At 37.9% G+C, this 118088-nt stretch overlaps 10 protein-coding genes and 1 non-coding gene across 16 annotated transcripts; 6 read left to right on the top strand and 5 right to left on the bottom strand.

Annotated features, from left to right (window-relative positions):
* Positions 1-8559: 8559 nt before the first annotated feature.
* Positions 8560-12158, top strand: LOC147866700 (protein TORNADO 1-like). Of its 2 annotated transcripts, XM_087317155.1 has the most exons (3): positions 8560-8758; positions 8869-9300; positions 9382-12158. In XM_087317155.1, exons 1-3 carry the CDS (start codon positions 8659-8661, stop codon positions 11616-11618), a joined length of 2769 nt encoding a protein of 922 aa, XP_087173281.1. In that variant the 5' UTR covers positions 8560-8658; the 3' UTR covers positions 11619-12158. The 2 variants fall into 2 exon arrangements, with proteins under 2 accessions (XP_087173281.1, XP_087173280.1); XM_087317154.1 differs by having other exon boundaries at positions 8869-12158.
* Positions 12159-12883: 725 nt separating this feature from the next.
* LOC147866699 (protein TORNADO 1-like) lies at positions 12884-16923 on the top strand. The gene is made up of 3 exons (XM_087316773.1): positions 12884-13299; positions 13413-14023; positions 14198-16923. Exons 1-3 carry the CDS (start codon positions 12884-12886, stop codon positions 16921-16923), a joined length of 3753 nt encoding a protein of 1250 aa, XP_087172899.1.
* Positions 16924-25010: 8087 nt separating this feature from the next.
* Positions 25011-30454, top strand: LOC147866698 (uncharacterized). Of its 4 annotated transcripts, XM_087317151.1 has the most exons (9): positions 25011-25113; positions 25271-25316; positions 27257-27557; positions 27639-27965; positions 28489-28544; positions 28677-28779; positions 28859-28930; positions 29303-29413; positions 29675-30454. In XM_087317151.1, exons 3-9 carry the CDS (start codon positions 27363-27365, stop codon positions 30002-30004), a joined length of 1194 nt encoding a protein of 397 aa, XP_087173277.1. In that variant the 5' UTR covers positions 25011-25113; positions 25271-25316; positions 27257-27362; the 3' UTR covers positions 30005-30454. The 4 variants fall into 4 exon arrangements, with proteins under 4 accessions (XP_087173277.1, XP_087173278.1, XP_087173279.1 ...); XM_087317152.1 differs by lacking the exons at positions 25011-25113; positions 25271-25316 and adding an exon at positions 25348-25535 and having other exon boundaries at positions 27257-27551; XM_087317153.1 differs by lacking the exons at positions 25011-25113; positions 25271-25316 and adding an exon at positions 25349-25535 and having other exon boundaries at positions 28695-28779.
* Positions 30455-31791: 1337 nt separating this feature from the next.
* On the bottom strand, positions 31792-31865 carry TRNAR-UCG (transfer RNA arginine (anticodon UCG)). Its single transcript has one exon. It is a non-coding gene; the product is annotated as a tRNA-Arg (tRNA).
* A 364-nt stretch (positions 31866-32229) lies between these two features.
* LOC147866696 (pentatricopeptide repeat-containing protein At2g39620-like) lies at positions 32230-36408 on the bottom strand. Its single transcript, XM_087317149.1, has one exon. The coding sequence runs from the start codon at positions 35948-35950 to the stop codon at positions 33038-33040; it is 2913 nt and encodes a 970-aa protein (XP_087173275.1). The 5' UTR covers positions 35951-36408; the 3' UTR covers positions 32230-33037.
* A 2370-nt stretch (positions 36409-38778) lies between these two features.
* Positions 38779-41276, bottom strand: LOC147866695 (large ribosomal subunit protein eL20). Its single transcript, XM_087317148.1, has 4 exons — positions 41134-41276; positions 40609-40724; positions 40165-40228; positions 38779-39232 (listed from the first exon to the last, which is right to left on the bottom strand). Exons 1-4 carry the CDS (start codon positions 41215-41217, stop codon positions 38891-38893), a joined length of 606 nt encoding a protein of 201 aa, XP_087173274.1. The 5' UTR covers positions 41218-41276; the 3' UTR covers positions 38779-38890.
* A 2316-nt stretch (positions 41277-43592) lies between these two features.
* Positions 43593-53781, bottom strand: LOC147866694 (alpha/beta-Hydrolases superfamily protein). Its single transcript, XM_087317147.1, has 8 exons — positions 53389-53781; positions 49723-49752; positions 45566-45692; positions 45342-45488; positions 44729-44859; positions 44514-44651; positions 44330-44428; positions 43593-43955 (listed from the first exon to the last, which is right to left on the bottom strand). Exons 1-8 carry the CDS (start codon positions 53647-53649, stop codon positions 43737-43739), a joined length of 1152 nt encoding a protein of 383 aa, XP_087173273.1. The 5' UTR covers positions 53650-53781; the 3' UTR covers positions 43593-43736.
* Positions 53782-58213: 4432 nt separating this feature from the next.
* On the top strand, positions 58214-71241 carry LOC147866693 (folylpolyglutamate synthase-like). Of its 2 annotated transcripts, none has more exons than XM_087317145.1 (15): positions 58214-58405; positions 59106-59171; positions 59264-59373; positions 59471-59531; positions 59671-59754; positions 60531-60587; positions 60681-60741; positions 60819-60865; positions 60994-61071; positions 62878-63042; positions 63611-63907; positions 65618-65696; positions 65778-65936; positions 66017-66195; positions 70912-71241. In XM_087317145.1, the coding sequence occupies exons 1-15, from the start codon at positions 58229-58231 to the stop codon at positions 70966-70968; spliced, it is 1677 nt and encodes a 558-aa protein (XP_087173271.1). In that variant the 5' UTR covers positions 58214-58228; the 3' UTR covers positions 70969-71241. The 2 variants fall into 2 exon arrangements, with proteins under 2 accessions (XP_087173271.1, XP_087173272.1); XM_087317146.1 differs by having other exon boundaries at positions 58238-58405; positions 59257-59373.
* Positions 71242-85034: 13793 nt separating this feature from the next.
* LOC147866692 (G-type lectin S-receptor-like serine/threonine-protein kinase SD2-5) lies at positions 85035-88036 on the top strand. Its single transcript, XM_087317519.1, has 2 exons — positions 85035-87662; positions 87782-88036. Exons 1-2 carry the CDS (start codon positions 85866-85868, stop codon positions 88034-88036), a joined length of 2052 nt encoding a protein of 683 aa, XP_087173645.1. The 5' UTR covers positions 85035-85865.
* An 18457-nt stretch (positions 88037-106493) lies between these two features.
* LOC147866691 (protein TORNADO 1-like) lies at positions 106494-109175 on the top strand. The gene has a single exon (XM_087316772.1). The coding sequence runs from the start codon at positions 106494-106496 to the stop codon at positions 109173-109175; it is 2682 nt and encodes an 893-aa protein (XP_087172898.1).
* Positions 109176-110887: 1712 nt separating this feature from the next.
* LOC147866690 (protein TORNADO 1-like) lies at positions 110888-115302 on the bottom strand. Its single transcript, XM_087317144.1, has 2 exons — positions 113811-115302; positions 110888-113719 (listed from the first exon to the last, which is right to left on the bottom strand). The coding sequence occupies exons 1-2, from the start codon at positions 115030-115032 to the stop codon at positions 111021-111023; spliced, it is 3921 nt and encodes a 1306-aa protein (XP_087173270.1). The 5' UTR covers positions 115033-115302; the 3' UTR covers positions 110888-111020.
* Between the last annotated feature and the right edge of the window lie 2786 nt (positions 115303-118088).

The raw sequence follows: 118088 nt of genomic DNA, 5'->3' as shown, positions 1-118088 counted from the left end.
ATCAAACCAAATTGGAACTATGTTCCTAACACCAAAAAACAATAAAATGAGTTTCTAAAAATAATAAAATTAAAAGAATTTGTTACACGATGGTGGATGGAGTCTGTTGAAAACGAAGAGAGAAATGCAAAGCATAAAAACGAATGCAAATTCAAAAGTGGTCTCTAGTTGCAACATCAATGTGTATGTCTGTGTGTCGTGTGTCAATGTGTGTGTCTATGAGTCAGTGATTTTGATTCTTGGTTAAAGAAAATAAACTTTCTACTAACCTAATTATCCATTTCCTTTTCCCGATCATCTGATTATGTCCCCCCACCCCCCATGGCCGCCTTGTTCGATTCATTCATCCTTAATTTTCTTTCTTTCTTTCTTTCTTTCTTTTCCTCCCTCCCTCCCTCCCTCGCTCACTTTTTGTGCATCTCGTTTTTTCTCAAAGATGGTAGAAGTTGCAGCCTAATCTTTCTCTGTCATTCCTCTCCTCTCTATTCCCGTTTCCTCCATTTGTACTACAATTGCTTAAACATGCAACCACTAGGAAGAAAACGTAGGAAAAAATATTAGCGCATCCAAGGTAATCCAATGAATAAGATATGTATTCCTTAAGCCTAGCAGAGATGAGAAAACTAACGGTAATATGGAATCAAGAAAGAAACGATATTCAAGAAGAGTATGCTGAAACAAGAAATGTTTTAGGTCAATTATATCACATAAATTTATCACCTCTGTTATCAAGAATTGTGTGATCAGAACATAGAGAGAGAAAATTTCGGAAAACCCTACAAATTTCAAAAAAGCCCTAAAAAATTTCAGAAAACCCTTAAGTACGCAGCTCGGTTAAGTACGCACTTCTTCCTTGCGTTCAAAGTGCGTACTTAACCGAATGGTTAGTGTATATCTCTAACAATGAGTCATGAAGCGTCGACTTAACTTAGGGGATTGTTTTCATTCGAATGTTCATATCTCTAGGAGTGGGACAGGGAAGGCAACAACTTAACCTTGGAAGTGTGATTAGTGTGAGTTCTCGTGTCTTCTTTTGCCTCAGAGTTTGTTTCATACAAATGATTATGCACTTTAACATCAAAATCATAAAAATAGGGGAATTGAAGTTTGATCCCCACCATAGGCTACGATATGTTGCATAGATGATAATTGGTCTTTTGTGGAAGTTAAAAAGATCTATCTATCTATACATAGCTTGAACTATTTGGGTCACGCGCTTGGGTTTTCTAAAATTTTCTCAAATACTTCTCTATAATTTAAGTGGATTTTAATAATTTGATCCAATAGAAAACATTTTTTCCCCCAAAAAAACATAACTACTTCCATTAGTTAAGAAAATGGATAATATACAACTCATATGCTACAAGCCAATTTGCATGGCTACAAGAAAACACCCACCTCTATGTTTGGTACCCTTGGAGGAAACAACCACCGGGGTGGCTGATAAATCCACTTTGCCTTGCCATCCACCATCTGTAATGTGAAGTCAATTTTTGCTCATAAGAAAAGACCGTGGCAAAAACATCGGATGCTAAGATGTATAAGAATAAAGCACAATATGAACGGTTCAAGAGTTAAAAGATGAATGAAATTGAAGGGATATAAAGTTAGAGGCATTTTTCAAAAGTAGAAAAAGCAGGAAAAAAGAAAAAAGAAAAAAACGCATAAAAAAGGCAGAAAAAGCAAGGCAGAGAAAAAAGCTCATAACTTCTTCATCTCATATCCAAATTTCAAAAGAAAAGATTTGTAAGAAAGCTGACAAAGAGAGCTTTCTTGTATGACAAATTTGGATGACAAACCAGAAATAATGATATGAAAAACATATCACACAAACTCGAGGATATGTAGAAAGAAAAGAAAAGAAAAGAAAAGAAAAGAAGTGAAAAAAGCAAGAATAATGCAACTAAAAACCTATAAATATGAGGGTATTCTTAGCAATTGGGGGAGACAAAAGAGGGAGAGAATATCTACAAGAAGAAGAGAGGAAGCATAAGAAGGCTAGAAGAAGTGAAAAGAAGCTTAGTAAAAGAAAGGGTGAAAAAGAAAAGACTATTTTCAATTATTGTCATTGAGGTTAGAGTAGAGTTATTTGGGGTTGTTATTTGTAGAGTCTAAGAAGATGATATTGTTTTCCTAATAGTGTATTTAAGTATTCTTTTCTCTTCCTCTACTCTTCTCTATCTTTTTCCTCTCTCTCATCATCATGTAGAATCGGAGAACTCCTCCATTTTAGAAGGAAGCGGTATCTAGCTTCTTCACTTGCGTAAGAGGGCCCCTGAAGGTTGTCAAACTTTCCTTGTTGCGTAGAAATAAATTAAACCAAATCATCATTAAAATCTCAACTGTTGGGGTTCGCTTCTCGGTAAACAACTCGTTGCATCTAGATACCCACACTTGCCAAATAGTAAGGCTAGCCACTAAAAACCAAAGATCTATGTACCGTTCCTATGTGTAGAATGAACCTCCTTGAGCTAAAGGTTGTACAATTCCATTCACCACCTTTAAAGAAGGACTATTTCCATTCCACCCATGAAACCATGTGGACGATTCAGTAGCTAACCAAACAACTGTTGTACTTGATACCTGAACTTCAACACCGCATTGAGCCAGAATTCTTAAGCTCCTCATCCAAACTTCTTGGTCTCGCAGGCAGCTCCACAAACAATGTGCGATGTCCTCCAAACTCGCTCCAAAGGCCTTGCAATTACTCATGCCACCCCGTTTCCCTAGCCACTCTCATGTTGGAACAACCCAATGGATCATTAACCAAAAAAACACCTTGACCCTCTAGGGGAGGGATGAGTTCCATATCCTGCTCCTGGTTTTATCCACGAAGACTAAGTCGACAACTACATGGGTCCATTATTGTCACACTTCTCACGATGCAAGCATAAATGTCTCCCCAAGCGAGTTGAGTAGTCAAAGAAACCACGTGATTTACCTTGTTCACCCCTCCACGTATATTCTGCAGGATCCCATTCTAAACACTCGAGTGGCTTGCCTTCAACTACATACAAGATCCAATCATCCTCAACCTCATCGATTGTTGGATTCACCTTCCATTGCTTACCGTCTCGTGCCACAATTCTAATCGGGGACCAACAAGCACCTGCAACTACTGATCCCAACTAGATGATCTTCCCATTCTTTCCTAGACCCTTGGCATTGATAACTTTTCCGGCAGCATTCACCCTCTTCCCCGTTACTAATAGGAACATAGTAAACAACTTTATCGACTAGGTCAAGCATCTTCCTGCCATTTTTGAGCTTTCCCACGTCTTCATATAGTTTATCCCGATTACTAGGGGACAAGTACATCCAATTTGCCATTGAATGAATCCCAACACCATGCAATATAGCCCACGACATACCCTTGCTCTGGCCAAGCATCTTTCCCTTGGTCGACTTTAAGGTCTTGTTCCACAATAGGGGTTGGTGCATCCATTTAGCATTAATACTTGAACCTATATGGCTAAGATGTCCACGGAGCATACCCCACGCCTTCATCATTGACATACATAGGCGATCAGCCAACCGATTCAATTTCCTAAGCTTTAAGTCCATACAAAATAACCATGATTTATGTGGCTTCCAATGCCCACCACGTCGTGGACTCCAAAGGATGCTTCTATTAAAAATCAGTGTTTTCCATAACTCATTTCCGGCCAACAAGCTCCTTACCAATACCTTACATAGCAATGATTGAATCTATACTTCAAGGTCAATCAATCCCAAACCCCCCTTACTTTTGGGAAGAATCAACGTAGACCAGGATAGTTAGCTGCCGCGTTTGTCTTTCCTATTCCCAACCCATAGAAAGCCCCTAATACACGCTTTAACAATACGAATAACATGCCTGTCAAACATCCACATTGAGACTGCATGCTAGCCTAGAGCACATGGTTAGCTACTATGATCCTGCTAGCTAATAATAAATTCATCTTTGACCAGATGCAGATTTTGTCGCAAATTTTACTTGAATTTGTTGCAACTGTATTCTTTTGTCGATATCTACACCAATCCACATTCTCAGATATTTGGCTAATACTAATATAGAGATGGATAAACCTAGCTTGTAAACCCGCTAATTATAAGGTGGATGTGTTTCACTAGTACTTTTCATGTGCATTATAGAAATTTGTTTCTCAAACCTAGTAGGTGCTATATGCATTTCACTCGTATTTTTCATGTGCATTACAAAAATTTGTTTCTCAAATCTATTGATGGTAATACTACACGTAGAATTTTCTTTCTTTTTCTTTTGCTTTGGATTGTTTCGTAGACTCTTAATCATAATGATGAAGATATGAAGATGCATCATCTGATATTCACGAAATATGTTGTCTAATTTCACATTGAAGGTTTATCAAATATGCAAGGAGGAAAAAACAAAACACAACACGCCATAGTATAATGAAATACAAGAGCAAAATACTAAAATTCACCAAATAATTATGTAATAAACATTATTGGTTTGTTTCATCCTTCGCATCAATCCATCCGTCCTTTCACACACATTTAAACTTTTTTTGACATTGGACTTTTTTTTCATTAGTGTTTCTTCAAACAATGGAAATGGTTGAGCTACTTGCCGAACTTAACCCAAAACATCATCTTGAAACAAAAAAAGAGGACCTAACTAATACAAAATATCAACTTAGAGGATCCGAGTCAATGTTATGTGACAACTTGTGACTCCCCATTATGGACAAGAGATGATGCTTTAATAATGCATCAACTTGTTGGTCCTTATTTCTTAGGGGCAATAATTGATATGTTGCTTCAACTTTGACTCTATGGTACGATTAATACCCCACAAGAGCAAAATGTTAAAAAAACAAACTAAGGACATTAATAAACTTTCTTTTGTTTTTTGCTCATTCCATGACATTACAATCCAGTTTTCAACCCTTTCATTGACATTTTGGTTTGGTATAAGAAACATGACAAAACCTATTTCTATCTTAAAAAATGTAGGAATTGACCTATTTCTTATTTCCTAGGCCAATTTGTGTGTGCCAAAAATGCTCGCATGTCTAACCAAATGGAGAGTGTTGGGGTTTCCAACATTTACTAATCTCGCAATAATGCTAGAGATTTTGACACTATTGAATTATAGAATTAGTGCTAGATTTTCCAACAATTTGGAGAAAAGAAAATTTCAAAAATGTTGAAGCCCAATGGTTTTGTGGGTTTTCATATTCTTGTGTTTTGTTTTCTACCATAAAATTCATGTCAAGAAGAAGATTTAACAATATTAAAATTTTTGAAATGTATATGTATTGATAAGAAGGTTTTCCATGAATTTTAGTATGATTACAAAGGCTTCAAGATTTAACAATAAATGTTTTAGTAATCATTATCACTAAAGACACAATGTCCTCACTATTTTTTAAGCCATTGGCAATATATCATCATCATCCACATCTTTGATGTCCTCCGCTTGTATCAATATTTTGGAGCAATGACACATTTGGTTGTTATTAATGAAAGTCAAAAAAATATTACAACGATTTTATATGCTAAATAAACCAATTGTTTGGGAAGCATTGATTCAAATATTCATAGAAACTTGTTCTCTGTGTAACACTATAACATCATGCTCAAAGGAAGCTAGCACAGACTCTAAACCAAACCCTGGCATTGGTATACTCGTCTTCAGTAGGAGCTCTATTTACCACAAGCAATTGCCAAGAAAACCATCACCTGTACATTTTAACTTTATATAGGAAATAGATTGATGAGAAGTATAAAAATACTCACAAAATTGTTTTCAAAAGAGGATCATCAATCATTGAATCCAAGTCACATGGATTTTTGCCATTGCAATTGGATTTTCCTCTCATGTCTTTGTGGGGCATATAGTTCAAGATTAGCTTGAAAAATTGCAATTCCTTGGCCTAAATAACAATCAGCAACGGTTCGGTTCGGTTTGAGAGGGTCCAAACCGAAATGCGAAACCGTTAAACCGAACCGTTAAACTTTTTCAAACCATTAAACCGTAAAAACCGTGGTTTCATGGTTCAGTTTTGGTTTTCAACATAAGTCAAAATTTTAATTTTTTAAAAATTTATAATATTTCATTATTTAGAATTTAAATTTTTTTAAAGATGTTCCTAAAATGTGAGAATAAGGTGTAAAAATGAAAATATTGTTTAAAAACAATTTTTAAATTTTTTTATAATTTTTTAAAAATAAAATTTAAAAATAAAGAATAAAAAACCGTTAAACCATTTAAACCACGGTTTTTGACTGTTGAAACCAAACCGAAACCGAACCAAACCGTTTAAAAAACTTAAACCTGAACCGAACCGTTGAAATCGTTAAGCCGTTAAACCGCAGTTTCACAGCTTGGTTCGGTTCAAACCGAACCGTTGCTGATTGTTAGGCCTAAATGTTGGCCTTGCACCATGTTCACTTCTCTAAACATCATTCTTTGGTGGTTTATTGTCATCAATGCAATACTCTTGTAGATCTCAACAATGCATATGGCAAATTAGGATGGAATGAAAACTAGTACTCATACTGCTCTTTGATGCCATTTTTTGGTTACATCAATAAAGCAAGAGCATAGCATAAAAAATCACGAACTGTAGTCTTCAATCTACTTTACATTGCCAACTCATGAGTATTGTGGGCCATACAATTGTTATGAAATATCATATTGTCCACATAAGAAAATATTAAGGATTTAAATGGACTTACAAATAGTGCATATAGAAATAAAACTTAACATAGAGAAATATAGATTATAAATGGTGGGATTAGGGGTGTTTCCATTTGATAGTTAACCATCTTCTCTTTGTAGGGGTGATCGTCACTCTAATTGATTGGTTCTCCATAGTACCTCTAACCTCCAAAATTATGGAACGAACCTCATGTAACGCCAAACTATCAAAGTGGTTATGGTGGTTCATCTATAAGTTTTGGGGATTGCAATCACCTATTTTGGATGGGTGTAAGGCCATAACATGACATCCCAAGGACCAAAGTATATGAATCCTTGTTAACACTAGAAACATCATGATTAAAGGTTTCAAACAACCAAACTATGTTCACTTCCACCTAGAAATCGACAAAGTCTCGGCTCGAGCTTGAACCGGGTTGTTAAACCTTCGGTGGCTTGGTTCAATTCAGTTTAGGCTTGAGCTCCTTAATTGATTTGAGCTTGTTCTGTTCGGTTTGAAAATTGCCAAACCGGTTTAGGGGATCCAATTTGGTTCAAGTTTAAAACCTCCCACACTGGTTAAGGCTAACTAGTTTGGCTTGGCAAGACCAGACCGGTTAAGTCGAAACTGAAATGTTGCCAATTCCTACTTCCACCACCGTTTGCAATGCACTTCATAGGTCCATGAATAGGCAGACGCTTGGTCTAACACATCCATCCACTAGACACTAAAAAAACTCATTGATGAATATCAAATTTTGTGAGGCCAAAAGTAAGAATTAATATTGGAAAATCACGACATAAATATTATTCCAGATTCCGTTCACAACATAACATTGGACGTATAAGTCCATTCATTGGAGTTATATACATATACTGTATACATATGATATATGTATATACATATGTACACAGACACACACACACACACATTCACATATGTATGTATGTATGTATGTATAATAATTGGAAGGGTAAAGTTGAGATTAAGTGTGGCCCTTCCACACCACAATTTATGGAGACAATGCAAAGTTGGATACTCTCACTATTTAACCTCTTCTTAATATCATTATAATTAGTTAGTGCTAATCAACATCATCGTCATGTGTAAAATGGGTGATTAAGGGCAAAGGGTTGCAGGGGTTGTGACCGGTCAAATGACGTTCATAGCCGGCTTTACTTTTGATGAGGTTATATAAGATTCAATATTCAGGACAAAACTTTTGATTCCGATCTCGTTAGCTCCATCAATACATGCATTGGATATAACCTTATTAATCAGTCATGGGACTTAAATAATCATTAGTCATTGTGCTGTGGGGGATTGATTTGCATACCTCCTGCATATAATGAGGATCCCTAAATACCGTAATCGAAATATATTATATTATCCACGCTTATTGTTCAGGCTAGCCATAATCCATCTGCAGTCTAAACATGTGGCATTTCATTCAGAACTCAGATCCAACATTATCATAGATGAGGGGGCTATGTCCCAGTCTTTCAATCAGAGGCATCGACCTCATCAGAGTCTCCGCAGGCAGATGAAAGGGTATAATGATGATTATGTCAGACGCGATTGCGAGAAATCCAGAGCCGCTCTCGATGGAACTTTTCATCATGTCTAAATCATCAAAAAACCATCACTGACGAGCATCTTCCCCAGCTTCCTGCTGCATTGGCCGCAGCTCAAAGAGCTTACTTTAATAGAGGTGAGCACTGGATTTATGGATGAAGAGGATCTATTGGGAATCTTGGAACTGCTAGCAGAGTGGAAGAAGACGAATTTAAAGTCTGCATCCCCCCCTGCTCGATTACACAGCCTTACCTTAGGACCCTGCGATGGATTTATCCATATTAATAGAAGCCAATTTACTATTACTAGGGTGGTAGATGCACTTTATCGGTCCAGCCTTCCATTCCTTCAGTTGCAGTCGCACCGGGAGGAAGGATTGTTCTCACGGTTGCCTTCCCCCATTAATGCTCAACTCATGAGAAACCAGCTCATCTGGAGACGTCATGAGCAACTGCAATCCAAGAAAGTACCCGCCACTTCTCTTCGCCTATTTATCTGCGGAGATGAATATGCAGGTAAAATCTCTCTCATAAGCAAATTTATCCACACTTCAATTCCACTTACTACTTATATTATTATGTGAATGTTTATTAGTAAATCCACCCAGCATTGTGTACTCTTGTAGGAAAGACTACCCTTCTATCCTCTATGCATTCCATCTATTCGTCAAAGAGACACAAGTTCTCCAAGCTTGTGACTGGCTGTGGACATATTGAGCCCGATCGGACACAAGGAATCGAAGTCCGATCCATGAAAAATGATGGAATTCGAGTGTCTCTGTGGGACATGGCAGGTCAGCCTGAATTCTATGCATTCCATGATAGTATGTTCCCAGACATAGGAACAGGCTATGATCAAACTCCATCTATATTCATGTTTGTTTGGAGCCCCATGAAGAGCAAAAATAGCAACAAAGGACCAAAGAAAACACGAGAAGAATTTGAGATAAGCTTTAGGTATTGGCTCAAATTCCTTGCCTCCAAAAGCCGAAAATCTAATATTTCTCTTAAAGTGATCATGGTGTTCACACGCGCCGATCAAATGAAGATCATTACAAGTGAGTTTTCACCTTTGATTGAGTCATTTCAATCCGAGTTTAAAGAGGTCATGATAGACATAGTCTGCCCTCCTTTTGAAGTGGACGCAAGAAAGAAGGACTCAGTCCAAGGTGTAGCCAAAATGATTTTCAGTACTGCCAAGGAGATGCTCCAAGATGTTCAGGTGTACGACATTTGCAGACACGTAACTGAACATCTATCCAAGTACTTGAAGAAATCAAAGCATCGAATCATTACATGGTCTGAGTTTAGCCGAATATGCAGTAGTCAGTTTTCCATTCACAATGAGGATGCCAAATTACATGCAATCGCCCAGTATTTGAACGAGTCTGGGATCATTATATACATAAACAATCTTGAATACATTGTTCTTGATCCCAATTGGTTTTGCAACCAGATCATGGGAAGCTTGATTCATTTCTCGAACTCTAAAGCACCTGAGACAATAGACACCCGTGGATTCACCAGTCGAGTTTCCCTAGAGGAGCGGTTGGAACTACTTACCAAATGTGATGTGAAAGGGTCTTTCTTGGTAGATTTGATGGAAGCAATGCACTTATGTTGTGAAGTCCCCAATTATAAACGTGGTGCCTCATCAAGCAATGGGGATCTCTTTATCCCAGCCGCATTGACTGCAAATCAGTACAATATTAAGTCTACAACACCCCAATGGAGATCATCGGCTACATGCGGTTTAGATAATGATACTAATTATGTCTATATGGGCAGAAGGCTAGAGTGTGAAAACAAAAACCTCACCTTTCTCACACCTGGATTGTTTCCGAGGATTCAAGTATTATTCAACAATGCATTCCAACCTCAGGATAATGCTGACGTGAAACTTGGTAAACATTTCGTGTCAATTTGCTTGCCAAACAAGGAGATAATTGTGGTGTTTTGTCAAGTAAGATCTGACAATGTGATAGACGTGTTGGTTAGGGCTCCATTAAACAATAATCACCATGATATGGCAAGGACTTTGGCTTATGTGGAAGATCGTATAATCAACAATCTAATCACAATATGTGCACAACCCACCGGTATCCAAGGGGTTACATTGATAGAGAGCGTTATTCGGCCCGACTCCTTATGTGATCCTTCAAGGGCAGAAAACAGAGAAGATCAATGCGTGACAATGACTTATTTGAAGCAACAACTCAGAAGCCAACTAGAGGAAGGCGAGTCAAAATTTTGCCATCTCTGGAATCAGACCGATCATATGCCTGTTTCTATAACAGATCCTTTAATTGACCTACTAGGTTTGGAGAATTACATGGAGGTAGTCATGTCCTATGGTGCATGGTTGAAAGAGGTCAGGAATGCAATATTATTGGAGAAAGGTAACGAAACGAATGGATCTGATCAGCATGAAAGCCATCAAGATGCAACCATGGCAACAATATTGGAAGATATCGTGGATTTATCCAAGGTGCCACAAGAGGATCAAATATCAGAAGACAGGGTGGAGGTACAATCTAGTAATAAGATGGTGAGGGCAATCTTAGATCTTAGTCGCAAGCTGGATGCGAATCACGAAGAGAATGTAGGGTTGCATCATAAGAATTATACAGAGATCCGAGGGTTACATCATAAGATGGATGAAATGAGCAACAAGCTCAATCAGATACATCAGGAGCTTCAACTAACGAGGAGGGATGTTGTGACCAAGGTTCAGAGTGTGGTGGAGAGGCTATTGAAGTTTGCTGTGGAGAATGAGGACGAGAAGCGACTCCCGAGTGTCGTCGTTCTTACCAGCGATGGCGTGAGCAAGATAAGGAAGCTGGTGACTTCAGTCTCAAGGAACCATGTGGTGTCTGTGCGAGTGGAGCTCTGTTGCGAGGACCGAACATTGCCACATCCAGTGGGTAACCAACAAGGCATCACCATCACCTCCCTGTCAGAGTCTCTGTCGCAGGGTCTAGGCAGAGCACTCCCATACATTAATGGTTTCCTCTGTGCTTTGACCATCGCTGCCAAACTTGGCTCTAACTATGGTGTGCCTCTTCCGGCCTCTCCCATACTTGAGTTGCTTCCCTACTATATCAAAGACGTGAAACAGTACCCTATGGTATCCACCGCTCTAATGGACATGTCGGTCGGCCCATCCAGCATCTCTCGTGTGTCTCCATGTACATCGGAGTCCTTCAAAGAGTGGCAAAAGTGCTTGGCATCCATACTCGCGAACAATGGAGGTCTCACAGATAAAAACATAGATGACAAGTTCGGTCTCAAGCGTGTCAAGTACAAAAACGACGAGGGCGTTGCATGGTTATGTGATGAACACTACAACGGACATGCACCTTTTTCGCTAGGTTAAATCATATAATCTGACTACCATCTCGGGTTCAAATAAGAGGTGCATAGCGATCATTTATTCGAAAAGCCTCGTCTCAAAATATTGTACACTTCTATATATTCATTGACTTAACAACATCCTAGTGCTTTTGTATTTGTAAAATGAATGGATGTTTTGCTTCCTAATAAATAAGGTTTGCTTATGAAACATGGAATGCACGTTTTCCTGGTCCAAAACTGATTGCTTTTTATTGACTTTCTCTAACATACATTCACATAGAAAAGACACAATCAAATCCTATAGTGCCATGCACATTGTACTATGCTATGCATGTAATGCTTTAACCTCCTATATTAATGAAAAAATGCATAGGTACCCCTTGTTGTGTCCCACATTGCAATGTGACAAGCATTCTAGGTTTAACAACTCCAATAATTGTTGCCTCCCCCTCTTGGGACTCTAAGCATATAAGGGCTAAGCATAGATTGACATATTCACATTTGTGGGGCCTCCCCCACGAATGCATATGAATGCGAATACCAATACAGGTTATAGTATTTGTTTTTTTGAACTATTATTTGAAAAAGAAAACGTTTATTTTTTAATGCCAGCTATTGTGAGCGAGCATCACCTAATCGTCAACGGCGAGGTGACACCCTGCATCTTGTCGATGATGCGTACACCCTCGCCTCCCCTTGCATGCTGTTCTCGGCTTACAAATTAGGGTTTTGATAGAAACCCCTAATTCCAATGGAAACCCTAATTTCGACCATATTTCTTCTTCTCAACCTGCATCCACGCCTCCCCCTCATCCTCTAAGTGACACCCGCATATTGTTCTCGGTCTCCAAACTCAAGGTTTTGCTAAAACCCTAAATTTGGCTGAACATTATCTGGGTCAACGTCGGAGTTGGATCTAGTGGTTCATACAAAGCATAAGCTAATAAGGGAAGACAAATCCCCGAAGCTTAATTGGAGTAATTAGGCTGTGCCAACTAATTAATTGGGTCTCCCACCACAAAATACCTGCGTCGTCATAATTAAATCCTTGAAAACAAACCTGCCACGGCTGCAATGATTCGTTAGTTGTATGCAGGATCTTCCTTCAGAACCCCAATCATCATCGTCGTCGTCGTCGTCATCATCATCATCATCAGAATTTCCTGATGATGCTGTGAATCTGTAAAGATCCTTTGTATGTAAAAAGCCATCCATCCGCGTCCACTTTCGTCGATCTGTCATAATTAAATATCCTTCTAAAAGAAAAAGCGGCAGTGATCCTTCAGTATGGATAAGGAGGTTGTGCGTGAGATTCAGCCACCGCAACGCCTCTACAGTAAGGATTGGGATCATATTTATCTCAATCAAGCGGTTGCCAAATCGTTTGCAGCTCTCCTTGATGATCATGGCCTCTCCCATCTGGCGAGCAGGGGTGTTGAGAACCTCATCTTCATTGACAGATCTCAGTTCAGTCGTATCGAGAATATCGACATACTTATTTCGGAAGAAGAAGAATTGCGCTTTCTGTCGAATGATGCAAACGTGGGAGAAGGAGAGCGGTGGGGGAAAGAAGACATGATGATCGATCTGGGATCTCTCACGCGAGAGCAGAGAGTGGTGTGGCTCCGGGATGCCGCCAGTTTCAGCGGGGGAGCAATTTACCTGCTGGATCTACTTCTCAGAAGAGAGGAAGTCTCAGAATGGTTGGAGGCTCTCTCTCTCTCGCAGCAGATCGTGATGTGTGCCCTAAGAGCCTCCTTATCAGTAAATGTGGCTTCGATATTCATGGTCTTTTGAATGCGCTCAAGAAATGCAGGAGCCTGAAGCATCTTTCCCTGCAAGACTGTCCTATGGATGATGACTGCATCGACATGTTAGGTGCTCTCAGCTCTCTCACTCGCCTCTGCCTTCTGGATGTGGACGTCTCCGCAGCATTTCTTCCCATATTTGCAATCCTCCGTCCATCGCATTCAACCCTCGCTGCCTCTCTGCAGGTACTGGATCTCTACACCGACTCCAGCGGGGTTCTGATATGTGCTGATTTGCTGCACCACTGGCCGCAGCTCAAGGAGCTTACTCTAATCGACACCTCCATGAACGAAAACGATCTAATGGAATGCATAAAACACCTGATCCAGCCTAAGAAGCAAAAATCCAGCACTGGATTATACAGCCTAACTTTAGGACGGTTACCTCGCGGTGATTTTTCTCCAAGCCTTACTACTACTGCTGCTGTGGTGGATGCTCTTTACGCTTCTCGCCTTCCATTCTTTAAGCTGGAAGATTGGGACCGCAGAGATATACCCCTGGATCCCGCCATCAAAGCCCAGCTCTTGAGGAACCAGCTCCTATTCAGGTCTGAAGATGAGCTTGAGAGAGTACCTGCGACATCCATTCGACTGTTCATATGTGGAGATCCATATGCAGGCAATTACTACCTCATCTCTCTCTGATAGCAGATTAAATCTCAGATATTGTGGACCCAAACATAGAACACATTAATGATAATATGTAAAAAAATTAATGAGAACAAGCTGGTATTCATAATTATTTTTACTTTATAATCAATCTGGTCGCACCGTTTATTATCTGTGTGTGCAGGAAAGACTACCCTTGTGTCCACTATGCATTCCATTTACTCACGCAAGAGGGATAAATTGAGAACATTGATTACCCCTCGACATGAGCCTAATCGCACCCAAGGAATCGAAGTCAGAGCCATCACCAAAGATGGGATTCGAATGTCTCTGTGGGACATGGCAGGTCAACAAGAATTCCATGCATTCCATGATTGTATGTTCCCAGACATAGGAGCAAACTCCTTATATCAAGCTCCATGTATCTTCTTGTTCGTCTGGAATCCTAAACACATCCACTTATCAAGCTCCAACCGTAGAAGAGCTGACATTGCGAAAACAGCCCAAGAATTTGAAGAAAGCTTCAGGTATTGGCTCAAGTTTCTTGCCTCCAAATGCCGTCAATCAAACTCTACACTGAAAGTGGTGGTGGTATTCACGTGGGCGGACCAGATGGATCTCATCTCAGATGCTCTCTCAACTTCAATTACTTCACTCCGATCACAATTCAAAGAGGTCATTGAAATTGTGGACCCTACCTTTGAGGTGGATGCAAGGAAGAAGGATGGACGTGTCAAGGCTGTCGTAGACTGCATTTTTGAGATTTCCAAAGAGATGCTCGAAGGTATTTATGTGTTCGACATTTGCATGCAGGTATCTAAACATTTGTCGAAGCATTTGAAGATATCAAGACAGCGGATCATTACATGGTCACAATTTCGTGATATTTGCAAGGATCAACTTTCCATTCCAGATAATGAAGCTATAATGAAAGCAATCGCCTTGACTTTAAACGATTATGGCATCATCATATTCATAAATGGTATTGCACACATTGTTCTTGATCCCAATTGGTTTTGCAATCAGATCATGGGAAGCCTTATTAATTTTCCAAGCTGCAAAGAATCTAGAACAATACCAATTCATGGATATGTTAATCGACATTTTTTGGAGAAGAAGTTAGAATCCATTACCAAATGTGGAGTGGAGTCTTTATTGGTAGATTTAATGGAAGCAATGCACTTGTGTTGCAAAGTCCCAAGTAACTTGGATGCCACCAAAAACAACAATGATGAACTCTTCATTCCAGCTACATTGGGGAATCACAAAGAAGAATATGCGACCATGTATGAAGGGCCCCAATGGAGAGCATCGGCCACGTGCACTACTTGGCCAGATGATAATACTAATTATACATACATGGGTAGGAGGTTAGAGTGTGCAAACAAAAATCTCACATTTCTTACACCAGGTTTGTTTCCAAGGATTCAAGTCTTGTTTAACAATGCATTCAAATATCACAATAATGTTGATGTAAAACTTGGCAAAGATTTCATATCAATATGTTTGCCAAACAAGGAGATCATTATTGTGTTCTGTCAAGCGAAATCTGAACATGTGATAGATGTGTTGGTTCGGGCTCCAAAAAATAATCAACAAGACATGTCAAGGACCTTAGCTTACGTGGAGAAACAAATCATCAACAATCTTATTACAATATGTGCCCAACCCATCGGCATCCAAGGTGTCAAGTTGATTGAGAGTATCATCCGTCCAGACTCCTTACAAGATCCATCAAGGGCAGAAAATAGAGAAGATCAATGCTTGGAAATGATTTATCTGAAGCAAGAACTAAGAAAGCAACTTGAGCAAGGCGAGCCACTCTATCATGTTTGGAAGGGGACTAGGTATATGAATGTTTCTATAACAGATTCTTTAATTGATCTTGTTGGTTTTGAGAATTACTTGGAGATCCTCAAGTCCTATGAAACATGGTTGAAGGAGGTGGACTATGCATTCTTGGATTCTGATGAAGTCAACGCAAATAAGCACCATCAAATTCTTCAAAATATGACAGTGCCTAGCTTGGAAAATAGCCTAGATTTAGATTTAGAGAAGGTGCAAGAGGGTCAAATATCAGAAGAGAGAGCGGAGGTGGAGTCTAGTAAGGAGATGGCTATGGCAATCTTACGCTTAGATCAGTTACATGATAAGATGGATGCGTTACACGAGAAGATGGATGAGATGACTAAGAATGTGGATAGAATATATAAAGAGCTCAAATCTATGAGGGAAGATGTTGTGTGCAAGGTTGAGAAGGCATTAGGCAAGCTGTTGAAGTTAGCTATGGAGAATGAGGTTCAGAATCAACTCCCTCGAGTGGTAGTCCTTACCAGCGATGGCGTGAACAAGATAAGGAAGCTTGTGACCTCCTTGTCAGGAAACAACGTGTTATCAGTGCGCATTGAGCTTTACTGCGAGGACCAAACATCACTGCACCCAGTGGAGAATCAAGAAGGCATCACTCTCACTTGTCTTTCTGAGGCTCTATCAAAGAGCCTAGGCAAAGCACTTCCATATGTTAATGGTCTCCTTTGTGTTTTGATTACAGCTGCAAAATTTGGCATAAACTATGTAATCCCCCCTCTAGCCTCGACAATACCTGATTTGATTCCCTACCTCAAAGTGGCCAAAGGGTACCCTATGATATCAGAGACTCTTAGATCCAAATTCCATTTGTCTGGCACATCAAGCATCTCTCATGTATCCCCAACTACATTAGATTCTTTCAAAGAGTGGCAAAGCTGCTTGGCCTCCATATTGACGGACAATGGAGGTGTGACAGATGAAAACATAGCCAATAAGTTCCGTCTCAGGCGTGGCATGTACAGAAAAGCAGATGGGAGCGATCACGCAGCATGGTTGTGCGACAAACACTACAGACACTATAGGCCTTCCCCGCTAGGTTAAATTATATCCTACAACTACAACTACTATCTTAGGTTAGGGTTGAATTAGAACACATTTGTATACTGAATCATTCCTTCCTTTGCAGAGCCTAGTCTCAAAATGTTGTAAATTTCTGTATGTATTCTATTCATTGACTTAACATTCTCGTTCTTCTGTGGTTTTTTTTTTTATTATCCGCATGAAGGATAAAAACATAGCTAGTTGATCATGTTGCCAAAATCTGAGACTATTGCTTCGGTAAAGTCTTCAATGTCATCATACATCTTCACTAACCACTCCAATGAAGCTCCAATGTCATCTTCAAGGTCATTGCAATTGCTCAGCAGACTTTTCAGGTGGATGCCAAGAAAGAAGGATGAACGTTTTCATTTTAGATGTCCTAGAATGCATTTTTTGACATCGCCAAACAGATGGTTGAAGGCATTTGAAGACATCAAAGCTGCAATTACATTACATGGTCACAGTTTGGTGCGAATTGAGAGGATCAAATTCCCATTCCAGATGATGAATCTCTAATAAAAGCAATCACCCTGACTTTTAAACAACTATTGGATCATCATATCCGTGAACAACATTATTGCACAATACATTGCTCTTGATCCCAATTGATTATCCAATCAGGTTGTGGGATGCCTCATTCATTTTCCAGGTTGCAAAGCATCTAGGACCATCTACTAGTACATTTTTCTTAGAGAGGAAGCTGGAATCCATTACCCAATATATATATGACTTATGAGGTGGGATCTCTATTGGTAGATCTAATGAAAGCAATGCACTTGTGTTGCAAAGTCCCTGATAACTAAATATTTAACGCATCAAAACGCAACGTCAGGGATCAACTCTTCATTCCAACCACGCTGAGAATTAATCCCAAGGGAGTCTCTTACTGAGTGTATGGATTATGGTAATACTAATTATGCAGCTAGAGTGTGAATTAAACAAAGACCTCACCTTTTCTTATACCGAAATTGTTTCCAGAGGATAAATCAAGTATTATTCAACAATGCATTCCAGTCTACGGAGGATAATGTTGACATACAACTTGGCAAAGATTTTCATATCAATTTGTTTGCCAAATAACAAGAGAATGCATCACAGGATGCTCTGCACATAACTATATGCTTAATGCACACAACGTTTCAAGCGTCAATATTGATGAAAGATGCCGGAGATCAAGCCTCTTGATGAATCCGACTTGAAAATCAAAACCAAAACAAGCAAAAAATGTGTTGATGGTGTATTGTATTATTTGGTTAATGATATAATGAAATGCAATTTGTCTTACTCCCTCATAAAGAGATTTGGAGGAGTGTGCTTAATTTTTGTAGGTGGGTGAGCATTTTCTTATTATTAACCTTGTGTATGAGAGGATTCACTCCATGACTAACAATAGCCATTATGGGATGTTTAAGTACGTAATATCGTAATATCGTACATAACCCAACCCATGAAGACATTGGCATTGGTACTAAAGACCAAGATTGGGACCATAGGTATTAGGAAGGGGAACACAGTTACAACGTTATCTAAAGCTTTAAGCCAAATGGATGCCCCAATGTGAATGGGGACAATCTCTTTCTAAAAAATATCTATACAAGTCACTTTTGTGCCTTTTTAGTTATTTCTCTTAAACCTAGATTTTTCTCCGTTGTTTAGCCTAAGCTTGACCTCTCTCTCCCTATTTCTCATACTCGCGAGCAATTAGCATTGAGTGCTTCACTCTCTCCATTGTATTATGTGTTCTGTGCGACTCCATTAATTGATGTATGATTAGTCTCATCCCTTCTAATATATTTATTTGTGTAAATAGGTCCTAATGTTTAAGCCCACTAAGACATTAGTGAGCTTCTTAGTGAGGTTAATGCTAATGAGAGGGGTGAATGAGAGCAAAAGGTTTGATCCCCTCACCCTAAGATAGATAGATATATTTTTAACATCCACGAGAGTCTCATTACAATCTACGAGACACTACGTAGGCAAAGACAAAGGTTTGAACCCCTCACCCTAAGATGGATAGATATCCTTTTAACGTCCACGAGAGTTTGATTATAATCTATAATATGCTATCTAGGCCATGGCAAGGGTTGAACTTGGGTTCTATCAAATTTATGATCGATATCTTTTTAACATCCATGACAGTCTCATTACAATCTATGAGACACTAACTAGGCAAAGGACGAAGGTTTGAACCCCTCACCCTAAGATAGATAGATATCTTTTTAACGTCCACGGGGGCACAAAGGTAAATTAATCCCCTCACCCGAAGATAGATATATTTTTAACATCCACGAGAGCACAAAGGTTTGATCTCCTCACCCTAATATAGATAGATATATTTTTTACATCCACGAGAGTTTGATTACAATCTACAAGGCACTTCCTAGGCAAAGACAAAGGTTTTAACCTCTCACCCTAATATAGATAGATATTTTTCAACGTCCACAAGAGTTTGATTATAATCTACAAGCTGCTATCTAAGCCATGGCAAGGATTGAATGTGGGTTCTCTCAAAGTGACTTTGATGCTATGTTATAAACCAACAATTAGAGAGAAACTTTGCTTGATACACAAGACAAATTTGATTGGAAGAAATGACTCCAACTAAGCAAAGATATAGCCAAGCTCAAATTCTAATCTAATTCTAGATTTAATAGATAGACGAAGCCCCATAGCCCCTAGCTTGAAAACAAAACAAATTAGATATGTGTTGGCATTTGTGTGAATAATCCTTAAGCTAACGTGGGGCAAACACTAAGGGGATCATCATACATCACATAGTTCCTTCTTATATCTTTGAATTGATTTTTCTTCATTAAGCTCTTCCCTGCAACTTGAAGGGTTGTTAGTTGTCATTCATTGAAAGGTGCTCATGTGACTTTAGCATCTAATGTCTTGTTTGCCCTAGCCACAAAGAGTTGTTTCATTGTTGACCTATCCATCAACATTAAACAATCAATTAGTTTTTGTCCTTTTTTGGACAATTGTGAGGCCACTTTTGGGAAAAATTAGAAATCTAATATATTGTTGGGCCATCACTACCAATGCATTACAAAATAAACAAAGCAAATGTTGCATAGTTTTTTGTTGTCCATTATTTATGGATGGTGACAGGTAACATGTTATGCTACCTAAACATATCTAAAATAAATTACTTGCGCTTGATCCCATCCTATATTCAATATTCAAATTTATATTATAAGTAATTTATTTGCTTGGGTGAATCCAAATTAGAGTATTACTAGACTACACCAAGTTGATTCCTAAAGTATTACATTATGTTTACAACATAAATTCATTATCATACATCATTGCACACACATCGTAATCATGGTTTTGATATCATTGAACATATCAATCCTCACATGCACGCATAAGTCCTCTATAGATAGATTGGAAACATTAGAAAATATAGTGTTTGGGTAGAGGAACCTTGAACTCGTTTATGAAATAGTAAAATATGTGGTCATGGTTATAATTTGTCAACATATTCATTGCCATTGTAATAGCCATGTGTTTGTTTGTTCAAATGAGGGGATGTTTGACATAGAAGAATATATGTTGAACATTTACATGTTCACATCTCCAAGTCATGGATCAGACAACAAATGTGTTCGTGTAATTGAAATGATTTATGCTAAAGGTCTAATGCGTGTGGATGATGTATATTCAATCATTGCATGTTGAGTTTATATCTAGTTAATGCCAAATAGATTCGTCAATATAATGGGAAGGTGATATGTTTCATGCAAGTTTAAATCATCCAAAGAAAGCATTCTAGACATACGTTTTAAAACATGAGCAATCAAGTGTCACCATGGTTTTGCAGTTAGTATACTAAAGAAAATGATGCCAAATTGTCTTATATTGTGAAAGAATCTTTTGGTGTTTGGGAAAGGAAAACTTGTGATCCACAACCACGAGTTTAGAAAGTGTTGTTTTGCCCAACTTAATTTCTCAATTCTTAGCTTTTAGGATATGATGTGAATCAAAATTTGGGGAGTTCTTCATTGAGAACCAACATTAATGACAATGATGTCCTATCTATGTCCCTCACATCCTCACGTTCAATTGTTTATCTTGTCATCCTAGAGTTAATGAAATGTACTCATAAGCATCTTATATTGTACATTATATCAAGAACCCACCAAGTTATTTGTATGCTACATTTGTTTGAAATCGAAAAGAATGTCATTGGCATGTTAACATCATCAAAAAATTGATATTTCAATAACACACTAACATGGAAGGAAGCATTTTTTATGTGATAGTATCGTCCTAGGTAAACCTTGTTCTAAGGTGGAAATCCTGACACGCTGACACTCACACCAACTATATACTCTTCTCAACAAGTACACAGAATTGACAATCTACCTGAAATCAAGCATGATAGTCCAACGATTTTGAGATCCAAACATATTCCACACATCCTAAACATATCATCAGTTCTTATGTGAGATGAAAATGCATCATCATCAAGAAGATGTTTTAAGGTCTTGTGGGGTATTACTTCAAAAGTGACAATAATATAAATGAAATAGAGAAAAATTGAGCCCTTGAGTTTTTTTTTATTTTATTTTTAAAGAAGGTTCACCTTGGTATTAATGGAAAGATGTTGAAAGGCTACAACGAGTTCATACAATATATTACAACCCTCATATCCACATCAACCAACATGTCAAGTATCAAAAGCCCTCATGAAGGTTGTTCCAAGACGGGGGGTGGAAAAAGCCATCTTGGTGGAACATATCTCCACTTTATTCTTCTCCAAAAGAGACGAAGACCTCAACGTTTTTCCAAATTTCTCTAAATTGTTGTTGTCTCCAAATCACAACCTCAGGCTCACCAGTTATCGCATCATATTGACCTCTTAAAGTGTGTATGAGCATTAACCATACCTCTTTGACTAACTCAACTGCATTCTGTTTAACTTTCTGAAATACACATTTACATCTAGCCTTCCACAATACCCAAATGACTAGAGAAGATATCGTAGACCAAACCATATCCTCTTCCAAACAACAAACTGATGTAATATCAGAGACCTCCAATACATGTCTTCCATCGGAGAGGAGAAGGAAATCACCATACTCCTTTTCATAGTTTTGAATTTTTTTAGCCAATCTTCCCCATCTCACAAAAACCCATGTGTGCACCTGCCTACCATAAATAGGATATAACATTCTCAACATTGTTTTCCAAACTGCTCTAACAATAGGACATATCCATAAAACATGGTAAACCAATTTAATGGGAGAACCACAATTGTCACATTTTAAATCCTGACAATGTCCCTGCATCCATGACTTCACAGGAATGCCATAATGTGTCAACAACCATCTAAATAACACAACCTTTTTAGGAATTTGCGTGACCCATAACCATTTCCAATAAACATTCAACCAAGAATCTGTTACATTACCAAATCTCCAAAAATTACAAGTCACTGGTGTAATAGTCACACCTCTCCTTAGCATTTCTTTACCCATTTTTACTGAATACTAAAAAAATGGGATTTGCTTACCTAACATTCCTTGCGCTGATCTAATTTGCCATTTCCACTAACCAAGATCCCACAAAAGCCGATCAATGAGCTTAGTTTCATAGACCCATAAATCATAGAGATTGTTAACATCATTTGGATGTGGGTTCAATATCCATTTTTTATCTTTCTTCCATAATATATGAATAGGCAACCTATTCCCTCGAGTTACAATTTTGTCTTCCACAAAGAGAGAATGAAGTCGTCCAGAAGGCAAAACATTGAAGTAAAGGCATTCATGAAAGGTTTTATAACCCCTAACCCCCAATAAGACATGTAGGGATGAAAACATACCATACCAAAAGAGACTAGTTTGAAAAGGTTGAAAGGAAGATATTGTAAAGACTCTATCCATTTCTGAATACATAATGTTCCCTCCCCAAATTGCACTACAAACTTGGGTTTTGTTTTCATCGCTGAAGAAGAAAAAGTCAGCCAATTCCCAACAGACTTATATGAATGGGATCATAAATAAACCCCAAAGCTAAGACTCATGTGATGTTTGGATAATGGGTTTGAATATATGAAGAAATCTCAACTACTCAACAAGTTAATGATAAAGTTACAACCTACCAAGGGTAGAGGAATATATCACGAAGAAACTTTGAAAAATGCATATGGAGCATTATAAAATTATTATATGTATAAAGACAACAAAAATCATTTGAATGTCACAAGTGCAAAATTGTAGAACAAGGAACACCATTATTGTGCTAATTACAATGTCCTTTTATAGACCTCTTGGTAGTAAAGTTCATTCATTAGTAAAATTCTTGAACATCGAGACTCACTACTCACTTTCACATATACTATGTGAAAATGTTATATTTTAGTCTTCCTCTACGAGTTCTACACATTGTAACATTTTCCACTTGAACTCACCATGGATTTTCGACCACAAGTCCATATTTGAAAATGTGTCCTCTAGGGCACTTGTGACAAATGGTATACAAAAGGTGTTCCATGAGGCGGACAATGCTCACATGAACATAACTACTCACGTTTCTAAATCCTATCACATATTCGCACCTTTAGTTGTTAAATAATAGCATCAAACTTGTTAACATGTGTTGCAACCCAGTTGGATTCCTTACACAACATGCACATAAGAGAGAACTTTGTTTGAGGAAGTACTATTCTCATATGTGTCAAAGAGCTTTTGCATAGATCCTTTGAGTTTTCTAGTCCAAGTTCGAGAAATAGATATTATATTTGTAATATGAAAGTAAATTGATTACATGGCTAAATGATCTTATTACAACCAATCTTCATCGTCCATGTTAACAAATCTTGTCCCTCCTATAATCCAATCTCTACTATCATGATCTCTAAATCAAAAAGCAATGGATCTTATTCTTCCATAGAACGTAATTATCGCAATGGTAGACACCCTAATTTAAAATGTTTGTCAATGATAGATATCGTCCCACATAGTAGTGATTACACAAAGTTTTATTTCATTTCATCCATCCACCTTTGATGTGATTCAAGTCTAAGATCCAAATCTAAAAGGTAAGTCTGAAACCAATTATGTATTTCTTTTGGGGAGTGATGGGGGACTTGCCCACTTTGAAGGGTATTTCTGAAATATTTATAAGGCATCAATGTAAGATATGGATTGCATTGTAGAGGATTCATGATGGAGATAGTCGAACGAAAGACAAACAAAAGAGGTGGATTGATTTCACGACACAACACAACTAATGAAATAAATGACAAGAAGGTAAGAACTATAATAAAGATGGGTTAATACCAACAAATAAAAAATCTCGTTCTCCATCCATTTCTTCTCTTTTTTGTTTTTCTCGCAAAGACTATACTTGTATAAACTATAGAATGTATAACTACTATGGATGGGGGTACAATTTCAAGTGAACGTCATCCAATTCCTAACACTCCATTTCTTATCACTTAATTAATTCCTTAGGATGGACCTATTTCACCGTCTACCTAATGGTCAATGCAAATGGTGAATGTTGTGATTTCCCATAAGCCTACAAACATTTGGTTGATCTTCAATCATTCATTTGAAGGTCGCTAACGAGGAGAACTACCATACCATGATGCCTTTTTAAGCGTCAAATGTGACCTCGAACTCCATTTTAACCATAAAGAACAAAAGCATCCCCGTAGAAACTCAAACTCAAATCGGAAACAATAAAAGAGTCGATCTGGTGCCATCTTGAGCAAACACCCTTCAGGAGAGGGATTTCGAAACAGTCCAAGTCAGAGGAGCCCGTACTCTGCTGATATAAATTCCCAAACACATCGTCCTACGAGATCAAGTCAATAATAATAAACCTATGGCGGCTATGTTCCTCCAAATAAAGAGCTTCACTCGACCAAAGGAAGAGATACGAGTGTGATCCAAGTAGTTGTGCCACCACCGGCTATTTGGGCCCATCATTCCCTATTCTTTATACATATGTATGTATATCCGGTCTACCATCCATATGTGCTACTTAGTCTACTTAGTAAGGTGGTTATGCATTCTCTCTCTATCTCTCTCTACTCTCTCTCTCTCTCTCTCTCTCTCTCTCTGCAGGATTGATGTGATGTCTGAACTTCCTATTGTAGTGAAAACCAAAAACCAAACAGAACACCAGAAATTAGAAGAAATACAAGGGACCCAAATTCGTTAAGACATGAAAGTAAGATGAAACACAGAGACCCCCCCCCCCCCCCCCCACCCCACATGAAAGCTTTTTCAGTTCATTGGGCCCCTACCCTGTTTCTCTCTGTTTATTACTCACTTTTGCAATTCTTAGCTGTGTGTGTTTTTCCCTTTCTTTCTTTCTTTTCTGACAGATGGAGGCTTGATCTGATCCAGCTCATCGTCTCTACCTTTCTCGCGGTCAGTGAGAGCTTTGTGTTTCCTTCTGTTCATAGCGCTATAATGGTATCATCTGATACATTTTTTTGAATAGATCCCTCTCTCTCTCTCTCTCTCCCCCATTTCATACTGATCTTGTTCTTTTCTATTCCTTTGATATTTGTATTTAGTTAAGATGCTATTTTTCTTTAGTTCACCTTAGCTTTGTTTTGCAAATGTGGCAGCCAGGGGATTGTAACTGTAAGTATTCAATAAAACCCAGTCTTCCATTAACTGATAGTTTTTTGGTTTATATTCACTGTCAATAGTTTTATAAGATCGATCCTTATTAGTCCGTTAATATATTTGCTTCTATACTTTAGCTTAGCTTAATCAGCTGTATGTATTCAAAAATTTGGCAAGAGGGTTGCAAGTATGAGCATTGAAATGGTTTCTGATGGTGAATGCATGATTAGTATTTTCTTTAGCAACGTTATTCATGGATTCAAAAGCGTTCCTTTCAATCATTTGGTTCTTGAAAGGAATTGCACTATAGATGTCCATGCCTAAAGAAGATGTTAAAATTCGGAGCTTAATTTTTCATTATTTTAATCCATCTGGACCTTAGGTTTTCCGTGCTGTTTTAGGAAATGGTATTCATGAATTTGAGAGCCTTGCTTTCAATCTTTCTAGTTCTTGGAAAGATATATGCAAAGTACTTAGAATTTAGATGACCTAAATTTGGTTACCTTTCAAACCAACTATGTTCTCAAGGAATGTGATTGGGTTAGGCTATAGATAGATAGCACATCACTGCTCAATTTCTGACTGTTAGTGTCTGAGACAAAATAAGAACCAATATCTATAGATAAGACTCTAATTACTGCACTATGTAGGATAAATTCTTTGATGGTGATTGGGATCTCTAGAGAATATTTGGAGCTTAATTTTTCATTATTTTAATCCATCTGGACCTTAGGTTTTCCGTGCTGTTTTAGGAAATGGTATTCATGAATTTGAGAGCCTTGCTTTCAATCTTTCTAGTTCTTGGAAAGATATATGCAAAGTACTTAGAATTTAGATGACCTAAATTTGGTTACCTTTCAAACCAACTATGTTCTCAAGGAATGTGATTGGGTTAGGCTATAGATAGATAGCACATCACTGCTCAATTTCTGACTGTTAGTGTCTGAGACAAAATAAGAACCAATATCTATAGATAAGACTCTAATTACTGCACTATGTAGGATAAATTCTTTGATGGTGATTGGGATCTCTAGAGAATATTTTATAAACACTATGAGTTCATCATCATTCAGATTTGCACTTCAGCATGACATAGTTCCTAGGGCACCACAATTTGACAAGAAATTGTCAGAATTAAATAGTTATAAGATCAAATAAAAGCTTATCAAAGATGGACAAAGCTCAAGGCAAATTATTCGTTGATCCGCGGTGTGCATACATTCTGTGGTTTATTGAATGATAGTTATTTTATCAGCATGTCATGATCTAGGTATATTTCAGTGATTTATGCACGGTCGTAAATGCCTGAATTTTCCCTCTGGTTGTTTAATTGGAATAGTCTATTTGATTGTTGCCACAAATATCAAATTCAGACAAAGCTCAACATATTTCTTTCTGTCAATAACGATAACTAGACACAGTCATTGTTTTATGATACTTCACATATTTATAGCTACATATAAGGTCTGCATTTTGGCATTTCTTTCTGTCCTCGAAGAATGTCAAGCTGAAAAGTTGGAAAGGAAGTCGTAACTCTTTTAAGTTTATAGAAGCTTTCTCATGCAGTATTGATTATAGTTATAGAAGAAAGTAATGATGCTGAGTCTCACACTTTTCCTTCCAATCAGGCTCATCATATCACTATAGATTTTTCTAGGAATGCAATTGCATCTTTGATAATTTGTTCTTGTACTATTGAATGCAATTGAAAGAGATAAGTTGTGATGTTCATATAGGTATCTACTCAAATATTCTGGATTATGTGCAACTCGAATGTGGTATATAGTCGCCAAAATCAGCGCCACAATAGCCTACTAAGTGGAAGCTAAGTGCACAGAAGGAATGGATTTAGATGAACAAATTTTACCCAATGTATCTGATGCTCAGTTAGGCATTCATTCTCCAGAGAATGAAGAACAAGACACCTCAAATTGCTTGATCAAACATGAAATGAAAGATAAGGAAATAAGTTCAGATGTTTCAGAAAATGAGATGAATCAAATGGAGGAACTCGAGATTAAAGCAGATGATGTAAAAGTAACCTTACTTACAAAATATTAAATAGCTAAAAAAATTGACATTTACAAGTTTAACCGTATTTTCTGTTTTTCTTTTCAGGTTTCTCTGGATGCTTGCCCGGAGAGATCTGATGCTAACCCTAATAAATCTGGTACTAGTTCAGTCAAAAAGCCAATGGAGAATGTGTCTGGTACTCAAAAATCCAATAGGGCTCATTCATCAAAGGGTCGCCCAAATGAAGCTAGAATTCCAGAGGGAAAATCAAGAGTAGTGAAGCAATTGGACATTCAGTCTAGCACATTAAGACAACATGAAAAGATTCCACGGTCTCAGTCCAACTTTACGGTTCCACAGCCCTTTGCACTTGCAACTGATAGAAGAGCTTCTTTAGGAGGAGGACAAGTGAAAACTCTGGGTAAAAATCAGGTTGAAATCTGATAATGTGATCTTTGTTCCTTCTGATTCAAGAGACAAAGGGAGGTAAGATGAAAGAGGGAGGGAGGGAGGGAGCTATAGATTGAGATGGCCCTAACAATTTTAGCTCAGTTGGTAAGGTTGTTCGCCAGAGACCAGAGGGTCATCTCTTCAACTCTACATTCTGCAGTTGCATCTAATAAAGTAATGCATATAGGGAGTTTGAATCTGGGTGCATTGTTAGTTAAAACTTGGCTTAGTACTAGAGTACAAGCTTAATGCATTAAAAAATGGATAGAAAGGCCAAATAGCCCATGGGGTTCTTATGTAATTGATAGAAAGGCCAAAGATGAGGAAAATGAAATGACAATAGCAAGTAAGAAATAGATAGAGAAGCCAAATGGCCCATAACCCTATTATCTACTGGTATTTTGGTTTCAATTGGTGATTTTAGGGGGTATGCAATTGTATGGCATATTTTATCAATAATGTAAAAAAACTTTTGACTAATGCAATAGAATTGAATCTTTTTTAGGTTACAAGAGAAGATGAAAAGAGGAACACAAACGGTGATAAAGGAGAGGATATGAAGTGAGTAATTTGTTACTATATGATTCTATGCTTAATTCTTTAGCATCCAAAATTTTCTTTATAATCAATGTAAAGTCAAGTATATGAAGTCTTTTCGCTAATTGTAGTGGGCATATTGGGGATGTTTTACAGCCATAATGATGTGGTCAGGATTGAAGAAACAAAAGGACAGCTGCGAGCCAGTACCAACACCTTTAATTTCAATAGTGATGCACGAGCACAAAGAAGAAAAGAGGTATTGGAAATATTTCAAAAACAATTAATCAATGTTTTTATTTTGATTTTTCACTGAGGTCAGATGATTGTTTTGCTAGTTCAATTCGAAGCTCGAGGAGCGGTTAACTGCAAAGGAGGCAGCAAAATCTCAAGCACAAGATAAAACAAAGGTAATGGATATGCTTTCCATCATTTTGAATCAGATGAATGTGAGTAGGGAAATAAGATAAGTCTTTTTCTATTTATAATCACTACATTTTTTAAAAGCCTTCTGCAAGTCAAAGATTGTTAATTTTCAAAACAACCATGATTTGAAAAGTACTATGCATTAGATGTAGTTTTATAGGTTCATTATTGTTGATTTTCAATTAAAATGAACTTAACATGCATGATAATAATGTCAATTGTTGTTTGTATTAGGTCTTTGTCTTTGTCAAAACAAGAAAGCCAACTTAATATAATTGAGGTTTGACAAGAGATAATCTGAGTAATGCAAATGTGAACCCATTGATTTTCATGTCAAATCTGCTTGTTTATTCCAGGAGGTCATAGAAGAAGAAATAAAGAAGTTTAGGAAAGGTCTTACTTTCAAGGCAACCCCGATGCCATCATTTTATCAGGACTCAACACCGCCAAAATTGGAAATAAAAAAAGTAAATTCCACTCTTGAACAATGTAGTCATATTTGTAATGAATACTGCTCTAATAAGCTTGATGCTCACCACTTTGTTATGAGCTTATAACTTGGAATGAGTTTAGATATACTGGGGTCAAGGCAATGGTCACCACTTTTAGATAACATGAGATGAGTTTTAGATATGCTCAGGGCAAAGGCAATATTTTTTACTCTATATGAGATGCTTGAGTTTTTCCAACTTTGATTCAAAAGTTAATCCTTGATGTTTTTCTAACAGATACCTCCAACACGTGCAAGGTCGCCAAAATTGGGAAGGAAGAATAATGGCACTAGTGCATCTTACAAATTGAAGGAAGGGGCTGTGGGTTCTCATGAGGAAGACCAAAATATGAAGGAAAATAATGGAGAGGTGAAGGTTGGGATCAAAATAGGAAAACCCCGTTACTTGTCAAAGAAGGTCCCAGGCCCGAGATCTAATCAAGTGGCAAATAAAATTTCTGAAAATGAGCATCCTGAATCAGAGGGTGACAATGGTTATGAGAAATGTGATGTTGGAATGACAACCGAAGTTCAATCTAATACATCTGGAGTTGTTATAGTGGTCTGAAGTACAACCAAGAGTATATAGGAAATTCAGTTACACATTAGAGCAGAAATAAGGGGCAATTGCAATGCAAGATGCGAAATAAAGGGTGTGGGAGGAAAAGCAAGGCAGATCCTTATCGAGGTTTGTGTACAAGTACCATTGCGATGATACAAGTGTATCGATATGATGAGGCCAAATATAAGAGAGTATTGAGTGTGATAATGGCAAAGAGTTCTTCTGGTTCTTCTCCACTTGCAGTGATCGTGATTATTTGATTTCATGCCTTCTATCAGTGAGTATGTTTGTTTTGGTTTTTGCACTGCAAGAACAGGGCTCTTGGGACCTGAATATGTAAAAACCGTTTGTATAGTGTAAATTTGACAGAATTGTACGATGTATATGTATGGACAACATGATCTGAGATAAGGAATAATTTGTCGAGACTTTAATTATAAATCCATTATATTATTTATTTCTGCAAGGTTTGCAGCAGTAGACTATGCAAAATACTATATTGCTCTCCTGTGCCAAATTTGACACCCAGGCTCCTAGTAACTTCTTTGCTACATCCACAACTGTATTAGCATACGAAAAAAACAGGGTGTGATAAACAAATAAAAAACCGGTCTTGGATTTATATCTATTTACAATGAGTCTTATCGCTCAAATTGGTTAGGCTTTGTCACTACACGTAAATCACAATGGATCCACCGCACCTAGTTTTTTCTTAAATTTGGTATCACCGTGGATACTCCTCCAATCATCAAGTTCTCACGTAAGCACAAGAGTACTTATGAATATGCTTTGAATTGCTGATGCACAATCACTACATGTGAAAGATCAAATGGTTTTATCGCAATCCATAGGCCCATATTTTCTTAGTTGATCAATTGGGGTCATGTTGGATAATCCTCTAATCACCAAGTCCTCATGTAAGCGCAAGAATACTTACACATAAATAAGCTGCCAAGCTCAACATCTCCCCCATTTTCTTACGAAGTTTCTGATGCAATATGCCTACATTACACCATCAATAAGACAAGGCACATGCATTTTGACCTTAGCAAGTCTATCTAAATAGCCAACGCAACTGAAGAGGTCGTTCATACCAAGTGTAGTGCTGTACTGTTGGGAAAATGTAATTGGTTTTTCATTGATTGGAGTACCATATGGCATTCCTGTAATAGACCATTGTGACTGCATGCATTCAGAATGTTGGGCATTTTCTACAGCGTTTCTGTTGAACATGCCATGCAATTACAAGTCTATGAAACCACATCCTGACTCGGATCGGATACTCATTTACTACTTGCATCAACAAGAAGGCCAATATGGGATATCATCTTCCTTCAACATTGTTCTGTAAATTCCAGCATTGTACCTCAAATCTTGTTGTCGAGGAGGGAGGAATGGGCACCTTTTTGTTAGTACAAGAAGAAGAATGGGTATCTTCTTGTACCTTTTTTGTTAGTACAACAAGAAGAATGAGTGCCTTACTAGAAGAAGGAAACTGGGCATATTTTCATTTCTCAAAACAGAAAGATTGGATACCTTTTTGTTACTCAAAGAAGAAGAAGAATGGCTACCCCCTTTGTTACATAAAGAAGATGAAAAACGACCAATCAAGAGTTAAGCTATAGAGTAAGGCATGGTTATGTCACTAATTACACCAAAGCTTTTGGATCAGAGAATTCACTATCTTTACTTCACTATATCTTCCTAACAAACAAGCAAAAACAGTAAGAAGGATGCAGCAAAGAACAAGGATGAAGGAAACGAAAGACACAGAAGAAAAGATTTAAAAAAATCGACCACGATGGGATTCGAACCCACGACCTTTGGATCCGAAGTCCAACGCGCTAATCCACTGCGCTACGCGGTCTTGTTATAGGAAAGAATTTCTTGTTAATATTTATCCTTAGCCCTAGTTTTAATTTGTAATTTGTTGTAATTTCTTTTTTACTTCTATTTTGTTTATTTTTTATTTTTTATTTTTAGTTGTGTTTGTGTTTCTTTATCTTTGCACTTTTGTACGTGATACTTCTACACGCACTTATATTTAAACTTATAATTCTACTTATACCACATGTATTTTGTATTACTATATGTATATATTTAAATTTAGTCGAACATGATTGAATATGTAATGCCTTTATCAAATTGCGAATCCAACGCCAGCAAACTAGCTTTTGGCCTCTGTATCATATATTCTGTAACTAAAAATTAGTTTTGAAGGACATATGAAAGACATTAAATTTTTGGTACCAAGTTATTTTCAGAATCTCTTGATGACTCGCAATGGCATTATGGTCCCAATGCATTTACTTACTCCTTTGCATGGCTCAATTCAGCTTCATCCAGTTGTTTCCTATAATGCAGTCCCTTTTTTCTAGTCTTCTTAAGCTGGTTTAACTCACTTGAATAGCTTTATGATGAATGTTCATCATCTTCTCGCACTTGTGACAAAGCTCTCGTCCCATCTCAATAACAACGCATATTAAATATCACCTTGTAGGCTTAACTCACTTGCATTGCTTTATTGTAAATGTACATCGTCTTCAAGCACTTGTGACAAACCCCTCACCCCCAGCTGTTCCATGCTCAACTTCCTTGCACAGCTTTATCAGCAAAATTTATCCAACATGAGGCCATTACTGAGGTATTGCCTCCCAGTCTAAAGTTTCAAGCATATTTGATATGGTGACATACTCCAATTAGCCCTTCTACCCATGCATAGCAACAATATCTGGTATATCCAGATCAGCACTTCTAACTCAAGCTCCTTTCATATAACAAAAACATCTGATGTGATGCTATACCCATATCTGCCTTTCTAGGCTCAAGTTCCTTAGCTAGTAAAACTGCCCCCAACATGATGTCAGACCCGGATTAGCCCTTCTAGGGTCGAATTCCTTTAATAGCAAATGTAACCCACCTAATGGCCCCCCTAGGTTGGAGGTTCTTCCCCAGCAAAAGTATCTGACATGATGGCCTTACGCAGATCAACTTCTAGGCTTGAGTTCCATACATGCTTTATCGGCAAGTGTTAGGCAATCATGGAATATCCAAAACAGCCCTTCTGATTTCCGTTTCCTGCATAGCTTTATCAGCAAAAATATCCAACATGATGGCATACCCAGATGCATTATCAGGATCTAGCCGAGAAACCTCAGTGAAACAACGCCTTCCTAGTTCTGAATTTCCATATGCTTTAGATGCAGTAAGCAATGCTACCCATGCAGGAAGAGTGGGAAGACTAGGCACCGTTCGAAGAAGCTCCTCAGCATCATCCAATTTCCCAGCTCGTCCAAGAAGATCAACCAAGCTGTTAAAGTGCTCGATAGTAGGCGCTGTGCCATATTCTTCCTCCATGGACTTGAAATGATGATACCCTTCCTTCGCAAGTCCTGCATGACTGCAAGCTGCAAGAAAACTCAAATGGATCGGAGGATCTGGCTTCATACCTTGCTCTTTCATGTTTTGTAAACATTGTTTGGCCATGTTAAGCATTCCATGTTCTGCATAGCCTCCAACAATGACACCCCAAGAGATGATATTTCGGCCAGGAAATTGATCAAACACACACTGTGCTTCTCTTAAATTTCCACATTTGGCATACATATCAATGAGGGTATTGCCAATTGGTAAAGTTAAACCATGTTTGCTCTTAATGATCTGGTCATGTATATGTCTACCTTGGCCTATGCTTGTTATGTGACTACAAGCTTTCAAAGCACATAAAAATGTGACCTCCCCTGGTTTGAACCCACTTCTTTGCATGTCTTCAAAAAGTTCTAAAGCCGGGGAAGCATGACCATGAAGTGTATATCCAGTAATCATAACATTCCATGAGACAACATCCCGTTTTATCATAGCATTAAATATCTCGCGAGCTTTTTCAATACAACCACATTTGCTATACATATCAACTAAAGCATTCCCAACCAGCACATCAGTGCTAATTCTAGCTTTTCTAGCTAGATCATGCAGTACTTTACCCTGTTCTAATGCACCAGTGCTACTACATGCTTTTAAAAGAGATGCTATCGTAATGCTATCTGGTTTCACTCCATCCTGTTCCATATGCTTGAAAAGCTCAAGTGCAGCATGGTTTTGTCCATTATGAACATAACCGCCAATCATAGCACCCCATGAAATTACATCTGGATTTGGTGGATCACAGAAGACTTCCAATGCCAGGTCCAACCTCCCACACTTTGCATATGTATCCACAAGAGCATTCTTAATAGACATATCCACCCCAATACCAGCAGAGTTCATTAGCTGTTCATGCAGCACTATAGCATAATTTAGATTACCTACAATACTACACGCCTTTAGGATGCCTAGGAATGTCACCTTTGTAGGTTTTACTCCTTCTTCCTCCATTTCCTCAAAAAGTTTAAACACGGGGAAACCTTGACCATCATGAACATATGCTGTGATGATTGAATTCCATGAAACCACATTGCGGTTTGGCAAGGCATCAAATAATTTATGGGCTGCCGGTAAGTTACCACACTTTGCATACATATCAATTAAAGTATTCCCCAGTATCACATCTGATTCAGACTCTCTGGAGCACTTGTCATGAATAAGTTTGCCTTGCCCAAAGGCCCCGATGGAACTACAAGCTTTGAGGACACAAGAGTACGTGACTTCATCTGGTGATATTCCTTCTTGCTGCATTTCCTTGAAAAGCTCTAGAGCAGGAAGGCCCTGTCCTTGCTGAGCATATCCAGCAATCATGGTTGCCCATGAAACCACGTCTCGGTTTGGCAACGAGTTGAACACTTTTCGGGCCTCATCCAAGCTCCCAGTTTTCGCATACATGTAAAAAAGATTGTTTCCAATAGCCAAGTCCGATTCAAGCCCACTCTTAATGACTTCCTCATGCAAGATACTTCCATGTCCTAGAGCATGTATGTCACCACATGCTTTCAAAACACATGAGAGTATGACTCTATCAGGCTTGACACCCTCTTCTAGCATTTTTCTAAAGAGAGCAAGGGCTGTATTACCATGGCCATGTTGCACATATCCCGCAATCATTGCTCCCCATGATACTACATTTCGGTTACGGAGGTTATCAAAAACCATTCGTGCCTCTTCCATGGCTCCACATTTTGCATACATATCAATAAGGGTGCTCCCAAGAACTATATCTGTTCCAAGTCCTCTGTTTGAAATTTTATCATGAATTAATTTGCCCTCTTCTAAGCATCTTGTGATGCCACATGCTTTCAATACATTCAGAAATGTGACCCTATCTAAATCAATGCCCTCCACTTGCATTTTCTTGTAAAGCTCTAGTGCTGAGACCCCATTCCCATGATGCACATATGCACCTATCATAGAATTCCAAGTTATTGTATCTCGATTCAGCAATTTATTGAACACTTCATACGCCATCTCCAAATTTCCACACTTTGCATACATGTCCACAAGTGTACTACCCATGATTACATCGAATGAAACATTGTGTTCAATTATCTTTTTGTGCATCAATTCTCCCCTTGCTAAGTCATTGTTGCTACAGCAGGACTTGATAATGCTCATGAAAATGAATTTATCTGGCATTATCCCTTCATCTATCATCTGGTTATAGATCTTGAAGACCTCCTCATGTTGCCCTAATGTAGCATATGCTCCAATTATAGAACTCCATGTGTGGACACCACATTCTGCTACTTTACCAAAAACAAGATTGGCTTCGTATAAACAACCACATTCTGTAAACAGCCGAATCATATGATCAACTAGAATGGGTACAGACTCTAAACCAGATTCAACCATAAGAGCATGAATTTGTCTTGTTAGCCCTAAATCCTTTGTTTTACCACATGATTGCATGAGATGAAGGGCATCATCTCTTGATATAGCCACTCCTTTCGGGACCAAATTTTCGATGGAATGGAATGCTTCTCGAATTTGACCCATCTTACAGAGCTTGATGATGCAATCCATATAGAATCGATCACATCATACAGATTTTCATTAAAACCATAATAGATGTACAAAGGAGACTCCATATAATCACATCTTCATAAATTATACAAAGACTCAGATGTATGGATATCTAGCCCATCACTCAGAACTTGATGATGAAAGCCATGAACCTTAAAAAATCACAACATTACAAACGCTGAGGGTAATGCACTGCTTAACGGAATTTTCATAGCTGGAATAATTAGAGTGACTTGCCTATGTTACAAAGCTTCATGATGCAAAGCCGTGGAAGCTTGAAGATCACATCATCATGAGAAGAAACTGAAAAGATCGTAAAGACCAGGAAGAGTCTTTTTAAACCTAATATAATGCAATATGGAGAGACCACCCATGTAGCAAAAAGATTTTACACTGCCATGGGTGCAACTGTGTATAAAAGATAGACCATGGAGACTCGATAGTGCGGAGGGTGCGTTAAACTAATGAACTTTGCAACATTTCAGCTTTTCATGGCTATGCTAGTAAAGTGAAATTGTCCTGACTCCTAACTCCTCGTCTCACATGGAAAAGAATGTGAGTCAAGCCATTTTGGGTGCTACAGGTTGTCCGTGGCCGTGGTGGACAAAAGAGAATGTGAAATAAGTCATTGAAAGCAATGATGACGATGTAAGGTTGCAGGTTATTTTGATGTTATAAGACTCAAAGGGAAGGGTATTTCTAGTAAACCACTCCACTTGCTCCCTACAAAACGAGAATGCTCACTCAATGTTGATGCTTACAAATTGATCTATCTATGTAAGTAAGATGTATCTATACTCTCTTTAAAGGTATAGGCTAGTTTGATACTATAAGACTCAAGGGGACAAGGGAATGGTACTTGTGTGACCTAAGATTTCAGAAGTTAAAAAATGATTAGCTTGGATACATATATTCTCTCTCTCACACACACACTCGCTCTAATATGTGCTAAAAAAGACAAGACTCATACTAGATAGAGTGCATAATTTTTGTATACTTAGATCAAGTTGTAAGCATCAACATTAAGTGAGCATTCTCGCTTTATAGTGGGGCAACTAAGTAGTTCTATGAAATGAAGGTCTTCTATCTCATACACAATTGTCTAGTGAAAAGAGCCAACTATATATATATATATATATATATATATATATATATATATATAATTGGCACAAGTGAAAATATAAATGTATTCTTGTGCATTTCGTTGTCCTATCATACCCAAATATGACTCAACACAGAAGAAAGAAAAGGCAACCTCCTCCAAGCATATCATCAAGAGGCAATACAAAACCCCTATGCTTCGTATGTTGGCCACATCTTTGATGCATGAACTATTGTATCAACTTCCAAGACTGGAACTAACACAAATGGCCACATCATGTTAATAGCCTAGTATATATAGCATGAATGTTGTGAATCGTGATTAAGTCCTCCCTAGTTGCGCAAAGTATGTACAAAATAATATAATCCAAATTCATATTGTCTGATGACCAACTAGAGATATTAACAAATCCACTCCATTGTGGTAATTTATGTGGATAGGGTTTATTCAAACTCTAAGAGGCTAAATGCCATTTGTTTATCGTAACATTTGTTTCCTTGATGCATTCATTCATAATATTTGGTAAAAGACGTGACCTTTGTTTATTGTAACAAGCATTAACCCTACCATATTGATTGTGCTATGTATGTGGACAAGATTTATTCAAACTCTACGAGGTTAAATGCCAAGTCAAACAAATTGAGAGAGAGAGAGAGAGAGATGGAACCAATATGGTCATCGTGATAAATCAATGTCACATGCCAGGATCTCTTTGTTTTGAGATTTTGAATTATACGTCTATGCCATCTTCAATGCTTTCAATCAAAGTAAGATTAAGGAACATTGTCTTCAATCAATTTCCTCTTAGAAAACCTATGATCTTAAAAAGTTTTCCAATGCATAGCTACATAGACAATGGCAAATTTCAAGTCAAGCTATGGCAAACTCCAAGTTATTCATTTCATATAAAAAGTTTGAAACATCATACATAATGCTGTGTTGCAGTAACTGCATTTGGTAGTTCTCAAAAGATTGTCCATACCACAAACAATCATTAAACATGTAAGAGGCAATCAGTATCCAACATAAAAATTCTGAGAGACACCATAGAATCCATGAGGCAAACCATTATTTCACAATAACTGCAAAAACATCAGTTATTTAGACTTCCTATTTGGTCAATCAGTGGATAAATTCAGCTGATCATTCTATTTGCACAATCAGAATACCCTGGTTCATGCAAACTATTTTTGAATAATTATATAACGACTTCACATTTTCATCCCTTTCCAGTGATGGGTTAGGAAATCAGAGAACCCAAGGCAAACGTTTTAGTGTTTTACCTAACATGGATTACTACCATTGTAGCTTCAGAGCATTGATTGCCTACTTGCATAACCAAAGGGTCAAAATAAGGAAAAGGGCAAGAGGACAATAATAAGACTCAAATGTTGATTTTGGCTCATCACATTCCTAGTGCCAAAATAACCAATATATTATTACCCAGTAAAGATTCATGAATTCATTGCAAAAGTCGTGAAGAAAATTATTTCTATAACCTACTCTGTATAAACAGCATTCTTTAGTTGCTAATAAAATTATGAAGAAAAAGCACTATGTAAATGATACAGACCATCCAACTCAAAGTGTAAAGAAACTTACAAAATGCATCTACAAGTTTAAAATACAACATGCATTAATATTTAAAATACACATACCACCTCATAAATATGATCAGATATTCCTGAAGTCAAAGAAAGTTCAGAGTTTTTTCTCAACAAAGAAGAAGAAAATAATTGCTCTTCATATTATAGATTCAAAAACTGACAAAACCAAAATATCATCCAGCATTAAGAAATTACTCCTGAAGTCGGGCAAAACACCAAGCAAACCAAAAACTAAACAAATGTATTTGGCCTTGTTGCCTTATATGTTGTCTTCAACTTCCTGCTAGGGGGGCGAATCTTCCTCAAGATCAAGGGAAATTTGATCTTTGAATCATGAAATTGCTTTGTGTTCTCACGTTTGCAGAGCTTTGCAGGAACAGTAGCAGTCTTAATGATCTGAATGCATGGTGATCGTACACGATGTCGAGAAGCCATCTCATCATACATCTGTTCAACAGCCCCGTTCAATGTGGTGTCCCGGTACTCTTTATACATGTTGTGATACCCTGTCCTACTTTGGTATCGCACCCAGATACCATAATTCTTGATCGTAGTTGGCTTCTTCTCAAAGATCTGCAAGAAAAAAAAGTTAGAACATTTCTAGCAGTAGAACATTAGACTGTATATCAAGAACTTTTTCTGATAATGATGCAAAAATCTGGACTATAAACCACAATTGTTACTAGGATCAAATGGTCGGAACAAGGAGTGCGTAAGGATAGGCACACGACAGTTGGGAGGGTGGTTAAGCTAAACAAGAGAAAGTAGGCAACATACACTAATGAGAGAGAGAGAGAGAGAGAAATGTTTTTATTAAAAGAGGGTGGTGGTCTTATGCAATTGTCAACTATAAACCACAATTGTTAAAAAAAAAGTGTATTTTATGTATAAAATACATTTTAGAATACTTTTTATTCTACTACTTTTAGCACTGCCATTTCATAATGTTTCACGTATTTAGCAAATTCCAAGTATTCTATGCATTTAGCAAGCATTTAACATTTACAAAATATTAAAACTAAAAAATAAAATGTCTGAAAAAAATTGTCAAATGGAATACAAATATAAGAAGTATTTAACTTATTCTACGTATTTGACTAATTATCTTTAGAACACACACTCTATTTTATTCTTTAAAGGCAGAATACTTTTAGAATACATGGCATATATGTTGTGCGTGTATAATCTGATAAACCAAACAAACTAAACAAGGTGAGATCTTCTATTGCAAGTAGGCTCAAGATTGACTAATGTTAAGAGATGATTTCAGGGTTTGGTGTAGTTAGGTCATGATAAGAATAGACAATTTTCCAGAACAGCACCAATTATAATGATAAGGTAAGTATCCAAGCATAATCACAGAAAGTCAACAGCATGAGCAGCATGGACCAATAAACCAGTTAAAAGAAAATGTACAAAAGAGTAATGTTTTCACGTTTCAATGATATAAACATACACCATAATCTCCCAGATAAATCTAGAAATAGATAAAAATATGATCTTACCTCGTTGATGGCAAGGATTTGACCATGTGATCTCTTCACTTTCTTTAATTTCCGTAGAAAATACCTGCATTTAGGGATTGGATTTCATAAAAGAGCACATAAAAGACGCCTTTTGTGGAAAATCAAAGAAAAATCACAATGCACATAAGTACAATACAAGGAAGAGTTACTAGGTATTACAAGAAGAATATTGAAAGCATACATCAGAAACATTTCATTGAAGCATTGAAGAAAGAAACATCAGCAAAGTTTCTAAACCTTACAGAAGAGATTATAAAAATAGCTTTTCATTAAAGCATCAAACAAACCCAAAAAAACAAACAGAATCAAAAGAACGGCGATCAGAAAACCTTACACAAAATAACAGACAAAATGAGCTTTTTCTTTAACCATTAAAGAGTGGTAAACGAAAAATATACATAACAGGAAGCATTCATAGGTTACCAGAATTTCGACTTTGCACGAACTTCATTGGTAGCCCAGAGCTTCATACGATATATCTTTGGCTGCTCATCTGTGGCAGTAGGCAATGCTCTTCCCACAACTTGGTACTGATGGAACTGCGAGTGCAAGAATAAACATTCTCATTCCCTCGGAACCAATCTTCTTTCAACTGATCCTCTTTTTTAATTTCGCAACTCTTCGTGTGTATTACAAGGAAACGATCTTTTTTTCATCATTATAACCGAACTAATCATTCTTTTTTAATATCTCAAGCTGACCATTTTACCCCCTCTCAGGACCATCACTCTCAGAGTCGTTCATTTGTTTCCTCCACTCTCGAAATGATCAATTCTCACTATCCAATTTCATCTCTCCATTTCGAAGAACAGATATCTCTCTCTATGGACTTCGATTTGAGCTCTCGTATTGCATTTCATTTCTCCCTCTCTCTTTACGTTTCATCTCTCTATTGAATGACTCTCCTCCTCTGTGTGTGTGTGTGTGTGTGTGTGTATGTTTACTTACCCGGAAAGTAACCATGGCGTCGTTGTCGTCTTTCCTTCCTTCTTGCGTAGAAATGCTGTGCAGCAGAAACAGTGCTACTCCCATAACCCCAGAATTTAAACCCTACATCGGACGGCTTAAAATCAACGCCATCCAACGGCCCCAGATGCCTCTATCTTACACATTAAGATTAGGCCACATAGTTGTTCACTATATGTACATACATACATTGATCTCCTTATGGGATGTTTTTTTACACATTAAGATTAGGTCACATAGTTGTTCACTATATGTACATACATACATTGATCTCCTTATGGGATGTTTTTTTACACATTAAGATTAGGCCACATAGTTGTTCACTATATGTACATACGTACATTGATCTCCTTATGGGATGTTTTTTATTCCTAAAAAATTATTCTTCATTAGTAGAAATTCTGTATACACGACAAAATAATTAGGCTAAAAACATTACAATGGCTCTAAGCCATGAGGACCTATGAAAACCACAAAGGAGAATGAAAGATGAAAAAGAATGGCATTGGACATCCTATATGCATTGAACGTAGAACGTAGTGGGCCATAATGGTTAGTCCACACCACTTCCTCTTATGTCGTCATCCATTCGAATGTGACCATCTCCTCCAGCTCATTATGCAAGGTTATGATGCTTGATATACAGTAAATCAGAATACGTGTTTTTTTGTTAATCATAATCATGTTGTTTAATTACGAACTCGTCTCTTATCATTCCAACATGTTCTTTGATCTTAGAGCTTAATCTTAATTTTTAACCATCTCGTTTTTCAATTTTCCATTTTTAATTTCAGTGTAATCTTAATCTTCCATGGTCTTAATCACGGGAAAATCGTAATTGAGCACACATCATGAAGTCATCATGAGGGATATGAAGATTAGTTTATGATAACTATGGAACAAGTTCTACTAATCACAATATTCTTAATTACAAATTGGTCTCTAATTAAGAGGAGCAAGCCTATCACAATTTCTCAAGAAGCCATAAACAAGACCAAGAAATTATATAATGCATTCTCCCTACTATCATAGGGTAATTAATGACGGTTTGCTAGAATGGAACTATTGCTTGATTCGGGCTCATCTCTTCCAAGACCCATTACTTGGTCCTTCGAGGGCAACAAGATTTGCATAAGAACTTGAGTTAGTCTTCTTCGATGTCCCATGAGTGATGTGCCCTCTTATACATACTATAAGTGTGGAGAGAGATGTCCACACAATTTGGTTGCATGAATAAGCACAATAAGTTCATGCGTCTACATTTATTTTTGTAATAAAGCATGCATACAACCTCATCATGAAATTACAAAAGGTGGTCATATGAAGACCATTTAACCATAAATTATTGCAAATCAAGCATTGACTCTTGACTTTAAATCGATACTTATTCCAAATAATCCCTCATCCAGTGAAATGTCTTTGCTATAAATCAACAACTTTGACCTTTAGGAATTTCATTTGAAGACCACACTTCCAAAAGAATGCTAACTCTTGTAGAGTCAAAGTGTCCAGAAGCTGTGTGAGCAAGAGAAGGAATCAAAGAAAACTACAATGAATAATAAAGTACACAAGAAGGGGATGACAACTTATGCAAAGAAGGTTTGACAAATACAAGAAGTAACAAATATATAGTGTCAAGGACATGCAAACATGTACAAAGCCGAGTCCCAATCCCAAAGAAGGCACCACATTGGGGTGTCCCAACCCTATCCCAACAGTTAGTGCCAATAACCATCTTTTGCCCAAATAATGAGGATCAGTTCTCATTTGTAAGCATTCTCGGTCTCACCATTTTAGCTCTAAGGAGTGTGTAGTGTTCTCTCTCTTAGCTGTTTAGGCAGTTGTCCCAACTCGTTCCAAGTTGTCCCAATTCAATCTTGACTCCAAATCTTGGTTTGTTGCAATTTGGTACTGTTATAAGATTTCAGAACGTAATATAATAAAAGAGCATGTTTCCTGTCCTAACTTTGTTTTCCACTCGCTTTTTATTGTTTTTTAAGTTATCCCATGAAATAGGGGCATAACACAAGTACTTGTTTGTTTCAAAACTAAGACTCGTGTAAATAGTTTATGAAATATTCATGTCAATCCAAATTCTTGCAAATAAAAGAAGAAATTCAATGGCAATCTCATGAGTTGAACTCCCTTGACAAGAACAAATTTGGCACATATATTGCATGTATACTTTGTGTGAACAAACAAACAAATAAAGAATAGTGTAACCAGATATGGTTTATTCCAACAATCAAATTTGAGTATTTGCTTTCTATATTATAACTCACTTTGGATGTGCTTCATATGAGTCAAGTCAGCTTTTCTTGTGGATGAACCAATGGCCCTAAAATTATTGGTTTCCGCTCACATCAGCATGTGAATCAAGCCATGACTTTTGGCACATATATTGCATGTATACTTTGTGTGAAAAACAAACAAATCAAGAATATTATAACCAGATTTTGACTTATTCCAATAATCAAATTTGAGTATTTGCTCTCTATATTACAACTCACTTTGGATATGCTTCATATGAGTCAAGTGAGCTTTTCTTGTGGATGAACCAATTAGAGGCACTAAAATTATTGGTTTCAGCTCACATCAGCATGCGAATCAAGCCATGACCTAATATAATCAAACACCTGCAAAATTACTTCATCCGATTCTCCTTCCAGAATACTGTGCCATGCGTTGTTGAATATGTGAAGCGTTTTGTCAGCACTCCTGGCCTGTTCATGAAGGCTTTTGCTAACCGATGGATCTGTTATAATATCGAGTTCACCATGCAAAACCAACAAGGGTAATGAAACCTGCCATAAAATAGGTTATTCACAAGAATAGGGGCAAATATTAGTGAAAATACTACAACTTACCATTGTGGAGATAATATATAGTAAGAAACTATATCTGCTAAAGCATGAGTAAGTATAGCTTTTATATGCCCACAGCATCTATACAACTAAATATACAAACAAGATTGTAAAATTGTAAAGCATATGTTTAAAACCTTAATGATTGTGGATTCAAGACTATGGCAAGAGATAAAAAATTATGATAAACAGAATTGATGTTTATATTATAAGGTTGCGTAGAGTGCCTAAAAGAATGACTTTACAAGTTCGTTTTCCACAACCCATGTGAGACAAGTCTAATAAAAACTTTCATACATCTAAGTGTTTATCACCTGATTAAGCTTGCTTGAAATCTCATCAGTAGCTTTCAGCATCTCGAGTGCTGTTCTCAAACGTGGATTATCTTTGTAAGCCACTACATTATATGCTGTCTGATGAAGATGACAAAAAGAACGCAAATAAGTTCTCTAATGATTCTCACTTCAATATTTCCATTTTCGTCAGTCTATTATATACCTGTTTTCGCTTTTCCACATCCTGGAAGGCCATGTCTGCCAAGTTCTTATTTGGTACCAGTTTTGCAGTTGGAAAGAAATAGGAAAGGAAGATTAAAGTTCTTAGGAGTAACCAATGTGGATACATATCTGGGGCCATCTGCCATGATTTGAGTCAACTGAGCATCAGATGTTAAAGGCAAAAAGAAGTGTAAATAAAGAACATTAAGTAAATACCTTGCACATGGGAGAAACAAGAACTGCACCATTCCACGCATCAGGTTGCTTGAGATGAACCATCAACGCTACTGCTCCACCCATAGATTCACCAAAGAGGAAGCAAGGAAGGCGTTTAAATTCTGGTTGCTCTGTGAAATAAAAGACATGTCATTAGTTAAAGAGTTGCAAAGCATACTAATCAAAAACAAAACTTTGTTTTAGGACTCTATTGATAGTTTCTGTTATCAACATACATGTGGTCATACATTTAAGTAGTCAATCAGGCTAAAGATGGGCTTATTAATTCAGTCGACAGACACTCATTCACCCACAGTCTGGATGCTATGGTCTCCATATAATCTACAGGTTGCATCTATTGTGCAACTCTCCTTCCTTCTCTGCCATTCTATGAGCCCCATCTTATTAAGGATGAGGCTCCATCACTTCCCAAGTTATGAGCACATTGTCCTCTCCCATGGTATTGGACATGGGAGGACCTCCTGCCAAGTCATGGACCTCATCTTAAATGCATGATTATATGATGCTCGTACCATTTCAGAGATGCTTTAATCAAAGATACAGAACATCGATCAAAGAATAGTTTAAGCTTTAAAAGACTCCAAAATATAACCTTTGATTTTAGAGTAGTTCTCAATAACATCATCCGCAAGTTTACTGAATCCAGGAATATAACCATGTAACCCTGATGAAAGGCCAAATCCAGGATAATCCATTCCAAACACTGCATATCCAGCTTTTGCAAGCTTTCTTGCAACACCTACGATTGGCAGAATGACTCTATTAAAAGTGGAAGGGTTTGGAAACTACAGAAAATAAGTGATGTACAAAAGATACCTTCGAAAAAAAATGTACATGTATCACCATATCCATGACAAATGAATACTGTTGCTTTTATAGCTCCTGAAACTGGCAACCAGCTTCGAGTAAATATTTCTACCCCTTGAGAGTTCTCTTTGTAGCACTGAAAATGCATGAACCAAGTAAATATACTGTTAAACTATCCAAATTGACAGTGTACAAAATAAACACATATAACTAGTCTAGAGAGTGGAAGAGAGATAAAAGATGTATAATAAAGTGCAGAAGAAATATGTAGCAAATCAACAAGACAAAGATTATTATAATACCAATCTCCACATATTTGACGTAGGAAAAGGACAAAGAGAAGAACACTTGAGCATTGTTTGCAGTTATAACCTTCTATTCATCATGTACGGCAAGGTAATTTTCTACTAATGCAAAAAACGCAGTATGAACATGATAAACAAGCACATGACCAGTGTGTTTTCTTTCATGTACATGGAAGCTTCTGAGTATAGCAATGAAAAGCGTAAAAAATTTCTAAATGGCATGGGTGCGACTTCTTACAAATGCTAAAATGGAGCATCCCAGTGGCTAAATAATGGTTACATGCATTATCAAATCAAGCAGTGGCACAATTTTTCCTCAAGACTGCAAAGATGACTTGATCAAGACACAATATGAAAAGAATAGAAAACAACTCACCAACTGTAGCAGTGTCATGGCGGGATCCTGTCTGGTTAGACTTCTTGTTAGTTTCATCGCATGTCATGAACGAAAGTGTCATGGGGCCATTCTAAGATGTCGCTGGGTGTGACTGTAGACAGACAACCTTAACATTATGTTGGCAAGGGGGTGGACATGCATACTAGCCCTTATGCATGGGGACTACTATATAAGAGCATATCATATGGTTGGAGGACAAGCCTTAACAAACACCCTCACCACAACTAAACTTCTAGTTAGTTTCGTTGCAGATCATGAACAAACGTGTCATGGGGCCATTCTAAGATGTCACTGGATGTGACTGTAGACAGACAACCTTAACATTACATGGGCAAGGGGGTGGATATGCATACTAATCCTTATGCATGGAGACTACTATATAAGAGCATATCATATGGTTGGAGGACAAGCCTTAGTAGACACCTTCACCACGACCTCCTCCTGAGAGAGAGGGAGCGCACACTAGCTTGTGACATTGGTATTAAAGCTCTTCTTATTGATCCTTTGCTGCCATCACAATCTCATACGCCATTGAATTGTTTGGTCATCTTCAGTAGCTTCACAACATTCACATAACTCAGTCACATGTGTTAAATCAAGCTTGCCTTAATATAGGGAAATTTTCCGAGGGTGGCTGGATGATAGCAAAGCTTTGGGCATGCACATCAACCATTGTGATAGCACGCATCACACATTGAAAATAGAAAGTGCACAGAAAAAGATAATATGTGACCTACGTTGCCTTAACTACAACATTCAGTGCAAGCAAAGTTGAATACTGAGCAGAAAACAATAATTTGTGACTTATGTTGCATTGACTGTACAACATTCAGTGCAAGCAAATTTGAATGCTGAGCAGAAAAGGATAATTTGTCACCTACATTGCCTTGACGACAAGATTAACTGCAAAGAGACCGTTAATATCAGGATATACCGCACATGGGCTATACCATTACAAGATCATGGCGTTCATTGCTTGCCATGTTCAATCTGCACTTGTTAAACTTTGTTATTGCACCCATTATGCTGCACCAATCAACTTTGAATACGACGTCCAGTCACCACTACTCTCATACACATTAGCTATGCACTTCATGCTTGTAAACTGTTTCCAGTCCAGATCATGCCATAAGGTGTTCGCTTAAATTTCACAAGAAGCACAACCTTCATGTTTAGTTGTCATTACTAAGTTTGGAACCCTAGACAGACTGCCAATCATAAGGCCAGATCACGATTGCTTCTCAGATAGTGAAAAACCCATTCCACCACATGCATTAAGATAACATGAAAAACCTATGCCATTACTAAGTTTGGAAACCTAGAGGTTTTATTTTTGTTCCAGTATGGATGACATTAATTCATCCAGATTTGTAATCATGATTTGTCGTGCACATAGGCCCTAGCCCCATGGACCACAACCTCATCAACAGATAAAAGCCATTATCTCCCGCCAGCGCAGGTGCTTCCCTCGCTTCGAAGACCTTTCCATTCTGGATCGACCTATGCTAGAGATCTTTCGAAGAAAGTTACAATACATCTAACTTGAGAATCTCACATGTGCCAAAAACCAGTTTCCCTCATCTCTTTTTATCTTATTTAGTTTATATTTACAGAGTAATATTTATTTTATTTTGATTTGTTGTTCTCAAGACGAGACAACACTTAAGATGTAATCTCTTGTTTGGTCTTATAGGCCATTTTGGCCTCTAAAAAGATGTTAATATATCTTTCTTTCTTTCTCAGGACAACAATGCCGCCACGCACACTTTTAGAAGCCTCATACAAAGTATGGTTATTTGACACCATGGTCACCACTGCACTCATGTATGGTGCAACCATATGGGCTCTAAACTTCTCATCTATACATGGATACAAATAGAGTGTCCACTAGTCATGATGATGTCCTGGATGATAATTGCAAAGCTTCCACACTGAGAGATCATCCAAGCAGAATTGACCATGTCCCCCATGATGATAGAAGCATTACTCCAAAGGGTGAATCTCATCAACTAGAGAACCATGCCACCTCAAAGAAGTACATGTAAAGCATTCAAAGCATCAGAGGAAATAAAGATAAGAGAGTGGGAGAAGGATAGTGGTGGTACTCGCAAGTGACAAGGTGGTTCAACAACATTGGCCTCGACATTAAGAACTTGGCATCATTCCAATAAAATATGCATCTCCAAAATTATACATAGGGCAAGATATTTGGCAACTATGGCAACCCTATACCCAAAATATTTGAATCATATCAAAAAAGCTTATTCTAACAAAGATGGCTTATTACAAAAGACCATTTCATGAACTTCGCACATATGGATTCATACAAAGATCAAGGTACACGGACATCTACATGTCCCATAGTTCTCGCAAAGCAATAGGCTGACTCAAAGTCTACTCCCACTAACTAGAGATCGAAGCAGGACAAGAACTTTGAATGCATATCAAAAGATTTCGCAAATTATGTGAAAGAGATGTAAAGAGTCATGAATATTGTATGTGCAAGTGTCAAGCTTATAAGCACATCAGAGAGAGAAAGTGTGCCATCCTCTATCTGACCTTTACCAACATTTGACAAATGATGAATGCTAACTCACAGCACCCTGGCCAGAGCTGGCTCGAGCTTTGAAAGCATATGGAATCAACCTTTATTTTAGCACTAGGATGCAATGGCAATCACACATCACTGACTTATTCCATATGGCTACACCACCACTAATAGCATGCCAATGAGTCACCATTGAGCAAGAAAACGCACACGGACAATGCCATAACTTCGACCAAAGGACGAAACCCGAGCAAAGTTTCATCCCTGATTCAATTGATTAGTGATTGACCACAATAGAAAGATGATAGGAACTTTATTTTCATCTATTTGCTTTACTTTCACCTGTTTTTAGATGAAAATTTTAATAGTTGTATCAACCGGGTTTTGTTACAACTCTGACAACATCATCAGCTGGGCAAATAACACACCATACAAGACAATCCAATTTCATAATCATAGCTAGAGATTATTACTTGCCATGCAGGATCTACATGAGGTCAGCCTCATGCATTTGGTGAACTTTATCGCAGCATCACTCCACCATACCAGTCAACCTCAGATAGGATGTCACCTCAATATACATGTTACGTATGCATAATATTAGTTTTACATTGCATGTAAGTTATGCACAACTACCACGTATGCATTTGCATGCTTGTAAACCATCTTTAAGATCAATCTGTCACTTGCATTAGTTGTTAGTTATGCATCTCATGCTTGTAAACCATCTCCAAAATAATTGCTTCATGTCTAAGATCACTGTGTAGATTTTTGGGAAACCTAGATGTTTTTATTTTTCGTTTTAGAATAGATAACATGAATGTCCCCATATTTGTAATCATAATTTGTCTAATGGTTCAATTTTGGTCATTAATAGACGATAATTTTCTTCCCCTCTCTCTCAGTTCAGACTCACCTCTTCAGCCTTCACTCCCTCCAAAGTTTCCTGCAGACATGAAAAAAGGCATGTTAAAACTTATGTCATTCCAAACCTCACTCTCCATCCCTCAAACACATGCACGCACAGTTTCCTATGATTCTCTAGATTTAAAGCTCCCATCCCCCCTACCCTAATGGTTCAAAGTCCATAATCAGCTCTCCCATTTTTTTGCAATTTTCACTTTATATTATATTCCTTTTTTTTGTCTTAGATACCTGATGACATAAAAATGTATGCGTCATTTATATTGCAAGCACTTTAAAATGGACAAAGAATCCAAGCTCACAAAGAGGACAAGGAGGGTGACGTGATTAATTAAGAGTGGATTGGAAGTATTAAATGATTAACAAAAACGGAAGTGAAGAATATGGCTATCTAACTATTTAGAAATGCAATGTACAAGCCCTTTTATAAATAATACAAGACTGATCTAGCATATTGCCACCTATCCACCCTTATCCAGTAAGATTGATAAGGATATTTCACTTGCCACGTTAATCTTATTTGCATTCTATCAATATCCTTTTTTGGTTGCATGTACAAAAATATTCATAAATAAGACCCATGTATAAGTTGATTAGTGTAGTTGTCTATAGACTTGGAGATCAACAGATCAAACCCCTTTGCTTGTGATTGTTTCTTCAACAGGAAAATTACATTTTTATCCCATCAAAGATGATTCACATAAATGTTACTTTGGCTTAGTCATAGACGACAAAAACATCAGAAGTGTCCGTATGCATACAGAAAAAGTTTTACTTAGGAAAAAAGGAGAAGCATATGGGATGTTAATTTGTGCTCAAGCATTTAAATTGTGGGAGCTTCCTCGTCATAGATATGCCAGGTTGGCATTGGAGTTCTGTAAATACTTGCTTGAGAGAAAGCCCATTGGATCCTAAAGACAGTTTAGTGTGAGGAGCTACTGCCACATATTGCACATTAACAGAAAAGCTGAAGCAAGTTCAATGATGCCTATAATCCTTTGCATGTATTGATCAATGTCACTTCCTGGTAAATGCCTGAATAATGGGCCTCCATGGAAGTCAAGTAAACATCACTTCCCAGTAAGAGCCTAAATAATAGGACCCTCTGTTGAAGTCAAGTGAAGTCCTAAGTTTATTAATGCTAAAGTGTTTTTCTTTCAAGTTGGGGGCTTCTTGGGTGTGATCAAATCATGTCAAGGTCAAACTACAGCACATAGCAAGACAGGTACTTTCTAAATCCTAGCTTAAAAACTAAAAAAGGTTGCTATTTCATCTTTGTATTCCCAAATGGTGCTTTTTGTCCTACTTCTTGAGACTGGATAACTACCCACTGAGATTATGGGCGTGGAAAGGGTTGTTAAGTACATGCTCAAAGTTCAAAAAAACTCTCACATCAACTTCCTAGAATTGCATGAGAAACAAGTAAACATGAGAAGACTCCTTGGCTATACACATTTTGCCCTAAACAAGTTCATGAGTCTGAGTTTTACCTACTATTACAATACAGTAACTTTGATCACATCAGAGTTTTTCTTTTCCATCATTGTCAATTCAAAACAACTACTTCCTCCCAATGTCAATCCAAACCTATTCCTACACACATTTCTCACAATCACAATGTACAATCTCAAATGCAACCTAAACTTTTGATTTCTCAGTCACTGTTCAACACCATACATACTACATGAGAATGTTTCACTTTTGGTCCCATAGGTCATATTTGACCCCCAAGAACAATATATCTATCTCTGTATCTGCTGGCTTGGTGGTTTACACCATAGCATCAAAAGTAAAAAAATTTGAGAGAACCCAATATTTTATCCTTGCCATGGGCTAGGCCCCATTTCATTGGCCACAATAGGTATCTGTGGATGTTAAAAAGATATTTAACTATCTTGTCAGGCAATAACAAAGTCCATCCCTGTAGGCCATGACCACCTAGATTATGGACTCATCACCCTTCTCACAAAAAATGAAGGTGCTTCCTTCACTTTGGAGATCTCTCCATCTTGGAGTGGCCAATGTTGGAAATTTTTTGATGAAACATGTTTCAGTTTATCTAAGTTTAGAATCTTACATCCTTAGATATATAGATCCTTTAGTACCATATGTTCAGTTGTATTTATTTTGGTTAGTTATTCTCAAAGACCAGAAAACATTGTTGGCCTCTTAACAGATGTTAATATAGCTCTCTCTCTCTCTCTCTCTCTCTCTCTCTCTCTCTCTCTCTCTCTCTCTCTCTCTCTCTCTCTCTCTCTCTCTCTCTTTCAAATGCAACCATAGTTCACATGGCATAAAATTATAAATAAACTAACTCCATCCCAATATAGCATGGATTGTCTACACTTGTAAATGACCACAGTCCAAGATGGAAAGGAATAGAGCAATCCAAAAGGTAGACAATGGAAAAACATAGATCAGTCCCACAACACCTCTTGGTAGAAAAATGGCCCCCAATAAGGACATCTTTTATGAGGCCCTCTTATATTGATACATATCTATCTTATGTGCTCCAATTGTATAATGTGGCTGAAAATCTGTTCACATAAGCTATGTTTGCCCTTATATTGATTTTTATGAAATCGGGGGGGAACGCTACTACCATTTCAAAGAAGTCTTTGGCCCATTTTGCAAGATAATGGAGTATGAAGATCAACAATGCTTGAGACTGTTCCTGCTAGAAACTAAGAGGTGCAGGGAGAAGTTCTTGAAGGACAGCAATAAAACGGCAAAACCTCATCAACAACAAACTATCACAGTTTTCTTTAGCCCCATTACTCCCCATGATACAAGTCAATTAAGGGATACGCACATAGGGCCTCGACCATAACATTAGGCCATGTCCACCAGGACATGGGCCCATCACCCATATTATCAAAAAATCAAGTCCAATATCACCCAGCAGCAAAGGTGGATCTGCCCATGTTGGAGATCTTTCAAACGCAGAAGTTTTGATCCACCTAAGCTCAAAAAGGTAAGTTCTTAGATGACAAGATTATCCGGTACCTTAGGCAGCTTTATTAATTTAGTTGTATTTATTTGGGATTCTAATCTCTCATGTCATCTGATACGCCATTTCAGCCTCTTCAATGATGTCAATATATCTTTCTTTCTCTTTTTCTAATAAAAGAAAAATCTAATTACATGTCATTCCACCTTATCTCCCTCTCGAAACAATTTACACACATAGAGACTTTGTGCTTCAATGTATGGATACCCCTTCTTAGGAAGGAGACACATATCAAGAACACATGTATACTATGGTCCCATAGGTCAAAATTGGCCTCTTTATGGACAATAAACGATTTACACACATGGAGACTTTGTGCTTCAATGTATGAATACCCCTTCTTAGGAAGGAGACACATATCAAGAACACATGTATACTATGGTCTCATAGCTCAAAATTGGCCTCTTTATGGACGATAAAAATTTCTAATTCTAATTCTAATCCCAGAGGACAATAACATAATCTATCTGTATGGCATTCCATTTTCTTCCCTCTCTCCAGAATACGATATTAAAGTCTCGTTTATTTCATTTCTGTCCCCCATGGATGATCGTCATTTTCTTTATTTTCTCTTTCTCCCAACGACAATAGCAGAATCTATTTTATCTATATTACTTCTCTCTCTATCAAACACAAGCATGTGCATACCTGAAAGAAAGGGTGATTCAATTTCTTCAATTCTTCCTGGAATTCAGCACGAACTCGTCTACGGGCTGGTGCATGGTCAAGGTTCCCGAGATCCCCTACGATATCTTCTGAACGAACAGACTCTCCTTTCTTGAGATGTTCACTTCCATTCTTCTTCACGGATTGAACAAAAGAGCCCACAATAAGCGCGCACAGGAAAGTAAAAGCTAACCCTAGACTCGTTACTGGATTGCTGAGGTGCAGAATGAGATCATAGAACATTTTCTTTCTTTCTTCCTTCTTTCTTTCTTCTTCTTGCCTCTTCTTTTCCTCCAGAATGAAAGAAGAAGGAGGCGGAGGAGGAGGGATTAGCTTTACTCTCTCGTCTGTAGAGAATTGAGAGAGATTGGAAGTGGCGGAATATTAGGGTTAGAAGGAAACACGGGAAAACGAGGACGAAAAGTAAAAGCAAATCATTGAGGATATGGAATCTCTGTCGCTGTCCTGCAGTTGTTTTTTTCTTTGCTAGTGGTGGAGGCAATTGCTGTGTAAGTGATGACCCCCTTCCTTTACCGGTCATTGGTAGCATAAGATTCACATGCCTAATAACTAACTCACGCACGAGCAAAGAGAGTGTGTCGATGAGATTCGGGATCTCTTCTCAGCCCAGCTTGAGATTCACATGCTGCATAACTAACCCGCGAGTGCCTTAACAAATATTCGGAATCTCTTCTCGGGCCTACACATCTACCCGTTGTGTTACGATGCATTTTGTTGCGCCTCGCTATTTGGCATTGCATTCTTGAAGGGGCATAGTTGTTTTGGATGGTGCATGCCCAATGTAGTGCATCGAGCCTTATTAGCAGTCGCATTGTGTTTTTCCGGAACAACAGTTTTAAGACAGTGTGTGTGATGTGATGTGTCATGTCTCATTTGAAGAGTGTTGCATCCTCGAGGGACAGTTGTGTTGAACGACGATGTAGCACGTGATTTGTGTGGTTCATCGCATTCTCGCTGTTTGGCTTCGCTTTTTTAAAGGGTAGTGGTTTTTAAGGTATCATGTGCGCCCCTCCTCTCGCTAATAGTTAGCATCGCATTTTGAAGGTCAACGATTTAAGACAAAACCCTTGAATAGGGTGGCGTGTATTTGTTTCTAACGAGCTTCTTATGAACCACCCACTTTGTTCTAGGTTGTTTTTGCTAACAATTAGAATGTGTGCTCTTTGCCTTTTGAAGGACGACGTGTTGCCTTTTTCACTTTTTGTAATGTTGAAAATATGTTGATGTCACTCTTGCGAACATGTTTTCATGGAACAAAATATCAAATTTACAAAATCCCAACAAGTTAAGACATTGCGTGCATAACCCGCTTTGCCCACCTAGAATTACAAATCCAATTGGATTATGATACTTCACTCAATGTGGACATCTAAATGTCAATGACGAAATTGAGTTAAATTAAATGTTCGTAAAAGTTAGTTGTAATAATATTCTATGTTACTTAGTAAATTGTTATACTTCATTACTATGTGGTCTCTAGATAATGGACAAGGGAAAGACACACAACGAATGCGTGATTCTACAAGGAATGGAAGGGAGTGAATGTAATGCACCTTATTTTAAATGTTCCTACATAATAGAGGAAGTATATTGTCAATGCAATTACGAATAATATGATGTGATGAACTACCTCTTACTATTAGCATTGTGTATAGTATGTAAAAATGTCTATGTCAATGTACTTGCAATGTCTATTTTATGACCAAGACATCACGAAAAATGTTCACTTGTTACCCAAATGTTGGTCCTGTAAGTTATAACCTCGTGTGCTTGGTCAATAACTAGATATACACCAAATGCCTAATCTCATATTTTAAAAATTTACACAAATTTCATCACTTGACTAGGAGGATGCAATAAAAGAACTTGCATACTTAATCATGGGTTAGTTAAGAATTAATTTATTACAATATTGCCTAGTTAAGCAATGTGATGAAGGTTGAAACAAGAGCGATAATTACAAGGGAAATTAGCACTAATCACAATGGTAATATATACACAAGCAACGAGCATGATATACACAATAATAAGAAAGCTAATTAAACCCTTGAGTAGGATGTTATATCTATTGACTACAACGAAATGCCAAGAACGTAATTATTATTTCTAATAATTTCTTATGAGTCCACTTTACTCTTAGTTGTTTTTACTATTATTATATAATACATTAGAATTTTTAATGTGTACACTTGCCTTCTTCTAAAGGACAAGTCACAAACGTGTGACTATACATAATGGAAGGGAGTGAATGTAACAAGTCTTAATTACAAACACGGTAACAATGTTAATTAACATATCATTTGTAACATTTATTATTGTAATTAGTATTAATCTTGAAGTTAAGTCATATATTGTAAAAGATGCTCATTGATGTTGGGATTAGTGCAACCATCCACTTGAATTGATTGATTTTGAGATATATTAAAGTAGGATTTTAAGGTTATGGAATATATCTACTTTTCTATCGAACATGTTATGTGGTATTTTAAAAAATGCAAATTGTAGGACAAACTTTAACTTTGACACATAGTGCGTTAGTGCGGCGTGCCAACAATTTAATAAAAAACAATCTCAAATTATTGTTAATGAACATTCATGATAGAATGTGAGGGGTGCATGTATGAAATATAGTGTTAAAAAATTAGTAAGAAAAAGCTTGAGTTTCTATATATTTTAAGGAATTTATATTATGGAGGGAGGAGTGCATCTAATGTTATATGTACATGTTGTAAATTTGTATCTATAGACTATAGGCAAGTGTAATTACTAGTTGTATCTAGGAATTAATGATGGTTCGGTTTAGGCTGAATAGCGCTGCCAAAGCACACTTGACAACTTTATTAGTTCGGTTCTGTTCTATTTAAGCTCGAATAAATGCAAACAAATTGGTTTGGGTCAAGGATTCAATGGTTCAAATTAGTAGTTTAGAACCTTTATTAGCTTAACAATTTGCATCAAACTTCAAATTATGGATTAACTATTTGTGTGTATGTTTTCGAAATATTTAATAAACATATTGATTAACTTTGTAATTTATTTAAGTTTTAATTAGTTTCTTAATGAATACTTTAAATGATTCAAGTTTGTTGGAAGCAATATGATTTAAGTGTTATTAATAAAAAATACATGTTTGAGTGCATATTTAATAGTTGGTAATCATTCGGTTCGAGCTGAAACTGAACCATTTAATGGCTTGATGGTTTCTAGATCTCTTGACGGTTTGATCGAGCTTCAGAATCCATGAAATTGTTAAGTTTAAACAATTTTGGTTGAAAGGTTTTGTTGTTCAATTCAATTTAAGTTGTCAATTACTACTTGTATCCAAATACTTCACCCGTGTGAGTGTGTTAATTAATGATCAATTGAATCATTCATGCTAGCAATTCATCATGCAAACTAAAAAAGCAAAATGGTTTTGTTATCTCATTAATTAACAGATGCAATAGTTAAAGTATTGGGACACAACTAGTAATTGACATCTTAAACCAAACCAATCAACGAAACCTTTAAACCAAAATTGTTTAAACCTAACCATTTCTTAAATAAATCTATGAGAATTTCCGTACTACCTAGTACCAAGTAAAAACATGCCAATTTAGTAGTTTTTCAATTGACAAATGTCAATTCTTTATGTGGGTGACATGATTCACATACTACTATGTATTCCAATCCATAAATATAATATAATATAATGCGGCACATAAGCATCAATGAGTTATATCAAGAAACCAACCATGATCATGAGTTGAAGGACGTCGCATAATTTAAAGAAGACATCATCATTATAATTTAGTATTATGTCAATCAAATCAAAATCGAACCATAACCAATAACTTTAGTTAAGAAACCGTATGTAAGTTTTATATTTGATATTGTAAGATGGTAATAGACAACTTTTCTGTTAGTAACTTTGCATGCCTTTTAGTGTGAAAGCAAGAATTCATCTTCTTGTTGGTTCATATAAAGCATACGCACGATTCAAAGCTCATTAAACCTCAATCTAAGAAGATGGTCTTTTTAGTCCATACAATAAGTGACAAAGCTCACGTGTGCAATTCAAATCTTCAAAGAGAGAAATCCACCAATGAAACCAATTGCTAAATTCATCTCAAGCGAGCTGCACTTTTGGTTCATCTAAATTATACTCAAGCCAAAATCACCACTTGATGTTGTTGTCAATATCAATCCGACGCATGATGAACATTGTCAAGCTCTAGGAAAATTAAACCCAAAGCAAAGAACTTTGGATTTTGCTTTTGTAAACAAGTTCACAAAGATATCACTATCACTATGAAAGCTTTACACCACACATCAATACAAGACCATGGATAGCTTGTGCTTACTCCGCTACATGATTGCTACATTTTAAATATGTCTCTTGCAACCATATTCCACCCAAAGCAAAGAGCTCGAGGTGTTGTTTTTTCAGAACAATAAACAAGCACATAGATCGAAAAAAGCGAGTTTCTTGCACAACGAAAGCTGGGATGTTTTATATATCAAAAGGTGAGCTTCTTACACACAACGAGCACTGGATTTTTCAATTGGTTGGTGCGATTTTGAGTAGTTCATTGATCAAAATGGCTGGTTCTGTCCGTCCGGTGCCAAGTTCTCAGGCCCTTGTCCCTTGCAAGAGAATAGGATGATTTGGTGAGGAGATGATGAAGAGAAGAGAAGAAAAAAGAATGGAATGGGAAGCCCACACTTCAAACTTATGAAAGAGTGTTATCACAAATGAGTGAAGAAGGTTTTACGGTTGCTTTTCTTCTTCTTCTGTAATTTTTGTATTTGTATATTATATATGTATGTAAGTGTTCCAATACCCACACAGAGAGACAGAAGAGAGAGCGCCATGGCCACTGTAACTCGCGACTACACGGCAGCTCTCGAAGCTCTGTCCTCCCTCATCACCAAGAAAACTCGTGGCGATGGTTCTAATCGAGGAGATGCATTTCATCTCATGTCTCATTATGTACAGGTAGGAAAGTAAGTGAAGCTGCGTGCTGTTCCCGAGTGTACTCGGTTCATTCATTTCCAGAGTTTTTTCTGTTCCCTAAACGCTCCCCGTCTCCTTCTCATGGATTTAGGAACCTTTCATCATGCCGGGACAGTTTCATTCATCTCAATACTTCGAAAATTAAAAGTGATATTTTGGTTTAGTTCTAAAATGATAATTGAAGATTTCATTTCCCCTATATTTTACATAAAATCTGTCATCAAGCCCCGAACAATATCAAAGTAGAACTTATAATTGAAATGAGGTAAACATGTCCCGAGAACATCTGTGATCAGAGGAAATGTGTAATCTAGCCACATTTGGCAGGAAAACTCGGAATATGCTTACAATCTTGTACGATAATTCATATGAGATCTATAATCCTGTTGTAGCCCGATGGTCTCACCACAGGAACATGCTAATTATTTGTAGAAATCTAGCTATATGTTCTGCAAAATGAAAACAAATGTGATGTTGCAAAAGATATAGTTTGAATTCGAAGAGAAAAAAGTTTGAATCAATATTTCTACATTTACAAAACCCTCCTTGAATCTGTGGAAAATGTGATGAGGTTTTGCTTACGAACAGCAGAGATATTTCTAAACATATACATTGACATCAGATATAAAAATGCAATGGTTTGCAAATTATTGGAGTGTAATCCCAGTGAATGCCTGCATAGATAGCTGGATTGGAGGAGTCACTTTCAAAGTTAAATATCATTCATGTTGCTGGAACTAAAGGAAAGGTACATAAAATCCTTTAGCCCATTTCCTGGTCTCATTTTATTATAAAAAATTATATTTGCACTTGTGTTGTATTTGAACTGTCAGATTGCAGGGTTCTACATGTGCATTTTCAGAAAGCATCCTGAGAGAATGTGGTTATAAAACTGGCCTTTTCACTTCCCCGCATCTTTTGGATGTTCGTGAGAGATTCCGAGTCAACAAGTAAATTCAAATCCCATTCTTTTATCTCATAACATTTGCTGGATGTCTTTTTTTTTTTTCAAAACTTAGCTACTTTCTAATTCTATGGTTTATGTAGAGAAAATGTGTCAGAAAATGTGTTTCTCAAGCATTTTTGGTGGTGCTGGGACAAATTTAGGGTAATCTAGCATCCATCACCAACTGAATATCTATCTATCTGTTTTTCTGTTTATTGATCTATATGTCTGTCTGTTGATCTGTCTATATATCTACGTTTCAATGGCATGGCATTACCATTATGTTCTTCTTTCTTTCTAGGAAAACGTGGCAAATGATGTGCCAATGCCTACATACTTCAGATTTCTCACTTTATTGGCATTCAAGATCTTTATCGATGAACAGGTTAGTCTGTGGTGCATTGCTACTATCTTACTTTCTCGCGTTTGTATTCAAATTTTTTATTAGTTACCAGCATTTTTCGAAGTGCATAGTCTCAAAGAAAGTCATGGAAGTGTTTTATTTCAGGCACTGCTTGTTTACGATAGATTTTGAATTTTAAGAAGCTTTGATTAGACATTTGTAGCTTGGATGGTTGGCTTTATGCTGTCATAGATATACCATCTCTATCAAGGGTATTAATATCCATGTATAACTCCCCAAATAGATTTGTGTTAACTATTTTCTTTGGAGGTGGCCGTTACCATCTTGCCTGTTTCTTATCATGAGTAATATTATTTATTGTCTTCAATGATTTGTCTAATTAGTGACCCGAAATGATAGTTCTTGTTTCTTGAAACACCATTTTATGTTTGTATCTTTCACTGATCCAAAAAAGAGTTTTTGTGCTGCTATAGGTGGAACTAGTTTCAACTCTTAAGTGCTTGAAATAACTTAGTTTAACCTTGTTCGAAGATATATATTCGGTATTTAAGGATCTCCTTGTGAGTAAATGTTTTTGTCATAACTCTCACACACCCTACTCAAACCATGGGAATATGAGATACAACTGGATTTTTGTATTTTTGACACAATAGGGTTCTTGTATTTATTATAATGAGAGAGGCATAACTTTACCTTTGTCAATGTATGCATATATTCAGTATGTAAAAAGAAAGATTCATATGTCCTCTTGTTTGGATCCCGATGAAGCAATGGTTGATCCTTGCTGTGAACTTCAGGTGGATGTTGCCATTTTGGAGGTTGGACTTGGTGGAAGATTTGATTCTACGAATGTAGTAAGTGTACTGCATAAAATTCTCAATTAGCGCTGATACAGAGATGATTCCTTATGGTGTAAAAGTCTGATTCCTTCCAAATTTTCTGGTTAGGTGAAAGCTCCTGCTGTTTGTGGTGTTTCTTCTCTGGGATTTGATCACATGGAGATATTAGGTAGATTAATTTATTAATTCTTCTGCAACAGTGTTTCGGTCTGATTGTCCTTATATTGTGTGGTTTACTTTTTGAAGGCTATACATTAGCAGAAATTGCTGGAGAGAAGGCTGGGATCTTTAAGGTCTGTATAATTACACCTCAATCTGGTTCAATTTAAGGAAAAATGTCTGATTAAAATGATTCACTTTTGAGTTTTTCATTTTGTTGCTATGCCAACCTTTCCCATTTAACCTTCTTTTCACATTTCAGGCAGGAGTTCCTGCATTTGTTGTTCCACAGCCTGAGGATGCGATGTCTGTTCTTCAAAAGAAGGCAGCTGATTTGGATGTGAGTAAAATCCTCATGATGGTATAATGAAATCAATAGAAAGTTTCTTGATAAGTTAGAAACAGAACACAACCTTTATGGTCTTCATGATGAGGAGCATTCCAGTGATGCTAATGCATGACTGGATGTGAGTAAGCTTGCCAGTTCATCAAACCTGGATGAAGCATTTTTGGCACATTTTCTAGCTCATGCTATTTATATTCATTCACTGATCTCATGTTTGTTATCATATTTCTATTGAGAATCTACCTACCATTGTACATCCCTCTGCAGCAGGTACTTTTGACTTTACTTAGGTCATAAATATCTGACTTGTTTTTCCCTAGGTATAGTACAGACAGATATGTAAAGCCAATATTATTTGAGGTTCGTTAGGTTTAGCAAAATGTACAAATAAAATTCCCTGAAGTGGCAAACCAATCACTGGTCAGAGGTGATTCCCTGAAGGCCATCCATGATGTAACATCCTTTTTATTTCTAGTTCGCGTAGTCCCTATGAAGAGACATGATATCCTCTTATCTGCATTACATCGAAATAAGAGTGGTAAGGAGGTAGGGTTGTAGATTTAATTAAGGTTGCATATGTTTTTTCTGCCGTTTCACCTCTTCAAGGACACAGTGAATGATGGAGAGATAGTTATTTATGTATCGTTTACTTAATCCACACGTTTAATATATTATATTTTGCAAAATTTGGCATAATGCCCACTGTGCATTTGTTTTGACAAAGCATGAAATCATGATTGCTTGCAAATTACAGTAATTGCTTGTGTTTTTGGAGTTTTCTGTGATGGAATTTGCATTATTGTGAATGGGTCTGGGTCTAATAACGTTGTCCATCTGTGCCACTTAACATTGTACATCTGGACCAGGAGAGCCATCTATCAGAAATATGAAATGTACCTTAGGGATGATCACAGGCAGTTAGAGAGGGACTATCCATACTCTTGACGGAAGAGAGGAGATTTTTTGAATGGATGTGACCACCCTTTTATAGCATTGAAATCTGGTGTTCAGTAAAGATTTCAAGCACCTGAAGTGCTTTGTACCAGCCCTGGTGTATAACTTTACCCAATCTGAGCCTAGCCATTTTTTTGCCCTTTATTTTGGTTGGCACAATGTGTCAGCTTGTACTCAAGGCTGATCTTTGGGGATGCTGATAATGGTAGTCTCTCTTCTCTTCGGAAGAAAGAAAGAAAGAAAGAAAGATATATTAACGTCTTTTAAGAGGCCAAAATGGCCTATAAGACCAAATAAGAGATTACATCTTAAGTGTTGTCTCGTCTTTGAGAACAAATCAAAATAAAATAAATATTACACAGTAAATATAAAAGTAAATAAGATGAAAAGAAAAGAAACGAGGGAATCTGGTTTTTGGCACATGTGAGATTCTCAAGTTAGGTATATTGTAGTTTTTGTCTTCGAAAGATCTCTAGCATAGGTTGATCCAGAATGGAAATGTCTCCGAAGTGAGGGAAGCACCTACGAGGGAAAAGAAGGAGACATCTAACTGAGATTGAATCCTGTTTAATCATTAACACAAAATTCAGAGGCTTCCTAAACCTGGCACTTCAGGTTTCACTGGGCCATGTTGTGATGAAGGTGAATTCATGGGGTATGGGTAGGAAGTTTCCTTGAAAGATGTTTCTGTGTGGATTATTTACTTGCATGTAATATCATCGAAATGAATAATTTGAGATAGTACTTATTGTGATAGAGTGTGATGTAAACAGAGATTTTGAGTTTTATAAACTGTTTATTATTTTGTATATGAGTCCACCAGTTTTGACATAATTTTTGTTGTAGATACGACTTCAAGTTGTTTCACCTTTGACTAGCGAGTTGCTGAGAGGATCACGGCTTGCACTGGAAGGGGATCATCAGCTCCTCAATGGGGCCCTTGCTGTAGCTCTTTGTGGTGCTTGGGCAGAGAGGTGCCATAAGAATGAGCATTCAGCAATGCTAAAAGATGTATGTCCACCATATTTTAATTCACTAGGTTTACATTATCTTTATAAAGACTTATAAATTGCTGTTTGGTTTTATCTATTTGAAAGTTGCACTTAATATAAATTTACCTTTTTATTGGTGAATATTATGATGGGAACAGAAAGAAACAAAACAGAATGGGTTTGTATTTTAAGTTACTGAACATTACTGAATCTCCATCCCTAGCATAGGCCATGGTACAATGGGAAGGGCCCTTGTTATCTCTTCTAATTGGTGGTTCAGGATGAAGGTCCTTAGCTATAGAGGAATTGATTAGATTGGATTAATTTGTTGACAATTATTCATGCTTGATTTGCATGTTTTCCTAACTTGATTGTCAGTATATACTTAAAACATATCCTCATTTTAGCATGCCATCCTGGACACTATTGGTGAAAATACATATCCTGCTATATGTATGCTTTGTTGATAAGGGCCTTCTCCCTGTATTTATTTGCATTAAATTTTTGATTTTGTTATGTTAGTTGTTTGGTGGAAAAACAGTAAAGGTTCATATTGTTTTCAATTAGCGATTCGTGTCATCAAACAGGCTATGAAAGAAGGGCACCTTCCAGAACCTTACATAAAAGGACTAGCCAATGCCCAACTCCTTGGACGTGCTCAGCTATTACAGGATCCACTAGTGAGCAGTTTAACTTTCTTTCTTGATGGTGCCCACAGTCCAGAGAGCATGGAAATTTGTGGCAAGTGGTTTTGTTCAGCTATACATAAAGCAAATAATACTCTCAAAAAGAACATAAACAACGGGATGCCACATATTATATCTTCAAATGGGCAAGAAACATTGCACATATCTGATCATGGAGTTAGTACTTCATCAACAAGGGTAAGGAGTTTCCATATAGAAAACCCTATCCATTTAATTGATTTTTATAATGTTTTTATGTTAGTGTGAGCTGTATACATTATGCAGTAACCAGTTTTAATCCATACATTCTCTTGGAATATGTGCTTAATATACGAGTATATGTCAGTACCCTGCCAACAGAATGAATCATTCTATTCTGCCCACATATCTGAAATCAACGCACAATAGATTCGATTCATAATGTTTGCAATGTGGTCATGATGATCAATGCCAAGTTCTACCAGGAAGGTTTGCGTATGTCAACATGTACATGATGTTTGAAGTAAATGATCCTGTAAAGCTACCTATCATAAGCCTTGTTTTTGCTAAAACAATTGAAGGTCCAAGAATCCCATATAAACGTATAGCATGATTCTATGCATTGCACATACATTACAAGTGAACAGTGTTTTTAATTGGACCATGTAAACTTACATGAGGAGGAGCTCAAGTTCAATAATTTATCGAGCTGATGTATGGAAAAAGCCATTATTGCAAATGAGAGTGAACATTTGTTTGATTCCTATTATTCTCAAGAATTCAAAACCATGCTGCTTTTCAAGATAGATGCACTCCTGCAACCATCACAAGTTCATTGCATATTTCTCTCTAATGTCCCAGGGCTTGGGCATCTGCACAAAATTGATTTGTTGATTGACCTCTCCTTGACAGGCTTACAACTCTGAATCCTTTAGGTATGTAGGCTGTCCATATTGCCGTGGTAGGATACAATGAGTTCACTAATAAATATCTGTTTCCTATGGGGCATGTAAATTCATTTGCATTGTCTTTTGGTCTCTCTGTGTGTTCAATGCTCATTCTTTGGGAAACTCAAGGTTGAGATATTGCCATAGGTTTAAAAAACATGTATTCTATGTTCAGAATACATTTTAGAATCAAGTGAAGTATTCTACATGTATTTCACATTTTAGAACTGCTAATTTTTAATATTTCACGTATTCTACATATTTAAGAAGTATTTAATTTTTCCAAAAAGCTAAAAATTTATTATTATTATTTTTAAAGCTTTAAAATTTACGAAATATTTAGCTTGTTTTTCACGTATTCTATGTATTTAAAGTATTCTGCACATATTCTACATATTTTACTTATTTAATGTATTTTACCTGTAGATACGTATTCTAAGCACCTAACAAGGGGTAGAATACTTTTAGAATACTTAGCATAAGTATTCTATGCATATTGTATGCTAAATATTCTACAACAATTGGTATAACTTATGGCTGATCTCCTCACAACTTACTGAAGGCTATAATCTGTTCAGTAGGAACACTCTAGTTTGATGGGAAGAGGCTCTCTTGGTGTGATATAGGTCTCCCATGCGGTGAAATTATAAGGAAGGAAGAAAGAAAAAATAACATATTTTAAAGGACGGAATGGTGTAAGAGATCCAAACGGTATCATATCTGAAAAATGTTTGTCTCATCTATGAGTTAAAACCTCCTAGGGAACCAAATAGATGAAAATCAATGATAAATTATTTCTCAGGAATATGCACAATTCCAAGACAAATTCAAGAGATCTGCATACCAATCTTGACTTTAACCTGGTCCATTTCTCCTTTGGCCAAGTGTGTTGATTGCCTGTAAATTTAGATGTTGCTTTAATTTTACTTTTTGGTTTCAAATCTCTACTGGATGGATTAATTTTGCTATTTCTTTTATTCAGGTTCTCCTAATGAATTGTATGCCACAACGGGATCCTAAGTTGTTGCTTTCTCCTCTTCTTAAGGTTTGTACTAATGCTGGTAAGTCAATTTCCATGTTTCAATGGAATCTCAATTTACAGCTGGTTTGGTCAATGTTGACACTAAATCTTTTATCATTAGGAATGCCATTTCATCATGCACTATTTGCACCTGGCCTTTCATCGTATAGTAATGTGACTATTGACCTGAACTCTCCCAAAAGCAACGATAAAGAGGACTTGTCATGGCAGCTTGCAATACAAAAAGTGTGGGAAAATCTTATCCAAGCACAAAGAGAAGGTAGATTTGGAGTAAGAAATACAGATGTATTGTATATGCATACAATTGTTTAAGAAGTGTCACCTCTGCTACATCAACAGGAAATTCTGCTATACCTCAGCAGACATTACGTCCTAAAGACATCCTTTCTGGGCATGAGGCATTGAAGAAAACAAATGATCTCTTTGGTGGACTCTCAAGTAGTGTGTTGCCTTCATTGCCAATTGTCCTCGACCTTCTCCGTCAATATGCTCGAGAACATCCGGGACTTCAGCTACAGGTTTTCTCTAATTTCCTCTAATGTAGTTGGCTTAGTGTTCAATTTATTATCTGAGAAATTGTTTTACCTAGAATTTGACTTATTTTTCATGAAATTTGGGTGGAAGATATGATTTTGAAATGCCATCAATGGTATACATTAGAAATTTTAGGATACCAACCAATGGATTAGTCTAGACGATCTAGGAGCATAGATGAACAGGTGTCTGAAGTGGACACCCTTCATTATGAGATTAATAGCTGAAATCCTCAAAGTAGAGGAGTATATCATCAATGGCTGAAGTGTTGGCAGAATATGTATGGAAATTGGCGATGGATGCTGAAATCTGGATCATAGAGAAAACAAAACTAGGAACTTGGCGAATTGGTCTCTATGTTGGGAGGAGATTAGAGCACGATGGGTTTGAAAGACAGAAGTACAAGGCTGATGGTTCCCTAGGGAAGTGAAAATCATAATATTAGCTCAAGGCTACACACAGATGAAGAGAGTGGATCATATAAAAACGTTCGCTCTAGTAGCTCATCTTCAAAAAGTTCCATTAGGAGTTTCTGTGGGTACAAATGGCCCTGTGTACCATGTTCCTCAAACTGACGCAGAAATCTATGCAAGGAGGATAATGGACCATGGGCAGTAATCATTCTTTATGTCTGTAAACATTAGCATAGGAGACTGTCATGGGTTTCTTGAGTTGACTGATGGAATATACAACAGATATTGGATGGCCGAATTTCTGTCTACGAGTAGAGACATATCAGAAACAAGGGAAGATTTTAATATCTTAGCAAAGGTAAACGTTCAAATGGTGAGGAAACTATAGCTGGCGAACGATGGATCTGATACAGAGGATCCATATACTAATGCTAGTCGGTCTGTGAGAAAAGCTGTTAATAGCAGCAGCGGAACAAAATAGACACAGCCAAACTGTGAGAAGGCTGCTAGACAGCAGTAGAAAAAATGGTTGCAAAGAGTAGAGACACAGCCACAGAGTAGAGCTTGTTTGTAAGTAGCAGCAAAAGTAAAAGTCTTTATAAAAGAGGCTGGTATAGCCTATTTATACAAAATTGGGAAAAGTGGGTGAAATGGTTGTTTGGTAGTTAAGTGACCCTTGTACTACCAAACAGGTACAATAAACTAGAAATAAGAGGGAATATCTTGGAAAAAGTAGAAGAGAGAAAAGGCATTTAAAGCGTTGCAGATTCTAGAGAGAGAAGGCATTTAACGAGTTGCATATTCTAGAGAGAAGAATTTAGGAAGAGAGAGAATGTAGAACAGAGATAATAAAGATGAAAGAGAGTGCATGTTTGGAGCTGCCACCAACACCTCCTCTTAGTTCCAGAACGGCGGTCCAACATTGAGTTGACCAAGGAGATGATCAATGGCTTGCCTGGGAGGTGACTTGGTAAATAAATCAGCCACATTTTCTTGAGTAGGAAAATATGCCAAGTTGATGACTTGTGATTTCACTAATTCACGAACAAAATGGTAGTGCACTTCAATATGTTTTGTTCTACCATGAAATGCTGATCTATGTGCCATGGCATGGGCACTTTGGCTGTTAGTGAAAACTGCAATAGGAGAGTCTTACAAAACACCAATGTGACAAAATAATTGCATTAACCATAGCAACTCACAACAAGTATCCAAGTAGGCTGGATATTCAGCTTCCGTTGATGAAGTAGAAACTGAGTTTTGCTTCTTTGATTTCCAAGAAATCAAGCATGAACCTAATATAAAACAATAGCCAGATGTAGACTTTCTAGAATCAATATCACTTGCCCAATTAGCGTCCGAGTAGCCAACAAGCTCAATGCCGCCTCTAAAAGAGAGACCATAGTCGAGGGTGTTGGCCAAATACCTAAGAACTCGAATAGCTGCTTGTCAATATCTTTGTCTTGGAGCACTTGAGCATTAGTTGAGAATACTCACACTATAGGACAAATTAGGCTTGGTGTAAGTTAAGTGAAGAAGAGACCCAATTAACCTTTTATATTTCGTGATATCTTCAAATATGGGAGAATTGTCTTCACGAGTAAGCTTTGAGTTTGGATCCATTGGATAGGAGAGTGGCCTGCAATTTGACATGCTATAGGTCTCAAGGAGCTGCCTGAGATACCTATGTTGGCTGAGGAATGTCATTGATAGACCTCCATACCTATGAAATAATGGAGAAGTCCTAGATCAGTCATTTCGAAGGTTGTTTTGAGGTCAGCGTGGACCTCCTCGATTTTAGGAGCAAGGGACCTTGTCATTAGAAGGTCATCAACATATAATATGATCAAGCATAGCAAAATATCTTGGGAAAAAACCTAGAGATTTTTGTCAGCATAACAATTTTGAAACCCAGAGAGAGAAAGAAGGTATCAAATTTTTCATGCCAAGCTTTGGGAGCTTGCTTTAAGCCATACAAGGCTTTGTGTAACCTGTGTAGACCATGTTTTTCTGCTTTGAAATCTCGAAACCTGGAGGCTGTTCAACATAAACCTCCTCTTTCTAGTCACCATTAAGGAAGGCTGACTTGACATCCATTTGAAAGATGGGCCATTTGTTGTCGGCAGCAAGTACAAGCGCACATCGAATAGAGGTATACCTTGCTGTTGGAGCAAAAGTTTCCTCGCAGTCCACTCCTTCAACTTGTGAGGAGCCTTTTGCAACTAAACGTGCCTTGTGCTTATCCAAAGTACCATCAGCATGGTATGTGGTCTTGAAAATCCATTTCAGTCCAATGACTTATTGATGTTGAGGCCATGGGACCAGCTCCCCTATATGATTCTGCTCAATGGAATCAAGTTCAACTTCCATTGCTACTTTCCACTTTGGAAGAACAAGGGCCTCTTTTTCTGTTGTGGGTTCTTGTGATTGCACAACAGTGCACAATAATTCGAAGTTGCATGAGTGAAGAGGCCATTGTGGCCTATGTGTTCTTTTCATGTTGGTTGGAGAACCAGATGTATACTCATGAAGTTTAGCATCGGAGAGATGAGAATTGCGAATGGTGGCTTGAAGCCACTTGGGAAGTGGTGGAAGCTGGTGTGTAGAGGGAGGGGAAGCGAGTTGAGTTGAGGGAGAGGTTTGAATTGTTGGCGAAGTTAGAAGTTGAGTAGGAGAATGCTGTTGTCATTGTTTGTTCCCAGAGAATGGTCAACCGTTGATGGAGTTCAACCATTGTTGCTTAGGAAGTAGAAACTAAATCCCATTCTTGTGAGAACTGTAGCGCTTACATCCAATTCTTGAGCCATTGGATGTAGACTTCATGGGCATTAGGTTAAACTTCAATGTGATAACTATACCTGATAGGAGAGAGCCCAAGTTAATCCTCGATTTTTCGTGATGAATCTTCGTACTGTTACGGTACTCAAATGGTGAGATGTTTGTGGACAGTCTAGTCAGCTCTGATGTAATTATGCCCATGATGGTAGAGACTAGGATTAATGTTGAGATGCTGTCTATGGGATGTCTAATCTTTCATATGATGAAATCACCCACAACAGGGTAATCCTTGTTTGTGTTGATGTCTATATATAGGCATTCTACTCAACTTTAAAGTAACAAAATTGTCCACATCAGGTTAATCCTTGTTCTTTGTGAACATTGTTGTGAACCTTGATGCGATAACTCTACATGACAGGGGAGAACCAAGGCTAATCTTAACGGTGAGAGATGATATATAGTCATTCTAGTAAACAAGTTGTCCAAGGTAGGTGGAGAACCAAGGTTAATTCTTTAATGTCTATGTTTAGTGTATGTTGTTGAGCCTAATTGTTTTTGCTGTGCTTGGAGATTCTTCAGCTCCTTGTAGCTCTGGATGAGCTCTGAGATGGCTTAATCCCACATCTTTTGATTGGGCATGAACTGTTTTATGTTGATGATGAGTGTGAAAAATAATTCAGTCCCTGGTGGTTCTGAGCTGAGTAGGTGATAGAATGCAAAGGACTACCAGAAATTCACAAAGCCAAGATAGATTCTCCCCTTATGGGCTTATCCTTAATAATAAATGTCTCAGGAATTTAGATACTTCTGTGCTTACCTACTGGTGAGGATGCTCAGTATACATTCAAGGCCTTCCCTTCCAGATATTCTACATGAATCTCAGTTAGATTTCATACATAGAAAGATGATAGAGCTCTTTGTGGAATTCATTCTTTGAATTCAAATGGGAGGAAGCAATCTTACCAAGCTTTTGTGTCTTGATGTTAAATCTGGGAAAGAAGATGAGAATGATTTTATGAATAAACTCATGCCCACAGTTTTTATCATATTTTAGAGGGTGATGTATCATGCCACGTATCCTTTTAATTGCATATGCATTAATTGCTGTATAGTACTCATATGCATTATTTGCCGTATATCTTTTCCTGATGTTGTCTGAAACTTTGAGCATATTAATGAGAATTAAATACAATGGAGCAAGGTTTTTTAAATATTGAAATTTGATCCATCAAGTCATTTGTAAAATCTTCTGGTCCTTTACATGTTATAAATATAAAGACACAATGGGAAGTGTAAAAAGTCAAATTACTCTGACAAGAAAAAAGTTACAACATGATCAGTGTTAGTTGACTTAAAATCTCATGATGGTTTAGATTCAAATCTATATCCTATGTTCTAGTAAAGCTTAATTATTCTCATTTGTACTTTGTATAAAACTTGTGTTCATAGTGGGGGCCAATACAATCCATTACCAATAAATTGATTAACCAACTCTTGCTTTCCCTGCAGGTATTGGTAACAGGTTCACTTCACCTTGTTGGTGATATGCTTAGAATCTTGAAGTAGGGATGGCATGCTTCATAAAATTATTTGAAGTTTTGAGAATTTGATATTATTTCAGTCATCTTCCTCTCAAGGAGCCTAACCACAAAAATAGTTTTCCATTCTTTGATGAGCATTGATATCTTCATCCTCGGATCAGATAATGACCAAGTTGTTCGAGATATTGCTGAGTCTTTACACTATTTGGGGAGCATGTTTGGATTGAAGAAAGCCTTTGAGACATCTACATGTTCATGGGTTAAATAAATTAGCAATAGGTAATCCCACATTTTAGCATGCTTTTTGATTGCATTAACCTCTTTATTGTTTGTAGTATACCATTGTTTGTAACCTTTAACATGATTGCTAAATCTATGATAAAAACCTCTTGGTAATCCTTCATCATAATGGTCTCACTTTTGGAAATGTCGGAGAATGTTTATTGGGGGTGGGGTTCTTAGTTAATCCAACTACTTGGCTCTTTTTGTCTCAAATAACAACAATCTTCAACGCTTTGGTTTCAAATTATTTTGGTTTAATAGTTTTTGATTTGATGAGCTTGAAATTGTGGGTTCGATGAATTAATGATTTATGGGACGTCTCACAATTAACTACGTCTCATTACTATCTAATGGTTTTTGAAATGGTTTTGGGTTTCACTTACCTCATGTGTTGACTAGGAAACACCATCTTGAGATCCACAAGTTTAACGGATCTAAAATTTTCATGTGGAAGAATTAGATGAGAGATGTACTCATTCAATGATGGCAAATAAGGCCATTGAACGGTGAAAACAAGAGACCTGAAGGAATCACCAATGATGTTGGGAAGAAGATAATCCTTTGTGATTGTCAGCCATAATGTTGCAACTTGCACCTAATAGACAATGTATATACTTCACGGTCTTAGATTGTGACTCGTAGCAATGGGCCCGGTTCGGTTTCTTTGCCTTGAAACCAAACCGAATTGAACCAAACCATTTATATAAAACAAAAACCAAACCAAACTCTTTATGAACTTTCAAGCCATTAAACCAAACCATTTAAGAAAAGGAAAACCAAACTATTTAAACCAAAACCGTTTAGGGAAAAGTTGAAACCAAATTGAGCAATTTAATAAAAAGTTTAAACCTAACCCAATTTAAGCCAAATTAATTAAAAAATTAAATAAATAAAAATACTCTAAATTAAATAAGCATTTATGTTTAATTAATTAATTAAATAAACATTAATTAAGTCATTAAAATTAAATAAACATTTAAGGGATAAAAAAAGTTAGCCCAAAAACCAATAAACCTTTAAACCAAACCACTTAAACCTATAAACCCCAGTTTCAAAACCAAACCAAACTAAAAACGAACCGTTTATTAATAATTAAAACCAAACCAAACCATTTAATTATTTTGGAACTTATAAATCTTTAAACCATGACTTAACGGTTCGGTTCGGTTTGAGCCGAAACCGGGCCCATTGCTAGTGACTCGTTTAAAAAACTATGGACAAAATTATGTAGCAACTACAAGAAGGAGACCACATCAAATAAAGTCTATCTAATGAGGAAGCTCTATGATCTTCATATGAGAGACATCAATAATGTTGCCTCTCATTTGAATGACTTTGATGCATTATGGTCTCAATTATAGGCTCAAAACATGACTAAAGATGACGAGTTAACAATGAATGTGTCTTCCTCTTGTGCACTTTCCCTACCTCTTGGAAAAAACATTTTGGATTGTTGCTAGCAATCACATCTAATCTTGTATTTTGAATGGGTATAGTTTTTTCCTTTGAATTTAGTGATGGTTTTGCCCCTAGGGTCTATCATGCATCCTATGACATGGTCTTTACATAAAATTCCAACATTGATTCTTACTTTTCAATTTTTCATACTCTTTATGCTAAAATAATTTTTATCTTCAAATTAACATTATTATGCAGAAGAGTATGTAGCTATTATAATTTGTTGGAAGTTTCTATATGTATTGCGTTATTTGTTACATTGTAGGTTTAATGCATAGAGGACATGTAGCTTTAACATTTGATAATACATATGACAAAAAGTATCACCTTTAATGCAGGATAAATTAAATAACATGATTAAAAAAATAGAGTAATTGTTATATAGAACAAGTTTTTTTTTTCCAAAAAAAGACTCCTTCCGTTAGTTATAAAATTTTACAGATGAGAGTTTTCTATACAAAGTTCCATCTTATGTGGATGCCCACTGACTCAAGAAAACATATTAACATCACAATGCATGCATACACAAAATACATACTTTAATTGCGGGTGATGTGTATGAAAGTTTGGCTAGGGACATATGCCAAAGTGTAAGATAAATAAGTGAGATCGCTCATGAATAATAGGATAATTTAGGCAAGGACTACCCGATAAAAGGATCTAAGTTCTGCACATTTAAACTAATGAAGTATATCCTTTTTGGTTTAAAAAATACATACTTTAATGTTTATATACACACACGTACTATACGATGACAGAGCTATGGTAGTTGTCTGAGTCCTAACTTTTTCTACCCATATTCACGGTAGGAAAGTAGATGAAAAGAGCCTTCAATAAATCGAAAAATGATCATAACCTACATTCTTAATATTCCAAAAGGTAGAGGCTCCTTCTAATGTTAATAATACCGAGGTCATCCTGTTGTCATCGCCAGTAATCAGCTTATGTAGCAATCCTAAATAAAGGATAAAATCGATAAGTCTAGTAACCCACCCCATTATCATTCATTCTTCATTATGCCACACAAGCAACATTGATGGAATAATCTATACACTAGTATGTATAGAAGATATAGCTCTCATCTTTTGTCATTCGCTCATCATGTTGTAATCCCAACTAATATAAGCGGGGGATATTATAAAATATTCCCAATCTACTGCTGCTCTGCAACTAATATAAGTGGTCATTAAACTATCTGCCCATTTCGGTCAAATTAGTGGCCAAATTAGTGAAAATTTGAAGCTTTGGCAGCTTAAGTAGTTCCTGATTTACACACACACACACACACACACACACACACACACACACTCATACAAAATCAGTTACAGGGATGAATATGATGGCAGTATAAAGTATTGGGATTATACTGACAAGGAGAAAGAAGAAGAACGAGAGTGGGGGATGAAAGACATAATGCTTGATTTGGGAGGTGCCACTGCGGAACAGAGACTGGAGTACCTCCGGGCTGCTGCCAATTTTGGTGGGGGAGCAGTCCATCTGATCCTGCATGGCCGAAATCTTCTGAGCCAAGAGGAAGAGATGGGTTGGGTGGAGGCCCTCTCATACGCTTCAGATCATGATGCCGCACCCGGGAGCCTCCTCATCAAAGGCTATAGGTTCGACCTTTACGATACTCTGAGTATTCCATGACTGTATGCTGCCTGATATAGGGTCCAGCTCTTCCCAAGCCCCATCTTTGTTCATGTTTGTTTGGAGTCCCATGAAAAGCCAGAATAGAAAACCAGGTCATGAAAATAAAACAGAGCAAGAAGTTAAAGTGAAGAAGTCAAAGCAAGAATTTGAAGTGAGCTTGAGGTATTGGCTAAAGTTCCTCGTCTCCAAAAGCCGCAAATCCAACATTGCACTTAGAGTGATCCTGGTTTTCACCCACGCAGATCAAATGAAGTTCATCGCGTCTGCCGTCTCAAAGACAATCGCTTCACTTCGATCTGAGTTCAAAGAGGTCATTGAGATAGAAGACACCACTTTCGAAGTGGATGCAAGAAAGAGGGGTTCCGTCAAAAGTCTCTCTGAACGTATCTTTGGCATTGCCGAGGAAATGCTCCAAGGTGTTATGGTTTACGACATCTGCACACAGGTAAGTGGACATCTATCAAAGCATTTAAAGGCATCAAACCAACGAATCATTACATGGTCAGAGTTTAGTGGAATCTGCAAGCCTAGTGTAGATTCCATTCTGAACTACGATGAAGGTAAAATTGATAAAATATTAGAAGGAATCGCCTTGTCATTGAACGAGTCAGGGATCATCATATATGTACACAATAAAGCTCACATCGTTCTTGATCCCAACTGGTTCTGCAATAAAATCATGGGGAACTTGATACATTTTCCGAATTGCAAGAAAAAATTAGATATTACATTGGAAATTGATGGATTTACAAATCGAGGTTTCCGACAAAGAATTTTGGAACTCGTCATTGAAAAAGAAGTGACGGGGTCTTTGTTGGTAGATTTGATGGAATCAATGCACCTTTGTTGCAAGGTCAAGGATAACCTTGACATGTCAACTAGGGATGAGGATGAGTTCTTTATCCCAACCACGTTGACATTAAATCCCATCGAAGGAGGATCATTTGCCGGTATGGATCAACAACTCCAATGGAGACCCTCAAACATTGCAAGCCCTTCAGATGGCCATAATCCATTATATGTATATATGGGTAGAAGATTGGAGTGTGAAAACAAAAACCTCACCTTTCTTACACCAGGATTGTTCCCAAGGATTCAAGTGGAATTTAACAATGTTTTTAAAGAAGAGAATAAATTTGTTAAAATCAATCTTGGCAAAGATTTCATTTTCATCTCTGTTGAAAACATGGACATTATTGTGGTGTTCTGTAAAGCCAAATCAGACAACGTGATAGATGTCCTAGTTCGGGCAACAAATTCTAATACTCAACAAATGCACACAGAAGGATATTTAAACTATGTGCAGGAGAATGTGGTCAATCGTTTGATCACAATATGTGCGCAACCCACTGGCATCCAAGGGGTTAAGTTGATCGAGAGTGTCATCCGCCCTGACTCATTTCATGACCCATCAAAGGCTGAACATAGAGAAGATCAATGCATGGAAATAACTACATTGAAGGAAATGTTGAGGAAGCAACTTGAGCAAGGTAAGGAAGAATATCACATAAGTTGGGAGGAAAACCAATTATATCGGTACTCATACAACAAACTCCTTTGTTGATATCCTCGGCTCCAAGAATTACTCAGAGGTCGTCATGTCTCATAAAGCATGGCTTGAGGAGGTGAAAGCTATACTGTTGGAGATGGATGATGATGGCAATGGATATGGGGCCCAACATCAGAGTTTTCACCACAGTGTGACCGTGACTACCTCGGAATCATGTAGCCAAGATTTAGATATGCAGGACGATGATTGCGAGAGAACAGCAATGGCGGTTAAACGAGCCTTAGAGCCCAAATTTGATTGGATGGAAAAAATGATTGCGCGAGAGTTCTCAATCGTGCATAAGAAGTTGGAAGAAATACAGAGCAAGCTTAAAGGTATGAGGGAAGATGTGGTGAGCAAGGTTGAAAAAGCTGTAGACAAGTTCCTGAAGTTTGTGGTGGAGTCTGAAGCTGAGAGGCAGCTACCCCGTTTCGCCGTCCTTACTAGTGATGGTGTGAACAAAATAAGGAAGCTGGTGACTAAGATATCAGGGGGCCATATCTCATCATTGAGAATTCAGCTATGTTGCGAGCACACAAAGTCCCCGCACCTCGTAGAAAATCAACCCGGCATCACTATTACTTCTTTGTCAGAGGAGCTGGAGAAAGCCCTTCCATATATCAACGGTTTGGCGTGGATTTTGATTACAGTTGCTAAGCTTGGAATTAGCTCTGTGATTCCCATGGCAGGCGTTTTGATACCAGATTCACTTAGATCGGTAACAGAGGCAATGTACCCTATCATCTCCAATACTGGTCATAGATTCAGAGATGCCATGCCTGCAACCTCGTCATCAAGCATCCAATTCAACCAGGCTCATGTCTGGCCCACAATATTGCAGTCTTCTGAAGAATGGCAGAAATGCTTGGCATCCATATTGAAGGAGAAATACGGGGGTGCCACACATAAAATCATATATGATAAGTTCCTTCTCAGGCCTGCCACAGACAAGGAAACAGACGGTAATAATCAAGTCGCATGGCTATGTGACAAACACTATAATGGATGACACACACCATTCATTCCCTCTAAACTGAATTATGTCCTGCCCACAGAGATTTGACAAAAGAAAGGCAGTAAGTACATATCTCATTGCTTTGAAAATGTGCCTACTAGTATTTGGGCAAATGTTTCGATTGCTAACATCAATGTAATTTTGTCTTAGTACACAAGTATGCTTATGTATCTAAACAATAATTACCTTTGTGTTATAATAAAACGCTCACTCTTTTTGTACTTTGAATGGGTGAAGGTTTTTCCTCCCTTTTAGTCATCTTTTTGCTTATAACAAATTACAACATGATAGAAAAGTGACATGTATTGAGCAGTGTGTTATACACATATTCTGTTTATATTAGGATTTGTACATTAGATATGTTATATTCATAGATTTTGTGCTATGTGATCTAAAGGTGGGGTTTTGCATTAGGTCATTGGTCCTTATATCATTTCCTTCTTGATGTTTTTGTTGAGCTTGTGCTCATTCCATAGAGATTAGCATAAGTTAGAATCATAAAATAAGTGTAGCCAAATTCTTCTATGGCATCATACCAAATGCATGAGATGAAGACACACATTAACCACTGTGACCAAAGCTTTTTAAAAATATAATATCTTTATTTAGTTTTCAAATTTTAAATCAAATAATAATTTTCTTCCAAGCTTACCATTGTTTCAACATATATTTTGAAATGGCTGATCATCACACCGTTGCGATGACACATGTGCATGTGCTATTCTAGCAAGACCCTTGGGGACCTGAACAAAGGAGAGTGTGATGTTGTGGGGAGGACTTTTAACCTGTTCATGGATTGCCTAGAGTAAATTTTCCCTCTTTTTTTGTGGAATAACATTGTAATTATCGAAGATTTGATTCCAATCGGGCTAATGCCCAAGTCAAGGAAAGCTTTGCAATTAACCATTTGGTACTTTATTGTTTGGTATTATATTATTGGTTTCATATATACATGTTTACATCTTTGTGTTTGTCCCCCCCTTTCCCCTTTTTCTCTATATTCTATGGTCTACCTTTATACCTACCACATCACGACAATGCTAACAAATTGATAGTCCTTAACAAAAAGATATATCATCATCCTATCGGGTCAAGAAATTATCACATACACCCTTACATTCAACAATAATGGTTGGATTCTAGTGCAAGTAACTAGATATCAACAAGAATGTATATTTACTCGCATAAGATATTTAGAAGCACCACATACTTACTCTCCTTTACACTCTCAGTAGATACCTAAAACATTAAAAGGTTTGTCCTATTAGAGAATGGTGTCAAATAAAGGAAAAATTACATTTTCTTCTTTTTCTAGGTTCAACACTACACTAAACAACAAACTTTATGTAGACCCTTCACTTTATCTACATCCATTAATAGTGATTGGATTCTAGTGCAAGTAACTAGATATAAAAAAGAATATATATTTACTTGCACAAGATAGTGTGTGGTTTCTTTTTCTTTTCTTTTTTCTTCTTTTTTTTTCCAAAAAAAAAACTCCTTCCATTAATTATAAAATTTTACAAATGAGATGATTATGTACAAATCCTTGTAGGGACGATAGTGTGTGGTTTCTTTTTGTTCAAGTAACAAGATATCAAAAAGAATATATAATTAAGTGCACACATATATGATCAAGTACAGGTGAAGGTTCTTGTTTAAGATTGTGTGTGTGTGTGTGTGTGTGTATGATTGGTATTAGTTTTTAAATTGGAATCTATTATTATTCTTGTTCTCAAATTTAATATTGCCAAGGGGCACATTAAAATGAAGTGTTTTCCATTTCAAATCTGCCAAGCTATTCTCGGAGAAGATGGTACGATATCTCTTGTTGGATAACATTCCACCGGATATTCGATTTCGATGTAGGTTGACTATGTGTCTCACTTGCTTCAAGATGATGGAGTTATGGACCATGGTATGGTAATCGGATTAAAATCAGATATTGCCATTCCCACATATTATGTTGTTTTACTCCTTGGCATTGCTTAACTTATGGTAGAGCTTTCTCGATCTCTATGATGTGCAAAAACATATTGGACGAGTCTTTGATTTTTTCCAAACATTTGGTCTATGCTTCTTTGATTGGCACACCACTAGCAATCAGACAATCAGTATTTGGGTTTTCCCCAATGTGTGCTATATATGCCTCTAGACCAAGTCTTCTTGATTTTAGACTGTTGCGAGATGTTGCAAGTATCAGCTCGTCAAATTGTTTATTCATTGCAGGTTCCCTTCGGATATTTCTGGTAGAAACAATCTGATTTGATGGTGTGCACTTCATGCCAGTTAGAAACACAATGATTGGCCCATAGACATTCTACGCATTTCTTTTGCCACAATTCCATAAGAGTATTTTTGATGTGTTTACTGGTTACCTCTATCAACTATACAAAAGAATGGATGACCCACATAATCTGGTGGATAGTAGAGCCAACAACATCACCTTTTTGTCCATGGTTGTGTTCTTCGACCCAAAACTTTTCAAGGAGTCTTTTGATGGTGTTCATGTGGTGGGCAACAACTAGGTCATATTCCTTTGTGCTCATGATGAAGAGCTAATTCAATATGAATCACCTTTGTCGACCCATTTTTATGTTCATATGTATTTTTGTGTCCCACCTATAGAGGGTACACTAGAGGTTTGGTGGTGCAATTCAAAATATACGTTTCCCACAAGTGTATGTGGATGGGTTGATTTCGCTGACTCGTGTCCAATAGTTCCCATTCTCCTTCTAGCATATTTTGTGACTTTGTCATTGTACGAATCACTATGCTTTGTTGGGATTATTCTACGACATCTTGAATTTGGGCATCCCATAAGCCACTATTTTTGTCATCAAACTTTCCCACCTCATGTTGGTTGTTGTTGGACATCCTTCGTCATTGTGTTTGTTCATTGTAATGTAAGCAATTACAAGGTAATAGAAGGGGTTATCGATATAAGAATTCATCCATAACCTTGGGCATTTTGGCTCCAGAAAATTACATGGACACTATTTTTTTACTTTTGAGAAAGTTGCATATGTCCTCTATACATGTTTTTGTTCCTTGATGGCATCATCCAGTTAAGGTGGTATTAGTTTGCACCTCCACCCCTTTGTTGTTTTCTACAGAATGATCAAAATTACTCCTAAAAAAATCAAAACTAACTCTTTTAGCTCAACTATGTTGCACACATGTTATAAAAATTCGTGATGTGGTCCTAACATAATGTTATGCACATGCCCACACATATATAATAACATCATCATGCATTATCTCTTCCTTGTCTAAGGTGTTGATAAAGGATGAACTGCAATGTACATGATAGAGAATCAATAGCCAAGATTATTGAATCAAAAAAAGGTATATCAACTCTAGATTAGGGAAATGTATAACCCATCAAGCATATACCAACTATTAGTTGAGTTAGGAAGCAAAAACACCAAGTTATACAATTCAAATTCAAAAGCATGACCTAGAACACTAGCGATTAAACCCAATTGTATGGATATGGTGCTAGTCTCACCCCCACATTAGTAAAGCTGAAGATATGATATTCTACCCTACTAAGGAAGCCCTATGTTCTTTGTAGTGCTTGTGGCACAACCATGCAATGTGATCCGCCCTTGCATGGGTGGTTTTCTCATATATGGTGCTTGAGACGGAACTTCTCGTTGACGTTATGGTCGGTGAGACCTCCATTGTTTGCCAATACAGACGCCAACCTAACTTGCCATTCTTCCGAAGCCTCCAATATCTTCTATCTTATAATACTACGACGATTACAATCCTAGGAATTGTCTAATTTCCTCACTTTGAACTGGGGAATCAACCAATGGTTTGCTAGAAGAAAGGATGTAGAGGGAGCAAGCATGTTTTTGCCAACTTTAGCTGCCATGGCCAAATCACGGATGATAAAATTCACATATGGAATGGCTTTCTGTGTTGCAATAAACTAATTAGTTACAATAAATAAATATAAAAATAGACACAACGAAAGGATATTAAACAATATGAAAAGGTGCACTCCAAAAATAGGGTGCACCTATAACCACCACAATATCTCTCTGTGTGGTCGGTTGGTTGTAGAGAGAGACAAATTCTTCATTAATAAAAGTTTCTTTCTCTCCCCCTCTCTCCCTCTCTTTCCATCTCTTAATTCCTACATGGTATCAGAGCGGTGAAGGAGCCCAACCCCACCAAGAATTTTTTTCGCGGTGTCAATAACGAACGTGTGAATCAAAGAAACGTTTTTCGACCATGTCAAACACGGGACCGATAGCGAATGTGGCGGCAAATGCCGCCCAGGTATCATCTCACACTTATAACATTGAAAAATTGAATGATAAAAACTATCAACCATGGCGTATGACCATGGAAATTATATTAGAACAATATAATTTGTTAAATATCATGGATGGAACCGACGTGTGCCCTGACATTCATGACCCCACAAATGCACTCGATGTGCAAACGTGGATGTGACGTGATCTAAATGCTCGCTTAGAACTTCTCCTTCATATGGAGGACACACTTAAGCGAAGTCTGAGAACCTTGACTACCTCCAAAAAAATATGGGATAGATTAGAGGTTGACTACCTCCATACGGACGTTACGTCCCAAGTTGCCAATTTAAAAACATTAATAAATATGAATATGAATGAAAATGATGATGTTGACACATTTGTCAAAAATTGGAGACTTTGGCTTGATGATGTGATCCTTTCAGGACTTAGTTTGCCAAGTTCCGTTCAATCTGCCCTCTTGTTAGCCGCCCTACCCCCATCATGGAAACCATTTATAACCACAAAATCCTCATCAGTCAACATTAGTGTCCCAACATTAGTGGCATCAATCTCACAAGAAAACATATTTCGTAGGGCAATAAATCAACCCTCCTCATCTCACACCGCACTTTATATCAAACATCCAAAATACAATACAAAACCTTACAATAAACCTAGATCAACATACCAACCTACTAACTCCAAATTTTATTCATGAACCTCCAAATTTAATGATTCAAGAGATCATAACAAATTCAGGTTCCTTAAATCCTTTTGCAAAAATTGTCAAAGGAGTGGACATGAAACGAAAGATTGTTATAGGAATTCTAACAACAAAGGGAAAAGAACATATAAAGAAGACCAATCTTACAATGCATCACATGATGACTATGATCAAAATGATAACATATATCATAGTGACCAAAATTCCGATGAGGACAATGAAGATTCCTTCATTGCCTTCATGGCCCTGACTTCATTTATTCACTCTTCCACTTCAATGTGGATTCTTGATGTAGGTGCCACATGTCACCTTACCTCAAGAGTTGAATGGTTCAAAAACTATAAGCCCTTAGAACATCCTTTCCCGGTGAGATTTGGGAACAATCTTGACTTTAACCTGGTCCATTTCTCTTTTGGCCAAGTGCATTGATTGCTTATAAATTTAGACTTTGCTTTAATTTTACTTTTTGGTTTCAAATCTTTATTGGATGAATAAATTGTGCTATTTCCTTTGTTTAGGTTCTCCTAATGAATTGTATGCCACAACGGGGATCCTAAGTTGTTGCTTTCTCCTCTTCTTAAAGTTTGTACTAATGTTGGTGAGTCAATTTTCATCTTTCAATGGAATCTCAATTTACAGCTGGTTTGGTCTATTCAATGTTGACACTAAATCTTTTATAATTAGGAATGTCATTTCATCATGCACTATTTGCACCCAACCTTTCATCGTAAAGTAATGTGACTATTGACTTGAACTCTCCCAAAAGCAACGATAAAGAGGACTTGTCATGGCAGCTTGCAATACAAAAAGTGTGGGAAAATCTTATCCAAGAACAAAGAGAAGGTAGATTTGGAGTAAGAAATACAAATGTATTGTATATGCATACATTTGTTTAAGAAGCGTCATTTGTTAAGCACTTGGATTGTACCACAACCAGTTGTGAAGAAGAGCGCATCAACAAGGACATAGTATGGCTAAAGGACCTACAAAGAGGGAATGGCAAGAGACAAGAGGGCTAAAGGACATCCAAGTGTGAAAAGTCCATACCCTAAATGTAAATGCTATATAAACCACATGGTGGTGACTTTGTAAGGGTTCTTCCATTTATAAAGATCTCCCTATTAATTAAGAGCTAGAGGTTCCTCTCCTCTTTCTTGTAACCTTTAAGCTTAAGAGAGATTAGTGAAGTGTTTAGTTAGAGAACACTAATATCGCTTCCTTGTTGGTGTTAGACCTCTTAGCAAAGAGGGTTAATAACAGATTCATTACTCCTATTCTCTATATTCATTACCCTATTTTTTCTATGAGAGGGAGCTTGAGAGAGTGAGAGAGATATCATGCTTAATCATCTATTAATTGTTAAGTGAGTGTGAGGCTCGGAGGTGTCCGACAACCATCTTCGCCCGAATCGCCATCAAAAGGGTATACGCCGGCCCGAACTCCGCGAATGACATCAAGGAGTTAACTCCATCAATACATAGATCATACACATCTATTTGGCGCTGCTGCCTGGGATACGATCGACGCTTGAAGCCGACTTTGAGTGATCAAACACTCGTAGGCAACCCACTTAATGAGGGAAGAAATCGAAAGGAAACCATGTTAATTAAAATTTTCATTAAGTTAATTTTCTGTTTTTTTAGTTTTAATCCCCCCCCCCCCCCCCCCCCCCCCGCACCCCCTTAATCACCCAGACATTAGCAAGCTATTCGTCCGGTTAATGCTAAGCATTGTTGAGATTTAGCCGTTGCAAGGAAAAAATCACCGCGATTCTCGCTGATTACGATCATCCTACGGGCCACGAAATAGCCGTTGGCGCCAAAAAATTCAAATTTCCCGCTCAAAGTTCATCGAAAGATCACCTCTGCTACATCAGCAGGAAATCCTGCTATAACTTAGCAGACATTATGTCCTAAACACATCCTTTCTGGGCATGAGGCATTGATGAAAGCAAATGATCTCTTTGGTGGATTGTCAAGTAGTGTGTTGCCTTCATTGCCAATTGTCCTCGACGTTCTCCGTCAATATGCTCGAGAACATCTGGGACTTCAACTACAGGTTTTCTCTAATTTCCTCTAGTGTAACTAGCTTAGTGTTCAATTTATTATCTGAGAAATTGTTTTACCTAGAATTTGACTTATTTTTCATGAAATTTGGGTGGGAGATGTGATTTGGAAATGCCATCAATGATATATATTAGACATTTTATGATACCAACCAATGGATTAGTCTAGATGATCTAGGAGCATAGATGAAAAGGTGTTTGAAGTGGACAGCCTTCATTATGAGATTAATAGTTGAAATCTTCAAAGTAGGGGAGTATATCATCAATGGCTGAAGTGTTGGCAGAATATGTATGGAAATTGGCAATGGATGCAGAAATCCGAATCATAGAGAAAACAAAACTAGAAGCTTGGTCAATTGGTCTCTATGTTGGGAGGTGATTAGAGCACGATGGGTTTGAAAGACAGAAGTACAAGGCTGATGGTTCCCTAGAGAAGTGCAAACCATAATATTAGCTCAAGGCTACACACAGATGAAGAGAGTGGAGAATATAAAAATGTTCGCTCTGGTAGGTCATCTTCAAAAAGTTATGTTAGAAGCTTCTGTGGGTACAAATGGCCCTGTGTACCATGTTCCTCAGACTGATGCAGAAGTCCATGCAAAGAGGATAATGGACCATGGGCAGTAATCATTCTTTATGTCTGTAAACATTATCATAGGAGCTCTTTTTTCTCTCTTTCTCACTTTAGTCTGTTGGCACATCTCCATCCTCTCTCTTTTTTCTTAGTCTTCCTTTCTTTTGCAGAACTGGTGACAAAAAAGTCAAGGAAAAAGCTTCCCTTCCTCTCTTTGATTTGCCCATGTGTGGGGTGGGGGGTGTGGGTGTGTGTCCCTTGAGAGCAATGACTGGGTTCAGAGGTTTGTGTCCACACGTCCAAACCTTTTTGAAAATGTTACACAACCTTGGAAAACTTGTCTAGAAAACCCGTACTAGTTAGTCAACACAGATAGAGGAAGGGGGAGGGAGGGCATATGTTTGTTTTTTGTTCATAGACAAGTAACTTCTAAAGTGCCTCTTTGATACAATATATGCATATTTATCTCACAGGGTCATGACCATAATCTACGGCTAATACCAACTAATGATGACATGCATCGTATTGATCTCATGACTATAATCTTTGGTTAGTAGCAACAAATGGATTTAAAAGAAATGGTTCATCAAGAAATGTACCAAATGTTTTATCCTTTTGTGTCTTCTAAATCCGCCTTATCATTTGAGCTTGGAGGATGGCTTGCATGAATGTGGTGACCTTAAAAAACTCAGTCTTGTTACTTACAAACCGTGTAACAAGTGAGAACACGCAAGGCACGTTACATTCGTAGCTTTAGTATGGTTGGATGAACTGTGTATCAACCATGGTTTCAAAGTCTCATTGGAAGAATGAGGGTAGATGGTTACCAGTGTTCAGAGATTGATCGTTTAGCACCATACCAGATACTTTACAAGCAATGAAGAAAATTAGGTCAAAGGATGGAAGAAAAACATTAAAAAAAATCTCATCCTCTCTGCGTTGGAGACCAGAAATCTCCAACCAATTCATAATCCATATAATGCTTGCGTTTTGAAATTGTCATCCATTTCTCTTGCCCCCCCCCTGTCTTTGGAAGTTAAATCTCTTTCCCAGGATTATTCAATGCTTCTTGTTGCTTTGTATATTGGGAATCATCATTGGGTAATGAAGCTCCATTGAATTGAATATCCAGTTATCTATAATGGATCTGGTAAGCAGCTAAAGCCCAAATACTAATTCCATCTTCTTCTTCTTCTTCTTCTTCTCCATGTCCACCATGCTGCCCAACATGATACCTGCATAGGGTCTTCTACTGTCTTCTTCTTTTTCTGCTCAGATTAATTTCCTTCACTTAAACCTGTTTTTCGCCCATCAGTTGATACGCGATCACGATGTATCCTCCTCATCCACACTGCAAGATGTTCATAGCTCTTTTACTCACCATTCCAATCATAGCTGCCTCTCTACATCTCATCCTCATACCATGTTACAGTGCCACCACAATTCCTGACCTATTATCAATACCTGATCGCAACACCACCATAGCTACCGCACAGAATACGAACGTCCAGATCCTTCTTAGTCAGGATGGGTCCTTCACATGGCAATTCGTACCATATCAAAACAACACACAACGACTTCTCGTCATCCTAAGCACCCTCTTCAACACTACGATCGTTTGGATTGCCAACAGAGACCATCCTGTCTCGCCCAACGCAACCCTAAACCTCATTTACCCTGACCGACAGATCATACTTCAAGACCACACCTCAATTAGCACCACCATCAACAGAACCTCTGCCAATACTTCTATTAATGCTAATTCTTCTACCAGTGTGGTTTGGTCTTCTCCTCCAGGAATATATAGTGTCCTGATGAATAGCACGGGGAATCTTGTGATGCAAGACGACAGGAACTCCACCCTCTGGCAGAGCTACGATTACCCTACAGATCTTATCCTCGCAGGACAGGCCCTTAGGCCTAACCATACTGTCACAGCACGCCTGTCACTGGATGATGTTTCCACTGGGCATTATGTCCTCAGAGCTGAGCCTGGTGGCCCTGTACTCTATGCAACCTTCGATCAGCAACAGACCAATATACCCTACGAGCTCATCACTTATGCACAAGGCGCTGTCAGTAACCTCACCATGGCTTTGCACTCTGCTTGCAACCGCACTGAGGTGATTTATAACGCAGATGGATCAGGGGTTACTCTAGAGCAAGAAGGCTCTGTGATTACTCCCCAGTGTCAAGCAGAAACTGAAGGGTTCACAATTCATGGCATCTCTTTTAGTACCCGTTTGGGCGGTTCCGGCTTCCGATATCTGCGTCTCATGCCCACAGGTGACATAGACTCCTTTCTCCTCTCTGATAATGGCCTCCAACTCGACAATGAACTTTTCAAAGGATTCTTCAGCACCTACTGTAAGCTACCCTCCTACTGCAGTGTAAACAGCCTTTGTAGCTCTGTCCAAACTTGCAGCTGCCCAAGTCTCTTCACGCCCTTGGACTCATCTGATCTTCGACAGGGATGTCGCCTCACCACTCCATTGAATTGCAGCATAGCTACGGAACATCAATTTCTGGAGGTGCCAGGGGTGGATTACTTTGCCAATACATACATGGAACCTCAGTTTGTGATGAATGCCCAAGAATGCACTAATTTATGCTTGCCCAATTGCTCTTGCACTGCAGCCTTTTACGACAACAGCACCCAGGCTTGCCATCTATATGACCAAGTTCAGACCATGCAATCTGGTGCTAACCCCAGTGTCACCGCCTACCTCAGGGTCGCACACTTACCTGTTACACCTGGTGTTTCTAATGGCAATGGAATCCCCAAGAATGTCATCATCGGCCTAAGTGTTGGGTTAGGTGTTCTGGTCATTGGCCTTGCAATTCTGGGAGTGTTCATTGGTAAAAGACCAGCAAGGAAGGCAGTGGAGTATCCTGATTCAGAAGAAGAGGCTTTCCTGGAAAGCTTACCTGGCTTGCCTCCTAGATACTCTTACAAGGAGCTAGATGCTGCCACAGAGGGGTTCAGCAAGAAGCTAGGAAAAGGGGGTTCAGGTGCCGTTTACGAAGGCCTTATCCTACCTCCCTCCACTCATCGAAATCAGAATCATACCATTAATGTGGACACCAAGAGCACTGGTGCAATCAAAGTAGCAGTGAAACAGCTCTCGGTAAGCCACTTTTTGTATATATATATATACGGCCACACTAGTTCCGGTTTTCCTAATGTCATCAATCCAGTTCTCTGAATCACTCATATTACTTACACTTTTTTATGTGATTAATCCAGTTTTCGGAGCGGGCAACCATTGCAGCATCAGGGAAGAAGCAATTCAGAACAGAGGTAGCTGCACTGGGCAGTCTGAGTCACGTCAATCTTGTCCAGCTGAGGGGTTTCTGTGCAGAAGGGACTCATCGCCTTCTCGTGTATGAATTCATGGAGAATGGTTCTCTGGACAGATGGATATTCCGAAATAGCCCCCGTAGTGTGGAGGAAAACAATAAGGACCAAACGCATATCTTGCCATGGGAGGTGGTTTCTTGAGTTGATTGATGGAATATACAACAGATCTTGGATGGCTGAATTTTTGTCTAGGAGTAGAGACATATAAGAAACAAGGGGAGATTTTAATATCTTAGCAAAGGTAAACGTTCAAATGGTGAGGAAACTATAGCTAGCAAATGATGGATCTGGTATAGAGGATCCATATACTAAAGCTAGTCGGTCTGTGAGAAAAGCTGTTAATAGCAGCAATGTAACAGTTGTTAGAACAAAATAAACACAACCAAGTTGTGAGAAGGTTGTTAGACATCAATAGAAAAAAAGGTTGCAAAGAGTAGAGGTTGTTTATAAGTAGTAGCAAAAGTAAAAGTCTTTATAAAAGAGGTTGGTATAGCCTATTTATATAGAATTGGGGAAAGTGGGCCAAATGGTTGTTTGGTAGTTAAGTGACTCTTGTACTACCAAACAGGTACAATAAACTAGGAATAAGAGGGAATATCTTGGAAAAAGTGGAAAAGAGAGAAAAGGCATTTAAAGCGTTGTAGATTCTAGAGAGAGAAGGCATTTAAAGAGTTGCAGATTGTAGAGAGAGAAGAATCTAGGAAGAGAGAAAATGTAGAGAGAGAAGAATCTAGGAAGAGAGAAAATGTAGAGCAGAAATAATAAAGATGAAAGAGTGTGCAAGTCTAGAGCTGCCACCCTCCAACACGGTCCACTATACTTTGCAACATTTGGCTGGATTTTACTGTTTGGAGATGGTATTTTGGCCATATTGTTGTCGTTTAACAACTCTCCGTACGTTTTTTAATTTTAACAACAACAATCTCAAGCATTGTGGTCTTTGTATTCCATTACCTTGTGGAGTGGAACAAATCCTTAATAGAAGGTTTTTTATTTTTATTTTGTAGAAGCTTACAAAAAAGTAATTCTGTACAAAAATACCTTTAAAGTAGTCCTCTATGGAGAGTCAGAAATCATTTTATGTACAGTTACAGTGGAGAGTGAGAAATCAGCAAAATATCATCTGCATATGGTAATACCAATATGGCTATCTCCGCCAACATGCTCCAAAGCCTGCCAATGTTGCTACAAGATTTCTCAACTTATATAAAGACCAAAGAGAGTGGGTGAACATGGGCATTTTTGTCTACTTCCAATTGTGTTAACCATTACTTCTAACGACCAATTAGACTTGTCTTAAGATTGATTCATATCGTGACATTTATTGTGCAACATAACATGCAACGTCAATGCTCTTGACTGCCTATATGGTATCTTGGACCTAGCTCTACGACTGTCGTAAGTGTCAGGGTACATACATGAACACCTGATGTTTGTGGCTGCCATGGAAAGAGTGTCTCAGACACATTGCCTGACTTCTTTTTGATGGAGAAACGGGTTCAGTGGCATAGTCCTGTGGCACAGCTTCAGTCAAAAGTTGTGGACCAATTGAGGCTCTACCAGTAGTTAAGAGTGCCAATCTCGTATGTACTTTCTGTTGCATACCGTTGCAATCTGGCACAAAGGTGTACCTTCCCTGCCATGAGGCTAGAATATGGAACACCAAAAAAGGGGCGATCCTTTGTGAAATTGGTCTGTCCTTGTAGTTGTTAATTGTGGCGATTGATGGAAGCCTTTCCTCTGTAGGCAATTATTATGTGTTTGTTATATGTCAAAATTTTACTCAGACAAATTCCGATATTAAACTTAGACACAAATAGAAAAATGAAGCAAAGGACACGATTTACGTGGAAAACCCTGATTTCAGGGAAACACCACAGAACAAAGATTTCCACTATAATAGAGGACAAAATACAACCATAGAATGAAAGCACCTGATCTTATCTGAATGTTCTCTGAAACCACAATTTCTGATGAGCATTCCAAACCCTAACACGTAGATGTCTATTCCCCTTTGAAGCTTCCAAAGCTTCTTTGTCTTTCTCTCTATTTCTCTTTTGTTTCACTCTTCTTTCTTCTCTCACTTAACTTCTGAGTATTCTCTCTGGCACAGCCACTACTGTGTATATACTCAGTCGTTCTCTGAGTCACGCTTATAAGACAACTCGTTTTTCACTCACATATATATGTCTCTCACTTACTCACATACGTTATGTATGTTTCCCCCCCTTTATCTCATTGTTTACTTCTAGTGAGTTATCCCACATACAGACACACTACTAGGCTTGTTAGTATATATATACTAAGTCATTTCATACATATGTATAAGAAGACATATGTATATATATATGTGTCAACTTAGTTCCAATTCGGCTTCCTCTTTGAATTCGGTCAATCGACCCCCAATGCGGTTCTTTGGCAATTTGACTATTCTTTTTGCTCTCCGATCGATTTCAGCCAAATTCGGTCAGCCTACTCTTTACGGCTTTTCGGCTATTTTTGGTCAGTCGACTCATTTTGGATTCTCAGCCAATTTCGACCAGCCGACTCTTAAGTCAACTTTTCGGTCAACTCCCCCGCAAGGAGGGACGCCTTTACATAACAAACTCCCCCTTCACTCCTGTAGGGGGAGAGTCAATCAAACCAATCCTTTTTCGGCACACAACGAGTTTTTCCATAGATAGAAATTTTGTGAGCATGTCTAATCCATTTTCATTAGTATGGATCTTTCCTAAAGTAAATTCATTTTCTTCCACTTTCTCTCGCAACCAATGATACCTTCTTTGAATGTGCTTCGTATGGGAATGATAGGCAACATTCTTAGCCAAATGAATAACACTTTGATTATCACAATGAAGCAAGAACGTTTCTTGCTTCATTCCTAGTTCGCTTAAGAAGTCTCTCATCCAAATCACTTCTTTTTCGGCTTCCACTGCAGCCATATACTCAGCCTCTTTTTGAATGTGCTTCGTACGGGAATGATAGGCATCATTCTTAGCCAAATGAATAGCACTCTGATTATCACAATGAAGCAAGAACCTTTCTTGCTTCATTCCTAGTTCGCCTAAGAAGGCTCTCATCCAAATCACTTCTTTTCCGGCTTCCATTGCAGCCATATACCCAGCCTCTGTGGTTGACAAAGTCACAGTCTTTTGCAATCTTGATTGCCATGAAATGGCTCCCTCTAAATAAGTCATCACATACCCTGATGTGGATCGGCTGGAATCTACATCACCCGACATATCAAAATCTGTGAAACCTTCTAGGATAGGTTTCTATGAGCCATATCTAAGGCATACACTCGAAGTCCCTCTTAGATATCTAAGTATCCATTTTATGGTTGCCCAATGCTCCTTTCCAGGATTACTCATGTAACGACTAACTGTTCCAACAGCGAATGCAATGTCCGGCTTTGTGCAAACCATAGCGTACATAAGGCTGCCAACAGCAGAAGCATACGACACTCTCCTCATCTCTGCCTTATCTTTCTCAGATTTCGGGCATTGTCTTGAATTTAACTTACAGTCCACCGGCAATGGAGATCCGACCGATTTTGCATTGTACATGTTAAACCTTTGCAAAACTTTTGTCACATATTTCTCTTGTGACAACCATAGCATGTTTTCAGTCCTGTCCCGGACTATATGCATTCCCAAAATCAGTTTTGCTGGTCCTAAGTCTTTCATGGCAAACGATTTGCTCAATGCTTTCTTCAAGCTTGCAATCTTTTGTACATCCTGTCCAACAACCAACATATCATCCACATACAACAACAGAATCAGAAAATCACCTTCATTATACCTTTTCACAAATACACAATGATCGGCTTGTGTTTTGTGGAATCCATGTTCCAACATGAAGGACTCAAAATTTTTATACCATTGTCGTGGAGCTTGCTTTAGACCATACAAGTTTTTCTTCAGCCTACACACGAGATTTTCTTTTCCTTTTACTTCAAAGCCCTCCAGCTGTTGCATATAGATTTCCTCTTCTAACTCACCGTGCAAGAAAGCTGTTTTAACATCCAGTTGTTCGATTTCAAGATTCATACTAGCAGCCATGCTCAAAACAGTCTGAATAGAGGTCATCTTCACAACTGGAGCAAAAATCTCATCAAAGTCAACACCCTTTTTCTGTTGAAAGCCCTTTACGACAATACGGGCCTTATACCTAGGTATACTTCCGTCTTCACCAGTCTTTACTTTGTAGACCCATTTGTTTCTAAGTGCCTTCTTACCATTAGGCAGTTCCATTAACTCATAAGTTAGGTTCTCATGCAAGGAATCCATTTCTTCTTGCATGGCATTATACCATTTCTCCTTGTGTACATCAGTCATGGCCTCTTCATAGCATTCTGGTTCCCCTTCATCAGTCAAGAGGATATATTGACTGGCTAGATATCTAGAGGAGGCCTTCCTTTGTCTTTGTGGATATCTTCTTCCTTCACCAACCAACTCAGATTCGGCTTCATCAGCCGGCTGTTGTCTGCCGACTGGTTGTGTGGGAGTGGGATCAACTAGTGTCGACTCCGTAGTAGTAGTCGATTGGGAAGATGACTCTGGTCTCTATTTTTTCCAGTCTTCGATTGTCTTGTCTTCCATGAATATAAATCATGACTTCTTATCACCTTCTTATTGAGGAGATCCCACATCTTGTACCCAAATTCCTCTTCTGAGTACCCCAAGAATATACAGGGTTTGGGCTTGCTGTCCAGCTTTGACCTCTGATCTTTAGCAACATGTACATAAGCCAAGCATCCAAACACCTTTAAGTGCTGATAAGACACATTCCTTCCTATCCACACCCTCTGTGGTACATTCTGTCAAGACTGAGAGAGAGAAAGAGAGAGAAAAAGAGATAGAGAGATAATTGAAAGAGAATTATTATATTGAAGCGTAAAATGGATTACAAAGAGTAGGCTACAAAATGGCGTTGAACCAATTTAAGTTTGGGATGGGTGGTAGATCCCTATTTATAAGTAATAGAGAACTCTCTAGAATATTCTAGGTTATCCTAGAATGTAGAGTAATCTAGAAGATCTCTAGAGTATTCTAGAAGGTTCTAGTGGTATAGAACACTCTAGAATATTCTAGGTCATTCTAGAATGTAGAGTAATATAGAATATTCCTATGATATTAGATTTCATATTCTAGAGACTATACATATAAGAATATTAATACAATGGTTAAGGATTTGACATGTGTACAACAAGGTCGTGGGTTCAAATCCTTTCGAGTCATAATGTGAGTGTCATGATCCTTTCGATGCATGATGTGACTGTTATCATGACACATTCGCCCTTCTTCGACGACACGTCTCACGGGTCGTAGGGTTTGTATTAGGACCTGGTTTACAAGGATATTGGCGATGAAATGTATTGACGAGTTCTGCAGCATTGGACCAATTTAAGTTTGGGATGGGTGGTAGATCCCTATTTATAAGTAATAGAGAACTCTCTAGAATATTCTAGGTTATCCTAGAATGTAGAGTAATCTAGAAGATCTCTAGAGTATTCTAGAAGGTTCTAGTGGTATAGAACACTCTAGAATATTCTAGGTCATTCTAGAATGTAGAGTAATATAGAATATTCCTATGATATTAGATTTCATATTCTAGAGACTATACATATAAGAATATTAATACAATGGTTAAGGATTTGACATGTGTACAACAAGGTCGTGGGTTCAAATCCTTTCGAGTCATAATGTGAGTGTCATGATCCTTTCGATGCATGATGTGACTGTTATCATGACACTATCCCCCTTCTTCGACGACACGTCTCACGGGTCGTAGGGTTTGTATTAGGACCTGGTTTACAAGGATATTGGCGATGAAATGTATTGACGAGTTCTGCAGCATTGGACCAATTTAAGTTTGGGATGGGTGGTAGATCCCTATTTATAAGTAATAGAGAACTCTCTAGAATATTCTAGGTTATCCTAGAATGTAGAGTAATCTAGAAGATCTCTAGAGTATTCTAGAAGGTTCTAGTGGTATAGAACACTCTAGAATATTCTAGGTCATTCTAGAATGTAGAGTAATATAGAATATTCCTATGATATTAGATTTCATATTCTAGAGACTATACATATAAGAATATTAATACAATGGTTAAGGATTTGACATGTGTACAACAAGGTCGTGGGTTCAAATCCTTTCGAGTCATAATGTGAGTGTCATGATCCTTTCGATGCATGATGTGACTGTTATCATGACACATTCCCCCTTCTTCGACGACACGTCTCACGGGTCGTAGGGTTTGTATTAGGACCTGGTTTACAAGGATATTGGCGATGAAATGTATTGACGAGTTCTGCAGCATTGGACCAATTTAAGTTTGGGATGGGTGGTAGATCCCTATTTATAAGTAATATAGAACACTCTAGAATATTCTAGGTCATTCTAGAATGTAGAGTAATATAGAATATTCCTATGATATTAGATTTCATATTCTAGAGACTATACATATAAGAATATTAATACAATGGTTAAGGATTTGACATGTGTACAACAAGGTCGTGGGTTCAAATCCTTTTGAGTCATAATGTGAGTGTCATGATCCTTTCGATGCATGATGTGACTGTTATCATGACACTATCCCCCTTCTTCGACGACACGTCTCACGGGTCGTAGGGTTTGTATTAGGACTTGGTTTACAAGGATATTGGCGATGAAATGTATTGACGAGTTCTGCAGCATTGGACCAATTTAAGTTTGGGATGGGTGGTAGATCCCTATTTATAAGTAATATAGAACACTCTAGAATATTCTAGGTCATTCTAGAATGTAGAGTAATATAGAATATTCCTATGATATTAGATTTCATATTCTAGAGACTATACATATAAGAATATTAATACAATGGTTAAGGATTTCACATGTGTACAACAAGGTCGTGGGTTCAAATCCTTTCGAGTCATAATGTGAGTGTCATGATCCTTTCGATGCATGATGTGACTGTTATCATGACACATTCCCCCTTCTTCGACGACACGTCTCACGGGTCGTAGGGTTTGTATTAGGACCTGGTTTACAAGGATATTGGCGATGAAATGTATTGACGAGTTCTGCAGCATTGGACCAATTTAAGTTTGGGATGGGTGGTAGATCCCTATTTATAAGTAATATAGAACACTCTAGAATATTCTAGGTCATTCTAGAATGTAGAGTAATATAGAATATTCCTATGATATTAGATTTCATATTCTAGAGACTATACATATAAGAATATTAATACAATGGTTAAGGATTTGACATGTGTACAACAAGGTCGTGGGTTCAAATCCTTTCGAGTCATAATGTGAGTGTCATGATCCTTTCGATGCATGATGTGACTGTTATCATGACACATTCCCCCTTCTTCGACGACACGTCTCACGGGTCGTAGGGTTTGTATTAGGACCTGGTTTACAAGGATATTGGCGATGAAATGTATTGACGAGTTCTGCAGCATTGGACCAATTTAAGTTTGGGATGGGTGGTAGATCCCTATTTATAAGTAATATAGAACACTCTAGAATATTCTAGGTCATTCTAGAATGTAGAGTAATATAGAATATTCCTATGATATTAGATTTCATATTCTAGAGACTATACATATAAGAATATTAATACAATGGTTAAGGATTTGACATGTGTACAACAAGGTCGTGGGTTCAAATCCTTTCGAGTCATAATGTGAGTGTCATGATCCTTTCGATGCATGATGTGACTGTTATCATGACACTATCCCCCTTCTTCGACGACACGTCTCACGGGTCGTAGGGTTTGTATTAGGACCTGGTTTACAAGGATATTGGCGATGAAATGTATTGACGAGTTCTGCAGCATTGGACCAATTTAAGTTTGGGATGGGTGGTAGATCCCTATTTATAAGTAATATAGAACACTCTAGAATATTCTAGGTCATTCTAGAATGTAGAGTAATATAGAATATTCCTATGATATTAGATTTCATATTCTAGAGACTATACATATAAGAATATTAATACAATGGTTAAGGATTTGACATGTGTACAACAAGGTCGTGGGTTCAAATCCTTTCGAGTCATAATGTGAGTGTCATGATCCTTTCGATGCATGATGTGACTGTTATCATGACACATTCCCCCTTCTTCGACGACACGTCTCACGGGTCGTAGGGTTTGTATTAGGACCTGGTTTACAAGGATATTGGCGATGAAATGTATTGACGAGTTCTGCAGCATTGGACCAATTTAAGTTTGGGATGGGTGGTAGATCCCTATTTATAACTAATATAGAATATTCTAGGTCATTCTAGAATGTAGAGTAATATAGAATATTCCTATGATATTAGATTTCATATTCTAGAGACTATACATATAAGAATATTAATACAATGGTTAAGGATTTGACATGTGTACAACAAGGTCGTGGGTTCAAATCCTTTTGAGTCATAATGTGAGTGTCATGATCCTTTCGATGCATGATGTGACTGTTATCATGACACTATCCCCCTTCTTCGACGACACGTCTCACGGGTCGTAGGGTTTGTATTAGGACCTGGTTTACAAGGATATTGGCGATGAAATGTATTGACGAGTTCTGCAGCATTGGACCAATTTAAGTTTGGGATGGGTGGTAGATCCCTATTTATAAGTAATATAGAACACTCTAGAATATTCTAGGTCATTCTAGAATGTAGAGTAATATAGAATATTCCTATGATATTAGATTTCATATTCTAGAGACTATACATATAAGAATATTAATACAATGGTTAAGGATTTGACATGTGTACAACAAGGTCGTGGGTTCAAATCCTTTCGAGTCATAATGTGAGTGTCATGATCCTTTCGATGCATGATGTGACTGTTATCATGACACATTCCCCCTTCTTCGACGACACGTCTCACGGGTCGTAGGGTTTGTATTAGGACCTGGTTTAGAAGGATATTGGCGATGAAATGTATTGACGAGTTCTGCAGCATTGGACCAATTTAAGTTTGGGATGGGTGGTAGATCCCTATTTATAAGTAATATAGAACACTCTAGAATATTCTAGGTCATTCTAGAATGTAGAGTAATATAGAATATTCCTATGATATTAGATTTCATATTCTAGAGACTATACATATAAGAATATTAATACAATGGTTAAGGATTTGACATGTGTACAACAAGGTCGTGGGTTCAAATCCTTTTGAGTCATAATGTGAGTGTCATGATCCTTTCGATGCATGATGTGATTGTTATCATGACACTATCCCCCTTCTTCGACGACACGTCTCACGGGTCGTAGGGTTTGTATTAGGACTTGGTTTACAAGGATATTGGCGATGAAATGTATTGACGAGTTCTGCAGCATTGGACCAATTTAAGTTTGGGATGGGTGGTAGATCCCTATTTATAAGTAATATAGAACACTCTAGAATATTCTAGGTCATTCTAGAATGTAGAGTAATATAGAATATTCCTATGATATTAGATTTCATATTCTAGAGACTATACATATAAGAATATTAATACAATGGTTAAGGATTTGACATGTGTACAACAAGGTCGTGGATTCAAATCCTTTCGAGTCATAATGTGAGTGTCATGATCCTTTCGATGCATGATGTGACTGTTATCATGACACTATCCCCCTTCTTCGACGACACGTCTCACGGGTCGTAGGGTTTGTATTAGGACCTGGTTTACAAGGATATTGGCGATGAAATGTATTGACGAGTTCTGCAGCATTGGACCAATTTAAGTTTGGGATGGGTGGTAGATCCCTATTTATAAGTAATATAGAACACTCTAGAATATTCTAGGTCATTCTAGAATGTAGAGTAATATAGAATATTCCTATGATATTAGATTTCATATTCTAGAGACTATACATATAAGAATATTAATACAATGGTTAAGGATTTGACATGTGTACAACAAGGTCGTGGGTTCAAATCCTTTCGAGTCATAATGTGAGTGTCATGATCCTTTCGATGCATGATGTGACTGTTATCATGACACATTCCCCCTTCTTCGACGACACGTCTCACGGGTCGTAGGGTTTGTATTAGGACCTGGTTTACAAGGATATTGGCGATGAAATGTATTGACGAGTTCTGCAGCATTGGACCAATTTAAGTTTGGGATGGGTGGTAGATCCCTATTTATAAGTAATATAGAACACTCTAGAATATTCTAGGTCATTCTAGAATGTAGAGTAATATAGAATATTCCTATGATATTAGATTTCATATTCTAGAGACTATACATATAAGAATATTAATACAATGGTTAAGGATTTCACATGTGTACAACAAGGTCGTGGGTTCAAATCCTTTCGAGTCATAATGTGAGTGTCATGATCCTTTCGATGCATGATGTGACTGTTATCATGACACATTCCCCCTTCTTCGACGACACGTCTCACGGGTCGTAGGGTTTGTATTAGGACCTGGTTTAGAAGGATATTGGCGATGAAATGTATTGACGAGTTCTGCAGCATTGGACCAATTTAAGTTTGGGATGGGTGGTAGATCCCTATTTATAAGTAATAGAGAACTCTCTAGAATATTCTAGGTTATCCTAGAATGTAGAGTAATCTAGAAGATCTCTAGAGCATTCTAGAAGGTTCTAGTGGTATAGAACACTCTAGAATATTCTAGGTCATTCTAGAATGTAGAGTAATATAGAATATTCCTATGATATTAGATTTCATATTCTAGAGACTATACATATAAGAATATTAATACAATGGTTAAGGATTTGACATGTGTACAACAAGGTCGTGGGTTCAAATCCTTTCGAGTCATAATGTGAGTGTCATGATCCTTTCGATGCATGATGTGACTGTTATCATGACACATTCCCCTTTAGAGGCACTGATGGAAATCTGTTTATGAGATAAACAACCGTCAACATTGCCTCAGCCCAATACGACTTTGGCAGTTTTGCATGTGCCAACATGCTTCGTACCCTCTCCATTATAGTCCGATTCATTCTTTCTGCTAGACCATTTAGCTCAAGTGTCTTCGACACCGTATACTCAAGTTTGATGCCTTGAGTCTTGCAATACATCTCAAATTGGCCTCTATATTCACCATCGTTATCAGTTCGGACAACTTTTATCTTTTGTCCAAATTCTCTTTGCACCCTTGCATTAAACTCTTTAAAGACCGACAACACTTGGTCTTTAGACACTATCACATAAGCCCACACCTTACTACTGAAGTCATCAATAAATGTGACAAAATATTGTCCTCCACGATGTGATGGGGCATCCACATAGCACACATTTATGTGAACCAGCTCTAAAGCATGCTCTCTTCTCATCGGAGGTCTGGAGTGGAAGGTTGTTCTATTCTGCTTTCCAGCCAAGCAGTTCACACACCTTTCCAAGTGTATTCTTGTCACCTCCGGTAGAAAATCCTTTTCCGCATGGACATGCATTCCCCTTTCGCTCATGTGTCCGAGCCTTTTATGCCACAACTCACCGTCTGAGCCAACCACTACATTTGCCTCATCCTGGCACAACTTTGCATGCATTAGATACAATGTGTTCTGTTTTTGGGCTCGAGCCACGATCAAGCTCCCTTTACAGAACTTCCATGAACCATTTTGAAAACCACCACTGTAGCCTTCATCGTTTAGCCGTCCAACCGATATCAGATTCAATCTGACATTGGTAACATGGCGTACATCCTTCAACATTAACCTGAAGCTAGTAGATGTTAGCAAGCACACAGTTCCTATGCCCACAATCTTGCATTCACCGTCATTTCCCATCCTAACATAGCCATAGTCACCCGTTGTGTAAGATGAGAAGCATTCTCTTTTGGGAGTTAGGTGAAATGATGCGTCGGAATCTACTACCCATGAGCTCTCAGCACTTGCAAGATTCACACTAACTTGTTCACATATGAACAACATCTCTTCCTCACTAGTTACAATGGCTGAGGTGTTTTTATCATCAGAGATTTTTCTAGTTTTGACCTCATCAGCCATACCTTTGTCCTTTCTGAGGTGTCGACAATTCTTTTGGAAGTGGCCGAGCTTCCCACAATAGAAGCATGTAGGCCTTGCCCTAGATTTCAACCTTCTATAAAATCTATCTCCATTTTCTGAACTTTTATGCTCTCTTCTACCTCTAATAAGTTCTTGGGTCACATTAGCTTCCGATTGAGACAAGGCACTTTTATCCTTTCTTCTTGTCTCTTCATTTAGAATACTTGTCTTTACTACTTGTAAAGATAGGTCATCTTCTTTACATGAAGTGCTGAGTGTCACTATTAAGTTTTCCCAGCTATCTGGTAGAGTACATAATAGTAGTGTGGCCTGCATAAAGTCATCTAACGGGAACTTCGCTGAGGCTAACTGATTAACCATTCCCATAAAAGTATTGATGTGCTCTACAATGCTCTCCCCATCTACGTACTTTAGTCTCACTATCTTCCTCATCAAGAAGGTTTTATTTAAGGCATTTTTCCTTTCATAGAGGGCAGAGAGTTTATGCCATAACTCGAAGGCATTGGTATCACTTGCTACATGTTGTAGGACGCTAATGTCTACACATTGTCTTATAGTTGCCACTGCCATTCTATTTAGAATTTTCCACTCCGATTCTATTACCCCTCTTGGTATATCCTTATTTTCTATAGGCTCATATAGATCTTTGACTATCAGAAGATCTTCCATTTTAATCTTTTAGTCTAAATAGTTTTGTGAGTTTAGGACAATCATCCCTGGAAAGCCACTCACACCCCCTTCCATCTAGAACCTACGCTCTAATACCAGTTTGTCAAAATTTCACTTAGACAAATTCTGATATTAAACTTAGACACAAACAGAAAAATGAAGAAAGCACACGATTTATGTGGAAAACCCTGATTTCAGGGAAACACCACAGAACAAAGATTTCCACTATAATAGTGGACAAAATACAACCATAGAATGAAAGCACCTGGTCTGATCTGAATGTTCTTTGGAACCACAATTTCTGATGAGCATTCCAAACCCTAACACGTAGATGTCTACTCCCCTTTGAAGCTTCCAAAGCTTCTCTGTCTTTCTCTCTATTTGTCTTTTGTTTCACTCATCTTTCTTCTCTCACTTAGCTTCTAAGTATTCTCTCTGGCACAGCCTACTCTTAAGTCGACTTTTCGGCCGACTCCCCCGCAAGGAGGCTAGATAGGGAATAACAGTCTATTGAGGGGCCAAATCACCAATCACATCCACCGCCATCTTGTGGTTGGCCTGTTCAATAATTTCCCTCATCTCGGCTGTTTCTTCCATATCTAGGATTTGGGATTCCTTTTATTTCTGGAACTTGGCTTCTGAATTGGTCTGGAGTAGACGAAGTTCCGCCACATCTTCAGTAGACTATGCAGCTGGTCTACCATTTGAGGTTGGAGAGCCTGCTCTTCAAACAGATTTGCCATCAACCACAATGCTGTTGTCATTGTTTGTTTCCAGAGAATGGTCAGCCCTTGATGGAGTTCAGCTATTGTTACTTAGGAAGCAGAAGCTAGATCCCATTTTTGTGAGAACTGTAGCTCTTACATCCAATTCTTGAGCCATTGGATGTAGACTTCATGGGCGTTAGGTTAAACTTCAATGTGACAACTATACCTGATAGGAGAGAGCCCAAGTTAATCCTCGATTTTTCACGATGAATCTTCATATTGTTACGGTACTGAAATGGTGAGATGTTTGTGCCAGACTGTCTAGTCAGCTTTGATGTAATTATTCCCATGATGGTAGAGACTAGGATTAATGTTGAGATGCTGTCTATGGGCTTTCTAATCTTTCATATAATGAAATCACCCACAACAGGGCAATCCTTGTTTGTGTTGATGTCTATATATATGCATTCTACTCAACTTTAAAGTGAAAAAATTGTCCACACAAGGTTAATCGTTGTTCTTTGTGAACATTGTTGTGAACCTTGATGCAATAACTCTACTGGACAGGGGAGAACCAAGCCGTTCTTAACGGTGAGAGATTATATATAGAAATTCTAGTGTAGTGTATGTTGTTGAGCCTAATTGTGTTTTGCTGCGCTTGGAGCTTCTTCAGCTCCTTGCAGCTCGGGATGAGCTCTGAGGTGGCTTAATCCCACATCTTTTGATTGGCCATGAACTGTTTTATGTTGATGATGAGTGTGAAAAATAATTCAGTCCCTGGTGGTTCTGAGCTGAGTAGGTGATAGAATGCAAAGGACTACGAGAAATTCACAAAGCCAAGATAGATTCTCCCCTTATGGGCTTATCCTTAATAATAAATGTCTCAGGAATTTAGATACTTCTGTGCTTACCTACTGGTGAAGATGCTCAGTATACATTCAAGGCCTTCCCTTCTAGATATTCTACATGAATCTCTGTTAGATTTCATACATAGAAAGATGATAGAGCTCTTTGTGGAATTCATTCTTTGAATTCAAATGGGAGGAAGCAATCTTACCCAAGCTTTTGTGTCTTGATGTTAAATCTGGGAAAGAAGATGAGAATGATTTTATGACTAAACTCATGCCCACAGTTTTTGTCATATTTTAGAGGGCGATGTATCATGCGACATATCCTTTTAATTGCATATGCATTAATTGCTGTATAGTACCCATATACATTATTTGCCGTATATCTTTTCCTGATGTTGGTCTGAAAGTTTGGGCATATTAATGAGAATTAAATACAATGGAACAAGGTTTTTTAAATATTGAAATTTGATTCTTCAAGTCATGAGTAACATGTTCTGGTCCTTTACATGGCATAAATATAAAGACACAATGGAAAGTGTAAAAAATCAAATTACTCTGACAAGAAACAAGTTACAAAATGATCAGTCTTAGTGGTCTTAAATTCTCATGATGGTTTAGGTCAAATCCATATCCTATCTTCTAATGAAGCTTAATTATTCTCATTTGTACTTTGTATAAAACTTGTGTTCATACTGGGGGCCAATACAATCCATTACCAGTAAATTGGTTAACCAATTCTTGCTTTTCCTGCAGGTATTGGTATTCACCTTGTTGGTAATATGCTTAGAATCTTGAAGTAGGGATGGCATGCTTCATAAAATTATTTGAATTTTTAGAATTTGATATTATTTCAGTCATCTTCCTCTCAAGGAGCACCCTAACCACAAAAATAGTTTTCCATTCTTTGATGAGCATTGATATCTTCATCCTCGGATCAGATAATGACCAAGTTGTTCTAGATATTGCTGAATCTTTACACTATTTGGGGAGCAGGTTTGGATTGAAGAAAGCCTTTGAGAAATGTACATGTTCATCTGTCAACAGTCAAATAAATTAGCAATAGGTAATCCCACATTTTAGCATGCTTTTTTATTGCATTAACCTCTTTTTTGTTTGAAGTGTACCATTGTTTGTAACCGTTAATATGATTGCTAAATCTATGATAAAAGACCTCTTGGTAATCCTTCATCATAATGATCTCACTATTGGAAATGTTGGAGAATGTTTGTTGGAGGTTCTTAATTAATCCAAACTAATTTGCTCTTTTTGTCTCAAATAACAACAATCTTCAACACTTTGGTTTCAAATTATATTGGTTTAATAGTTTTTTAATTTGTTGAGCTTGAAATCATGGGTTCAATGAATTATTGATTTATGGGACGTTTTTATGTTGTACTCCAATTAAGGTTCCTCTTTTGTGAAGGGTACTTGTGGAAGCACCCCTCAAAGTGTAGGAACACCACTTGCGATGGTGCACAAAAATGAATAGCAAGCAATATTGATTGCTAAATAACATGATAGCTTATGGGTGAGACATATAAGAATATAGGCAACATTTGTCTGCCTAGACGTAGTGGTGGTTACCAATGTACAAGGATATCATGGATCACGTTGAAACATCGTGAAACCTACAACATACATTCCAGTGCGTGTCATAGAGACATGTTGTACTTGATGTAGCATGGACAACTTGGTGATAGTCGTGCTTGAAAGTGACTAAGGAGTAGTGCCCCAACTATCATTAGGTGCTTAGGTTTGCAATTAACTACGTCTCATTATTATCTAAGGGTTTGTGAAATGTTTGATGTTTCAAGTACCTCAGATGTTGATTGGGAAAGACTGTCTTGAGATCCACGAGTTTAACGGATCTAAAATTTTCATGTGGAAGAATTAGATGAGAGATGTACTCATTTAATGAAGGCAATTAAGGCCATTGACCGGATCCTCATTTGTGAAACCAAAGACCTAAAGGCGTCACCAATAATGATTGGGAAGAACATGATCCTTGGTGATTGTCAGCCATAATTTTGCAACTTGCACCTAATAGACAATGTATATACTTCATGATGTTGGATTGTGACTTGTTTGAAAAAGTCAAAATTATGTAGCACCTACAAGGAGACCACATCAAATAAAGCCTATCTAATGAGGAATGGCTTAGATGCATTATGGTCTCAATTATAGGTTAAAAACATGACTATAGATGATGAGTTAAGAACATGATTATAGTCTCAATTATAGCTTAAGAACATGATCCTTGGTGATTGTCAGCCACCATAATTTTGCAACTTGCACCTAATAGACAATGTATATACTTCATGATGTTGGATTGTGACTTGTTTGAAAAAGTCAAAATTATGTAGCACCTACAAGGAGACCACATCAAATAAAGCCTATCTAATGAGGAATGGCTTAGATGCATTATGGTCTCAATTATAGGTTAAAAACATGACTATAGATGATGAGTTAAGAACATGATTATAGTCTCAATTATAGCTTAAGAACATGATCCTTGGTGATTGTCAGCCACCATAATTTTGCAACTTGCACCTAATAGACAATGTATATACTTCATGATGTTGGATTGTGACTTGTTTGAAAAAGTCAAAATTATGTAGCACCTACAAGGAGACCACATCAAATAAAGCCTATCTAATGAGGAATGGCTTAGATGCATTATGGTCTCAATTATAGGTTAAAAACATGACTATAGATGATGAGTTAAGAACATGATTATAGTCTCAATTATAGCTTAAGAACATGATCCTTGGTGATTGTCAGCCACCATAATTTTGCAACTTGCACCTAATAGACAATGTATATACTTCATGATGTTGGATTGTGACTTGTTTGAAAAAGTCAAAATTATGTAGCACCTACAAGGAGACCACATCAAATAAAGCCTATCTAATGAGGAATGGCTTAGATGCATTATGGTCTCAATTATAGGTTAAAAACATGACTATAAATGATGAGTTAACAATGAATGTGTGGTGTGTTCCTCTTGTGCAGTTTGCCTCCCTTTTGGGACATAGTTTTTTCCTTTGAATTTAGCGATGCTTTCATGCACAGGACATGATGTATCTGTTTATATAAATGGGGCGAAAAGATAAATTAAATAACAGGATTCAGAAAATAGAGTAATTGTTATATAGAAGAAACTTTGTAGATACATATCAACATCACACACGAATGCATACACAAAATACATAATTTACACACACATATATAACATAAGCAAACATTAAACACACACACACACACACACATATGTACATACTATACGATGACACAGCTGTGGTAGTTGTCTCACTCCATTCCTACCACTATTCACCTGTAGGAAAGAGCCTTAAATAAATGGAAAAATGAGCCTTAAATAAAATAGATGAAAAGAGCCTTAGATAAATGGAAAAAATGATAATAAGTTACAACCTTAATATTCCAAAAGGTAGAGGCTCCTTCTAATGTTAATAATACCCAGGTCATCCTGTTGTCATTGCCAGTAATCAGCTTATGTAGCAATCATAAATAATGGATAAAATGGATATGAGCCTGGTAATCCACCCCATTATCATTCATTATGCTACACAATCAAGATTGATAAAATAATCTATACACTAGTATGCATAGAAGATAGCTTCCTTTAATCCCAACTAATAAATTAGCGGAGTATATTATAAAATATTCCCAATCTACTGCTGCTCTGCAACTAAAATAAGTGGTCATTAAACAATCTACCCATTTCGGACAAATTAGTGATTTGAAGTTTTGGCAGCTTAAGCAGTTTCTGATTTACACAGACATACACACTCATACAAATTCTCTTAATAAAATGGTTTGATTGATTCCCAAATCATTGATTATTATTATTATCATTCATTAATTCATGTGTTAGTATCAATTACATGGCTGCATCATCCCAGCATCATCAGTACGAGAAACTTCCACCACCTCACCGCCACATCCTCACGGTCTGGTATTCAATCCAAGTCAGAGAAGCGTGCGAGAAATCCAGATGGGCTCTTGAAGGCTTGAAACGGCGCTCCCTCTATAGTAGTGATGAGCATCATCACCAGCTCTCTCATCTCATTAACGCGTCTAATGTTCAGAACCTCTTCCTCATTAGTTACAGGGATCAATATGATGGCAGTATAAAGTATTGGGATTATACTGACAAGGAGAAAGAAGAAGAACGAGAGTGGGGGAGCAGAGACATGATGCTTGATTTGAGGTATGCGGGCCAGAGTCTGGACTACCTCCGGGCCGCCGCCAATTTTAGTGGGGGAGCAGTCCATCTGATCCTGCTGGATGAGCTAACCGAAGACTACCCTCTTATCCACCATGCAATCCATCCATCCAGGCCCACGCAAGACAGACAAGCTCCGTGCAACTATGACCCGTGTACGCAGATTAATGCAGACCACCACTGATCGCACGGAAGGCATCGAGGTCCAAGCCATTGAAAGGAAGGGCGTCCGGCTGTCAGTCTGGGACATGGCAGGTCAGCCAGAATTCCACGCATTCCATGACTGTATGCTGCCTGAAATAGGGTCCAGCTCTTCCCAAGCCCCATCTTTGTTCATGTTTGTTTGGAGTCCCATGAAAAACCAGAATAGAAAATCAGGTCATGAAGAGATTCAAACGCAGAAAGAATTTGAAGTGAAGAAGACAGAGCAAGAATTTGAAGTGAGCTTGAGGTATTGGCTCAAGTTCCTTGCCTCCAAAAGCCGCCAATCCAACACTCCTCTTAGAGTGATCCTGGCATTCACTCACGCAGATCAAATGAATCTTATCGCAGCTGCCATGTCAAATACAATCGCTTTACTTCGATCTGAGTTCAAAGAGGTCATTGAGATAGAAGACACCACTTTCGAAGTGGATGCAAGAAAGAGGGCTTCCGTCGAAAGTCTCTCTGAACATATCTTTGGCATTGCCGAGGAAATTCTCCAAGATGTTATGGTTTACGACATCTGCACACACGTAAGTGGACATCTATCAAAGCATTTAAAGGCATCAAACCAACGAATCATTACATGGTCAAAGTTTAGTGAAATCTGCAAGTCTTGTGTAGATTCCATTTCAAACAATGACGAAGATAAAGTATTACGAGGAATCGCCTTGTCATTGAACGAGTCAGGGATCATCATATATGTACACAACAAAGCACACATCGTTCTTGATCCCAATTGGTTCTGCAACAAAATCATGGGGAGCTTGATACATTTTCCGAATCGCAAGAAGAAACTAAATATTATGGAAATTAAGGGATTTGCAAATCGTCGTTTCCTAGAAGGCACTTTGCAACTCGCCACCGAATCTAATGTGAAGGAGTATTTGTTGGTGGATTTGATGGAAGCAATGCACCTGTGTTGTAAAGTTCATAATAACCCTGACATGTCAACTACGAATGAGGATGAATTCTTTATCCCATCCACATTACCACTGAATCCCATCAAAGGAGGATCATATGGTGGTATGGATCAACAACTCAAATGGAGACCCTCGGACACTGCAAGCACTTCAGATGGCCATAATCCAATACATGTATATATGGGTAGAAGATTGGAGTGTGAAAACAAAAACCTCACTTTTCTTACACCAGGATTGTTCCCAAGGATTCAGGTGGAATTTAATAATGTTTTTAAACAAAAGGATCATGTTAAAATCAACCTTGGCAAAGATTTTATTTCCATCTCTATTCAAAACATGGACATTATCGTGGTGTTCTGTAAAGCCAAATCAGACCATGTGATAGATGTCTTGGTTAGGGCAACATATTCAGATACACAACAAATGTATATGGAAGGGCATTTAGACTATGTGCAAGAGAATGTGATCAACCGTTTGATCACAATATGTGCACAACCGACTGGTATTCAAGGGGTTAAGTTGATCGAGAGTGTCATCCGACCTGACTCGTTTCATGACCCATCAAAGGCTGAATATAGAGAAGATCAATGCATGGAAATAACTACATTGAAGGAAATGTTGAAGAAGCAACTTGAGCAAGGTAAGGAAGAATGTCACATTTGGATGAAAACCAATCACATTGGTACCCATACAACAAACTCCTTCGTTGATATCCTTGGCTCCAAGAATTACTCTGAGGTAGTCATGTCTCATAAAGCATGGCTTGAGGAGGTGAAAGATATATTGTTGGAGATGGATGCTGATGGCAATGGATCTGAGGCCCAAAATCAGAGTCTTCACCACAGTGTCACCACGACAACCTCGGAATCATGTAGCCAACATTTAGATATGCAAGACGATGATTGCAAGAGAACAGCGATGGCGGTTAAACTGGCCTTAGAACCCAAATTTGATTCAATGAAAAAAATGTTTGCTAGAGAGATTTTAAGCGTGCATAAGAAGTTGGATGAAATACAGAGCGAGCTTAAAGGTATGAGGGAAGATGTGGTGAGGAAGGTCGGAAAAGCTGTAGACAAGTTATTGAAGCTTGTGGTGGAATGTGAAGCTGAGAAGCAGCTACCCCGTTTCGCCATCCTTACGAGTGATGGTGTGAACAAAATAAGGAAGCTGGTGACTAAGCTATCAGGGGGCCATATCTCATCATTGAGAATTCAGGTGTGTTGCGAGCACACAAAGTCCCCGCACCTCGTAGAAAATCAACCCGGCATCACTATTACTTCTTTGTCAGAGGAGCTGGAGAAAGCCCTTCCATATATCAACTGTTTAGCTTGGATTTTGATGACAATTGCTAAGCTTGGGATTAGCTCTGTGATTCCCATGCCAGGCGTTTTGATACCAGATTCACTTAGATCGGTAACTGAGGCAATGTACCCTATCATCTTCAATACTGGTCATAGATTCAGAGATGACATGCCTGCAACCTCTTCATCGAGCATCCGATTCAACCAGGCTCATGTCTGGCCCACAATATTGCAGTCTTCTGAAGAATGGCAGAAATGCTTGGCATCCATATTGAAGGAGAAATACGGGGGTGTCACAGATAAAATCATATACGATAAGTTCCTTCTCAAGCCTACCACATGCAGGGAAACAGACGGTAATATTCGAGTTGCATGGCTATGTGACAAGCACTATAATGGCTAAGCTCGTAGAGATTTGAGAAGAGAAAGGCAGTAAGTATCTCATTGTTTTGAAAATGTGCCTACTAGTATTTGGAGAAATATTTTTACTGCTAATTTCTATGTAATTTTGGCTAAGTACACGTGCATGCTTATGTATCTAAACCATAATAATCACCTTTGTATTATAATAAGACGCTCACTCTTTATTGTACTTTGAATGGGTGAAGGTTTTTCCTTCCGTTTAGTCATGTTTTTGCTTATAACAACATGATGGAAAAGTGTCATGTATTGAGCAGTGTGTTATGCTCATATTTTGTTTATTTTAGGATCTGTACATTAGAGATGTTATATTCATAGAATTTGTGTGATGTGCTCTAAAAGGTGGGGTTTTGCATTAGGTCATTGTTTTTTATATCATTGCTTTCCTTGACGTTTTTGTTAAGCTTGTGCTCATTCTATAGAGATTAGCATAAGTTAGAATCATAAACTAAGTTTAGCCAAATTCTTCTATGGCATCATACCAAATGCATGAGATGAAGACACACATTAACCACCGTGACCAAACGTTTTTAAAAATATGATATCGTTATTTAGTTTTCAAATTTTAAATCAAATAACAGTTTTCTTCCAACCAAGCTTACGATTGTTATAACATATATTTTCAAATGGCTGATCATCACACTGTTGCGATGACACATGTGCATGTGCTACTCTAGCAAGACCCTCGGGGACCTGAACTAAGGAGAGTGTGATGTTGTGGGGAGGACTTTTAGCCCCTTCACGAATTGCCTAGAGTAATTTTTCCCTCTTTTTTTGTGGAATAACATTCTAATTATCGAAGATTTGATTCAACTGGGGCTAAGGCCCAAGTCAAGGAAAGCTTTGCAATTAACCATTTGGTATTATATTATTGGTTTCATATATACATGTTTACATCTTTGTGTTTGTCCCCCTTTTTCTCTATATTCTACGGTCTACCTTTATACTTGCCACATCACGACAATGCTAACAAACTGATAGTCCTTAACAAGAAGATGTATCATCATTCAATCGGTCAAGAAATTATCACATACACCCTTACATTCAGCAATAATGATTGGATTCTAGTGCACATAACTAGATATCAACAGGAATGTATATTTACTTGCATAATATATTTAGAAGCACCACAATACTTACTCTCCTTTACACTCTCACTAGATACCTAAAACATTAAAAGGTTCGTCCTATTAGAGAATGGTGTCACAGAAAGGAAAAATTTCATTTTCTTCTTTTTCTAGGTTCAACAGTACACTAAATACCAAGCTTTATGTAGACCCTTCACTTTATCTACATCCATTAATAGTGATTGGATTCTAGTGCAACTAACTAGATATAAAAAAGAATATATATTTACTTGCACAAGATAGTGTGTGGTTTCTGCTCAACTGATAAAGAGCATATACAGATGGATCACAAATAAATAAAAATAGGGATTATTTGTAGTGAACGTCATGCTAGGAACAAATTAAACATGTGTACTTTATAGTGGGATGTGCATATCAAGTTACATTGAGTCCAATAAATGTTTATTACCGGAGGGGATATTTTGCATGATATTAAGAATGTTGAAATGGCCATAGATATGTACACTATAGGTGAAGGTGGCTTGTTAGGAGGTAGTCCTGGTGCAACACAATCTTGAAAAAAAGGATATAATAACGTAAAGAATAAAATGTTCATCAAGAAGAAAAATTCATGAAAGCATAATACATCCAATTAATTGCTAGTCATACATGCCACAAAAGGGTAAAGATCTGGATATATAAACAATTAGTTTCTCCAATGATCCAATGCTAGTAGTCACACACCCACAGAATGTTTGGAGCTAGAATGGCCTTTGGGCTCTGTAATGCTTCTCACATACCCATGCAACGTGATCACAGCTCCCATCTGCTTTTCTGTGGGTGGCACATTTCAGGCGGAACTTCTGGGCTATGTTGTCGTCGCTCACACCTCCATGGTCCGCCAATATGTCCGCCAAGCAATTCTGCCACTCTTCGGAAGACGACTTTGATATCCTCACACGAGGCATGCTTGGTGCGGTGGACAAACTGCGGTCGTCGGGTCTGAGAGCGGCAGCGGCAGTAGATATCAAGGGATAGTCTTTAGCTGCTCTGAGCTGGGGAGCCCAATCAGGCAGAACATTGGCTGCAGAGGGAACCAGGATGTTTATGCCAACCTTAGCAGCTATGGTCAAGACACTGAGGACAGCATTCACATACGGAATGGCTTTCCGCAGTTTCTCCGACTGGCAATCGATGATGATGCCCGGCTGCTCTTCCACTCGGTGCGGAAAATTCCCATGGCTTCCCCCTTTGGAATCCAAGGGGCCCTCGCAGAGGAGCTCCATTCGCACAGACGATGAATGGTATCTCGACAAGTGAGTCACCAGCCTCTTTGCCGTGCCGATGCCTTCTGTGGTGATCGAGATGATTCTGGGGAGGAGGCGCTTCGACCCCAACTCATCCTCCATGCCAAATTTCCATAGCTTCTCTACAATTCTCTCAATCTTGCTCACAACATCTCTCCTTAATGCCACAATTTCTTTATGTATTTCATCTATCTTCTTACTCATTTCATCCACCTTGTCGTTTAGCTTTGTTATCCCTGCATGATTGGCAAGGACTATATTTTTAACCTCTTTCACCTGGCTGCAGAGAAACATTACCATCTCCATGATGTGTCCTGCATCCCCTCCCATTTGTGATATTCGATCTCCTGGCAACAGCATGCCTTCGGTTTTATTGTGCTCTCTCTTTGAATCAAACCTCATTGTCTTTGATTTATTAACTTCATCATGCACCTGTAGTTCATCGAGCGCGTCCGCCAAGCATTCGTGGTAGGTGCTCACCTCCTCCATGTAGTTCACATATCCCATGAGACTGATATACGAATGTGCTGAATCTGATTCATCCGCAACATGATTTTGCGGAATTATACGGCCTTGCTCAAGATGTTTTCTCAGCATTTGTTTCAAGTAGTTCATTTCTATGCATTGATCTTCTCTATTTCGCGCCATTGATGGGTCGTGCAAAGATTCGGGCTTGATGACACTTTCGATCAGCTTGACTCCTTGTATTCCACTAGGTTGGGCACATACTTCAATCAAACTGCTGATAATGTGCTTTTCCATATAATCTAAGGTAATGGACATGGTATCTGGACTTTTGGTTGACGCCCGAACTAACACATCTATTACATTATCTACTTTTGCTTTACAAAACACAACGATTAGCTCTATGGGTGACATGCAAATATGTATGAAATCTTTTCCGAGTGTCACGTCAGCGTGAACCTCTCGGAATGCATTGTTTAATAGGACCTGAATCCTTGGAAACAAACCTGGTGTAAGAAAATTGAGTTCTTTGTTTTCACATTCTAGCCTTCTACCCATGTAGGTATAAGCAGCATCATTGCCGGTGGATTTCCATTGGAGTTGTTCAAAACCCACTAGTATCTCTTTGGTATTTGTCAGCGTGGCTGGGATAAAAAGACGATCCCCATTGCTTGTTGAAACCTTACAACAGAGGTGCATTGCTTCCATCAAATCTACCAATAGTGACCCTTTTGCATCCGATCTGATAATAGATTCAAGTTTATCCTCCAAGAAAACTCGATCTGCGAATCCTTGAATTTTCATCGTCCTCTTAGACGATGTAGATTCAGCAAAATGAATGAGACTGCCTATAATCTGACTACAGAACCAATTGGGATCAAGAACAATGCTTGCAACATTGTTTACATAAATGATAACCCCCGAATCATTCAAAGTCAAGGCAATTGCCTCTAGTCGAGCTTCATCATCGAGAACAGGAAATTGACGTATGCAAATATTGCTGAACTCGGACCATGTAATGATTCGTTGCTTCGTCATCTTCGAATACTTTGATAGATGTTCACTCACTTGTGTACAAATGTCGTACACCTCAACACCTTGGAGAATCTGTTTCGCAATTTCAAAAATGCATTCTAGGACGTCTTTCACAGGTCCATCCTTCTTCCTTGCATCCACCTCAAAGACGGGGTCGACAATTTCAATGACGTCTTTGAATTGTGATCGGAGTGAAGTAATTGAAGTTGAGAGAGCACTCGGGAGTAATTCCATCTGATCTGCCCGCGTGAACACCACGATCACTTTAAGGGTAGTGTTGGATTGACGGCGTTTGGAGGCAAGAAACTTAAGCCAATACCCGAAGCTCTCTTTAAATTCTTCGGCTGTTTTCACACTTCCATATCTTCTTCCATTGGAGTGGCTGCGTATAGGACTCCACACGAACATGAACATGGATGGAGTCTGATAAATGCTTGCTCCTGTGTCTGGGAACATACAATCATGGAATGCATGGAATTCTTGTTGACCTGCCATGTCCCACAGAGACAATCGAATCCCATCTTTCGTGATGGATCTGACTTCGATTCCTTGTGTGCGATTCTGCAAGATATGCAAATAGGTCAGGAACCTTCTCAGCTTATGTCTCTTTCGAGCATGGATGGAATGCATGGTGGATAGAAGAGTTGTCTTCCCTGAACCACAGTATAATCAACGAATGTTAGGTTAGTATTTCGGTTAGACTAAGATAAGTTTAATTTAGGGTTTGAGGGGAAAAGAAATTGCCTGCATATGGATCTCCGCAGATGAACAGTCGCATGGATGTTGCCTTCACTTTCTCAAGAGCTCCCAGCGTGAATTGGCGCTGGTTCCTTAAAATCTGGGCTTTAACAGCAGGATCCATGGAAGTTACGCCCACCAGCTCCAGGAATGGAAGGCCGGACCGAGAGAGTGCATCCACCATAGCAGCTACAGTGCTTCGGCTTGAGACCACTTTAGAATCATGGAATGGCCCCAGAGATAGGCTGTAAAATCGAGGTTCAGGCGAGGTGCTGTCTTTCATTGATTGGGATAGGGCATCCATGCATTCCAGTAGAGCTTCTTCTGCGATACTTCCTTCGTCTTGTATTAGGGTAAGCTCTTTGAGGTGCAGCCATCGCTTCAGGAAAACACCACCGTCATTTAACAGTAATAGGGTTTCCTGGATAGACAGTGTTTGGAGAGAGGCAGCCAGGGGTGAGGCATGAAGGCCCGCCAATGTCGTAACAAACTGGGGAGATACATAGGCACGGTAAAGATGGAGGGATCTGAGGGATCTGAGGCCACTCAACACCTGCACGCATTCATCAGTCATGTGGCAGAACTGCAGAGACAGATGGTGAAGGCCCTTGCTTCTCTGGAGTGCTTTCAAAAGATCATCAATCTTTTCAGCATAGTTGGTGATGAGCAGGCTCTTGGGACCCGCTTCATCTCCATCCCCATCTCCATCTCCATCTGCAGCAGAAGAGACAGAGAGAATGGACTCCAGCCAAGCCGACTTCTCGTCTTCACTGAGGCCCAGATTCAGCAGGTAAACGGCTCCCCGGCTAAATTTGGCGGCTTCCAGGAGGTACTCCAGTCTTTGTTGCCGCCTGGGACATCCACCCGCCCCTAAATCCAGCATTATGTCTCTGCTCCCCCATTCCCATTCTCTCCCCATGGATGCATAATCTAGCTGGATTACATACTCCACTCTCTTGCTACCGATGAGGAAGAGGTTCTCTACTTCCATGGCATCCATCAGATGAGAGAACTGATGTGTCCCATGATGATCTCCTCCTCTGGACCTCCTCTTCATACCATTCAGAGCTGCTCTAGATTTCTCACAGGCTTCCTTCAGATAATTAGAATCCCAGCACACAGTGATGTAGCGGTGAGGTGGGGGAAGGTTGATCTGCTGCTTGGGCGCGGCCGCGGCCACTTCATTCTTAATATTGCCGTTGCATGTGGATTCTGAATGATTAGCCATTTCTCAAACTGCTGCAGAAGAAAGTCCACCAAAAGCAGGAGCGATAATTCACTGGCAGATATAATTCAATTCGGCAGTTTCTGGATCGAGTAGTGATCAAGTATATATGCAAAATAAGGTAAACTAATCAATCAGATTAGCTTCCAGGCAATTAATCCAGGCATCCGTGCAGAGGATTAATGGAATAAGCAGAGTATGGCATTAATTTGTTGCAATAAATTCTGACTGATGAGCTCTGAAGTAGCATGACTGCAATGCAATCACAGCACTAATGTAAATCTATTTTGATTTACGCTAATAGCCTAATTAGTACATTAGGCTTAAATAAGAGAATACATGGAAAGATTTAATGTATATCAAATACGCACATAATTAATATGGAAGGACCCAGATTGGGCCTCCAACGCATAATTATTGATGCAAGTAGCTGGGACTAGGTCTACATGGACTCAGTCCAAAGTGTTTGGACGGTAATATTTGTTGTTTGGGATAAGCTTGGGAATTATTTTGAGTGTATTAAAGGTTTCAACGCTGTATGCAGTCCCGCCATTAAAGCTGGAATTATCAGAAAATGGCAGTCAAAGGCTCGTTACATCTACTGATTATTGGTAGTCCTTTTCAGCATCTTGGACATGTAATGTAGGTAAGTTTGTCTGTCACATTGTCTGTCAATCATATGATTATATAACTCCAGGTCAACTCCTGTATTGGAGGAATCAGAAACTCTCAAGATTATTTATTGTGCTTTTTGAGCTTCAATTTTTGAAACAAACCTCATTACCAGTGCAGAAAGAAAATGAAACCTTACGGATATGAACCCACATAATATGATAGAAAACATGCTTTCTTTGCACATTTATTGCCATCATGTTGAGCTCTCAATGGTCCAATTCTTCTACTCTTCCTATCCTTCCGACCCTTAAAACAATTTTCTCTCTCTCTCTCTCTCTCTCTCTCTCTCTATATATATATATATATATATATATATATATTGGCTCTTCAGAATTGAATTGGCCTCCGTGGATAACTACAAACCTCAATAGCATTATTAAAATTTTGTGAGAGAGACAGAGAGAGATGGCCCTCTTTCACATGCAAGTGACGATAGGGGGACTCCTAAGAACCATCCTACAAATGTCTCTTTCTATCATCGTCTATGGAAAACACTGCTCCCATTCATCACCAATCACAAGATTCTTTTATCAATTGCTATTTAGCTAGCTAGAAACTTACGCAATTCTAGACCTTACAAACAGCGGTTAAATGTTTGTTAAGTAATGTCAATGGTTTTCATTCTCCATCTTCCATTACATAATGAGGAATGACAAGACTCCGAGTTTTTGTTTCATGATTAGTATGATGGCGTTATGTCTTCGATATGTTTAATGAGAATGAGCTACCATGTTTGGTGTTCAGATTGCATGAAAGGATCAAGTGTTATCCACCATTTCATGACAACCTACATAATAAAAAAGAAGAAAGAGAGAACGGGACCCTGATCTACAATGGATTGAGTAATATAGAGTAGACTTTTACTTGTAGTTAATTTCAATGGCATTACTAATACAATTCCGTACGGCTTGTGGTGCCCCTCAAGTCACAAAGGAAATTATCACTACAACAAATTGGGTCGTTGTGCTAACGCAATACACATGCATTGCTCGACACACCATTGTGCGACGAATGCCAAGTTTCAACATCTTGTGCTACTTAAGGAGGACCACAGGGGTCTTGAACCAAGGGTGATGTGATAGGAGATTCTTCAGACCGCATTGAATCTCCATGGGTGAATCCCCTTTATATATAATTGGTGAAAAATGATTGAGGCAAAGAGAAGATTTCAGAACAACATGAACATCTGGACCACACGAAGGACGTAGATGTTTGAGGGATGCAAACAAAGACATGAGTGTTTGGACACAAACAAAGAACGGGAATCCTCAAACGTGAATGAATGACAAGAAAGTTTGAACACCAACAAAGAATGGGAATGCTCAAACGCAAATGAAGGATAAGAAAGTTTGAACACAAAGAAAGGACACAAGTCAATGAGGCAAATAAAGAGAGTGAGATGAACATTCCCATAGTTAACAAAAAGTGGCAAGGCTCCCTCTCGACAACCACTTAAACCCCCTCTACTTCATGCACTCACACACAATGGTGAAGGATAATTAGTACATAAATAATTAGCACTTGTGCATTTATCTAACAATACTACACGTTAATGGCTTGAATAATAGATTTTATAGAGAAGCATTCTTTTCTTACATAAAAATAATAATATCAAATGACGGGCCATGAGTATGATGGCTTTTAAAAGGATTAAAGCCCAATGGTATGGAATAATAAGAATGAATGGGACTATTTCGAGCTTTCTATGAAGGTGATTCGAGTGGGTCGTCGAGACCACAACTACTACCAATGGCAACGACGCCTCAGTGATAGAGTAGTGTTATTAGGCTACCCCATGGTCCATTGAAATGCGAGCTAGTCACATCCCTTCACAAAGTTGTCAAAGTATAATGAGCTTGGTGGTGATGAAGAGTGTGAAGACCTCAGAAGTAAAAAAGGAGGTAGAGAAGAAGTAGAAAGAGAAATGTACCTTAACGTTGGACACCGAGACAACGATTATGGAAAATATTTTCTCAAACTACATTACGTAATTGTGAGTAGTTAGTTTCTCAACTACATCTTTTCTTACCATACTTGATGGATTTGCAAGATGGTGATTGTTTGATGTGGATGTGGATAGATTTTTTTATTCTTCTTCAAACTCCATCTTGCTTAGATCGTTTGGATCAATCCAAGAACAAAATGTTTTATGTTTTGATTGATCTCTCTAATTTTGCTCTAATACCATGTAAGAAATCAAGCAATAACACAAGAGATAAGAAGAACATAATAGGGAGGGAGAGAGATAACGAGATCAAGAAAGCAACAATTGTATTTCTCACACTAGATGAATAGTGGTTACAATGTGTATATATAAGAGGAGAGTAGTTACAAAAAGGTTTTCTAAAAGAGGGGTGTTTTAGCAATAATTATTTCTTACTTTA

The sequence above is a fragment of the Azolla caroliniana genome, unplaced genomic scaffold (genome assembly GCF_043228905.1).
Source record: "Azolla caroliniana isolate FFs.n. ecotype wild unplaced genomic scaffold, voAzoCaro1.0.p SCAF_3, whole genome shotgun sequence".
Lineage (NCBI taxonomy): Eukaryota > Viridiplantae > Streptophyta > Polypodiopsida > Salviniales > Salviniaceae > Azolla > Azolla caroliniana.
The sequence above is the reverse complement of the archived record's forward strand: the minus strand, read 5'-3'. Positions and strand labels throughout refer to the sequence as shown.

Bases quoted from the DNA above. Each gene is read 5' to 3' on its own strand.
- LOC147866700 (XM_087317154.1), top strand. From the start codon at position 8,659: ATGAGAAACCAGCTCATCTGGAGACGTCATGAGCAACTGCAATCCAAG. The intron at 8,759-8,868 runs GTAAAATCTCTC...GTACTCTTGTAG, and splicing joins CTGCGGAGATGAATATGCAG to GAAAGACTACCCTTCTATCC.
- LOC147866699 (XM_087316773.1), top strand. From the start codon at position 12,884: ATGGATAAGGAGGTTGTGCGTGAGATTCAGCCACCGCAACGCCTCTAC. The intron at 13,300-13,412 runs GTTGGAGGCTCT...CAAGAAATGCAG, and splicing joins AGAGAGGAAGTCTCAGAATG to GAGCCTGAAGCATCTTTCCC. The intron at 14,024-14,197 runs GCAATTACTACC...CTGTGTGTGCAG, and splicing joins ATGTGGAGATCCATATGCAG to GAAAGACTACCCTTGTGTCC.
- LOC147866698 (XM_087317151.1), top strand. From the start codon at position 27,363: ATGGATTTAGATGAACAAATTTTACCCAATGTATCTGATGCTCAGTTA. The intron at 27,558-27,638 runs GTAACCTTACTT...TTTTCTTTTCAG, and splicing joins TTAAAGCAGATGATGTAAAA to GTTTCTCTGGATGCTTGCCC. The intron at 28,931-29,302 runs GTAATGGATATG...TGTTTATTCCAG, and splicing joins AAGCACAAGATAAAACAAAG to GAGGTCATAGAAGAAGAAAT.
- LOC147866696 (XM_087317149.1), bottom strand. From the start codon at position 35,950: ATGGATTGCATCATCAAGCTCTGTAAGATGGGTCAAATTCGAGAAGCA.
- LOC147866695 (XM_087317148.1), bottom strand. From the start codon at position 41,217: ATGGGAGTAGCACTGTTTCTGCTGCACAGCATTTCTACGCAAGAAGGA. The intron at 40,725-41,133 runs GTAAGTAAACAT...TTGCACTCGCAG, and splicing joins ACGCCATGGTTACTTTCCGG to TTCCATCAGTACCAAGTTGT. The intron at 40,229-40,608 runs GTAACCTATGAA...CCCTAAATGCAG, and splicing joins CGTGCAAAGTCGAAATTCTG to GTATTTTCTACGGAAATTAA.
- LOC147866694 (XM_087317147.1), bottom strand. From the start codon at position 53,649: ATGTTCTATGATCTCATTCTGCACCTCAGCAATCCAGTAACGAGTCTA. The intron at 44,652-44,728 runs GTATTTACTTAA...AAATCATGGCAG, and splicing joins TTGTTTCTCCCATGTGCAAG to ATGGCCCCAGATATGTATCC. The intron at 43,956-44,329 runs GTGATAAACACT...ATTTTATGGCAG, and splicing joins TTTCAAGCAAGCTTAATCAG to GTTTCATTACCCTTGTTGGT.
- LOC147866693 (XM_087317145.1), top strand. From the start codon at position 58,229: ATGTATGTAAGTGTTCCAATACCCACACAGAGAGACAGAAGAGAGAGC. The intron at 58,406-59,105 runs GTAGGAAAGTAA...ATGCCTGCATAG, and splicing joins TCATGTCTCATTATGTACAG to ATAGCTGGATTGGAGGAGTC. The intron at 59,532-59,670 runs GTAATCTAGCAT...CTTTCTTTCTAG, and splicing joins GGTGCTGGGACAAATTTAGG to GAAAACGTGGCAAATGATGT.
- LOC147866692 (XM_087317519.1), top strand. From the start codon at position 85,866: ATGTATCCTCCTCATCCACACTGCAAGATGTTCATAGCTCTTTTACTC. The intron at 87,663-87,781 runs GTAAGCCACTTT...TGATTAATCCAG, and splicing joins TAGCAGTGAAACAGCTCTCG to TTTTCGGAGCGGGCAACCAT.
- LOC147866691 (XM_087316772.1), top strand. From the start codon at position 106,494: ATGACCCGTGTACGCAGATTAATGCAGACCACCACTGATCGCACGGAA.
- LOC147866690 (XM_087317144.1), bottom strand. From the start codon at position 115,032: ATGGCTAATCATTCAGAATCCACATGCAACGGCAATATTAAGAATGAA. The intron at 113,720-113,810 runs GCAATTTCTTTT...ACTGTGGTTCAG, and splicing joins CTGCGGAGATCCATATGCAG to GGAAGACAACTCTTCTATCC.